Here is a 135,144-nt window from a genome sequence, read left to right as displayed (position 1 = left end):
AGAATACACCAATGAGAAAGCAGCTCAATAGATAGGATGAATGTATTCAGATTTGAAAAAAAAAATCCGCATTACTTTTCAGGCACAAATTTTTGCCTTCCACTTTGTCCTATTAATCTTGGTTTGGCAGCAAGAACATGGGCAAAATGACTGAATAAGCCAGGGTGTCCAAACTTTGCCCATCTGAGGTTGCCTTGGCAACTTTACAGGAGCCCAAGGTCAGCACCTGATTTCATAAAGTGGAGTATATTGCGGCCACCCTTATCTATGCTACTGATGTGGAGTCTGCAGAGATGACAGCTCCACAGATACAGTGTTTCATCTTTTTAATTTTAATATGCCAAAAATCAGAGGTTCTTACTTCAACAAGCAGGATTATATCCTCAGTATCAGACATGCATTTTTTATTCCAGACTTTCTGTGGCAACTTCCCATTGAATCAGAGCAAAGCCTGAGTATAAACTGGAAAGGATCTAAGGGTTTGGCCCAACAAGAATCGACTCATTTCAAAAGCTGTAAATACGGATTTAAAAATTGTATTTATATTCACCCAGTTACAGGGTCAAGTCATTCAATGGGAGTTTTGCTTCAGTAAGGACTACAGGATTTGACCCACAGCATGAAAGTATAATATATGTAATATACACGAAGTGTAAATGTATATAGAATTATCATTTCCTATCAATTTAAACTAGGACCTGCTCCCACTGAAGTTTAAAAGGAGGAAGTTCAGGCCCTTTGAATCTTTTAACAAATAATCCTGGCTTAATGTGACTATTGCACAGTTGGCTAACTTGTACAGATCCTCTTTTTTTCCCCCTCTGTGGGTAAGACAATTTGGTTTGGTATACATTAATTCTCATAACATCTGAGTCTGGGTGGGAGTGTTTCACTTCTGCATTTGGGAAACTGGTACAACTTCACACCAGATTTCTACACACTGGGTAACACAAACAGATGGCCTGTTTGCTGAGTCAGGTGAAATGTTAGGAGAAATGAAATATAGGTCTTGGTGGTGGCATTTTAAAACCCTGAACTAGGATAAACAGCAAGTACAGGCTCTGTTGAATCAGAAGACAATGCCAGAGAGCTCTTTTCTGTTTGCTTCAAAGATTTGGATCCTATTTTCCAGCCAGAACGAGACGCAACATTTTCATAAAAACAAGGAGTCTGGTGGCACCTTAAAGATTAACAGATTTATTTGGGCATAAGCTTTTGTGGGTAAAAAACCACTTCTTCAGATGCATGGAGTGAAAATTACAGATGCAGGCATTATGTAATAACACATGAAGAAAAGGGAGTTGCCTCACAAGTGGAGAACCAGTGTTGACAGGGCCAATTCGATCAGGGTGGATGTAGTCCTCTCCCAATAATAGATGAGGAGGTGTCAATTCCAGGAGAGGCAAAGCTGCTTTTGTAATGAGCCAGCCACTCCCAGTCCCTATTCAAGCCCAAATTTAATGGTGTTAAATTTGCAAATGAATTTTAGTTCTGCTGTTTCTCTTTGAGGTCTGTTTCTGAAGTTTTTTTTGTTCAAGTATAGCTACTTTTAAATCTGTTCTAGAATGTCCAGGAAGATTGAAGTATTCTCCTACTGGCTTTTGTATGTTACCATTCCTGATGTCTGATTTGTGTCTATTTATTCTTTTACGTAGGGACTGTCCGGTTTGGCCAATCTACATGGCAGAGGGGCATTGCTGGCACATGATGGCATATATAACATTAGTAGATGTGCAGGTGAACGAGCCTTTGATGGTGTGGCTGATGTGGTTGGGTCGTTTGATGGTGTCGCTAGAGTAGATATGGGGACAGAGTAGGCAATGAGGTTTGCTCCAGGGACTGGTTCCTGGGTTAGTGTTTCTGTGGTGTGGTGTGTAGTTGCTGGTGAGTATTTGCTTCCGGTTGGGGGGCTGTCTGTAAGCGAGGACTAGCCTGCCTCCCAAGGTCTGTGAGAGTGAGGGATCATTTTCCAGGATAGGTTTTAGATCGTTGATGTGCTGGAGAGGTTTTAGCTGGGGGCTGTACGTGGTGGCCAGTGGTGGTGTTTTATTTTCCTTGTTGGGCCTGTCCTGTAGTAGGGGATTTTTGGGTACCCGTCTTGCTCTGTCAATCTGTGTCCTCACTTCCCCAGGTGGGTATTGTAGTTTTAAGAATGCTTGATTAAAGATCTTGTAGATGTTTGTCTCTGTCTGAGGGATTGGAGCAAATTTGGTTGTATTTTAGGACTTGGCTGTAGACGGTGGATCATGTGATGTGTCCTGGATGGAAGCTGGAGGCATGTAAGTAAGTATAGCGGTCAGTAGGTTTCCAGTATAGGGAAACATATATATGGTAAAACATTTCCATACATGGTGTTTGCAGTGATGGGTTGGATATATTAAACACAAAATCACTGATCAGTTTCAGACTGAAGGATGCCTACAAAATGGGGTACAGACACTGGCCTCCAGTATGGCAATTGGGTGGTTTTCTGCAAGCTGGGATGGTGGGCAGATCAGGACATTATTCTGAAGGAAATCTCAGTCAATCTTGCATTCTGCTCACTGACAGAAACATTCTCTAGCTTCAAGAGATTCTGACTCACCTTTCGCCTGCCCATTGTGGACTCAGGATGAAATTGGTGGTAGCTCAGTTTTTCTGTTAAAGGTTCTTATTGTGCAGTGAGAGAGAAGCAATTTGTTTTTATCATTGTAAAATGTTCAGATTACTGTCTGATTTTTTTTCTTGTATGATGTTGTATACTAGCTACTATTATCAGAAAAGGAAGCCGAAAAGGAGATGATGCATCATATGCTGTAAAAGAACACACACCTCTCATTGGTGCCTGCTTGTATCAGGACTGAATTTGTCCAGTGTATGTGTCCCAAATTACCAACTGCCACTCAAAGAGATGCTGTCACTGTTGGATTGGGCATTTGTCATTGAAAAAGAGAAACGGAAAAGAAGAAAAACCCTGATTTACTGTCTGTAAAATCCTTGCCATTTATTTCCTTTGTAAAGTGTTTTGTTTAAAGTGTAAGCAGAGTCAGGATGAGCTCCACCCTGACATCTGGTGGTGAGGTGTGGCCAGTTGTGGAAAAGAACTTCAGGGGCCGATCTCATTTGCATACGCACACCCACCCTGCCTAGAATGAGGCCATAGCTGCCCAAATGGTCACTTTGGCTGCTGTGGGATCCCCAGTGTGTCTGTTATTGGGGCAGGAAGAATAAATTATTACCCTGATTATGGGAATCAAGGACAGTGGAACTGTACTTGGCCTTTTGTTATGATGGAAGGACTTGCCATCAACTAAGTAGCACTCGCTAGGCAAGGGACATGGGTTCCAAAACTCTGTGAATAGCAAGAGGCTTGGGATAGGTATTAATGCTTGGTGGCATAGGCCCCCTGGTGAGGGCCTTACATGCTAATTGCACTTCCTCCTCTCTCCACTGTGGAATATCAGAGCTAATTTTGATTTCATTAGGAGTCTAGTTACAGGCTGCTGAGCTGAATTCACTTTGGGCTAATGGTGCACCAATACTGAGGCTCCCCTACTACAAGCTGAAATCACAAAAGAGCTAAACTTACTAAGAGCTGAAATCACTGAGTGTTGTGTTAAGTAGTGGGGGAGCCTGAAGATATATGGTGGAGCAGTTGGCGGGACGGCGAGCAGAGCGGCTTGTGGAGCAGAGCAGTTGGCGGGATGGTGAGCAGAGCAGAGCGGTTTGTCGGATGCCTAGAGCAGCTCATGGGACGACTGGCAGAGCAGAGCCCCGTGGAGAGGTGGGGCCATCAGCTTTGGACCACGTAAGGTGCCCCTTAACCCCCCCAATCTCCACCCAGGTTGGGAGGTAAAACTCTGCAGATAAACTTTCGAACTCTGGGGCTGCCCCTGACCAGGGACAGAGACTTGGGTCATTGGACTTTTGGGACTTTGGGTGATTTTGGGTTGCTGGACTCAAGAACCAAAGGGAAAAGACATGCCCCAATATGCTTGGGGTGGGTTTTTTTGCTCATGGGTTGTGTTAGGAATCCTGTTGGTGGTGTTTCCCCAACATAGTGCCACATTGTTTCTCTCTGTTATTAAAAGGCTTTTTGCTACACTCAGACTATGTGCTTGCGAGAGGGGAAGTATTGCCTCTTGGAGGCGCCCAGTGGGGGTGGTATATATTTGTCCCAGGTCACTGAGTGGGGGCTCGAGCCGGTTTTGCATTGTGTTATTGGAATTGAACCCTGAGATACTGAACCCGGCCCTTGTTGCTGCCAACTCTGACAGGCAGAAGGGTTACAAAAGCCTTAATATTTTTATTTAGTTTTGGATTAATAAGTGCCTCCCTCATACATCCCTGGAGTGCATGTACAAAAGCTAAAAGCAACAAATGTAATTTATTGGCAGCACAGGCGCTGACTTCTGTTTTTCCCGGCGGGTGCTCCACCCCCACTCGGTGGCTCCACTCCCAATCGGCCTCTTCCTCCAAAGCCTCACCCTCGCTCTGCCTCTTCCCACCTCCTTCTTCCCCCTCCCCCGAGGCCCCTGCCGCTTGCTCCTCTCTGCCCCCTCCCAGTGCCTCCCACCAGCCGCTCGCTGCTCCGTTGGCCATCCTGGGGCCCGTTGAACAGCTGCTCTGTAGCCAGCTCCAGGACCATGGAACCACTGTTGCTGGTGGGCGCTGAGCACCCCCTATTTTTTTTCTGTGGGTGCTTGAGCCCCGGAGTACCCATGGAGTCGGTGCCTATGATTAGCAGAAGACAAGATCAAGATTCTCAACCCAGATTAAGATTCTTCAAATGCTGTCTATAATTGCCTGCACAGGAAGAAGCGTTTGATGTTCTGATTCTGCAAGTTGCTTGGCACCCTCAACTACTGAGAGGTGAGGGGACTTGGCACCTTGCAGGATTGAGACCTGAGTCGTGTCCTGAAAATAAATAGATTTGGCCTCTGATTGGCAAATGAGATGATGTTCATTCCAGAGTTGAGGGTCTTCTACTGAAAATAATATGCTTCCACAGATGTATTAATTTAGGTGCTCAGCAAAAATTACCCAACTGACTTCATCTGTCTCATCATGATGGCAAAATAATATTACTAAGCAGCTCATATAAAAGCATCAGGATGTGACAAGATATATAGTCTAGTGGATTGAATATGGACTGGAGGCCAGGAAGTCTAATCCTGGCTCTGCCACTGATTCACTTTGTAGCCTTGAACAGTCACTTAACTTCCTTATTGTCCTTCTCCCCCTGGTAAAACAGAGCTAATAATACTGGTTTACATATCTCACTGGGGTGTGGGAAGATTCACTAATTAATGTTTGTAATACTTTGAAAAATCAAAAATTGTATACACGTGTTCAATGTTGTTGTAGAGGATTAGCAAACAAACAGGAAACAGTCATCATTTAGACACTACAGTTCTTCAGCTCCATCAGAAGCAGAAGCAGTAGCTAGAGTAAGACCAGCAACATCCCTTATCGGATAAATAGATAAGACCTGGGTTTCTATATCTAGATCTGACACTGACTAGCTATGTGATCATGGGCAAGTCTTTTCACCTCTCTGTGCCTCATTTTTTCCATCTGCAAAAGGAGTAACTATTCTTGTAAAGTGCTTTGAGATAAATAGATGAAAAGTCCTATTTACAGATAAGTGTTTGTTGTTATTTCAGTGCATTAACAATTTGATGACCTTCCCTTTATACAGAATGTTTTATTGGAGTAGGATCTGTGTGGAAAACCTGGCTTGCCTTTAACTGAAATAGTAAACAATATTCCATATTCATATTTTGTAGGTGCATGGCAGTACAACAATTAAATATCCTCCAACGTAGATAATAAAAACAGACTCCATGAAGTGAGAACCTTCTCATCCTGCTAGGTACCCCTATACCATACAACACCTAACCCACCACACTCCCCCTTGGAAAAGCCTTGGGAAAAAAAGTTTATGTAGTGTACTCTGAAAAAGACAAAATCCAGGTTCTGGCCAGGGTGGATTTGATTTAAATCACTAGTCAGGAAGACTTGATTTAATCATGGTTTTTTACATAAAATTGGATTCTTGTTGGTTGTTATAACTTTAATACATATTCTACACAACTCAGAGATAGATGTATATTTCATTTTTAGACGGTACACACTATACATTTTTAAACAGTGATTTATTTTGAAAACTTTTCAGATTAGTTTTACAGCTATATCAGAAAATGAATGATGGTTTGGTTATTTCATTTACCAAAGGTAACTGAAGCAGATATTTATGAAGTCATTGAGAGGTGAACTATCTCCAATTCACCAGGTTAATCATTAATATTTGGAGGATTTTCTTGCCATGCTGTATTAGGAGGAGATCACCAGACATTTAAATTGTTTTATTTAACTAAAACAATAACAGTAAGTATTCTGGATTTTTTTCTTCAAGAGCAAACATAATATTTTAACAGAACAAGCATATGTCCCTCGCTTCTGATATTTATCTCCAGACTTCTTCTTGTCTAGATCTATTCCACCCCCAACAATCTTCTGTTCATTGAACTTTTTGAAACTTTGCACTTTTAGAGAGAGTTAAGGGATTGACTCTTGTGTACATAAATTTGCAGACGGACAATAGGGTTGAGGCCTGTTATTTCTCACCTCTATTTATTTATTAATTAACATGCTTGTTAACAGCAAAAATGATTTTATCTCTGGAGACACAAATGTACAGTTTGAGAAGGGCAAAACTAAGTATCTCTGATGCTATCTTCTAGACTGAGCACTGAGTCCCGTTGGGTAGATAGAAAGATTAACCTAAATAATCTATACAGAAGCCCCTGAAACCGCATAAGATTGGGTCCCTAATCCATGAACTATTGGAACTAATTTACAAACATTTCTTAAACATTACATGAATATATTGTCTCATAATATAGAATTAGAATTTATAATCCCTATTCCATGATGAGATATCTTTGAGCTATACTGTATCTTAATTAAAACTATCTTTAGATAGGTTTTTTCTTCAAAAAGCATTTTATAAAAAAATCAGATTTAAATAAAAATCTGTTTTTTTTTTTTAATTTAAAAAATAAATCATTGATTTTTATCCACCTTGGTTCTGGCACAGCAAAATGAGAAGTGTATTCCAGAGCCAAGTATCCCTCACCAATAAAACTCTTCTACCAGCTCACTTCTACTTGCCAGAGGGCTATAATCTTGTAGCCTTAGATCAGGAGTGGGCAAACTATGGCCCGCGGGCCGGATCCGGCCCGTCAGGGCTTTGGATTGTCAGCCCAGTGGCTCAGGGGGCTAAGGCAGGCTCCTTGGCTGCCCTGGCCCTGCGCTGCTCCCTGAAGCAGCTGGCACCACATCCCTGCAGCCCATGGGGGAGGGGCAGAGAGCTTCATGCGCTGCCCTCGCCTGCAGGCACCACCCCCTGCAGCTCCCATTGGCCGGGAATGGGAACAAGGGCAGCTTCCGGGAGCAGCGTGGGGCCAGGGCGGACAGGCAGGCAGGGAGCCTGCCTTAGCCCCGCTGCGCGCTGCTGCCACCCTGGAGCTGCGGGAGGTAAGCCCCTCCTCCTCTACCCCTCCTGCACGCCAGCCCCTTGCCCTGAGCCCCTTCCTGCATACCACATCCCCTCCCGCACCCCAAACCCTTGCCCCAGCCCTACATTCATGGCCCTGCATGCAATTTCCCCACCCAGATGTGGCCCTCAGACCAAAAATTTGCCCACCCCTACCTTAGATGATCACAACATCTATGGCAACAAAGGTGATCTGAAGTAGAAATGACCTAGTGCTTACAGGTCAAAATAATTGCTGGGGATCAATTAGTCATCAGTACAGATTATGCAGCATGGATATAGTAAATGGGCAGCCTCATTCTGCACTGATGCAATTTCCTAATGCTCAAATAAATTGATTAGTCTCTAAGGTGCCACAAGTCCTCCTTTTCTTTTTGCGAATACAGACTAACACGGCTGTTACTCTGAAATTTCCTAATGGTTACAAGGAGTAGTAGATCTGACTCAGTGTTTGAAAGGTGTGTGTGTGTGTGTGTGTGTGTGTGGACTTTAAACACTGTCTTAACAAAGCTGTTGCCCCCAGATTCCGATAGACCATCCCCCCCCCCCACTTTAAGCACCGAGCCTTGTGTAGCACGGCAATCATCCTGCCTCAATGTAACAAAGGCTTTGCTAACTTTCATGAGCTTGTCATCCACAAGGAGAGAATGTAACATTTCTGAAGCACAATGGAAAATCCTTCTCCATAAAGGGGAGATATTTTTAAAACAGCCTTTAAATTACTGTGGGTTTCCAAGTCCATTTGGCTGAACGAGAAATAGCAGGTCTGATACTGTAAGAACATAAGAACGGCCATACTGGGTCAGACCAAAGGTCCATCTAGACCAGTATCCTGTCTTCTGACAGTGGCCAATGCCAGGTGCCCTAGAGGGAATGAACAGGTAATCATCAAGTGATCCATTCCCTGTTGCTCATTCCCAGCTTCTGGCAAACAGAGGCTAGGGACACCATCCCTGCCCATCCTGGCTAATAGTCATTGATGGACCTATCCTCCATGAATTTATCTAGTTCGTTTTTTTTTTTTAAGGCCAATGTCTGCACTACAAACTTTGGTCAATGCAAGTTACATGAGAATGGCCATACGGGGTCAGACCAATGGTCCATCTAGCCTAGTATGCTGTCTTCTGACAATGGCCAATGCCAGAAGCTTCTGAGAGAATGAACAGAACAGGGCAATTATTGAGTGATCCATCCCCTGTCATCCAGTCACAGCATCTGGTAGTCAAGAGACTTAGGGAGACCCAGAGCATGGGGTTGCATCTCTGACCAGCGTGGCTAATAACCATCGAGGGACCTATATTCCATTAATTTATCTCACTGTTTACACCTTTTTCCTGATTATTTATGAATATGTTGAACAGTACTAGTCCAGTACAGATCCCCAGGGGACCTTACTATTTACCTCTCTCCTCTGTGAAAACTGACCATTTATTCCTATCCTTTGTTTCCTGTCTTTTAACCAATTACTGATCCATAAGAAGATATTCCCTCTTATCCCATAACTGCTTACTTTGCTTAAGAGCCTTTGGTGAGAGACCTTGTCAAAGGTTTTACAAAAGCTGTGTTGACTCCTCCCCAACAAACCATGTTCATCTATGGGTCTCATAATCTCTTCTTTACTATTAGCCTAACCTCAGTACCAGGCATACTTATCCTGTAATTGCCAGGATCACCTCTGGAGCTTTTTTAAAAAAATTGGTGTTACATTAGCTATCCTCTAATCATCTAGTACAGAGACTGATTTAAGGGCTTGTCTACACTGGCAAGTTTCTGCACAGTAAAGCAACTCTTTGCACTCAAACTGCAGACGTGTACACCCTGCCAAGCCACTTTGTGCGCAGAAACTCCTCAGTTGCAGTGCTGGAAAAAAACCACCTCGACGAGAGTCATAAGACTATTTGTGCAGAGGCTCCAGCGCTCTATTGCCATCGTAGACACTTAATTGCTTTCTGCGCTGTAATTGGCCTCAGGAGTAGTCCCATAATGCCTCAGGTGACTGCTCTGCTCATTGTTTTGAACTTGGCTGCCCTGGAGACATGCGCCCCTCCCTTTTCAGAGCACCGTTTGTGACAGCCATTGCGTGCTGTGCTGATTTGGAATGCTCGTGCTGTTGAACACAGTGGCAGGTGTCTGTCTGTCTGTCTCTCTCTCTCTCTCTCTCTGTGTGTGTGTGTGTGTGTGTGTGTGTGAGAGTGCTGTGTAGAGAGCCCAGGGAAGCATGGGTTGATGTTGCGGTTTCCCCCGCCCCCTGCCTCAGGACTGGTTGCGTCCTGCTGCTGTCTGAACTTATAAGACAGCATGCTGACACGCTCTCTGTCCCCTAAAACACTGTCTCTCTCCCCCACTCCATACACACACATTCCCTGTCACACATTCTCCCTCCCCCTCCCCACTTCAGTTGAAATGCAGCTGGCAATGTAGTAAAATGCCCATGGAACAATGGGATTGGGAAACCTGCATCATGTGATGCTGTGCCTGCCCCATGAGGCACTGCAAACCCTTCCCAAAGCACCCTGCGGCCAGTTGCACAGTGGGATAGCTACGACAATGCACAGCTGTCTTTGCTGTTGCAAGAGCTGCTAATGTTGATGCACTCCAGTGTCACAAGGAACACAGTGTGGACACACAACAGTGGTTTAATTCCAGTGTTTTAATAAAAGTGGTATAACTTCTGGTGCAGAAACTTGACAGTGTAGACATACCCTAAGTGATAAGTTACATACCAGTTAGTAATTCTGCAGTTTCACATTTGAGTTCCTTCAGCACTCTTGGGTGAATACTGGCTGGTTCTGGCAGTTTATGACTGTTTAATTTATCAATTTATTCCAAAACCTCTTCTATCAACACCTCAGTCTGGGACAGATTTGTCACCTATAGAGAATGGCTCAGGTGTGGGAATCTCCCTCACATCCTCTGCAGTGAAGACTAATATAAAGAATTCATTTAGCTTCTCAGCAAAGGCATGGTCTTCATGAGTGCTCTGTTAGCACAGTGATCGCTCAGGGGCCCCACTGGTTGTTTAGCAGGCTCTCTGCTTCTGAGAAACTTAAAAATTTTCTTGCTGTTAGTTTTTTTTTGTCTTTTGCTATTCAAATTCTTTTTTTGGCCTGCCTTATTAGTAGGGCAGGTCTACACTGTAAATGCCACTGTTGTACTTTGAACAGAAGATACTGTAAAATGACAGGCAAGAGCTCTCCTGGCAGCTTAGTTACTTCACCTCTGCAAGAGGGGATAGCTATTGTGACGTTGCACTCTATATGATTTTATGAAAGTATGCTGATGAGTGTGAATATAATGTAACTAAAATATGCTTCATGCAAAAGGTCTCTTGTAAGGTATCATTACAAAGCTTATAATCTACTGAGTGTGGTCATCCTATTTATATAAATGTATCACTCTTGTATCTGAAACTGGAAATATGAAATATAATTCTGAGGGCCTATTGTAATTATGCAAAGTGTGGGTCATTTAATGGTGGTTGGGAATCTTGATGGCTTCCATCAACCAGGACAATTGACTGTGGATGGCTCTGTTTGCAGGCAGGCCTTCCTGTGAGTCAGGCTGGGAGGAATGAAGGCTTGGGGTCTTACAGTGACATGTGATCATGTCACCTGAACTGGAATCCATCTTTAACCTGGTGTTTTTCCATTGAGAAGGAGGGGTGGGAACCCAGAGGGACAAAGGATTCCTGCCTTATGCAAAAGATATATAAGTGGGTGGAACAGAACAAAAGGGGCAGCCATCATGAGAAATCCCCTAGCTACCACCTGATCTGGAACAAGGGCTGTACCAGGGAAAAGGCTTGTGCCCAGACTAGGAAGCCGTCCAATTTGTGAAAGAAATTTCCTGAAACATCTGAGGGTGAGATTTTATCTGTATTCAGTTTTATTACTGTACTAGGCTTAGACTTGCATGTTTTATTTTATGTTGCTTGGTAATTCACTTTGTTCTGTCTGTCACTACTTGGAACCACTTAAATCCTACTTTCTGTATTTAATAAAATCATGTTTTACTTATTAATCCAGAATATGTATTAATACCTGGGGGGGGGGGAGAGGCGCAAACAGTTGTGCATATTATCTCTCTATCAGTGTTATAGAGGGCGAACAATTTGAGTTTACCCTGTATAAGATTTATACAGGGTAAAACAGATTCATTTGGGGTTTGGACCCCATTAGGAGTTGGGCATCTGAAAAGATGGGAACACTTCTTAAATTGCTTTCAGTTAAATCTGCAGCTTTGGGGCACGTAGTTCAGACCCTGGGTCTGTGTTAGAGCAGACTGGCATGTTTGGCTCAGCAAGCCAGGGTGCTGGAGTCTCAAGCTGGCACGGAAAGCAGGGAGAAGTAGTCGTGGCACATCAGTTGGGAGCCCCAAGGGGGTTTCTGTGATTCAACCCGTCACAGCTATGTCAGCAGCAGCAGCTCTCCCGCCAACATAGCACTGTCTACGCGGGGGGGTTAAGGTCGGTATAACTACGTTCCTCAGGATGCGGATTTTTCATACCCCTGAGCAATGTAGTTATACCGAAGTAAGTGTGTAATGTCACTTGATTGCCAGACCTTATGCTTCTTTCTATTTTCATGAGTAGAATTTGACTTCCAATTTTTAAAGAATGCCTTTTTGCCTTTAGCTGATGCTTTTACTGTGCTGCTTAGCCACCATGACTTTTTTAATCTATTTTTTTTATTTGGATTACACATTTCATTTGAGCCTCTACTATGATTTTTTTAAAAAGTTTCCATGCAGCTTGTAGGCATTTCACTCTTGTGACTGTTCCTTTTAATTTCTGTTTAACCAGCCTCCGCATTTTTGTGTAGTTGCCCTTTTTGAAGTTAACTGCTATTGAGGCTGACTTCTCTAGTACTCCCCCTACTCCCAGGGATGTTCAATTTTATTACATCATGGTCACTACTACCAAGCAGTTTGGCTACGTTAACCTCTTGGACCAGATCCTAGGCACCACTTAGGACTAAATCAAAAAGCACCGCCATGGGTTTCAGGACTATCTACTCCAAGAAGCAATCATTGTTACACTGGGGTACAGCTGCTGAAGATAGTATATTGCTCTGGTGTGTGCATACCTGGCTGCTTGAACCAGTGCTGTCTAGTGTATTGACAATTATAGTTTGTGGCAGCACATGGTTTACACCATAGTGTTTTGGGGCTGATATTTCCCCTCCAGCCCCATCCAGCTCTGTGGTGCCATGGTTCACCTCAGACTGCTTCAGCAGGGCTCTGGAGACAAGAGTCCTTCGGTATCGGGTGATGCAAATACACACAATATTAAAACCCCTACAGAGGTGCCTAAGCCAGCTAGAGTTGCCAGGTGTCCAGTTTTGGACTGGAACACCCAGTTGAAAAGGGACCCTGGCGGCTCAGTCAGCACTGCTGACTGGACCATTAAAAGTCCAGTTGGCAGTGAGGCAGGACTGGCAAGCACCCTGCCCGCCTCCTGGGAAGCAGTGACATGTCCCTCCAGCTCCTAGGGGGACGGGTAGCCACAGGGTCTCCATGCACTGCCTCCGCTCCGAGTACCAGGTTCACAGCTCCCATGGGCTGGGAACCCCTGGACTCCATCCCGGAGCCCCTTCCTGCACTCCAAACCCTTCATTCCCAGCCCCACCCCAGAGCCCTCATCCTGTCCAACACCCTAACTCCCTGCCTCAGCCTGGCACCCCCTTGCACCCAGAACCCCTCATTTCTGGCCCCACCCCAGAATCTGCATCCCGAGCCAAGTTGCTACCCCTTCCCACACCCGTTGCAACCCTTGCCCCAGCCAGAGCCCCCTCCCACATTCCAAACCCCTCATCCCCTCTTGTACCCCAACCCCATGCCCCAGCCCAGAGCCCCCTCTCGCACCCTAAACCCCTCATTTCTGGCCCAACCCCAGAATCTGCACCCACAGCCCAAAGCCGGTACCCCTTCCCACACCCCAACCCCCTGCCTCAGCCCAGAGCCCCCTCCCACACTCCTAACCCTTAGGCCTCTGCCCGGAGCCCCCTCCTGCATCCCAAACCCCTCGGCCCCACCCCAGAGCCTGCACCCCCAGCCAGAGCCAACACCCCCTCCTGCATCCCAACCCCCTGCCCCAGCCCAGAGCCCCTACCACATTCCAAATCCCTAAACCCCACCCCCCAGCCCTGACCCCCTCCAGTAGCCCTGCCCACTCCAGAGCCCCCTCTTGCATCCTGAACCCCTCATTTCAGGCCCCACCCCAGAGTCCACACCCCTGTCCAGTGCCCATACCCCCTCTCCCTCCTGCACCCCAACCCGCTGCCTCAGCCCAGAGCCCCCTCCCACACTCCAAACCCCTCGACCCCACCCTGTCCAGACCCTTCTCCTGCTAGAAGCCTCCCCCTCCCTTTGCTGCACCCCAACCCCCAGGCCAGAGCCCCCTCCCACACTCTGAACCCTCAATCCCACCGCCCAACCCCCTCCTGCACGCCACCGCCAGCCTGGTGAAAGTGAGCGAGGGTGGGGCTGAGTGAGCTATGGAGGGAGGGGCGATGGAGTGAGTGGGGGGAAGGGCATGGGAGAAGGGGCGGGGCCTCGGGGCAAGGGTGTTTGGTTTGGGGCAGTTCCCTAGAGCCAGGCCCCTGGCCCGCTCTGTCTCACTACGCCAGGCTCTGAACCTGCAACGCAATTTAATCCCTGGCACCACCTGTGGCCTGGGTTGAACCTGAGGCTTGACTCCAAGCACCGCCCCCTCTTCCCACGTGTGGCGGGATCCGCCCTTCGCAGCCTCACTCCTGTGTCTCCCCCTCGATACAGCCCTGGTGGCGACCCTCAGCGCAAAGCTCCGCCCAAAGACCCCACCTCCAACATGGCGTCGCAGCGGCTTCCCTCCGAAGCCGGCTCCCCGCAGAGTCACATACCCTAGTTAGCACGTTCGTGCCCGTACACAACATGGCAGCCGCTAGCTTCAGCTCACGTTATCACGTGACCGCCGGAGGCCCTCCCTCCCCTTTGGGAAGATGGGGGCGGTTCGCGGAAAGGCCTGGCCCCTGTCAGGTGACCGCCAGCTGGCGTGGTCACGTGACAACGGCGGGTGGGTGGCTGGAGTTAGAGTTAATGTAGGAACGGGGCGGCTGGTATGGACGCTGCTGGAGGGAGGCGTGGAGGGTGCCCGGGCTCCCCTCGCCGGGCTGGGGCTCTGCTGTGGGGCTGGGCCCTGCTGGGCTGCGCCTGGTGCCCTCGCCCCCCGGGGGCCGCTGCCGCCCCTTTCCTAACCGGCTACGCGCTGGACGATTCGGTCGGGCTGGGCCGTGAGTTCGACGGCATTGGGGCCGTGAGCGGCGGAGGGGTGAGCGGGCGTGGGCAGCGGTGTGGGTGGGGCAGGGGGGGATAGAGGGAGCGGGAATAGGGGGTAAGTGGTGGGCTGGAGGGGCGAGAGGGGTGGGTGTAGGGGCTGGCGGGGTTGGAACGGGGGCTGGAGTGAGATCAGACCCTTCAACAAGTTTCTGGGTGGCCACCCCCGCATTGGGTTGTGCTTTTTGTGTGGGCTGAAGAGGACTGCCCTGAAGTGACCGTCTCTTCTGCTCTCTGTGCGTGTGGCCTGCCCCTCGGATTTGTAATGCAGAGTGAAGGGCTTCACCTTAAGGAAAACAAGAGAAATAATAGTGTAGGGAAATTCAGAAGAGTGAGAGTGTGTCCATGTGTGATGATGCATTGAGGGGAATGGGGTGGAAGTATTGTTGCCTGTCAAATTCATGTGCTAAAAAGCATGGCACCAAGTTAGTGTTGGAGGGAGACAGGATGTTCCCTAAATGTAAGTTGCAGGTCCTGGCTGTGAGTAGAATTTGAGGTTGAGGAATGGTGTGGGAGAGTGCTGCTTGTTCTTCTTTCGCCTCCTGCAAAAAAGATGTGGGATATGTGTGTGTGTATGTGTGTTGTGGTCTATTTCCAGTTAGGATGATAGGAGATTCTAAAGGACAAATGAATCTGGTATAACTCCATTGAAGTCCTGGGATTAATTTTACCCTTGACCTACATTTTAAAGACTTCTCTCTATTGTTTTTCAAATATTTAAACCACCAAATGACCAGTAAGTTTCCAGGGACCTCTTCCAGTCCAATGATAAGTGTCATGAGCTCCATTCAAGCTCTACTGTGATAGGTAATTAGCACCTCTCTGGAGTTAGCTTGGAAATTAAGGGTATGTCTACACTTACCATTTAAAGCACAAAAAGTCCCTTTTTTGCGCTAAAACCGTGGGAGTGTCTACACTTGTTAATGACTTTTTGTGGTGAAACTCAGAAGTTTCGCTGCAAAAAGAAAACCACCTTCATGAGAGGCATACAGGTCTTACTGCTGTTCTTTTTGCACTGCTGTGAAAGTGAAGACTCCTTCTAGCAGTGTAAACACCCTTTGGCCTCTGGAGGATATCCCACAGTTCCAAAAGCGACCACTTCTGGCCAGCATCTCCGCTGTTCTGACAAATGGATGTCCGCCCCTCCCCTTGTAAGCCCCAGAAAGCTTGAAGCTCCCATTCCCTTAAGCAGCCAGACAGCAGGAGGTTTTTAAAAAAATGCCTGGAAGAAACCAGGAAGTAATGGGGCTCCTGAGACATGAAGCAGGGCAGCACAGGGCACTGAGCAGGGACCCAGAATGCCTTCTGCTCGCTCCCCCACCCTTCCCACAAGACCTATCCAGAGAGCTGCACTGTGGGGATAGCTGCCCTGCTCTCATCATTGGTGGAAGTGCTGCTAGTGTAAACACTCTCTGACGCCTGAGGAATTGAGTGAGTACACAGACCAGCACTTTAAGTTTCACCAGTGATAGGGAACCGGTAAAAGTACAGTGCAAAAACTCTATAAATGTAGACATACCCGTAGTCTGACTTGGGTTTAGGAGGAAGAAAAGCAGGGAAAACTTTTAGAGGAAAGACTACATTAGTGGGAGATAGGTTTTTGCTTGGGGAAAATGTTCCTGTCTTGTCATGCCCATGCTGGATCCCATTCTCTCCTCTCACTCCCACATCCCAACATACACTTCACGACACCACAGTGCTGCTGCAGAAAGCTGGACAATAGTCGTTTGTTAATGTCTTTCTCCTATAAGGCAGTAAATTTTGTGTCTTAAAGGGGTGTTGAATTTTTGTGGGTATCTGGCTGGCTGAGTTCTTGCTGACACGATTCCTTAGTTCTTGGTGGGATTTGACTATGCTATTAATTATATTAGGTTGGCTAGAGCCTCAGATAGGAGGCTCTTAACTATTTTAAATCCAGATAAATAATACAAAATATCTCTATATATGCTCTTTTCCCTTTGTTCTTTTCTTTTTCAGGCCACCTCTCGACTTCTGGTGAATTACCCAGAGCCTTATCGCTCTCAGATTTTAGATTATCTGTTTATGGTAATATATGTCTTACTGGTATAGAACTATCTCTAACCTCCTGTAGAGTTTTAATGTGTACTCTTATTTTTAATGGCAGTTCTCTAAAATGCATTAGATACTGGTTAAAAAATACAAAAAACCCTTATTTTCTGAAGTAGTATAGCAGGGATCAGCAATGTTTGGCACGTGGTCTGCCAGGGTAAGCCCCCTGGCGGGCCAGGCCTGTTTATTTACCTGCCGCATCCGCAGGTTTGGTTGATCGCAGCTCCCACTGGCTGCGGTTCACTGCTCCAGGCCAATGGGGGCTGCGGGAAGTGGTACAGGCCAAGGACACGGCAGGTAAACAAACCGGCCCAACCCGCCAGGGGGCTTACCCTGATGGGCCGCGTGCCAAATGTTGCCGATCCCTGTGTTAGTGGGAGAGCTTAAATAAAGTCATGCTGTTAATAATTATGATGATACTTAGGGCCAGATTTTTAAAAGTACTTACATACCTAGATGCTTTTGAAAATCCTACTGGGCACCTAAATACCTCTAAAAATCTGGGCTGTAAGCATTATACAAAGATTAACTAGTGCTAATTTATTAATTGACCTATAACTGTGATTGCAAACAATATTTTGCTGTCTTTTAGCTGATAAGTAGGGCTTATGATGTTTGTTTTTTAATTGATAAACATTCCCGATGTAAAAATATGAAATAAGTGTTCATCCAATCAACTCCAGAAATGGTTATTTGTATCTAAGCACTTGTCTACACAGAGAAATAATGCAGACTGTGGGCCTGTGATTTCTAAAGCATGCTAATGTGCTGCATGTTAATTGGTAAATATAGAATCTGTTGGTGTGCACTAAAGGCTTCCTATTTAACTTTACCATAGTGCTGTTTGAAACAGTCCGATGTGAAAGTGCACTTGGGAACATTACAAAAAATTACTCATTACAGTATATACAAAGTCCCTTCTATCCCCCACCTCCGGGATTTTTGGACATCTATGTAGACTGCAAAAATTGCTAAAAGTAACTACCCCTCAAAAATAAAATTAATAAACAGAATTCTTATTGATGATTGATATAGGAAATCTGTATTCTAATTCTGGCTCTGTCATTGACTGACTTGATTTAACTTTGGGCAAGTCACTTAGGTCCTGACCCTGCAAACATGTGTGCGCTTGCTTCTATGCACGTAAATAGTCTTGTTGACTGCAAAGGAACTACTTGTGCGTAAAGTTAAGCATGTTCATTAGTGTTTGCAGGATTGGGATCTTAACTTCAATTAGACCAACTGTCTCTATGTGTAAAACAGTGAATACTGGCCCAGTTCTGCAGCATGCTTTGCAATCCTGTCTAAATGCAAGATATTATGGTTAAGGCTAATATTTTGTCATGGTTATTTTTAGTAAAAGTGAGACAGGTCACGGGCAATAAACAAAAATTCACAGAAGCCGTGACCTGTCTGACTTTTGTTGCTGCAGCTCCATGGTTCCCCTACCAATGTGGTGGCTGGGAGCTGTGGGGTTCCCCTTCCGCCCACGGCACCTGGGAGCTGCAGGGTGACCATATTTCCCAAAGAGAAAATGGGACACCCCAGCCGCTCATCCAAGGCATCCCCTTTGTCCCCCACCCCATGTGAAGCTGTTCCTTGTCACTGGAACCCTGAGGAGGGCCCCCTCTGGAGTCTGTCACCTGTGGCTGGAACTTTGCCCAGGCCCCTTGTCCCTGCTAGAACCTTGCCAGGGCCTCCCTAGCTGTCAGCTCCAGACTCCTGCAGTCCCTGGGGCTGAAACAGAGAATGTCAAGGAGGTCTCAGGAAGTCACGGATTCCATGACCTCTGTGACATAAATGTAGCCTTAATTATGGTTAGTAATACAGTAACTTGAAGGTATGTCCTGTTTGTGTGGTGATAACTGTTTCTGGAACCTAAATTCTGAGGCTGAACAATCAAGTCTTGTTACTCCAAGGTGTAGTAGCTGCCAAGAGTAAACACCCTTGTTAAGTTAAGAGGAAACAACTAATTATACTGAAATGACTAAACAATTTGAGGGTACTTCCTCTTGGTAATAACCCTAATATAGGCTAATCAACATCTTGTTGTTTCTGTTGGGAGTTTAATTAATTTTGGAAATAGCAATTACTGAGATTCCCCCTTATTGCTATTCTGAAATAGCTAATGATTAAATATTTTGGGATATTGGGCTAGAATTAGAAGGTTTTTTTTTTTCTAGTTTAAAGGTGGATAAAGTGAAGGGTTGAGGTGATCATATCTATTGTGGGTAGTAAATCCTGAAGGCAATATTGAATCAGAGTGCAAAAGTATGTATACTTCATGACTTCTGAAAATTACTATACATTTTAGTTGGCAATTGCAGAGTATCCTTGCTCTCTAGCTTGCTAAAATTGTTCCATTTTAATAGAGTTAATATCCTAAGGTTTGCCTAGGATGCAAGTTTACTTAGGTATGGTTCTGAATTCTTTAGATCAACCAGTAAAACACTTTTATACCTGTAAAGCTATCCATTTAGAGATCTGTACCACTTAAACTATATCAATGTCTGCACTGATATAGTTACAGCAGTACCAAAGCTGTGCAGACAGGCCCTAAATGCCAGGTAGGAGTAGTTGTTGCTCAATAATAACTTGTGCTGTGTCCTGAGAGGGCAACATACCACTTTCAAATAGCTGTTCCCTTGGCTTCAGCCCTGTAGAGCATAGTTTCTGTGTTAGAGAGAGAGAAGTAGCCATGGAGGTTTTTGATGGGAAGTGTGGAAGATACATGATGTAGCTGCCTTTGCCTTCTGTGCACTCAGTCATCTGGAAAATGGTCTTTTTGGCCCTTTTTACACTGGTTATGGGAATGTAGCATACGACCTCTTATATGTAGAAGTTACTTTACCCACTACAGAAGTTAATCAGTTATGGTTCTGAATTGTTGAGATAAGAGCACCTTTATACTCCTGAAACTGTCCATTTAGAAGGCTGTACTGCTTTAACTATATCAGTGTCTAAATTGATGTAATTACATCCGTACCAACCCTCAAACTTGTAAACCTTTTTAGTTTTTAGAAGGAATATGGTCATTTTGAAATCTAGTCAACTTAAAATAGTATTGTCCTACATCAGCCTCTGGACTGCCGTACAAATTTTTTGGCTTTACCTTGACCTCTTCCTATTTTGTTAACTTTGTTGTGCTAAAGATTCATGCAAACAGGGAAACATACTAATAGCTACAGGAGAGGCAGTGAAACTGACGAGAAACCAAGTACTCTCAATTGCACAAAATAAATAAACTGGAAAAAGCGGAATAGCTTTTCCCTCTGATCTTTCAGTAGCATTAATCGTAGGTGATTGTAATAATAATGGGTAAAATATTCAGATAGAAATGTGATGAAGTTGATGGTGATGCACTTTTTAGTTGGACATTCTTCTGCTTATATTGTGTATTCATTGATATTTTTTCTCCTTTTTTTTAAAGCCAAATTTTGGTGCCTCTTTGCATATTCTCAAAGTAGAGATCGGTGGTGATGGACAGTCAACAGGTATTAATTCTTGGGGGACTGGGCTTACTGTTTTTATGCAGATCATTCTTCACTTCAAATGGTGTGGCGATGCAATAGATGAAATACTACCAGTTTAGTGATAAACATTGTGATGAACATTTCACCTCATTTGAAATAGCAAAACTCTCTGATACGCTTGGAACTGCACTACCATGTCTAAAAATGTTTTCTGCTAGCAGGGTTCTAGCACCATTTCTCGAATCGGTGTGGGAAGGGTTTTCTTTTACATGAGAACTGTGGTACAGACTGTTACTTAGTGTGGTGTATTCTAGAACAAAATAATACCTGTTCCCAATGGACGGGGAAATTGTGCTAGTGAGATGTATTGTAGGGTTCTAGCCATAATATTGAATAGCTTTAGTGTTTCTCAAGTGTCAGCTCTGCTGTGTGAACTAGATATAAACCTTACTTAGAACAAGATAGTTCTTTGTTCTGCTTCCTTATTTGAAGTCACACTTGCCTATATCACAGAAAATGATTTTCTTAAAGATCAGCCGTGTGTTAATTGGGTTTGATTGTTATGAGTGTTATCTGTCTTAATGCTCCATTTTCAGACTTTTTGATAGCTCTGGTGAGGTGTGCAAGTGCGACTATTACTGACTAGATTCTGAGCATTAAACATTAATACTCTGGCACCTACAGTCCTGAAAGTCTAGAAGTCCACTTTTTTGACAGGAAGAATATTATTTTAAGTACAGGAATTCATTGGTGTTCAACAGCGATTTAGTCAGTACATTGCTGGCAGAAAAAGTGGACTCATGAGTGTCCACAGACATATATAGCTCTTCTTCTTGAAAATACTATACTAACATTATTTAGTCCTAATAAGTAGGTAAGTAGTGTCTCAGTTTTCAGATGAGGAAACTGAGGTACAGAGATGAAGGGACTTGCCCTTGGCCTTGGTCTGTGTTAGAACCAGGATTGGAACTCGGGAGTTCTTGGCTCACAGTCCTGTATGTGCTTGCATACTCAGTCTATGTCTAATACACACATCACTGTAGTTTCTGGGCATCCTCTAAAAAATGAGATTTGCCATTATCCCTCTAATGGGGAGAACTATCCTCCCCTATCACTGCCACAATTTTAAAGTGTTCAAATCCTAATGGTTTGCTGATTATCTGACTTGCATGTGCAGTGGTGTTCAGTGTGTAACTGCACAAAACTTGCGTTTATCTTTTGCTAAAACAATTGAATATTATGTGGTGAATCCCAAAACTACTTCCAGCAGTAGAGAAACCCCACAGTAATACTAGTCTAAATCTTATATGAAAGGGAACTTTTCATTATTATATCATCGTGTAGTTTTAACTGAACTCTTGGTTTCATAACAAGTTTCCTCCTTTTCCCTCCCTTTGTGTTTCTCTTGCCGCCAAGAATTAAACACGCAGTAGTCTGTGCCATGCTGTCTGTTGTTTATCAGTTCAGAGTCCTTGCATGATGGTGAAAATATTTTTTTCCCCTCCTGATACTGCTGTGGTGATGTTCATGCAGTGATTCCTTGGCCCAAAATAATATTGAAGGTAGACTTAGCATCACAGTAATTGGGGATGTAAAAGATCTACTAGATAATCAGATCAATCCTTCGGCAAGGATAAGGTATAGTCCCTTTGACAGAAAACATATTTTCATATTAATGTTAAACGGATACTGTACTTGATCATGGTCAAGAGACATAGGCTGTCTACACTTATGGTGGCAAGTAGAATACAGACACTGCACATCCAGCTAGCATGGATATAAATAGCAGTGTAGACAGTGAACTGCAGCTTTGTAGAGTATTGCTTTACACAACTGAACCCCCAGGGTATACAGTCTACACGCTCAAGCTCTGCTTCCCAAATCAACACTACTGTTTTCAGCAGTGTAGTGTCTTGCTGCCTCCACGCTGGCTGAGCCTTTCCCTGTCACAGTTAGTCTCTGACAGGGGAAAATTGTGGGGAAAGGATATGGCAGCTCCCCTGTGCTGGAGCATTTTCTCACTTCAGTGAAAGGTTCTGGCAGCAGTTAGCTCCCAGAGTCTTTCCCTGCTGCTGGAGCATTTTGCTGCCATGTGTAGCTACACGCCACAGTGACAAGTGTGGACGTAGCCTGCCTTTCACTGTGGCGTGTAACTACGTGTGTAGTGCTTATATTCTACATGCAACTCTAAGTATAGACAGCCTAACATCTGCACTGTAATCAGAGGTGTAATTGCAACATGTACAGACGTACTTGATTAGCTTTAATTTAGCCAGCATAAGTACCAATAGCAGTGCAAGTGCAGCAGCATGGGCTGTAGAAGCCAACCCAGGACTCTTGGTACGTACTTAGGCAGCTAGCCCGTGCTGCCTGTGGCTTCACTGCTGTCAGTACTCGCACTAAATAGATTAAAGCTAGCGGGGGTATGTCTACATGTGCTGCAATCACACCTCCACTTGCAGAGGTGATGTACTCTTGGAGGGAGGGATGGCTAGTCTTTCATGTTGGCTTCCATTGCTCACTTTGCTTTCAAATTTACTTCAAAGAATGCATGAACTGTGCTTGCGGTATGTGCCTAGATATTATGGTGATGAGCAATATAAAAAAACCCTCTAAGATACATAGGAATTTGTCATGACACAGAAAACAATTTGTGAGGTATCTTTGTTATTTCCTCTGTAGATGGTACTGAACCCTCCCACATGCACTATGAAAATGATGAGAATTATTTCCGGGGCTATGAGTGGTGGCTAATGAAAGAAGCTAAAAAGAGAAACCCCAACATTAAATTGATTGGTAAGGACTTGGGTTTTCTCAATGTTCTGTTGTCTTCCTGTTTTCAAACACTATTTCATACCTGACTCATTCTTAATTGGCTCCTTAGCTTTAATGAAGCAAAGTATTCTTTGTCACATTAGCCAGTGTACAGTCAGAGTTTAGCCAATTTGCCTTACCTCTCCTTGTAAAGAATATTATTGTGTGAATTTTGTAAGGTTTTATTGTGACAATGCCTTGTGTTTGGTGGGTTTTCCCCCCACAGTGCTGGGTGATATTTACGTTTGGCCTAAATAATTAAACTAAAACAGTCAGTATAAGAGTGTCACAGTGTGAGATCCAAAGGCTAGAGACAATAAATTCAAGACTAAGAATCTCCTACATTATGCATGCTCATTCTTCCTTTTTCCCAGATACCCTTTTTAGGAGGAGTCTTTTCTAATCCTACACACAATAAACTAACTTTTCATATCTTCCAGGACTCTATTTATTCCCTTCAGACTTCTATCAAATGCTTTCAAAAACTAGCTCAAGCAAATGTGCTTTGACTTCGATTTTCACCTCAAATGGGTAGACAAGTTCTGTGAGGCCTTCACTGTTCTGTTCAGTTCAAGTCAGAGCCCTGTATCTACAGCTGTGGAATCTACCTGTTGCCACTGAAATGTGTTCCAAAATAGAAGATGCCATTTAAACTTTCTATTCTTCTATGGTTTGCAAAGAAAATGTTCCAAACCTGAACAGAACATTTAACCAATGCAGTGATTTGGAGTGGGTGTCTGAGTTACCAAGCTCATGTGCTAATTCCATAATTCCAAACCCACCTCCCATGTGCCAAATGACCCCAGAATTCCTTACTTCATTGTCAAAAACCTCCGGCTTCCCCTCTGACACATGTTTAATCCAGTTAGTCTGTGGCAACTTGAAAATTAGAGTCTTAGAGGCAGAGTAAATTACATTGAATTTAATATAAAAATAATGAAGAAACCCTATATTTGTATATGAAAATGAATAATATAATTCAGTAAAAAACTTCATTGTCAAATTTACTGGAGGTTGCTGTGGACTTTCTAATCTACTTCATCAAAGCGCCTTAACTACAGAACTTGCTGGAGAGCTGTTAGGTCCACTTTTCCACTGCGCCACTATTATGCTCACACCAAAGTTGCCCTAAAAAGTACAGGAACAGCTGGAGGAGGAGCTGTTTCCCTGTCACCAAGGCCCCGGGGCTGGAGGAGTGCTGTCAGTTCCAGCTGTGGAACCAGGGTCGGCAAAGCTGTCCCCCATCCCTCGTTGTAACGAATCCCTAGCTATACCAAACAAATGGCTTGGATCCCCAAAGGTTCATTATAGCGAGGGTGTACTGTAATTTATGTCTGCACTATTTATTTATTCAGTTTATAAGTTTCCTGTTTGATAAACTCAGTATGAACATTCATATTGCAAAATAAGTGTTGCCAAAATAAGATTGCATATCCATATAATAGGAAAATCTCTTCAAGCACAGGTTTACAGCAAGTCTATAGTCTTTAAGTGTTAACATATTTGCTATTTTAATCTTCTTAATGGCTGAAACATTTGAGTTCTTGCACACCAGTCTCTGTGCTGTCTCCCTCCTGTTCGATCACTGATTTACTTTCACACCTGTTCTGTGTAACTGCACAAAACTTGAGTTTATCTTTTGCTAAAACAATTGAATATTATGCGGTGAATCCCAAAACTACTTCCAGCAGTAGAGAAACCCCTTGCTCTAGTGCATTTCTTCACCTGCATAAATTATCACACTGTCTTCTCTGCCCCCTGAACCATCTGCACTGTCTCAGTTCTGACTGGAAAAGTTGCCTACATCATGAATTATGCTGTTTTGTAGTTTAGTGTTGCTTAATAGTTTATAGTCAGGAATATTTGGAGAGAACCATCTTTGTATATTAAGAATGAGTGAATGATGGAGGTCTTCCTCCCTTAGGGAAATTTAACGGTGCATCACTGCAAGGGGCATGAACTAGATTACTGTGGGAGGGTCTAGAGGCTCCAAACGAGGATCAGAAATCCATTGTGTTGTATAAACAGAGTAAAAGACAGTCCCTGTCCTGAAGAGCCCACAGAACCTTTGGAAGCAGATTTTTTTTTTTTTTTGTTTTTTTTCTTTTTAAAATAATCCGTTAAAAAGGAAACAGACCAATTATAGTACAAGAATTAAAATAGGACCAAATTCTGCTTGCCTTACTTGAGAGATTAGTCCCATTCACTACAGTGGGCTAAAAGCCCATGGTGAGCAGGATCAGACTCTTGTGTTTAGATATAACAGAATGTATTGCTTGATCCTGCAGTTCTGGGGCTGGGGACCGGGACCCACTATCCTTGATGTAACCCATCATTTGAGCCAGTCAGGGGTGAGATGTTGGGTAGATGATTGTCATTGCCTAAAGATAGTCTTAGGTGGAGAGATTTCACTAAGGATGTACAGCTTATGCTCAATTCTCAGCTAGTGTAAATAAAGCATAATTTCATTGAAGTCAATGGAACTACACTGATTTGCAGGAAGGATCTTTCCTTACATCTTTCAGTTAATATCGGCGGTGGCTTGCTCTTGTTTCTTACTGATGTACGCAGTGCGCCTAATTAACTGTCCTTCTCTTTTGATTTTTCTCTTGTAGGGTTACCTTGGGCATTTCCTGGATGGATAGGGAGGGGTCAGAACTGGCCCTATAATCATGTGGATGTCACTGTTCACTATATTGTTTCCTGGATTCTAGGCGCCAAGCAGTATCACAATTTGGACATTGATTATATTGGGGTCAGTAAAGTACACATCTCAAATTTCTGTTTGTTTGTTTGTCTGTCTGTTTCATAATTGTTCGTTGTTAGCCCCTGATTTTGATTTCCCCCTCCATCTCCCAATCGCTCTGTGGCAGCCAGTTAACAAATCATTCCATATCCAGAGCCTTATGTTTGCCTCTGGTTTCTGGTGGAGCAGGCAGAAGTCACATGGGCTGGCACTGTTTTGCAATTATTAATGGGTGCAATGCTGATTTTCAACATTTGCGGGTTCCATACTCTAAACTGTATAAAATGAATGTCTGACTTTGTCTTGTTCAGCTTGAAGTACATAGATAGTAACTCAAAATGTATTAAGTGAGGTTTGAGAACTTTCCAAACCTAGATTATATAACCTTTTTAATACAGTGATGTGCTGACAATATTTTGCAAAGGAACAACAACATACAAGTTCACCCTTAGCTTGTGATAAACTACATGATCCTGAGGTGCATGTGTCTGTAGGAGAGTAGAGGGACTGTGCTGTTTATTTCTCATTTAAACAGAAACTTTCTTATAGCTAGAATGAAGGAAAGTGGCAGATCACCTGAGATCTGGGGACTTTGCCTCCGATTTCAATGGAATTTCACCCACGTTACAGGACTTGGTTTCATTCACTATATTCACTAAAACTACTTCTGAGTGGAAGCTTCATTTCTATAGACCATATGCTCTTGGTGTTACTGTGATATTTTGTGTGGTAGAACCCTTTGGTTATGGCATCTTAAAAATGGGGAAATAGCGAAGGCTGTTTTGAGCAAGAGAAACTCATTGTCAGTAAGCCGTTTTAATGATTTCATAGCCACCTCTTCTTCCCTTTAGTCTTGCTGCACATGTGGTGCAGATTAGATACCATCAATTGTTTTCTTAATATATGATGCATTTCAGAAGCCTTTTCAATGCATGTGTTTTGATGGATCTTCTAAAATGAGTCCAGTTATGTTAGAACATTCAAGTTCAAACCTGCAGTCATAGGCTTGTGTAAATGTAGAAATCTACTAATAGGCAAGTTATTCCTTTTCAGAAGGAAGTTAGGTAGTTATGTCTAGGGGCCTTTGAACTTTATTTAAAGCTGCCGCCTTTAAAGCCAATAACAAAAACAAGTGGAGTTGCTCTCTCCTTACACAAGAATCTAAAGCCACAGAATTCAGTTACAATAGTGGCTGTATAATTTTACAGATTAAAACTTTCCTTTTTTTGTATTGACGTGATTCATTTTACTCTTCAGACTAATACATTTATTTTTGAAATTGCTGTTTATGTTCTGTTCCATAGGTATGGAATGAAAGGTCATTTAGTAGCAAATATATCAAGGTATGTAATGATTTTATCTCTTTCCCATATTAATTTTATGTACAGTGCTACTTTATGTTATCAGTATGTGTAAATGACTTTTGAAACTTAAAAATAGTGTTTTGGCAGTTGTATGTAGGATGATCAACTTTTCTGAAATTGACTGAGTTAGGGTCCAATTCTGCAAGTAGAGCCCTGCGCGGGACTATTTTTTAATCCCGCTCCTGTCCTGCCCTGCAATACCCACTCCCATCCTGCTCCTGCATTGTTTCTTGTTTATCCTGTTCCCACTCCCAAAAACCTTAGATCCCACAAATCCTGCAAGAGACAGATTTCCCCATGCTACTAAAAACTACAGCCCCCCCCCCACCAAAAAAACAAAACCTCAAACCACGGTTGGTTTTATATATAAATGGAATTCAGACACAATTGTTAACACTAAAAGAATAAAACAAATTTTTCTTAAACCATGTAAAAAATACTTTAACTCCTGGTAGAAAGAGATTTGATGTCTATTAAATCTCCTGCTTAAATTTAAGTATTAAAATCTTTATTTAAAAAAATTGCTTTACATTGCTGAAATTATATTTTTGACAAACTGACAGGAGATTTAGTGTGTTTTTCCAAAAATTACTGCAGTCTGTTTCTCCTCCCCAGGCCCCCAACCCACCCGCAATAAAGTACATTTTACCTGCTCCCACTATTATGGCAGTGGGTCCTGCAGGACCTGTGGGATCCCAGTCCCACTGCAGGGCTCTGCCTGCAAATACACGGCCCACTGAACTTCTGTTGTCACCCATAGTGGTTCTAGTGTGAAGTGCTTTCAGGGTCAGATCCCTCTCTTTGAATTTAATTGGCTGAATAAAATTGCTTTGAAGTCAGGACAGTATCACCTTAAATTGTGGATGGTAATGCTCTCATGTGAGGAAGTTTCATATGGATAGGCTGACCAGACAGCAAGTATGAAAAATCGGGACAGAGGGTGGGGGGTAATAGGTGCCTATGTAAGAGCCTCAAATTTCGGGACTATCCCTATAAAATCGGGACATCTGGTCACCCTACATATGGAACTCTCATCTCTAATGGAAACTCCAGTAGACACCATTAGGATCCTTCAGCCTGGTCACTATTGATTTCTGCTGGCTGCTACTGAAGGGCCTGTAGCCCCGTAGACATGTTGCATTGTTCCAAAACCTAGTTGCCAACTGGAACCAGTTGAAAATCTACAGCACTTCCCCTAGGAATGATAACATCATCCTTTATCTTACTACCACAGAACTCATATAAGGTTCTCTTTATGGTACCAATTATAAGTTCTTAATGAAATGCAGAGTATGTTTAATTCTATTTGTCATAGTTGAACTGGAAGTTTTCTCACAAATACCCATGATACCTAATCACAGGAACTACATTACCACTTTCAAAGATAAATTCTGCAAGAGGCCAAGCTTCTTCAACACCCATTTAAAATAAAGGCAAGTTGAAGTAGCTCAGCACTTCACGTGACAAGGCCTTGATGGTGACTCAAAACCAAAAACACTTACTGTTGACAGAAGATGTGCAGTAGGGCATGTAACGTTAAAGTGGAATTTTATTAAGGCAAAGAAACTGTTTCTACCTTAAATTCAGTTCTTTTTGTTGCATCTTAATCTTTCGGAAATAAGCGAAAAATTAATTTTAAATTTAATACCGAATTGTATTATCTGTGGAGTGACATTGAATTTCCCAGAGAAGTGAACAAGGATTGGATCCCAAACTAGATTACTCTATTAATTATAGAACTGCTATAGATCTTTGTTTGCCATAGAGTTTTTGAAGTTTTTTCTACACATGATTATATTAGAACTGAGTCAAGCCAATAGTTCTAATGTATTTATTGGTAAATCTTAATATTGTTGGGTTTCATTCACTATATTGAGCCTAAACAATTGGATAGATAATTTATTATAGAAACTGTGTGGGATTTTTTTAATGTTGTTTTCCGACTTCCATATGTCTTAAGAAATTTGTCTGTGTTCAGAAAGTTAACATTTATTTCTCTGTGTTCTTCATGTTCACTCGCTTCTGTTATACAGAAAACATTCCATTTTTCAGATTCCACCTTTGCTTGCCATACAATTTTAAATCTTAGCAAAGCTAACCTGGTACTTCAGCAATAAGGGCCTCTATTCAGCAGTACAGACTTGCAGTCTTTGAGGCAGTTTTCTGGAAAAGCTTTGTGGCCGATTGAATTGTTTGACTTGTAACTTGGCCTAACTACATGTGAGTTCTTATGAGCTAGATTTGGTTATCCAATACTCCTATTATTAGAAAAATGATGTCGGTTTACTCTGAAACCACAGAGTATTTTAGTTAACTAAGTCTAAACCTGGCCCCACTGATAGGGTAGATCACGTTAGTCTACATCACTTTCCTCCTTAAGGAGGAAACTATCTGCTCTTTGCTCAGGAGTGGGGGTTGGCTTATATAGAGCACTGCTTACTCTTGGAAAACAAAGGGCACGATCCTGCAAGGTGCTGAGTGCCATCCATTGCCATTTAATTTAATAGGAGTTGAGGATACTCAACATCTGTTGGGATTAAGTCTTTAGGTACAGTGTCATCCATTGAGGAGGAGGATTTTTACTGTACCATATACTAGCCTTACATTTGCAGCTCCTTATTGGTTAGTGGATAGGCTCTGATTGGGTAAAGCATTCCTTAAACAAATGTCTTGTCCCTATATGCTGGATTTTGCCTGATCTGCCAGGAGAAGAGAGGATTTTGTCTCTACTTCCAAGTGGGTATTTAATTCTTATGAATAGGCCGTAATCCTACCACGTGCCAGAATAAACTAATGCAGCTGCAGTTTAGTTCTGTCACTGTTTTAGTAGCTTGGCTTCCTAGACCCTCCAAATTTTGGACCAGATTCTGCCAGCCTTGCTCACCTTGAATGGTACCTTACTCAAAATAGTCCTATTAAAGTCCTAAAAGTAAATAAGGTTGGCAGAATCTGTCCCCATGATATGCATTTGGTATTATCCCTTAAACCAGTGGTCCTCAAATTGTTTATCATTGTGGGCCTCAGGCTGAGAGCCACAGCATCCGCCACCCTAAAACTGCCCACAGTCCCCTATGCCCAGACTGGGGCCAGGAGTGGAGCCCTGAGCGTGGGATGAACAGCTGGACCCTGCTGCTGTGACATGGGGCCAGGACCCGCGGCTGGCCAGCACCTGGGACCCCCAGCAGCAGGCCCAGGAGCGGAGCGCCCAGGGGGCCAGCAGCCAAGACCCAAGAAGGAGGGCCAGGAATGGAACCCCACCTAAAACCCGGGGCAAACCCCTAGTTCCCAGAGCTGCCCCCCAGGGCCGCCCAGAGGATTCAGGGGCCTGGGGTCTTCGGCAGCAGGGGTCCTTCCACTCCGGGTCTTTGGGGCACTTCGCCGAAGACATGGAGCAGGAGGAGCCCCCGCTGCTGAATTGCTGCCGAAGACCCGGAGCAGAAGAGGCAGCAGCGATTCCTTCACTCTGGGTGTGTTCGGCGGCACTGAAGAACCCGCCGCAGAAATGCTGCCGAAAACTTTCGTGGGAGCCCCTGAAAATTCTCGTGGGGGGCCCCTGAGGGGCCCGGGGTAAATTGCTCCATTTGCCCCCCCATCTATCCACAGACCCACTCTCCCACCCGCTGCCCCACTGCGGCACTCACTAGCCCCCTGATGGCAGGAGCGCTGGTGCAGGCTGCAAGACCCTATCTCCCCCTTAGCCAGCCCTGCCCCCTGCCAGACTAGAGCGGCAAATTTCAAATTTTTTTAGTGCAGCATTCCTTCCTTCTAGCTTTGAAAAAAAAAAAAAAAAAAAAGGTGTTGAATTGGGAGTAGATTTTTTTTTTTGAGTGATAAGGAAAAAATTAGCTCTAGGAGTTCAGATGCTTATCATTCAAGAAATCTACTCTCTCTGTTCTGTGTGGTGTTGCACCTGCCTTAGAATGGTTCTTTTTGCTTGTCAGCCATTTAAAAAATATTTCATTGTCATCACCGATATATGCCAGCCATAACAGGGAATTTGGAAGTATGTTAGTATAAACTTAAATTCTCTGTGATCCTGCTAAGTGTGTTTTGAAGGCAGTCATGTTATTCATCTTCCCTCCTTCCCTTCCCTCTACTTATATCGTTAAGTAGAAAACAAAAGTAAGGAGGCAGGACAGTGTAACTCATATATTAAAAAAAAAAATAATCAGAGGTTTAACAATCTCTGGGATAAGTAGTTACAAATAACAGGATTATTAACATCTTTTCTGTAAGGAATATATGATACTCACATGGTGATATCATTATATTTACCATGCTACTCATTTTGCCCACCATTCTGTGTCCCTGGTACTTATTCTGATGTTTCAAATCAGCATCTTTGACCTTTAAATTCGCACCTGCAGCATCTACATGGAGAAGTTACTGCACAGGTTGGTGTGCACTGCTGTTTGCACCCTCCTTAGTCCGAACTTCTGGGCATTGTAGACATGTCCTTAAATCAGCTATCATATTTAAAAGTCCAGTTGTCACAGAAATAGTGTTCTTCTGGCTTCACTCCCCTCCTCTTGCTGAAAAAAAATTACACCGCTGAATTGGTAATATTCCATCTTTGCTGAGGTAGAGATTTATGATCTGGTATCTTGCAACAACACTTCAGGGCTTGAAATGGAAGTGCTGTACCAATTATTAGAGAAGATTCCTAGTGCTTACTCTAGCCCATGAAAGATCTGAGATCTGACTTTTAAATGTGCCATGTTGTATGTGTCATTTTCTGTGTTTCAAATGTGCAGAGCTCAGAAGGAATGCAGTTACTAATGAAGTCTGGCTTTACATTTGGAGGGATTAAAAACATTCAAAATATTTTTTTCTATAACGTGTAGCACATTCAGGATAGGTGATGGTGTGATATACTGTTAAAGATTTTTATCGACATGAACTTGGAATGACCTCCCTTATGGCTTTTGCTCTCGTGAGTAATGCAGCCTCACCTGATTCATGCAGATAAAACTTCTGTATCACACTATACTCCACACGCTGTATTAGCCAGGAAAAAACTTTTTTTCTTATCTAAAACTGAGTGCACCTTATCAACAACTTCTGTAAGCTGAGGAATGAATAATCCTAATTAGGAGTGTAAGCTTTAGAATCAGGTTTCTGGCATGAAAACTCCTGATTACAAGTTCAAAATATGCTTTTGGGAAATGTTTTCTACCCTTGAGGAAAAGTCCTATTTTCCATTAAATTCTGTAACTTTTCTTGTTTTTTAACCATCTCAGACAACGTTATAAGACTTGCATCCCTGCTAAAGAACTGTATAGTATGGTTTAAACAACCTAGAAAAAGGAATTTATTCTTTGTTAAATTCTAGAAGCTACTCTAAAAACCTATATAGAATCCTATTGGCTTCACCCCTGTTAAATTGCATAGGACTTTTCCATAGGGGTAATATTAATTGATAACTCTTTCAAGGCCTGATCCTGCAACCGTTAAAATCAGTAGGAGTTTTGACATTGACTTCAATGAGTGCAGAATTGAGACCCGTAGTGAGTATCACAGCAATGTTCAAGAATGATTGACTGGCAAGTTTGAGAATGGTCTTTGGTTTGTCACCTTAGAAATGCCAAACAGACACTGATAGACATAGGTGCTGGAACTAGGGATGTGGGGGGTGCTGCTGCACCCCCGGCTTGAAGTGGTTTCCATTATATACAGGGTTCAGAGTTTGGTTCAATGGCTCTCAGCACCCCCAGTATAAAAATTGTTCTGGCACCCCGCTGATAGAAGTTCTTCGGCATCTGGCAGAGCACCCACCTTGCATTCCCGATCACTTGGAAAATACATGACGTGTATAGACTCTCTGTTGTGTGCTTGCCTGTTGAAACACTTACTGGATACATATTATTGCTTTTTGGTCTAATATCCTCCTGTGTGTTTGAAACCTTGAGTTAGATACAGTACAGATCAGTTTGATTAGAATTGCTTAATGTTTCATTATGCTCCGTTTTTAGCATGTGAAGTTAGATTAGTTACTCTAATTGAATTACTTCCCTATGTTCAGAAAAGGAAAACTCCCCAGAATTTTAGGAAGATTTACTTTGGAATCGCTGGCTGAAAGTTATTCTACAGTTGTGTGAATCTGTTTTAGTGAAGGTCACCTGTTCTGTAAACACTGGTCATCCATAATACTGTTCTAAGCTATTGAATGAGTCACGATCTTTCTCACTGATGGTCTAGTTACTGATAGTTTTTATATTTTAGGACTGGCTGCTTATCAGCTATTTGTATTTCTAGGCTGGACTTCTGTTGCTGTGTAATCCCAGGAATATTGCAGCTTCTTCAGGGGAAGAAATAGTCCCACATACTACTGTTTTATTCCAGTTACTCTCCACTTTATCTGTCCATAAGATTTTGCAAGAAATTCTTTAAAGAGCTTATATAAACTAATCTTCAAGTGAGTGGAAGGAGTCTCCATTGAATTGCTATATGTGCTCTTTCTATAGTGCAGCGCCATGCTACCTGAGAATGGAGACTTTATAACGAAAGTAGCTTTCCAACAGTTAACATTCAGAAGCTCAACATATCTGGGATATGGTGCTTTAAAAATGTAATCCTGAGAATATTCAACATATGACATGGAGTTAGTTGTTACATAGGAAACTTTTGTCCTTTATAACTTGTATAGTGTAGGTAAAACTTCAAAATCTGCAAGTCACAGTGCTTTAAAGGATATTTTTTACTTTTAGATGTGACTTTGTTTATGAAAGTTTCTGGATAATACATTTGAAAACTGAAGTCCTCTGTATATCCACAAGATAAGCAGAGACAACACAAGTTTTAGACTATGACCTACCAATAGGCCTAACTGATTGAGGATAATGGAGGGTAGTTCGGTTTTAGGCTTATTAAATCTTTGGCCTCTGTTTGACACTGTCAACAAGAGTGCCAGTAGCGGTGAGTTTTATGTCCTATAGTCATCTGTGTCTTGTCTTTCAACTAACCTCTACATCTCTCCCCATGTCCAGTCTCGAGCCAAATTTGCTTCATTCTCTGCATTTCTATATTCTGTCCTTTCCTTTTCTGTCCCCTAAAATTCTTATAATTCCTTAGCCATTATTCACCTTGTGTAATCTCCTCTGACCAGTCCTGTTACACAGCCACCTTAGATGTTCTTGTTAGCACTGACCCCCCACTTGGTAAGGCAACTCCCATCTTTTCATGTGCTGTGTATTTATACCTGCCTACTGTATTTTCCACTCCATGCATCTGATGAAGTGGGGTATAGCCCATGAAAGCTTATGCCCAAATAAATTTTAGTTTCTAAGGTGCCACAAGGACTCCTCGTTTTTACAAAAATCAAAGGTACTTACTATTTTTTCAGCAGTCTCCCACAATGTGTGTCATGTTTCAGGCTTACATTTTTTGCCATGTTTCCAAAGGGCAAACTCAGTCAACAGGGAGCCCCTGCTTCATATGCTAATAAAACAAATATAAAATGTTGAGGGCATTCTAGGATGTCTCTTCTGATCCTTATTCTATAAGTACATACAGTGAGCATAAGAAACTTAGATAAACTTAATTATGTATTTTTGTAACTAGGAGTTAATTTTAAATGTTGCCCATTGGATAATGTGAATATATATCAGGAAGTGAGAGCTATTTCTTGTCATTGAAAAAGTTTTCTTGTCTCCAATCTGATTTTTAAAAAGCGTTGGCTCAAATATGATGAGATAACTGGCTCTGTGGATGAGGGGAAAGCAGTGGACGTGTTATTCCTTGAATTTAGAAAAGCTTTAGATATGGGCTCCTGTAGTATTCTTGCCAGCAAGTTAAAGAACTATAGGCTGGATAAATAGACTATAAGGTGGATAGAAAGCTGGCTAGATTGTCGGGCTTAACAGGTATCAATGGCTCCATGTCTAGTTGGCAGCTAGTATCAAGTGGAGTGCCCCAAGGGTTGGTCCTGGGGCCGGTTTTGTTCAATATCTTCATAAATGATCTGGAGGATGGTGTGGATTGCACCCTCAGCAAGTTTGCAGATGGCTCTAAACTGGGAGGAGTGGTAGATACTGGAGGGTAGGGATAGGATACAGAGGGCCCTAGACAAATTAGAGGATTGGGCCAAAAGAAATCTGATGAGGTTCAACAAGGACAAGTGCAGAGTCCTGCACTTCGGAGGGAAGAATCCCATGCACTGCTACAGCCTAGGGACTGAGTGGCTAGGCAGCAGTTCTGCAGAAAAGGTCCGAGGGGTTACAGTGGACAAGAAGCTGGATATGAGTCAACAGTGTGCCCTTGTTGCCAAGAAGGCTAACGGCATTTGTTTAAGTAGGAGCATTGCCAGCGGATCGAGGGACCTGATCATTCCCCTCTATTCAACATTGGTGAAGCCTCATCTGGAGTACTGTGTCCAGTTTTGGACCCCACACTACAAGAAGGATGTGGAAAAATGGGAAAGAGTCCAGCGGAGGGCAACAAAAATGATTAGGGGGCTGGAGCACATGGCTTATGAGGAGAGGCTGAGGGAACTGGGATTATTTAGTCTGCAGAAGAGAAGAATGAGGGGGGATTTGATAGCTGCTTTCAACTACCTGAAAGGGAATGGATCTAGGCTGCTCTCAGTGGTACCAGATGATAGAATAAGGAGTAATGGTCTCAAGTTGCAGTGGGGGAGGTCTAGGTTGGATATTAGGAAAAACTTTTTCACTAGGAGGGTGGTGAAGCACTGGAATGGGTTACCTAGAGATGGGGTAGAATCTCCTTCCTTAGAGGTTTTTAAGGTCAGGCTTGACAGAGCCCTGGCTAGGATGGTTTAGTTCGGGATTGGTCCTGCTTTCAACAGCGGTTGGACTAGATGACCTACTGAGGTCCCTTCCAACCCTGATATTCTATGATTCTAAATTATGGTCTGTGATGATCATGCTCTTTAGAAATCTGTGCACAATTAAGCCTGCCCCTTAGAAGTCAATGGCAACGCCTCATGGCCCTTGGTGTTCTGTAGGGGAGATAATGATGCTTCAGGTTCTGGTCTTCTCTCAGAGGACACAAGTCACCCAATATCATGGTATGAATTGTCATCAGTGAGAAAAAAGTTGCTGTTGAGGAGGGATTTTAGCTATGATCATAGTAACTTGGTTTGTTGATGACAATAGTCTTTCATTAGATATAGTTTGCAATTTAGTGGGAACCAAGAGTCTTTGAGAATGACCCATAATTGAATGGCCCTCCTGGAAACAAGGGATTTGTTTGATATCCTGACTCCTGCTTGTATGAGGTGATGGTATATCCAAGATAGTAGCTTCTTAATAGTGATCTCAAAGGCCATGTCTAGTCTGAAGATAATGTCTAGCTAATTCCCGCCTTGCTTCCTGTGAGGTAGGCAGCTATTACTATCCCTGCTACAGTTGGAGAAACTCAGACTGAAGTGAAGTGACTTGCCCAAGATCACATGCTGGATCAGTGGCAGAGCTAGGGTAGAACTTTGGAAATTCCTGCTAATGAACTCTTGTTTTCCTTTCTGGACCATGCAACCTTTCCTGTAAATCAGAATTTTCGTGTTTGCATAGCTCAAAAAGAACGGAGGCTAGACAGTTCAATCTGGGTTTATTTACATTTTATGTTGAGACATAAAATAATCCAAGTTTGAAGGAAGCCAATTCAAGAGATTGTAGTGTTCAACATTCTACTTTGCTAGTTTTGTGATGTGCATGAGAAGCAATATCATCACATTAAGGCTGAGAAAATAAGAACTGAAAAGTCAGTAAACCTTAATCTGATATCTGCTGTTAGCTCTGTCCTGCGGTATACTGGTTCAGATTCTGATCATTACAAAGGTGTAACTAAGCTGTCTTTGGCTCTCTGCATGTAGCATTTTCTGTACCTGTTTTTCTTGTCAAACTTTAGTCCTGTCATGATGTTTAATATGTACCACAAAATAAATGCTATGCGAAATGGATGAATTAGTGTTGCAGGAGAAACATCTGCTTTTAGATTTTCCGTATTTGGAGTTTTTGTGTTCGTGACTCTAATATGATGTTAATGGTACAGTAGTTTTGAAGGCAGCAAGTTATATGTGTGTATCATGTAAACAATAGAATGTCCTGGAAAGTGCTTACTCCTTAGTCATCTAAATATGACTTTAACAAGTACAGTATTATCTGATAGCAGCTTGCTTTGTTTCTGAAACAAAAACTTCCATAAGAGTAATTCCTTGCATACCCCCAATGTGGACTGTAAACCTTATCTGTGTTCTGTAGCTTCAGTTTTTAAACTGAAACGGTCCGCTGGTGATGCAGTTCTTCATTGTGTTTTATTATGAAATATTTGCTTTATGTTCAGAAATGTTGTATATCTTTTGGATCAGACTTGTCCATGCTTTTCTGTCTGTATTCTTTGTAACTGCACACTCAAACTACTGACATTTTGTAAGTTACTGATCTGCAAATAGACTCTCTGTCATGAAATGTAGTTGCCTTTGCCTTGTCGAACTTTATCTACACTCTGCATGTATGTAAGAAAATGAGAATCAAATGTTTTTCATTTTCCATACCTCCCTTATGTACTGTGCAATCTTGGACTAACTGAACTTTGGGGCTTGACATGATAGAAGAACATGTTGTCTATTTTGATCACCAGCTTATGGTTGACATTCTTTTTGCTAAGTATACTCTTGACATAACTGTTCTGTATGGAGGTGTAAAAGGAAGATAATTTTTTAAAAACTGTAAAAAGTTCATTTGGTAACCAAGCAAAGCCGCTTTCTGTTCCAAACCTGGATCTGTGCCAGTATGACACAACTTTTTTTTTCTTTCTCTTTTCTCTTAAAAAAGCTCTTAAGGTACACCTTGGATAAACGAAGTCTGCAGCGGGTGAGGATCATAGCCAGTGATAACCTGTGGGAGCCAATTTCCTTTTTCATGATGATCGACTCTGAGCTCCATCAAGTGGTCGATATCATAGGGTAGGTCACTCTTTTTTCTTTTTTATGAAGCTGCTTCCTTGGTAGCCTGCTCTGATCATGTACTTCTCTTATGTAACTTCAGAGAAGTAGAGTTTGCTGGGAGCTTTGGCTTTGCTAAGCTCTCACCAAAGGTTTGATACCTTAACCTTTCCTGCTAAATAATTTACTCCGGGTGTAGGGAGGTGATCATTACAGCATCATGTGCTAGCCTGGCTCCTTTCAAATTCCATCGGAGTTTTCCACCTGAGTGGACTTAGCCTTAAAATCTGCTGACAGTTATATGCCCAGTCGGTTCAGTCAGAGAGCCAGGCCCCTTCTCTGGCTAGCCCTGCCTATTTTGGGGGCTGCTTGGAACTCCTACAGTTGGTGCACGGAACATGCTTTGATGCCACCCTCTTGCAAATATGCTGCTATGGCTGGTTTCTTCTAGGGTCTACGCTGGCAAAAACTGTCATAGACCATAGTGTGAATTGAGCCTTATGACTTCAGCTGTGATTCAACTAGCAAAGCTTGATTCAATTAATCTGCTGAGTCTCATTACTGGTTTAAGAGTAACAGCCTTGTTAGTCTATATTCGCAAAAAGAAAAGGAGTACTTGTGGCACCTTAGAGACTAACCAATTTATTTGAGCATAAGCTTTCATGAGCTACAGCTCACTTCATCGGATGCATACTGTGGAAAGTGTAGAAGATCTTTTTATATACACACAAAGCATGAAAAAAATACTTCCTCCCACCCCACTCTCCTGCTGGTAATAGCTTATCTAAAGTGATCACTCTCCTTACAATGTGTATGATAATCAAGGTGGGCCATTTCCAGCACAAATCCAGGGTTTAACAAGAACGTCGGGGGGGGGGGGCGGGTTAGGAAAAACCAAGGGGAAATAGGTTACCTAAGTTAGTTAGTTAGTCAGTGGGCCGGGGCATGCCCCGCACCCTGGGGTTTAAGTCTCGTAGCTCTTGTAGGCGTTCTATGCCAAGAAGTGACCCGCATGCAAACTGTTTGTGCTGTTTGGGAGAAACCTATATCAGCGAAAGGTGCAAGATTTGCAAGTCGTTTAAGCCTCAGACCAAAAGAGAAAGGGACATTAGGCTCCGGGCCATCCTGATGGAGTCGGTGCTGACCCCGATCCAGCACGCCGCTCCGAACCGGTACCCGGCACCATGGCGTCGGCACATGGCAACCCACTGGTGCCATCGACCAGTCGGCACTGATCCCTGTCCACAGGGCGCGCCAAGAGGGCCAGAAAGACTCCCTCTTCGCAGCGGCACCATGGGAAGTCTGGGACAGAGGCTAGGCCCATGTCAGGCAGTCCTCGATCCCCACCAGGCCCCAGGCCTCCAACTCACGTTGAGCAGAGTAGCCTGGCCCCTTCGGAACAGGCCTTTCCGGATGTCCAGATGCCGTCCACGCCTGAAGCCCTCCAGGCGGCCTGGGACGTTATGTCCATGCTGGTGCCTGGAGCACCGCTGATGTCGGCCCCAAGCTCCAGAGGCAAGTCGCCGCTGGGATCTCCGCAGTCGCCTCTGGCCCGGTACTGGCCTCGGTCGAGGGGAACGTTCCTGACACCATTCACCGCCCAGCGACCATTTGGGGCAGAATCTATGTGGATCACCCTTGACGCCGACCAGACTGTCTGTCTGGGTTCCATCTGGCCGGGACTCTTGGCACCGCTCGTCCTCAAGGAGCGAATATTGACGGGACTGCGGCAGGCATCGCCAACGGTCCTCATCTTGGAAGGGGTACTGCAGTTGGTCACAGCATGGTTGTCGATGCCGTTCCTGCTCGGACTCCCACTCCAAGTCTCCGCCAAGACATCGCAGCCCTGGGCATTGATCACCGGCATCTCACCATCACGGGTCCACCCGTTGAGGCCGTTCGCGGAGCAGCTGTTACCGTCGGTACCGGTCCTCCATGTCGAGATTGCGGTCCCATGGCTGACGTAGATCCTGGCACCGCCACTCCTCCCGGTTCAGAGACAGCAGCAGATCTTACACCAGCCTGGCCTCCATTCGTAGCCATCCTTCGGGTTGGCTGGCATGGCCCATCGAACAGCTGGCACCAAGCGTCATGGCCGGCCCAATGGTACCAGTGGGCACAATGGCCTCCAGCGCAGCCCCCAGTGGGAGCTCGCTCGGTGGCTGGAGCTTCGGAAGCATCATTGGCCTCCCTCTCCAGACACCCGAGAGAGGAGTCAGTGGGATGTATGTCCTCGGCACCGTGTCTGGAGTCTGACCAGGTGGTGGACCCTCCAGTGCCAGCTGATACCCAGAGCACTGCACTGGCCTCCTCGCCCCGCCTGGAGGAGGCGTTTGCGGCCCTGCCCTCCTCCGCCCCGCAGGAGGACTTCAGGGTCCATCAAGAACTTTTAAAGAGGGTGGCAGCAAGCCTCCACCTCCAGGCAGAGGAGATGGAGGAGCCCTCAGACTCCCTGTTTACTGTGCTGTCCTCGTCGGCACCAGGAAGGGTGGCTTTGCCCCTCCAGGAAGGGGTGGCTAAGATTTCAAATGCCCTGTGGCAAACACCGGCCTCATTGGCCCCCATTTCTAAGAAGGCAGAATGCAAGTACTTTATACCCACTAAGGGGCATGAGTACTTGTATACCCACCTGGGCCCAGCTCCCTGGTGGTTGAGTTGGTCAGCCACAGGGAACGGCAGGGTCAGCCAGCCCCGACCCCAAAGAACAAAGACTCTTGGAGACTGGACTCTTTCGGAAGGAAAATGTATTCGTCTTCGAGCTTCCAGTTACGAGTGGCAGACCATCAGGCTCTCCTGGGCCGGTACAAATTCAATCTGTGGGGCTCCCTGCCCAAGTTTGAGGACTCCCTCCAGGAGCGCGATAGGAAGGAGTTCAAGGCACTAGTGGAGGAAGGGGCATCGGCTGCTAGGGCGTCCCTGCAGGCAGCCTCGGATGCTGCGGACACGGCTGAACGATCCATGGCTCCTGCTCTCTGGGCTGTCTGGCGAGGCGCAGTCTTCCATGCAGGATCTCTCGTTTGACGGGAAAGCTCTGTTGGCGCAGAAACAGATACAAGGCTGTATGGCATGAAAGGCTTCCACACGACCCTACAGACTCTGGGCCTCTATGTCCCGGCTCTGGCAAAACCGAAGTTCAAGCTGCAGCAGACTCCCGCCCAGGCCGCCCTCCCAAAGTATGAGGCCACCCATAAGAAGCAGCGGGACTATAAGAGACGCCCTCAGAGGCAGTCTTGGCCTGCCCCCAAGCCTGGGTCCTCCAAGGGCAAGCAGGTGGGGAAAAGGTACTTTTGATGGGATGCTCGGGGCACCCTGCCAGTCCTCATCAGGGATCCACCCCCAAAAGAGCTTCCCTTCTCCAACCAGTTGTGTGCTTTCCTCCCGGAATGGTTGCGGCTAACCTCCGACCGATGAGTCCTCAACACCATCTCCCGGGGTTACACCCTTCAGTTTACTTCCTCCCTGCCCAGCCACCTCCTGCCCCTGTCCCTCTTGGGGAACCCCTCACACGAAGCTCTGCTCAAGCAGGAGGTGGGGCGGCTCCTAGGACTAGGAGCGATAGAGGCAGTGCCCGAGGAGTTCATGGGCAAGAGGTATTACTCCCGTTATTTCCTTATCCTGAAGGCCAAAGGGAGGCTCAGGCCCATCCTGGACCTGCAAGGTCTGAACCAGTACATGGTGAAACTCAAGTTCCGCATGGTTTCCCTAGCCTCCATCATCCCCTCCCTGGATCCCGGGGACTGGTACGCTGCTGTCGATCTACAGGGCGCGTACTTCCACATCCACATATTTGAGGGGCACAGGCGCTTCCTCCGTTTCGTGGTGGGACAGAATCACTACCAATTCACGGTCCTCCCATTTGGTCTGTCCACTGCCCCCAGGGTGTTTACAAAATGCATGTCAAGTGGTAGCAGCCTACCTCAGATGGCGGGGGGTCCAGATATTTCCCTATGTGGACGATTGGCTTGTCAAGGGCACCTCCCGGTCGCAGGTGAGGGATCACGTGGTGCTCCTCCTGTCCACATGCACCGCCTTAGGGTAAACAACACCAAGTCCACATTAGTCCTGGTCCAACACAGAGTTTATCGGGGTGCTCTTGGATGCAGCGTTGGCCAGGGCCCCTCTCATGCCAGACAGATTCGAGACCCTGAAAGGTCTCATTGACTTGGTCGCAAGGTTCCTGGTGACAACAGTCAGGGGTTGCCTGCAGCTCTTGGGTCACATGTCAGCATGCACGTACATGGTCCGTCCCGCCAGACTCGGGATGAGTCCCCTCCAGCTCTGGTTGGCCTCAAAGTTCTCCCAGGCCACGGACAGGATGGACAAGGTCCTCACCATGCCAGACTCTGTGATCACCTCCCTGCGGCGGTGGTCCGCCCCAAACAACATGCTCCAAGGGGTCCCATTTAGGGACACGGCCCCGTCGTTGGAGCTGGTGTCCGATGCATTGGACCTGGGTTGGGGGGCCCATGTGGGGAACTTTCAGGCCCAAGGCCTGTGGTCAGCTCAAGATCTGACCCTACATATAAACATCAAGGAGCTCAGGGCAGTGCGGCTGGCGTTTATGGCCTTCTGCTTGCACCTGGAGGGCAAGGTAGTCAGGGTCCTCATGGACAACACGGCCTTGATGTTCTATATCCACAGGCAAGTCGGGGCCCGATCCTCTGCCACGAAGCCCTCAGGCTGTGGGACTTCTGTATAGCCCACTACATCCACCTGAAGGCTTTCCACCTACCGCGCGCCTGGAACGAGAGGGCAGATCGCTTGAGCAGGGACTTTTCCTCGCAACATGAGTGGTCCCTCCACCCGGAAGTGGCCCACCTGTTCTTCTGAAGGTGGGGAACTCCCCAGGTGGACCTATTCGCGACTCAGCAGAACCGATGATGCCCCCGGTTCTGTTCCGGGGGGGGGGGCCCTGGGGAGGGGCGCTATCTCCAATGTTTTATCCTGTCCTGGTCAGGCTGGCTTCTCTATGCCTTTCCCCCGTTCCCTCTAATCAGCAGGGTCCTGGAGAAGATAAAGATGGACAAGGCCCGGGTCCTCCTGATTGCCCTGGCGTGGCCCAGGCAGCATTAGTACGGGACCCTCACAGGCCTGGCGGTAGCACTGCTGTGGCCGTTGCCGCTCCGCCTGAACTTGCTCTCTCAGGGCCAGGGCTGCCTCTTCCATCCCAACCTAGCAGCTCTTCACATCATGGCGTGGCTGCTTAGTAGTTAGGTGGAGAGGAAAGGACGTGCTCAGAACAGGTTCAGTGCGTCCTCCTTGAAAGTAGATGGCCCTTCACTCGCCGCGCTTATTTGGCGAAGTGGTCCCAGTTTACTAGGTGGGTGGCGGACTATGGTGTCTCCTCTGTGCCCGCCCTGATCCAACTTATCCTTGATTACATCCTTCACCTGAGGGCCCAGGGCCTGGCACCCTAGTCAGTAAAGGTGCACCTGGCAGCCATATCGGCCTTCCATCTGCTGGGGGAAGGGCACATGGTATTTTCCCATGCTATGACTGGCCGGTTCCTTAAGGGTTTGGACCGTCTCTTTCCGTATTCTAGACCCCTGGTCCCACAGTGGGACCTAAACCTGGTGTTGGCTCATCTCATGGGGCCCCCATTTGAACTACTGGCCACGTGCTCCTGGTCTCACCTCTCATGGAAGGTGGCCTTCCTGGTTGCAATCACGTTGGCCAGGCAAGTCTTGGACCTCAGGGCTCTGAGCCTCCGTACACGCTCTTCTATAAGGACAAGATCCAGCTCCGCCCACACCCCGCGTTCCTCCCGAAGGTGGTCTCTGCCTACCACATGAGTCAGGACATTTTTTTCTACCGGTCCTCTGCCCCAAGCCTCACGTGTCCAGTGAGGAGTGCTGTCTCCGCCGGCTCGATGTGCGGTGGGCTCTGGCTTTCTACCTCGAGCGGACCAAGCCATTCAGAAAGTCCTCCCAACTGTTCGTCGTCTCAGCTGAGCATGCGAGGGGCCAGCTGATTTCTACTCAGTGGCTTTCCAATCGGATCACTTCGTGCATCCGTTCCTGTTATGAGCTGGCGGGTGTCCCCCTGCCACCCATTGTGAGGGCACACTCGACTCAGGCGCAGGCCTCGTCTGCTGCCTTCATGGCCCACGTCTCCATCCAGGACATTTGTAGGGCCGCCACATGGTCTTCGGTTCACACGTTCACCTTGCACTATGCGATCGTCCCCCAAACCAGGGATGACGCCGGGTTTGGCAGGGCTTTCCTCCATCCTGGGAACTTGTGAACTCCTACCCACCTCCAACAGATATAGCTTGGAATCACCTATTGTGGAATACGCATGAGCAATCACTCGAAGAAGAAAACAGTTACTTTTCCGTAACTGGTGTTCTTTGAGATGTGTTGCTCATGTCTATTCCACATCCCACCCTCCTTCCCCTCTGTCGGAGTTGTCCAGCAAAAAGGAACTGAGGGTGGGGGGAGTGCTCAGCTCCCCTTATACCGCGCCAGGCAGGCGCCACTACAGGGGTCGCGGGGTGTGCCCCCCCTCCTCCCCACGGGTACTACTGGGGGAAAAACTTCCGGCACCGGTGCATGTGGCTAGCACACACACCTATTGTGGAATAGACATGAGCAACACATCTCGAAGAACACCAGTTACAAAAAGGTAACTGTCTTTTAATACAGTGTCTTTGGAAATAAAGGCATCAAATATTTCCTAGTAGCTATGAATTTAAAATACATTATTGTGAAAGTGTCTATGGGTGGATGTGGCAGCTTGAGGCTCATGTTAACAAACCTATTTTTCTGAGGATATATAAGGTTGAATAAATACAGTACATCATTTCAGGAAAGTCTGCTTTCCTAGCACTTCTGTCTTGGTTGGGTTAAAGTGGATTAGATAATCAAGATGAGAAAGTTGAAGAGTGGTAAGAAACAAAGGCTATTATCCTAGTTAAAACTTAAACTTTCTTACAGGGATGATATTGCATAATTAAGACTTCAAGTTTTGTGCAAATAAGCCAATTCTGTAAAACTTCTTCAGAATAGAGTTTTTCAGACATTTTTTATGAATTTAAATATTCCCTAGCAGTGTTTTGCAGCCTGTATATCACAATATTGTGCTAGTGCATGGAAGTCAAAAAGTAAAATAAGCTAGTCAATTTTCTGTCCAATAGTGAGATAAGTGGAAAAGGCAAGGAGCATAAATCTGGAAAATCTACTTTAATTTTTGTTCACTGTAGATAACAGAAGGTGGAATTAACAGTAATGAGAAATTTGTTTCCTAAAAATGATTTTTTTTACCTTTTGTTGCTCTAAGTGGGATTTAATTTAGTTCTCTCATGCAAAACTTCTGCCACTCACAGAACTGTTTTTATATGGGAATGCTACTAGTCCATTGCCTACTATACAAACATATTTAATGTTAAAATGCTTGATAATATCTAGACATGTATTATTGTAGAATTTAGACACCTAGGTCATGGATCCAGGACCCCATTGTGCTAGGCGCTTTGCAAACACAGAGCAAAAAGATTCTCAGTGTCTCTTGAAAAACACAGCACTCAAAGCATTGCTCCTTCTTGTCTGAAAGGTGGTTTTTTTCTTTTGTTTTTAAATGGAAGGGTGCAATGAAAATACTACTTAGCCAATGGCTGTGGAATGGAGAATGAATGAATGTCAAAAGCAAGAGCAGTTTCCCTCCTTTATTAAAAACATGATGCTGTTAGTATCACTCTCTGTTACTTATGTATAGCTTTTTCAAAACTCATTACTTCTGCCAATACTTCATGCTAGCTTGTTAATTTCCCATCTTCCTACATCCTGTGTACTGGCCTTGTCCTATCTCTTCCACATACTTTCCATTCCTTCTGCAGTGTGCCTGCTAACATAATATCTTCATACCATTCTTGCTATCTCTCCCCTTAGTGGAATTTTGCAGTGGCTTTTTCTCTTTGACATTTGAGCTTACATTCAGAGTTCTCCAGAACTCCATTCCTACCTACCTTTCACTACCTGCTCTCCATCCAGGCTTCTCTCTTGCCCTCCTTTGCCCACTCCTGATACTATACTTCCTCTTCTTCCAGATGTTTGGAACAGCTTCCCTGTTAAGGTGTCTCTAGTTCTTTGCTCCTGTAAAATAAGTCCTTAAATCTTACCTATTCTGTTGAAGCATCCCAGCTATATACGGATCACTCCTAACTTTAGCCTGTAAGGCTCAAATTCTCTGCTGCCACCCCGAGATGGGGAGAAGCAGAGAAGGGGGAGAGATAGAACGTCATAACTGGCTCCCTGATAACGCTTTAACCTAGTGGTCCCCAAACTATGAGGTGTGGCACCCCGGGCGGGAGCGGGGGCACAGCAGGGCCTGGGCCAGCCTACCCAAGGGTCAGGGAGGAAGCACCACCCAGCCCTGCTCCGCCCCCAGCTCTGCTCTGGCCCTGCTTCCGGCCCCGACCATGGCCTGGCCACGGCTTCCACTCCTGGCCCCTAGAGTTGGCCCCCAGCTCCACCCCCGGCTTCACTTCTGGCCCTGGCTGTGGCCCCAGCCTCGGCCCCCTTACCCGTCTGTGCTCCTCCCCCCCCCCCCGGAGTTGTGGCCCCCCTTCTGGCCCAGGCTCGGGGTGTGTGTGCGCAGACACGGGTAAGGGGAGGTGCGACTGTGAAAAGTTTGGAGACTGCTGCTTTAACTAGTTTTATACACTCCACAGCACCTAACCCCCACCACACACCGGTCCACTAGCTAGGGGTAGCTGCAGAGCAGTATGTTGTGGCCGTGCCCCCTGTGCTGGAGCATGCTCGGGGTGTTCGGAGGTGGGAAGAGATGAGGGGTGGCATAGGAACCAGCTGTTCTGGCTCTAAGGCTGTTGGGGAATCTGCAGAAGAGGTGGGAACAGCTTGCTCTGATGAGGAAGTTGGAAGATGTGAAGAATCTGACCTTTTTTCTCTCTGTGAAAGGAACTTGTTCTTTGGCACAGTGCACCTCTTGCTGTGTGCCATGTACCCTATTTGTCAGGTCAGTGTAGCTGAGGTGCTCAGGTGGAAAGGATAACTTAAAAGAAGATTATAACCCAGTCTAGTGACCCCATAAATTTTAAAGTAGTTATGGATTCAGTAGACTGAAGGCATACTGAAGGGCTATAAGTTCTTCTTTAAAAACTCGTGCTTGGCAGTGTGAGGGAATCCGCTAATAACTGTAGCTATTAAAAAGTCAGGCCATGGGGTAATGAGGCTTGAGCTGTGGTCTACTCTATGTGGAGTCTGTTAGATCTTAATAAAAGAAACCAAAGCACCTAGGGTACAGGCAGTGTCTGAGGAGCAGAGTTCGTGATCATTGCTCATTCACTGGCATCTGAGGGGGGAAAAAATGACTCACTTCTCACTCTCGGTGAGACTGTTCTGCTTAAGCACACGCTAATGGAACAAACTGGGATGTTGTGTCTGACAGGATGTGGGCTGCAAGTGGAGCAAAGCTGCTCATAAATACGTTCTGAAAATGGTCTTTCTGTCCTTTTTGAATGACCCAGTTTCAGTTATTTCTTTTTTAACCTTAACCCTTTGGTCATCCCATCTTCTTGTCCATTTTCTTCCCTTACCTTTAGTGCTCTCCTCTCATTCCCATTATTTGGTTATTCCACTTTTCATATTCCACCTCTTATGTATATACAGGGACCTTGTTCTTTGTAGTTAAAATACAAGTCTGGGTATTGGTTTTATTACTGCGTACCTGCGTGATCTTGACGTTCATTTTGCATCTTTTCCCTCTTCTGTGAAATGGGGATAGTATCTGCCAGGGGAGTTGAGTAATAATGTTTGTAAAGCGTTTTGAGAGCCTTCAGGGGAGAGGGGCATAGCAGTGCACATTTACTAACTCTGCTTTACATCTGTTTCTGCAAACTACATTTTTCATCTAATCCCTGAAGCATCAAAGTTAATATTTTAGTCACTTACATTTTTGCTTCCAAACCAAAAAGAGTTGAACGTGTATACAATAAGCCTAACAGCATAGGGATGAATATTCAACATATTTATGAGCACTGTATTATGCCTTTTATTAGATTAGTAAAGCTATACGTGAATGAGTACCATATTGGGAGATTGTCCATACTCCTCTTAAAAGAAACAGATCACTTAGTTGAATTCTTTCTTCTTTGTTTTAGAAATATTATTCCCTTCCCTTGCCCACAAATTAGCAAGGTTCCTCTGCCTCTATATCAGACTAATATTAAGGACCCTTCTCAGACCTCTATCTATAGAGTTTATGGTTTTGTTTTCAGTGTGTAGTTGACGTCCTTCTTAGTTTCCCATCAGATAACAGAGTAACCAAAAATGCCCCTTATTGATTGAAAGAAAGCCTTTGAAACTGTTAAGACGAAATTGCGTTAGTGAATCAGTGGTAACCAAACCAGTGTGAGCACAAAAGGTCTACTTGGATGAGAACAAATATCTCCATTTGGAGTAGGAAAGATCTGTCAAAGAGAAATAAGCAGAGCTCCTGTCATATTCTGTACATAACCTCAGTTTATTGCAGCTGCTCCAAACTTTCAGTGCTTTTTCTCTTGGCTTTAACAACATATTTGCTGAAAGTTCAAAGATTTTATTTCTGAGGAAAGAGTTTAAGAGTAGGCATCAATAGCATGGTTAAGTGATGGCTAAGGGGAGATCTCACTGTATGTATAGGGCTTTGAAGATACCCAGTGATGAGAATTATTATTAATCCATAAGTATGTGAAAGTCATAAAAACCCAGAAGAGGATTTATTTAGGGTGGTACAAGGTGGTATAATTAGCAGCAATGAGATAAAAGCATGGGGGCACTAATGCCGACTATCAGGAAAAAATGTGCACACCAGGATAGGGAATAAAAAGCCGGATTTGCATTTGATATTTAAAACTAGACTTGCTAAAGCATCAGACTATATTATAAGGAAAAATCCTGCATTGGCACAGATGGGGCTAAATTATTAAATATTGTAGCTCTCTTCTGGATTTAACTAGTATGATTCTCTGGCGTGAAATCCACATAGTGATTTATTTTTATTTTTTTTGGCACCAGGCATTTTGTTTTTGCTTTGAGCTAATAACTGAATGTGTCCTTGAGTTCTGCTTTTCTTGTGTTAATTGCTGTCCTTTTTTTGAAATACTATCCAGGGCTCATTACCCTGGAACAAAAACAGTGGATAATGCCTTAGCAACTCAGAAGAAACTATGGGCTTCAGAAGATTATAGCACTTTCAATGATGAAGTGGGTGCAGGCTGCTGGGCTCGGATCCTGAACCAGAACTATGTGAATGGAAATATGACCTCGTAAGTCTTGCATGCAGTCAGTTATTTTCATAACTTCAGCATAGTGTCATAGTTACAAGGCTAGCTGTACTTCTCTGGTCTCTTTGAGTGAACCCTTCAGGTGTCAGGCCTTGTGCCTTTACTACTGTAGGCTGGAATTCCACAGTTTAACCACTTTTAGACCAGGCTGTGTGCCACAGTGTCCTGTGTTTCAACCATGATTACCCAGCAGGTCCAGCTGAGTTTGGACAGCTGTGGTTCTTTTCTTTGGGGGTCTGACAGTGGTATTCTAGTGACAAAACAGCCTCCTTAAGAGAAAAGTGTATGTTTTGGAGTAGGAAAACACATGAGAGAGAGAGGAGGATTTTATAGCAACAATCAGCACACATCTGTCTGATCTAAAGGCTTACCATCCCCTGACTTGAGACACCCCAGTGGGTACCTGCATCTTCATCTGGTTCTGCTGAACAACTCCCCTTATATCCCTCCCTAACTCCTTTGAGACATTTTTCTGTTTTAAATCTACCACAGTTCTTTTCTTTTGATTTTTCTGGTTCCCAGTCCTTTTCCTGTCCTGGCTAGAGGTGGGTGTGAACTGTTTTTTGTGGGAAAGTCTGTTCTGAAAAACAAGAACACCAAAAATGTTGAAAATTTCCCACAAAATGAAATTGGGGGTTGGGGGGGAGGGAGGAGGGGAGAAGAGGTTAGATTGATCAAAAGGTTTTGTTCAGATTTCAACATTTTAAATTAAAAAATGTTTATAATATAAAATATTGAAATGAGAAGGAATCTCAAAATGAAAAATCTGTTTGGTTCCAAAAATTTCAAAACGTTCCATTTTGATGTCAAAATGCTTTATGGTTATTTTTCGAACAGAAATTGGTCAATCTACCTTATCCTTTGAAATGATTCGCTGTTGATTAATTGGCATGTTCAGACAAGTAAAACAATCCACTGGAAGGTTCCCAACCAACTCTAATCATGGCATTGTCTCTAAAAAGCTCTCAAGTGTTTGCTGAGAAGTCTTACCTTGAGTCATTCTTCTTCCCTTTCTGCTTTTTTCCTTACAGTCCTCTATTAAACTAAACCAACATATTCATACAGTAAACATCCCAATAACCACATCAACACACAGTATTCATCAGGTATTACAAGCTGCCCCATATCTGGCATACCTTGAATAATTAAAATCATGTTGGCCTTTCTATGGAAAACAGGCTAGTATCTAATTATCTGCATGACATGGGGCTGAAATTTGCTGTAGTTCCTGTCAGCCAAGTTGGAGCTCTCGAAAATTTAAATAGAACAAGTTGGTTAGTGTACAAAGCAAAACCTTTTTCTTCTAAGCATCTTTTTTGTCGACTTTTTAGGACCCCCCTTTTAAAAATTCAGGTGCACAGTGGTACACACAGTTATAATGACCACTTGTGTGAATTAGGTACTGGCCCATACCAGGGGGTACTAAAAGAATAACTAGTGTTTGCCTGCAGCAGCGACTAGCTATGTATGCCATCACAGTATTTTCATGCACAAATGGTCGCCGTAATTTGATACATGCAAATGTGCCAATAGGAGGATAAGACCTAGGATCTTTTTATTAACAAGCTCTCTTGATTTTGGGTTTCTTTAATTTTTTTTAAAAGTGGTTGATCAGGCTAATGCTTTTTTGGTATACTGAGAACGTTTCCTGTAGTGACTGAGGTTCCGTGAGAGGACAGTGTGGGGTAAAAGTTGCACTGCTGCTGTCTGTTTTGTGTGGGTAAAAAGAGTTCAGTCCACAAGTTACTTCATTTAGCTCTTTTCACTAGCGCTTAAAACCATATTCTTCGTATATAAACCCCAAGAGCTTGACTTTTCCTTTTTCTAATTTCCCAAAGACCTGGTGTGATGAATTGAGCAAATATCCTAAATTGATGAATGGATGCTTTAATTAAGGGCTCCACTGCAGCTGAGGTTAGAATATGCAAATTCCAGATGCTAAGGATCTTGCAATACTTTGCTAGTCAAGTTAGTCTTGCTGGCCTTTCTAAACTTTCTTTAGGTGCACTAGTATAGAAACACAGATACCTACAGAACGTGGTAGTTCTGCAGGTAATTCCCACCACTGCAAATGTGTAATATATCTGCCAAAGGAAGTAGCTCCATTGGAGTGTTTAGTTTATGCAGACACATATGGGCGTTCAGTCTCAGCATGATCAGAAATATTTTGTTCAATTCTCTGCACTCAAAACTACTGTGACTTTAAAAACAAAACTATTTTCCAGCACTATTGCTTGGAATTTGGTGGCTAGTTATTATGAAGATTTGCCCTTTGGTCGGAATGGATTAATGACAGCGCAAGAGCCGTGGAGTGGCTATTATGCAGTGGAAGCTCCCATCTGGATTGCAGGTAAATAAAAAGTTCAAACAGACCTACAAAAGTATAGACAATACAATACTCTGGGTTTTTTATGCTAGATTAAAGTAGCACAACGTCCTCTATTTTTGGTGTTTAATAATTTTCTTTTATGTTCACTTTTTATTGGATACCGTTTTTTTTATTGAACATATTTACTTTCTTAGCAATACGAAGACTTTCCCTCATTCATTTTAACTAGAATGAGGGCAGGAAGAAATCCTGACAGGAAATGAGATCTGGTTCTCTGATTTGACTTGTGCCACACACATCAGTGTAGTTCATGGCTCCCATTATTAAAGATCTCTCCATTTTCATTGCAAACAACTGTTTTGGGGTTTTTTAACTCTGTTTCTAAAAAAAAATTAAAAAGGGCTTTGAGCTAAAACCTCTGTAAAAGCTAGGACTCGGTCCCTGATTTTTATTTTCTATTTTATCTCCAAAATGTCTGGGTCCGAGAGCTTTCTGAGTTCTGAGAGGGAGGAAGAGAAAACAGAATTGGAGTACTCCTACGTTCTGTTTGAGATGGCTGAGATTGTAACCATCACTTTACTCTGTGTGTATATAGCATATAAAAATTTTATGTATTCACAATTTAAATATGTATATATGGATCCAGTGGCCACCCTCTGGTCCACCCATAACCTTTTCTTGTCCCTGCAGAGTTGGTCACCAGATCAGGTGACCTGCCCCTTCCCCTATGTGGCAGGATGGTGTGAAGTTCCCCTGTATTGGATCTTCTGCTATTCATCTGCAGACAGAAAAATGTATCCTGTAGCAAGGGGTTCAGACATAAGAATCTGCTATCCCCACCTTCTTGATTCTTTGGTCTCTTTTCAATTAACTAGCCAGAATTCGTGCCTTATAATTTCTATGGAGATTTCTCTCAAAGTAAAGCGTATGGTTGTAAAACCAGTGGCATGGAAGCTACAAAATGGTAGCAGGATGAACTTCCTGGAATGAATGCTGACCTTTCTTTTTGGTTTCTTTTCACTATTGCACAGCACACACAACCCAGTTTACCTACCCTGGCTGGCACTACCTGCAGGTGGATGGACATTTAGAAGGCGGTGGCAGCTATGTAGCTCTGACTGATGGCCTAGGCAACCTTACTATCATCATTGAAACTATGGTAATGTTCTCCAATACCCAACAAAGCAGTAGAGATTTAGGAGGATTTTTCTGAAAAAATTGTCTTGCAGAAACTCATTGTGTACGTGTCACTTGCACCTTTGCCAGTGAGAGCAAATAGAACTCTTTCTCTTGTCTTCCTGTGCTTGGATGGTACAGCTATTTAGATCTTGGAAATCAGGGTGTGTCAGTCTTGTATCACAGGCTTAACTTGTGACACAGTGCAGTAGAAAACTGTTAGATGAATAAAGTATTTACTACAGTTTTAACCTTTAGAGGCACTTTATTCTTTTACTTCTTAAATAACATTAAGAAGTTGATGTAGTAAAAGCTGAAGTACTCAATGCTTTTTTTGCCTCGGTCTTCACAGACAAGGTCAGCTCCCAGACTGCTGCACTGGGCAACATAGTATGGGGGAGGAGGTGAGCAGCCCTCAGTGGTGAAAGAACAGGTTAAGGACTATTTAGAAAAGCTGGATGTGCACAAGTCCATGGGTCCAGATCTAATGCATCCCAGGGTGCTGAGGGATTTGGCTGATGTGATTACAGAGTCATTGGCCATTATCTTTCAAAATTCATGGCAATCAGGGAAGGTCCTGGACGATTGGAAAAAGGCAAATATAGTACCCATATTTAAAAAAGGGAAGAAAGAGAACCCGGGGAACTACAGACCAGTCAGCCTCACTTCAGTCCCCAGCAAAATCATGGAGCAGGTCCTCAAGGAATCAATTCTGAAGCACTTAGAGGGAAAGTGATCAGGAACAGTCAGCATGGATTCACCAAGGGCAAGTCATGCCTGACTAATCTAATTGCCTTCCATGATGAGATAACTGGCTGTGTGGATGAGGGGAAAGCAGTGGACGTGGTGTTCCTTGACTTTAGCAAAGTTTTTGACACGGTCTCCCACAGTATTCTTGCCAGCAAGTTAAAGAAGTATGGGCTGGATGAATGGACTATAAGGTGGATAGAAAGTTGGCTAAATTGTCGGACTCAGTGGGTAGTGATCAATGGCTCCATGTCTAGTTGGCAGCCGGTATCAAGTGGAGTGCCCCAAGGGTCGGTCCTGGGGCCGGTTTTGTTCAATATCTTCATAAATGATCTGGAGGATGGTGTGGATTGCACCCTCAGCAAGTTTGCAGATGACACTAAACTGGGAGGAGAGATAGATACGCTGGAGGGTAGGGATAGGATAAAAAGAGGGCCCTAGACAAATTGGAGGATTGGGCCAAAAGAAATCTGATGAGGTTCAACAAGGAAAAGTGCAGAGACCTGCACTTCGGAGGGAAGAATCCCATGCACTGCTACAGACTAGGGACCGAATGGCTCGGCAGCAGTTCTGCAGAGAAGGACCTAGGGATTACAGTGGACGAGAAGCGGGATATGAGTCAACAGTGTGCCCTCGTTGTCAAGAAGGCCAACGGCATATTGGGCTGTATTAGTTGGAGCATTGCCAGCAGATCGAGGGACGTGATTATTCCCCTCTATTTGGCACTGGTGAGGCCACACCTGGAGTATTGCATCCAGTTTTGGTCCCCCCACAACAGAAGGGATGTGGACAAATTGGAGAGAGTCCAGCGGAGGGCAACGAAAATGATTAGGGAGCTGGAGCACATGACTTACGCGGAGAGGCTGAGGAACTTGGCGTATTTAGTCTGCAGAAGAGAAGAGTGAGGGGGGGATTTGATACCAGCCTGCAACTACCTGAAGGGAGGTTCCGAAGAGGATGGAGCTAGGCTGTTCTCAGTGGTGACAAATGACAGAACAAGAAGCAATGGTCTCAAGTTGCAGTGTGGGAGGTCTAGGTTGGATATTAGGAAAAACTTTTTCACTAGGAGGGTGGTGAAGCACTGGAATGGGTTACCGAGGGAGGTGGTGGAATCTCCATCCTCAGAGGGTTTTTAAGGCCTGGCTTGACAAAGCCTTGGCTGTGATGATTTAGTTGGTGTTGGTCCTGCTTTGAGCAGGGGATTGGACTAGATGACCTCCCGAGGTCTCTTCCAACCCTTATATTCTAAGCTCAGTATGTAACGAGAGCTTTCCAGCCTCTTTGCTGTATAGATATAGTAGCATCTTTGGGCTTTGAAATATTTGTTTAATATTTACTCTCCATGTTCTATCATATTTTATAATGTGTGTGGGTTTTTTTTAAACAAGTACTGACGTCCACCAGCCTCTTTCGTGGTGGTTTTGAGGGTCAGCACAGTCTCTGGTGATGGGGTTTTGGAAAAGAGTCTTTATTCTTTCCTGCCCTTTGAAATTAGAGCTGTTGATTAGTTGTGGTTGGTCATGTGGAAGGCCCTTCATTTTCAGTTTACTGCCTTTTTTATACTGAAAAATTCCCAGGTTATTCAAAAGGTATTCTTTGTCTTTTAGTGTTTTTTTTCCCCACCCCCCCACCCCACCTGAAGTTTGGATCATGAAGTACATGAAAATGCTGATTGTTTATCTAATATAATATATTGTATTTTCTTGAGTACCTTATTAACATAAACACATCTATCTACGTTAATGTAGAAGATATGTATACATGCGCGTGCATGTGCATGCATATGTGTATGTAATGTACAGTTCATGAAATAAACCACAGCATTAAACTACTTTTACTTTACTTTGTTGCTTTTCTGTCCTCCTGTCCCCCAATATTCACCCAGCAAACTGTGTAAAGTTAATTTTTGCACGAATTTTTCCCCTGTTTTTTTTTAAATTTTGTAATAAACACTGATAAATTCCCAGGAAGATTTACATAAATTAAAAACTGAGAATGAAAGGCCTTGGTCATGTGGTATTGTGAGTTCCTTGATTGAGTAGGCATAATATTTTAAAATCAGGCGGAGGGCTTTGAATACCCCAGGAAAAGGTAGAAAGTTTATAGTGAGAGGGAGCAACAGATGAAGCAGGACTAGGGGATTTTAGAATTTTTTTAAAGCTTTTATTTTTTTCTTTCTGGGCCACGTGCAGGTCTTGCAAGAGGTATCTGAGCCAAGATTTTTAAATGTGACTTGGGATTTTTGGGCCCAGTTTGAGATACCTTAAAGGGGCCTTATTTCAGAGAGTTTTGAGCAAGCCCTCACCCCTGAAAATCACGCTTGTTTAAGGCATCTCAAATTGGATACCCAAAAAGCATCACTTTAGAAAATCTTGGCCATCATTCCTGCAGAAATCAAACTACAATAAGATTTATCATCTGGATGCAGAGTTCATTTAACTTGTTCTCATCTTCACACAAATCAGTTTTGTGTGCGTTTTAGTCCTACGGGTGAACGGTGTGATCAGTTCTTTCTCCAGCTCTTTGATTCTTGGTTCCAGTAGTCTGGCAAGGAGTCCTGGGAATCCTGTCACATTGCTGATTTAAGCAGCATCCCAAATAAAAATATGAACTGTTGTTCTCTGACTCTAACTTCCATTACCCACAAAATAGCAGTGAACTTGGAACTAAACCAATTTATCTGATCCCTTTTGTTACTGTTTTGTTAATGTTTATGGCTTTTGGCTCATACTTGGGGATTGTGACACCTATCAAAATTGGCCAAAGACCGATTTCAGTGATGTATGTTTCCCATCTGTTCCATTCATTTTCTTTTCAGACTTATTTGCACTCTCAGTGTATCAGGCCTCCATTGTCTCCCTTCGTTGTGTTCCCTCAGAAAGCAACTTTCTACCTCAAAGGATCCTTTGTAAGTAAATATTTTTGTATATGTATCATATCAATGTATTCAGGGACTTCAGGCTGCTGCATATTGTTTAATACGTGTACAAAATAAGATGGCACTGCGTAATGAACTAGCTTTGTGCATGTGAATGATGTTGGCTTCTAAAATTGTAGCCACGTAGTAAGTCCCATATCCGTTACTGCTGTAAGCTGAAAGTGCTCCTTTAACTTATGTGTGGAGGCCTATACTTTGGGGGCTAAAAGATGAGCACTGTCGTTCTCATTCTGTGGGGTATATAAGAGACTTAAATAGTTATTGTATTCACAGAAGAACGATTTGTTACACTACGATCATCTTCACCAACCAACAACTGATTCCCCCAACATCAAAAAGAGTTCAGTTACTGGATTTTCCTTAATGTTTTCCTGAAAATACTTTTGGTGGTGTGGAGAGGAACACGTTTTTTCTTATTTGACCTGGAAGTCCACTACTTTCTCCCTCCCTTGTGGGCATGTTTAACACTCACTCAATGTGGACAAATCCTCTTCCTGTGAAACACTGTTTGTTACCACCTCCTGTAGCTATTCTGCTGAAAAGGAGAGGCCTATGTTTCAGTTTAAACATTTCTGCTCCATGAAAAGATACTCTGGATATCTCTTGGTGGGTGAGTAGGTAGATGAGTGTGGCTCAGCTGGGAAAAACATGAGCCGTGCTCCAATAGCCACAGTAACTCGTCTGTGTTAAATGGCAGATTTGGGGAGTTACTTATCAGAAGGTGAAAGTGTTTGAACACACTTAGGTTTTAATTTTGAGTAAGATTGGTTCCTCTCCCTTCACAGCCGTACAGGCTGCTGTGTTACTGGGGCAAGTAGTGCCTCATTCACCACTGAAATAATGCAATAAAAGACTTACGAGCAGCCCTCAATCATTACGCTTGGAACACTGCCTCCCCTAGTGCCCCAAGTGGTATTGCTCTTATGCCATATGGCTTGCCAGGCAAATTGTATAAGATATCCTGTAAGAATAGTGTGCACACTACGTCTCTAACTCTAGATTTTTCTCTTGCTAACTTCACTGGGACTGAATTCAAACTCTAGAATTTTGTTGAATGATTGTGTTTTTCAGTAACAGAACTATAGTTGCCCTCACATTCTTGTAGCGCTAGGATGCATCAGCTGTGTTATTCAGCGGTTCTAATTAGGCCCAGGCACTAGTGACCAAAACTTGTGATCGGTAAGTTATCCAGATAGCTCTATGAAATGAATGAGGCAATCTAAGCCCAGCTACTGGAGGTAGATGTCTGTATCAGAACCTTCATCACAGTTGACACTAATTGGCCATCTTGTTGGCATTCTTGACAGAAGCCAGGAATTCAGTGGGCTCTTAAGAGTGAATTCCCCTCTTCATAAAAGCTGTTCCTGTGTACTGGGGCAGAGACCTACAGATGTGAGGGAATTGTGAGCTGCCACTGCCCATGTTATACCTGTTCTGTGGATAAGCAAAGAATGGTTGTCTCTTGGGCTGTCCGCCCAACATGTTTCACTAAAACAGCCTTAATGTCGTTAAATCCTCAGTATTTCCAAAGAAGAATCTTATGAAAGTTTTTGTATGTTTCTTCCTAGCATGAAGTGAAAACCTTGAAAATGTGGTATACTAAGCTTGGCTTCAAATCTGCAAATTCCACCTTATTCCATCCTCTTCCTCCTGTAAAGGTGGGTGTGTTACTTACTGATCACTGTTAATTTCCCCTCAAACCCTTGCCATTTTGTTGTTCTGGGTGATTGACTGGGAGTGGAAGGAAAACCTGGCTTACAGATAAAAATGGTTTTGATACCTCTGGTTTGTTCAAAGTCTTCTGGCCCTTCTGTATTTTATGTACTAGGGATTTAATCCTATCCAGCTCAGTTGTGGAACGTTACATGTATAGGTGCAAGGTAAAAAAGTGGAATTACTTCAGCTTTACCCCAGTGTGAGAAGAGAATTTGGCTCTTTGGGCTTGACACCACATGATGTAGGTGTACAGTATTCCTTGTGTAATCATAAAGTGCTGAGCAGGATGGGGAGTACAAGGGACATTGATATTCTTGTTAGTGAGAGCCCTGCTGCATGGCTACCACATCACTCTTCCATGGTAGCTGGAGTGAATCTTGAGAGAGAAGGATGTAGCTAAGTGATTCATTAGCATAATGATATACTCAAATAAACTCTGTTCTTTCCCTTGGTCTTGCCCCTTTCTTACCTTGTACAATTGAGCACTGGAGTAGATGCACAGTGGACTTGACCCTTTACTGCTCAGTGCAGCACTTAAACTTGCTTACACACACCTACATTTCCTTGACACTTGGCATTTGTGCTAGACTGCACCAATCTTGCATTCTGTTGCACAGGGATTTGCAGGGTCAAGGCCTTATATTTCTCTGGCCGGGACCCCCCCCATATCCCATCTTCACAGCCTCAACCCAAAAATGTCGTCTTTGGGATCTGCTGCTTCTCTGTGATGTTGTTCTCTTCACACATTTAGAAGTAATGTGTGGGAAGAGGGACCCCTATTGCCAGTGAATCTGTTATATCCCAAGTAATGGGAACATGGGAATACAGAGAAGCTTCTGCAGACTGGGTGCTGATTGCCTCGATAAATACTGCTTCTCAAAAAAGCAGTTCTTAATAGTATGTGACCTTGCTTAAATTCTGTTGTAAATGAGTGTTTCCAGACGGATCCCTGTACTGCCAACCGCTGCCTCCCCTCTTCACAATAGCTCCCTGGTGTCTTTCATGCTCAGAATGGACAAATAGGGCTGTGCCTCATTAGCTCGTTTATAGATAGTTTGCAGTGTTACAATTAACTGGAAGATGGAGTGAAGTACAGAGTTTAGGGGTAAGATCAGCATACCTATAGAGAAATTAGAGCAACTGATACAAGATCATAGAATCATAGAATATCAGGGTTGGAAGGGACCTCAGGAGGTCATCTAGTCCAACCCCCTGCTCAAAGCAGGGCCACTCCCCAATTTTTGCCCCAGATCCCTAAATGGCCCCCTCAAGGATTGAACTCACAACCCTGGGCTTAGCAGGCCAATGCTCAAACCACTGAGCTATCCCTCCCCCCTATGATGGGTTGTGTTAACTCGGACAGTTAAAGGAAATGCTGCAGAATTTTGGCACTTGCTGACATGATCGCTTTAGCTGCCTCTTGCATTTCTTTAGCTTGTGCTTTCTTTCATTACAGGTACATGAAGGGATGTTCAGCTTAAATCTGGATGTGGATGAAGTCTACACGTTAACTACCCTCATGACAGGCTGGAAAGGCACTTACCCAGATCCTCCCCAGTCCAAGCCTTTTCCTTCAAATTACAAGGATGATTTCAACATTCGTAAGTCAACTCTTAATTTCTTAAGGTCTGTGCTGCCTGTGAAAGCAGAAGGGCTATGGTGCTTAGAGGAATAATCTGCATTAATACAGCCTAGTCTACACTAAAATGTTAGGTCGACCCAGTTACATTGCTCAGGGGTGTGAAAAATCCACACTGCTGAGTGACGTAGTTAAGCTGACCTAACTTCTGGTGTAGACAGCATTCTTCCTCCGACCTAGCTACTGCCTCTTGGGGGAGGTGGATTACCTATGCCGATGGGAGAACCCCTCCGATCAGTGTAGGTAGTGTCTACACTGAAGGGCTACAGCAGTTGTGCTGCTGTAGCATTTCAAGTGTGGACAAGCCCTACAGCTGGTCTGCGAGAGAGTGAAATACATCACACATAGTATAGCCTTCTGGCTGCTACTGACTGCCTTGGAGTATAAATACTGAATACTTCAAGTGCTGGTTCCTGTGTGTATTCCACTGTGGGTGTGCATGCGCCTGAGACTAGGTTTCTAGCAAGTGGTGTCTGCTGGTCTGCATCTGCGTAGTTGTTCCCCTTGTGCTCCATACCAAAGAGTTATCAGTCCCGCCCGATGCCTCTCCACTTCCTTCTTACAACCACATGGCCTGAGTCAGAATCCTGCAGCATCTGGAACTGAACCTCTGACATTCTTTCCTGTAAATATTTCTTTTTTATATTTTGTTATTGTTAATAGTTTTCATAGTTTGATAAGTAGTTAATTAATTAGAATCCCTATTCTGGGAAATCCTCTGATTCCTTGGCATGGGACTTGGATTATGTCCAGGCTCTCAGGCTTTAAGAATTGTATCTCTTGCTCCCCCCTCCGCCCCCCGCTCTTTTTTGGTCAGCAATGACCACCAGAGTTGCCTCTGCTGCCTTAGAGAAGCTCCTGTCTCCACTAAGTGTGGTATAAGCCACTCCTTTCCTGGCAGAACAGGAGAACTTTGGCTTGGGAAGCACCTGCCTGAACATGTTATGAGGCTTCAGTTGGATCCAGGCCAGTGAGATCCCTCCTCCTGTACATGTACCGGAGACCTTGAGAAGTGTGTTTTCTAGCTCAATGTCCGATTCAGGAGCAGTAACAGCTTGAGTGAAGGACCCTTGATAAGAAACACTTTCATAAACATCAGAGTGGATTCCTTCCTAGATCTAAGAGAAGGGATTCCTCCCTGATTGTGTCCAGGTTGGATGAGTTTTTTTTTCACCCAGGACACAAGGACTTTAGATCCTCTTAAGCCTCATGACCATGATCAAAAGGCGCTTGAGAGCAAGTAGTCTTCAGCACTGCTCCCCCATCATCTATATTGACCTCTGTACCACTAACACAAAGCCCCAAGAGCCAAAATATTGTGAACCTTTGGTACTGGCGATAACCATACTGTCAGAAGTTCCAACACCAGCGGTACTGTCACAGCCTTGGAAGGAACCAAGGATTATGAAGATCTCTATTATGCAGACTCCAGTGGTGCGGGGTGACAAGACTTGGCCATCTAAGGCTCCAGCATCTAACCCCACATCATATTGTATCTTTGTCCTCCTGGACTCGCAGTCCCCTCTGTTGTTGGGACTGACGCTCTCCAGCAAGATTCTAATGCGGGGAGAATCTCCTCTCCCATTCCATTCACTAGCCCCGGTTTCCTGACACTGGTACCACCAATGGAACCAGACCCAACCTTATCTTCCAGAGAGTCTAACGTTCCAGTGGAACCATCTTCCTCTCCAATGAGGGAATTCAGTCTGGACAGAGGATTGAGAGCTTCCTACTTCCAGTCTCATCTGGCTAAGTGGGGACACCCCCTTGGACCAATGGTACTCAGTGTCTTGGTAAACATCACAACCTACTTTCAATCCCTCATATTGACCTTATTGGGGGACCATGGGACCCATATACACAAGACTGAGTCTGTGTGAGCCAGTAGGGAAATCATACCACCCCTTCCCTCAGGGGATCAGTCGGAGCCTTCTGAACCTATGGAAGAGGAGGAAGATGAACCAGATCCACTGTTACCACCAGTGCCAACACATTTCTTCCTTGCTCGATGAGGCGATTGCTTCAGCCTTGCCTTATCCTCCAGATGACCATAAATACTTCTAAAAGCTACTTCAGAGAGTAGCAGAATAGCTTCAGATCCCATTAGAGGAGGTCCAGGACTCGCAATACAAGCTCTTGGACGTTCTACGGCCAATGGGGCCTAGCCTAATAGCACTCCCAGTCAATGAGGCCATATTGGAACTAGCAAGAACTGTATGGTACATGTTAGCCATGCCCCTACCTCTAAGAAGGCAGAAAAGTGGTGCTTTGTCCCAGGTAAGGAAGCAGATTTCTTTCTCCCACCTTGCCCTATACAATAGATGCTGAACAAACTGGATTGTCTAAACGGAAGGCATGGTATGATGATCATACTCGGAAGCACCTCCCTGTCATGAATTTGCTGGTAATTTTGTCTCTTACTACACAATTTGTGGGTCAAGACAAAAAATTTGGTACTTGTGGTAAATACTGTAAAAATATGTTACATGCATGATTTTTGGGAGAAACTTTGGTACAGGCTAGGAGTGGTAACAAGGAAGTCCCATAAGAATACTACTTCTCAACTAGTACCTGTAAACAAGCTTAGAGCTTTGCACAGCAGAGAAAGCATAACCAATCTAGACTACAGTGTGGAAGGGAAAACTGAGGCACACTGCCTCATGGCATTGGTGGCTAAATGTCCAGACACCTACACTCTAGAAGATATTAATATCTACATTGTGTTAACAATGCTGTACTTTAAAAGGCTTTCAGGCAACTTGAAAAAAGGAACCCAGAACTTTGTGAAAACATCTGTGGGTGACACTACAATTTTTGGTAACACTTAAAAAATTAGATAACCAAGAACTAAAAAGAATCTTAAGCACACTTCCTTTGCATTGGTCAGTGACCGACCCTTTGGCAGTAATCTAAGGGGAGAGGTGTGATGTTACACTCCATATTCTTTATAGAAATATTGTTATGATATGAATATGGCATAACTAAGGTATGTTTTATGCAAGATGGGTCATGTGAGGTCATTGGAAAGGTTATGATTTACTGAATGTGATTTATCCAATTTGTATGCATGTATCATTTCTGTATCTAAAGTTAGGAATATTGACTATGTAACAATTACAACTGTGTGTGTACTTGGGAAACCATCAGCCTTGATGGGCCATTAGGAAGAAACAATAAAACTTTGAAGATATTAATCTCTCTCCTTCCTAAGAAGCCTCCTGCAAAATTGCTTTGAGACTACAAGGTCATGTGGTCATGTCACCTGGTACTAAACACCATCTTGGACTTTTAGTGATTTTCCACTAAAAGGAGGGGGGGAGGTCAAGACTGGGAAATGAAGGGTTCCTGCCTCCTGTAAATTCTGTTTAAGGCTGGGGAGTAAGTTGACTTTGGTTCTCTCTTCACTGAATCTTCACTTAAACTTGTGACATCCATTTCTTTGGGCATAGTTTGGCTCTGAGTTTGTGCCCACTTTTGCACCCACAATTTATTCATGCTTTTCCCTGATCATTCGTTGGGGGGCACAAAACAATATTTACAAAAAGAGGTCTGGCTTGAAAATCCGACCCTAAGTTTGCACTGCTGTTGATTCTCAAGCACAGATGTGCTGATGGAAGAAATTATAAATACGGAGAATGTTTCTGACGAGAACTTTCTGAAAACCTTCAGCGTGTGTGGGAGTAAAAGAAATAAACCTAACCCTCATTGTTGGATTTGTTTTTTCTTTGAATAGGTAATCCGCCCTTTAGTGAAGCTCCAAATTTTGCTGATCAGACTGGGGTATTCGAGTACTTCGTCAACACTTCTGATCCAGGGGACCACATTTTCACACTCCGTCAGGTGGTGGTTCAGCGACCCATCACTTGGGCTTCTGATGCAGACCAGGCCATCAGCATTATAGGAGACTTTAAATGGTACGTCGAATCCACTTTAACTAGGCTTTGCAGAATTCAGTTTAGGGTTTTTTTGTAGTTTTGATGGATAATATCAATGTTTATGTTTAAGAACTTTTTTATCTATTTAAATTTTCAAGCTGCAGGAAATTATTGGGAGGGTGTCAGACAATTTATTGATCGACAGTGAGATTGAAAAAGGTAAAGCTTTATAACTGTTAAAAAGACAAATTGTCAACATCACGTGTCAAAATATACAAAGTAAATATCCTTAAACTGTAAAAAAAAAAAAAAAAAAAAAAAAAAAAAAAAATTCAAGCAGCATTTTTTTCTTTGCCTAGCTGTTAATTTCCATTATTAATGGAAATATTTTTCGCTGCCCTGTGTGTGCATGGTGAAATCAATGTTTACTGACCTTTACTTAAAAAAAATTTCATCCTTCCAAGACTAATTTTAACCTGGGTATTCCCATGCATGTGGCATCCTATTCCCTCTCACTCGGCAGTTTGTGTCTTAAATTTTCATTCCAAAGCTAATTTGTATCTAGACTAATCCACACCTGGGATAGATTGAGTGTACACATTTGTCTTTTTGAATGTCAAGTATTGAGTGATTTTGATTTGGAATAGTGAAAAAATTCTAGGCCACATTAGTGGCAGCTTGTAAACACAAGTCTAATTTTAAGGTAGAGGTCAGATTTTTGTTAATCCAGTGCAAATATCTGTCCACGTGTTTGTAACCATGCTGAATGATTCCACTTAAGATCTGTTGTACAAATGGGGAAGAGTGTAAGATGACTTTAAGATGCAAAAGCTTTGGTCAAGCTTGACTGTGATCTGTAATGTCAATGCAAATGTTTCATGTTACAGAAATTTGAAAGAGTTCATTTGGTTTCACTGGTCTTGTGGTGCCATCTTCTGGCCAGTCCCAAAAATTGCACTGACTTGATCTACACAGCACTGCATTCTAGGTAAAGATGGCTGTGGATGCGTCAGTGAGATTAGTCAAAGCGCATTAGTAACCTGATAAACTGGGAAACATCTGTGAGACTCTACACTTGTATTAGAAGTCTGTTGGCTTACATACGATGACTAATTGGAGAAAAGAGGAGGGATGCAAAATTAAAGTTGTGCAAAGGTTGGGTGGTGTGGAAAATAATAGCGGGAATTTTGAGTTCTCTGAGTTTGTCAGTATCTCTTTATCCCATGGTATTGTCAAAAATGTTCCTACTCCATGTTACTGTTCTGACCTCTCAGATTAGTAGGACCCTTCGTTTTCATTTTTTATTTTATTTAATTTTTCCCAGGAATTTATTGGTGTTTGTTACTACAAGAACAAAAGCAGCTGAAAATTGGGTGCAAAAAACTATTATTTATTTTTCTGGGTAAATATCAGGGTTCATTTTGGTGGACAGAAGGATGGGGGTGGGGAAGTATTCAGTAGATAATGCTTTGAGTGGAATGCAATGTAGTTTGGTGCTGAACTAAAACAGAACTCAAAGCACAATGCCACCTCTGAGTTTAAGAAAATAATAGATCTCTAGTCCCCAAATAAAACTTTTCGTTTCCAGCCTATAAATATTTACATTTAATAATTGGGCCCAATATTTTAAAATATTTATAAATACCCGCTGTCTTATGTGAAAAACAACGAGTCCAGCAGCACCTTAAAGACTAACAGATTTATTTGGGCATAAGCTTTTGTGGGTAAAAAACCACTTCTTCAGATGCATGGAGTGAAAATTACAGATGCAGGCATTATGTAATGACACATGAAGAAAAGGGAGTTACCTCACAAGTGGAGAACCAGTGTTGACAGGGCCAATTTGATCAGGGTGGATGTAGTCAACTCCCAATAATAGATGAGGAGATGTCAATTCCAGGAGAGGCAAAGCTGCTTTTGTAATGAGCCAGCCACTCCCAGTCCCTATTCAAGCCCAAATTAATGGTGTTAAATTTGCAAATGAATTTTAGTTCTGCTGTTTCTCTTTGAGGTCTGTTTCTGAAGTTTTTTTGTTCAAGTATAGCTACTTTTAAATCTGTTATAGAATGTCCAGGAAAATTGTTTTTGGGGATACAGACTAACACGGCTACCCCCTGATACTTGTCTTTTGTGAAGTCCTTCAGTGTACTTCCTAGTGTACTGAAACATATTCTGTTAGATTTTCATTGTCTTCCCATTTTAGTGAGTCAAATCTTTACACCGTTATCTGCTAACAGCTTGAAATGTGTACATGGTGGGCATGAGACTCGTCAGTATGTTCAGATGTGCACGCACTTCAGAGCTTGCATGTGTGCCTGTTTGTTTATTGTGTGTATCTTCTAGACTAATACATAACCTTACTTCTACAGGCAGCTTTGCATATACACACATGTATTACAATAATACATTAGTCTGTATCTCATGCTCATTTCTTTATTCTTTATTAAGTGTTAACTTTCTCTTGCAGGGTAAATGTGACAATAACTTGTGATGTGTACATAGAACGCCCGGTCAATGGTGGTGTGTTCATTGCAGGAAGAGTAAACAATGGTGGGATATATGTTCGACGTAGCAAAGGACTCTTCTTCTGGGTGTTTGCAGATGGCACCTACCGCGTCACTGGTGATCTCTGTAAGTAACTTATTATTAACACACACACCCTTTTTTAAAGAGCTGACACTTGGTTATATCTAAGCCTGAAATAAAGCCAACTGGAGGTTTGACGAAAAAGCTAGAGAAAATGCAGGATGCTTAATTTCATAGGTGACACTTGCATTATAAACCCAGACAGACTTCAGCGAGAAACTGCTGAGCTTGAATTAATATGCAAACTAGATACCATTAACTTGGGTTTGAACAGAGACTGGGAGTGGCTGGGTCATTACACATATTGAATCTATTTCCTTAAGCTTCAGAGTAGCAGCCGTGTTAGTCTGTATCCGCAAAAAGAAAAGGAGTACAAATAAATTTGTTAGTCTCTAAGGTGCCACAAGTACTCCTTTCCTTAAGTTAAGTATCCTCACACCTTCTTGTCAACTGTCTAAATGGGCCATCTTGATTATCACTACAAAAGTTTTTTTTCTCCTGCTGATAATAGCTCATCTTAACTAATTAGCCTCTCACAGTTTGTATGGTAACTTCCAACTTATCTGTATGTGTATCTCTCTCTCTCTCTCTCTATATGTTCCATTCTATGCATCCGATGAAGTGAGCTGTAGCCCACGAAAGCTTATGCTCTAATAAATTTGTTGGTCTCTAAGGTGCCACAAGTACTATTGTCCTGTAATGAGTTGTATCCTCCTTGCAGATAATGCCTGCAGGCTCCTGGACAAGTGTATGGCTTCTTTTACTGATTACTATAATCAGCCTGTGCTGTATGCTTAGAATAATTGAAATTAATTGATGTAGGATGCCTTAGTCAAGATGACATCCATGCAGATGCTTAGATACCAGGGTGGTGGATGTGGTATGAGAATGTAAGTAGATTGGGCAGTGTTGCTGTACACTATCAGTTTGATAGGATGTTGAGAAGAGTTTATCCAGCTGAAACAAGGAGAATTTTGGTAGACAAAATGTGGTTCAAACTGGAACTTAGCAAGGTCATTAGGTTTAACATTCCTACTCTGGGGGAAATTAATCACTACTTTAATGAATCACAAGTAGACAGGCCATCAGTTTTATTTCTCACCTAGAAGATACTTCCAGCAAGAGAGTATTTTATCACTTAGCCGCCTTTCCTGTGAGTCAGAACTGAACGGAAGTGCTATCTATGGAATCACTAACACTGTTTTCTGTAGCACTTGACTGTCTGGTCTCCTATCAAAGTTCTGATCATACCTTTCCTGCTCATCTGGTCAAATCAAAAGCTTAAACCCATACTGGTATGACTGTTTTTGTTTAAGAATGTATTCAACCTGATTTTGGCATATACTTAGTACATAAACAAAGAACTGCACTGAGATAGCTCTTTTACTTCAATGGAATGACCATATTGCTGACAGAACTTTTTGTTGTTGTTTTTTTAACTTTACTGTTAACCTGGGTCAAAATCGTACCAATGAAAGGGTCCATATCCTGGGTTAACTCAGCTGACTTAAAGTCAACAGAGACAACTGCTCTGTCCAACACTTGCTATTGTTGTTTTGGATGAAACAATGGAAGGACAAATGGTCTGGCTAACCTAATAGGATGGCTTGGTTTGTTCTGTTAAGGGCCTGACTTTTTTTCCCCCAAGGATTTGGAGTCTCTCCTTCCCCCACACTTGAGTAGAAGTTGCAGGTTCTCAACACCTCTGAAAATCAGGTGTTAATTATCAAGCCAAGAAAAGGAAGGTCTCTATTACAATATACCTGTGGAATATGGAATTGTTTGTTCTCCACTAATATCGTGTATGTGTTTCAGCTGGAGAGGAAGTCCTGATGAAAGGAATGTCTGGTGTACGAGCCAGAGCATGGCACACGCTCACTCTGAACCTCAGGGTAAGGATGCAAATTGAAAGCCACAAGAATTAACCAAAATATTCTTTACATAGATCACCTTAAAATACAGTACACAGGCACACTGGGATATTGACTTTCCAGTAGCAATTGGTGATTGCATCAGTTAGCAATAGTTAAAGTAATGATAATACTTCATGTGTTACATCTTCAAAGAGCTTTACAAACATGAATCCTCACAACACCCTAGTGAAGTGTTAATCCTGTTTTGTAGAAGGTTGAGGCACAAATGGGTGAAATGATCAGTGCAATACCACAGAGGGAGATGTTGGAACACTGGGATTAAACTCTGCAGTTTTTAGTTCCCAGGAATGAGCTGTAACACCCCTTAGACCGTGCTTTGCATAAAGTCCTAGTGGAGTTAAAGTAACTTTGTTTTGCTTTTTGGCAATTCCGTATTCCACTAGGTGATCTAGTCTGCCCTGCTGTATACCACAGGCCTTTATATTTCACCCAGTACCCCTGTATCGTACCCAATAACTTGTGTTTGACTAAAGCATATTTTACAGAGAGGCATCTAGGCTTGACTTGAAGACATCAACAGATGCAGAGTCCACCACTTCCCTTGGTAGTTTGTTCCAATGACTAATCACTCTGTTTTTTGTTGCTTTTAAAAATTCTGCCTAGTGTGAATTTGTCTGGCTTCAGCTTTCTGCCAGTGGTTCTTATATGCCTTTCTCCACTCAATTGATGAGCCCTTTAGTAGTTAGTATATTCTTCCAGTGAAGATACTTATCCACTGCAATCAAGTTACCTCGCAGAGCATTCAATATGGTAAATTAGTGTGCGGCAAACTGGGGTGCAAATCTACAGTGCTTCAGTGTGCTGCACACTACCTGTTATGGTGGGCCCTGCTCCTTTTATCCTTGAGGGAATTGTGCATCAAAAAATTCAGTGCAATTATTTTGGTAATTTATTTCAAATTACCTGTCAGCAAGTATGTTGAACAATAAAGACAACAAAAGAGAGTCAGGAAATGTTTTTTGACAAATAGATGCCTTACTAGGCAAGTTAATACAGAACTTTTGAGTAGTAATTCATTTAAACTACAATACAGAGATGTATGTCCTGCACCCCTGGAAGCAGTTTGCATGAGTCAGGAGTAACGGAGGAGCGGAGAGGGAAGTAATTGCTGGGAAGGAGCCTGGGAGTGAACCTGGAGAGTTAAGTGGGTATGAGAAGAATGGAACAGGTTTGGGGGCAAGAGGAGGGATGTTAGGGAGTTGGGAAGCCTCCCCCATGCAGACCCTTGCTGACCCATAGTCTCTCCCATTCAGTCAAACATATCTGCTCCTGTTCTGCTGTGTTCCTGTCTGCCCTCTCCTCCCTTTTCTCATGCGTCCCTTCACCCCTGCTCAGACACTCCCCCTCCCCCTGTATCCCTGCACCCCCACTCAGCCCCAGCTCAATGCTGTCACCCCACTAGCGCCTGTGACGCCTCCAGCAGCCCTGTATGCCCCTCTCTGTCCACCCCAATGTCCCATGTCTCTTTACCTGGCTCTGTGGGCAGGGTGCTGTGAGGAACGCAGCCACTTCCCCCTCCCTCTTTGCAGCTGGCTGCTCTGGCTCGGAGCCGGCTGCCCTCTCTTCTGGCGCCACAGCAGCCCTTCATGGGAAAAATGTATAATTGCAGTTCCTCCCCAGCAGAATCTATTTTCTGGGAGTGGGGGAAAGCGGAATCTGTGGGAGACTTGAATTCTGTGCATGTGCAGTGGCGCAGAATTCCCCCAGGAATATCCTATGCACTAAAAGTTACACTGACTGAAAGTTCACTAGGTATGGCAGCAGGTTTCACACAGACTGGTAGTGCGCGGTGAGCTGTAGATTTACACCCCAGCTTACTGAACACTAGCTGACCATATAGACAAGTCCTCAGTCTTCTTGATAAGTTAAACAAACGGAGCTCTTTCAGTCTCTCATTCTAACACATTTTTCTCCAGCCTTCAAATAACTTTTGTGGCTCTTTTCTGTACCCTCTCCAATTTTTCGGCATCCTTTTTAAAACATGGACAGCTAAACTGGATGCAATATTCTAGTGTCTGTCTCACCAATGCCATATGCAGAGCTAAAATTGCCTCCCTACGCCGGTTTGCTACTCCCCCGTTTATACATCCAAGGATCACCTTAGCTCTTTTAGCCACAGCATCGCATTGGGAGCTCATGTTGAATTGTTTGTCCACTATGACCCCTAGACTCTTTTTAGAGTCATGGCTTTCCAGGATACAGTTCCCAATTCTGTAGGTATGACCTACATTCCTAGTTCCCAGATACATTTTAATACAATCACATGCAAAATTATATATTTTGTTTCTATGGGCTCAGCTTACCAAGTGATGACCAAGGTTTGCTGGCTTATAGTTACCCAGGTCATCTCACTCTCACTTCTTGAATATTGGTACAAGATTAGCACTTTCACAGTTTTGTGGAATTTCCCTGCTTTGCCATGACTTATTAAACAAATTTAACATCAGTGGGTCAGAGATCTCTCTTAGGACTTTTGGGCTAATTATGCAGTCCGGCTGATTTTAAAAATGTTTATCTTTGGTGGATATTGTCCAACATCCTCCTTGGTTACAAATAGCCTGGAAAGTACTACATCCTCCTCCTCCTCCTCCTCATATAATAAGAATACATCGTCATTTTTTGGGGGGTACGGAGCAGAAATATTTATTAAATATGTTGTCTTTTTCTGCCTCGCTATTAAGAATGTTACCATTTTACATAGCATACCATCTCTAGCCACAACTTGGCAGCACTTCTTCATCAGGACCGCTGTCAGCAGCTCCTTAAATATTCATATCTAGCCAGCTTTGTGTGGTGGTGACTCATGTAACTAAAAAAGCAGATGTCACATGCTTTTCTGTGGAACTTCTAAAACCAGATTCCGTGCCCTTGTGTAAACTTTGCCATCGCACCTGGTCTGAGACCAGTTAAACAGAGGCTTGAATTGAGATAAACCTTTTTTAAAATTGCACACTAAGTCTATGCCCCTAGTTGCTCACATGCCAGCATGTTTGCTGTAAGACTGGCACATTGCTTTGTGGGTGTTCTTGGTTCATCTTAATCTTTTTAGAGTTGGAGAAGAAGGGATTATCTTGGGGTTAAGGCACTGAACTGGAACTGGAGTGATTTGGGTTCAGTTTCCATTCATCCACAGACTGTGTGACCTCAAACAAGATTCTTAATCTTCATGCTCCAGTCCACCTCTGTAAAATGGGGATAATGAAACCTACCTCACAGGAATGTTGAGGCTAAAAAATATGCTATTTGTGAGGTACGCAGATACGGGGGTGGTAGAGAGAAGGTTGCCAGTATGATTTGGAAACTACTTCTAGGACATGTTACTGTAATTGATAAATATTCCCAGGCAACCCCCTATTTGATGTGATGGTAGAAAAAATGGAGCTCCCTCTAAAGAGTTCTAATAGTGGCCAAAGAGGATAATCCCTGCTGGACCACTCTTTCCTTCTGTTAAATGTTCCCTAGGGAGCTCTTGCCTTCGGTTATAGCAGCCCTTAGAAAGTGTAAACTCTGATAGTTAGTGTGTATTTTTATTTGTTACTGCCATCTAGTGGAAAATAGTGGCTGATAATATTGCTACTTAAAATGATTCCACACTGAAAGTTACTTTGCATTAATGACACCATCATACTCAAAAGCAGTAAAAATGTATTTTAGTTACTAGCGTGAGTGCATACAGTTCTAACTACTCTTAAGGAGCAGAGCTTTTCATTTCTGTTAACCTTGGAGAGCTAACATAGCTCTGAGAAAGTGAGCTGGATTCTATTCCTCCTTGCTTCTGGCATTCCAGTTAGTTCCATGCATGCAAATCCACTGAAGACAATAGGGGTTGCTCAGGGGAGTCTAATGGCAGATTTTGCCTAGTGGAACTCTTAGGTCCAGAAGTAAGGGAAAAACCCAGTTTAACTCTCAAATTCTAGGTTGAGTTCACAGGGTTGGAGCTTAGGGGAAATACATCTCTACATGCAAACTATAAACTTATTTGATTTGGAGTTTACTGAGCTGATAAACGTAACACTATGATGTAGTATTTTAGCTGCTTTTCAGTAGAGAACTGCACTTGAAGCACTATAAAGGACTAATGTTTTCACAAGTACCTCCAACATCTTGTTGACTTTCCCAATCTCATTTACCCCTAATGACAGGTCTAGTGTGTAAAACTGATCACTGGATTTGCTAACCTTTCTTCCCTTTCTTTGGACAGGGTTCTTCGGCCTCAGGATCGCTCAATGGTTATCCTCTCTGGGAGAATGTCACCATATCTGAGACAAGTCATGGCTGGGCGGCTATTGGAACACGCTCCTTTGAATTCGCACAGTTTGACAATTTTCACGTTGAGGCCAGCTGAGGTTGCTGGCATACTAGGACAAGCCAGTTATTTTATTACTACTTTGAATCTGAGCCAGTTCAAACTTTGGAGATAACTCGTAAATACTATTTTGAGGTTGATCTGTTGGCCAGCGTTCTAAATTCCTCCCTTATTTATTACGATTTGTTAGAAATTTACTTGAGTAGGTAGGTGTACGCATGCCTGTGACTTAATCAAAAGGATGCTCTGGGATTTTGCCCTTTAATTTCTAGAGATAAGTTTTTGTTTAAGTTAGAGATGGCAAACAGGAGCCATGGATTGAAACTCTCTTGAATATTTGGAATCAGAACGATGTTTGCCTTTTTTCCCCCTGCCCGTAGTCTGAGGCTAGGGAATACACAACTGCAAGTGCATTTGAATTACTTCTCCCAGTTATAAATGAGACCTGCAATACCAGCCTTTAGACATATATATTTTGAGGCTGTAATCTGTACATTGGAGTACAAACACAGCTTATGGTTGATCTGGCCATTTAGGAAGTGCCTTATTTTTAAACTCTCTCTCTCATTAATGACAGGGTAGCAAGTGAGGTTTTTGTAATACAATCAGCTGTTGATATCCCCACTCCTTTCTGTGCACCATCTTGGCGGCTTTTCCAGGAGGGAGGGGAAAGATGGGTCTCTTAATTTGGTGAGGTGCTTAGATAAAATGGTCATGATCTCTTGAAGTACAGATGAGCAGATTTCCTTTTGAGTTGACACCCAAGACAGCTGTGTCACTCAGCTACTGAACGGTCTGATAAGTAAAGACCCCATTCTGAGATGCAGAAATTATCTTTCATTGGCTGTTGGTAACTGTAAACTTTTCCATTCATGTCAGGGCAGGACTCCAAAGTAGCTAATATGTGAAAGATGTGCTGCTTTTCCTGAAAGGTTTGTCAAGCATCTTCCACTTATGATACAGGACTCTATCCTAAAACAAAGAATAAATTAAGTATAATTACACATTATAAATCCTCCGGTGGGAAAAAACCCTCTCTACTTTGCTGTCATTCCAAGTCACTGCAACAGCTGCAGAGTTAATTTATTATTGAATGTATAAGAGAGTCTTGAAGTACAGAGTGAGACTCTCTCATACATTGCTACTCTACGTTCTGGAGACTCTTGCATTTTTCTTCCTCCTTTTGTTCATGTTCTGCTCAGCTCAACTTGGTAGTTCAGCGAGATGTCATCTTGTCATGCTAGGAGGGAAAACTTTCCATACCTCCTAATTGATTAATGCTTACCATATTTCACTGTTTTAATTGAGGAAATCCAGTGAGACAAGAATCTAACTCCAGAGTTGATAACACACTTGAAACCTGGGCAAGGACCTATTTATGAGGCCATCTTCTGTCTTAAGAGACTGCCCCAAAGCAACTGGTTGTTCTGAATGGTCGCTTAAGACAGGTATAATGTAATTACAAGTATTTTGCAGTTTGAAGATGACGAGATAATTTTGCAAATAGCATTTGGAGAAAGCGATCTCAGAGTTCCATTCTTAATCTCTAGAGTGGGATGTATTTTCCTAAGCAATTACTGACACTTCTTATGACTATAGGAAAAGGCTTTATACATTCAGTTAACCTTGAAAACAGTACATTTTTAAAGTGATTTTTAACTATTGTCGTGGGCAGTAAGCAAGTTAGTTTTTATTTGATAAATGAGAGAAAATGTCTAGGCCAATATTCAGACTGGGGCAGCCTAGATTTACGTGCCTAACTTTATATTTAGATACCTAAATAAGTTGTCTGATTTCCAGAGGGGTGTCAGTGGGAGCTGCAGATGTTCAGCACTTCCCAAAGTCAGGCCACTTGAGCGTCCCGAAAGTTGGACACCTATTTGAGGAATGTCTGTAAATGAACAAGTTACAAGAGATTTAAATTTGGCAGAACTAGATATCTGTTTCTAATGGGATATTTCTGCAGCAATTCTTGTTAACTCTATTGGCTGCAGGGTGTCTATGCGTGGGTGATAGAACAGCACTGATGATGCAATTATTCCAAAGAATACAGTAAAGTTTTTACATTTTTGCACTAATTAATTAACCAATTTTACTGTTTTTTGCATTATGGACTAAATGTGTTGTACATTTTTGAGAGTATAGTTTTTATGTTAACTTATAAAAGTAACGTTATAACGGATTTAAAATGTTTTAAATTGTGAATGTTTACTGAAGTTTTGTTGTGTAGTCATCTTATGCATCTGTAATCCATTCCCTTTGAATGAACTGTAATGCACTTGGCAATAGCAGATAAGCTGTTAAGTGTTTCAGTAAGGGACAGATTTACATGGTTGATTATAAATACTAATGATTCCAAATGAGCAAATAAAACACTTTTAAAAAACCCTTCATTTGTGCAGAGCCATTCTGTAAATGCATCTTAGTATCCTTCAGAGAGAGGATTGATAATCTTTCATTTGTGAGTCCTGATAAGGACGCTTGTCATTAGGCTAATGGGTCTGGAAGATTTTGCTACTGCAACTTTGAATGACTTTTAACAGTCTTGATTTACAAAGCTCTCAAGAAGATCCCTATAGGTTAGTGCTTACACTCCTGGTGTCAGAGTAGCAGCCATGTTAATCTGTATTCGCAAAAAGAAAAGGAGTACTTGTGGCACCTTAGAGACTGACAAATTTATTTGAGCATAAGCTTTCGTGAGCTACAGCTCACTTCATCGGGTGCCTGGTGTGATATTCTTTAAGCAGTATTTTTACTTAACTAGCGCAAGGATACACTTTCTGAGGCCTTTGCACTTAGCTAAGGATATGAAGTTTTTTCAGGTTTCAGTGTAACAGCCGTGTTAGTCTGTATTCGTAAAAAGAAAAAAGAAAAGGAGTACTTGTGGCACCTTAGAGACTAACCAGTTTATTACGAAAGCTCATGCTCAAATAAACTGGTTAGTCTCTAAGGTGCCACAAGTACTCCTTTTCTTTTTTCTTTTTACGAAGTTTTTTCAGTGTCCGGTCTTGCAAAGTACAGAGTGTCTTCAAATGTCTTTTGGCTTCACTGGCAGTTGACCGCCTTGTAGTATTAGGCCTCAGGTCCATTTATCTACAGAGGGGTGCCGAGTTGTTATTATATAGGGCTCAGGTTTTATAGGGTTAAAAGTGAAGTTTACCTTCCCTTGAATTCAAATTTAAAAACTAGGTTAAAAACCTCAAACTTCAACTTTAAAGGAGAACAGAAATTCCTGGCATTAACAGCCATGTTATCTGGGCTGTTTCTGCCCATGTTACACTACTTGCCATTTAGGCTGATAGCTTAAATTTTCAATGTTTGCTCTTGCAAATAAAAGGCCCTCAAGTATTTGAACGTCCCCCACCATCACGGCAAAGGTGCTGCTTGAGCTGCAGCGGAATTTTCTGTCACAGGATATACATAACTTCAATAATGCGAAGGTTGGCTCAGAATAAATCTATTATAGGTGTATCACCTAGCCTAACAAACCAGTGCCTGGTAGGTTGTAGGATATGTAGGCTGGTGTTGGTTCAGTCACTATGAACCACTGTTGGGATTTTCAAAGTAGTTTAGGAGGTGTGTGCACATCTGCTTTGAAAAACCTCAACCAGTGTTTTTTCCATTCTTTGGTGGTCTTCCTAGGATTCTTCAGACATTGTTTCGGGCATCCTCATGCCATCAAAACAGAGAGACTTTTAACTACCAAGGTTGCTTTCTGTATTTGATGTTGTGAAGGCCAAGACAATAACAGGGTTAAAAGAAGAACTGGATAAATTCATGGAGGATAGGTCCATCAATGGCTGTTAGCCAAGATGGGCAGGGATGGTGTCCCTAGCCTCTGTTTGCCAGAAGCTGGGAATGGGCGACAGGGAATGGATCACTTGATGATTGCCTGTTCTGTTCCTTCCCTTTGAAGCAGCTGGTACTGGCCACTGTCAGAAGACAGGATACTGGGCTAGATGGACCTTTGGTCTGACCCAGTATGGCCATTCTTGGGTTCTTATGTCAAAACCAATTGTAAATGCTTTGGATTAACAGAAGGAGAATGTTTTTTATGAGAACTTAAGCCAGTTATCCTAAATACTTGTGAGTTTCCCCTGATTTCTCCCTGTTGCCATGTAAAGAAAAACATTTGCAATTCCATTTCCCATTTCTTTTAAAACCACAAAAATTGGAAGGAGAATAGAGGCAGGTGGAGTATCTGAAACTACCCTGAACTCTTTTTTTGAAGTTTACTAGATCTCTACCTGACATTTTCCTTTTAAACTATCCGTTGTATTAATCTGCAAACAGGAGGAGCCTGGAAGAAAGTCAAGTAAGAAGCTGTGGTCTATCTCAGATTATATCTTTAATTTCTTTTCTGGGTTAGCAGAACCCAAATACAGCTGTCTCAAACTGGCTGGCTTGCTGGAGCTGATGTTGCTATGTGATGATGATGTTTTGGTGCTATTGTGTATGCATTCACTAAGCCTTATGAGCACTTCACAAGAATTTGTATCCCAACTATGATTTGCAAATTACGTCTCTTGCAGGTTAGTGAGGAGTGACTTTCTCCCATATGATGGCTTTTCAGTGGCCTATGTGAATGAAATATTTAGTTCTAGTCCAGGTCCTAAAAGGGTGTAAGTACCACAAAAATGGCCTCAACGCAGTTATTGCTGCTCTTCAAGGTGGCTAAGGACATAATGCCTAGAAGCCTAATTTATCCTCTTACTTTTAGGTCTAATCCTCCAGGTCAGAGATAAGCTATACGTGCCTGCGTGTGTGTGCACATATTCACTTCCATTGCCTGGGTCTATTTGTTCTGTGGTTAAACAGGCTATTAATCTGTAGAGCTGTCAATCCAGCACCTTTCCTGAGCATGAATTAACACAGACACAGGACCTGCTTTGGAAAGAAAACAGTTACCACATTTAAAAAGGCTTGCAAGGGTTGGCAAGGCATAACAAAATAGCCCCTTATTTACCAATGACTGGGATGCAAGCTTTTTTAAAGCTCCATATGATACATTTTGTTCATACTGAAAAGCATGATAGTATTACATTACAATTAATATCCTGACTTGCTAAGAGGAGAAAAATAAAATGACAAATGCTTATCTGGCACCATAACAAAGATGAGTTATCAATGGTCAGTTTGAATGCACTTTGTGGAGTTGGAAGCTTCAAAAATCATCTTGTACATATCCGTAATACAGACAAATACATTAATGTTGAGCAGCAAGCAAAATTTGCTGGACATGCTCCTTCCATTTCTTAAGCTCTATATTATTCATGCTTTGGTGTCATCCTGATAGTAATGTTCTTGTTTGTAGAATCAATGTGTAAAAGGAGACCAGGAATAATTGCCCAGAGTAAATATTAAGATCCAAACTAAAATTTTTTAAGAGGACCTGAATGACTTTGAAGCCAGTGTATAAAACTTCCCCCTATTTGCCATTGTACACCCAAAAGCCAGGCTAACCACCACTGTAGAAAGTGGAGGGAAAAACCAGCCCAAATGTTTAAAAATGAATAGCTCTTATCCCCCCTTCATGCCCCCCCAACTTTTTTAGTGTCTTAAATTGCATAACTAATTCACAGCTCCTCTGTGTGGATCCCCATTTTACAGGGTATAGGGAGTACACCCCCCCCCCCCCCAGTAACCCATATGGTATAGGACTACAGTGCAGAGTTGTACAGTGAGTCATTGGCTTGGATTAGAACTAAGGCATGTGGGTTCTCAGAAGCCTGCTGCAAACACTGGACTGCTGTGACCCCAAGACCATCCCAGTGCTAGAGGGAAAGGGGCTCACTGGAAGCAGAGAGCTTCAGCTGGCCTGATAAGTAAATTGGGGTACATTGAACTGATATAGTAATCTGTATCTAATCGGTGTCATGTAAGGTGTCACTGGAAGACCAATAATACACTTATCACTAATTCTTGCATGGTGTATGTATGGTAAACACCCAAAGGACTGTAAAAATGTGAAGGACATATGAGACTAAAATGTTTGAACCAGGCAAGTCTGGGGAGTAGGTAAACAGTTTTTTCCATACAAAGGAAAGGCCGATGCCTCCACCCAGGTGCAATTGCAGGCAATTGGCCATTCATTGGCATGCTGGAGGTTGCAGGCAAGAGATCAACTTGCATTGTAGAAAGCACCACTGGGGAAGAAACCAGCATGGAACCTTGTCCATCAGACTCCATGGTACCATTCCTCACAGCGGGGGCACTAAACTTTGAGAAGGATGCATTTCAGAAGTTCACTGGACTATAAAGAGAGGGGCAAAGAACCCCAAATGATCGTTCATTTAAGATGACAAAAGAACTGAGCACTTTGGACTCTGTGGCAGAACCTGACCAACGGGGCAATTAGCCATCTTGCTGGAAAGAGGTCTGGTAAGAATCTTACCTTGAACCAAGACTAGTTTTCATAAGTCTTAGTCACTAGAAAGCATTTCACGCTTTTATTTCTAACTGTTTCTGAATCCCTTATACTTGAACTGACTTGAAACCTCTATTTGATTAAATAAACTTTTTACTTTTATTCTAAATCAACCCAGTACTGTGTAGGACTTGAAGTGATTATTAACTCCAGTTAAAGCAACTAAGCTGCTTTGCTTTGTCTCTTTAAAGGAGCAATGGACCTTATTACTCTGAATGTTCCAAGAAAGGGCTGGATATTTCAGGACAGATGATTTTGGGGAAATTCAGAACTGAGGGTGTGTTGGGGTCACTTAGCTAGTAGTAAGCAAAGCTGGTGGAGACCAGCTGTGGTGTAAAGAGCAAGCTGCTGGAGCCCTGTAGAACCAGGGCTGTTCGACACACAGCCCCTCAGTGCATGCTTGCATGCAAGTTGGGAGTGTCCAGAGAGGGAGTTACAACAATGTATTTTAAGGCACTCAGGGTTATAGGACAAGTGGTGACATAACCTCTCTCTGGTCTGGGTTGAACCCCAAAATGTGACAACTTCAATCCTGGAAAGTCTTACTTTAACACGTTAGACTTTAGTGTAGAGCTGGTCAGGAATTTTTTGAAAAAGAGTTTTTCCACTGGTAAAGGCAGATTATTCAAAACTGAAACTCCCCGCCCCCCCCCCCCAAATGTGTCAATTTCAACAAATTGTGCCCCTCCCCCAAATAGGAAGAGTATTGAAAATGTCAAAACATCTCATTTTGACTCTCTTGGAATGAAATGTTTTGATTTTTGGTTCAAAACAGTTTTAAATTTAGAACTTTTATTTTTTTAGTTTAGAAAAATTAAACTAAAAGTAAAAAACTGAAAGTTTCAAAATGATCAATAAAAAAACATTTTGATAGACCAGAACGGATTTTTTTTTTCCAGGTTTTCTGTTTGTGGACATTTTTTGAAATTGACTTCCTGTCCCAATTGGGTGGGAAAACCATCTCTCACCCAGCTCTCATCCAGCATTTCTATCTTGGCCAGTCTCTTCTATGCTGGGACAATGGCAGGGCTAGGTGGGGAGAGAAAACACTTTATGTTCAATATCCCTCATATGCTGGAGTTGAGGTTTAAAGTACATCAACAGTTTTTAGATTCTCAAATGAAAGACGCTGTGGCACACAGAGTCTGACTATAGAGTACATTATTATTATTTGAGTCAGTCTGAAAAGACCATGCAGCAGTGACAGACAGCAAATCCTATTAAGGATGTCCATTCTCTACTCTACTCTAATGTGATTGCTCTCATGGTGGGAGCAATAAATGGTGGGGTTCATAGAGCTGTAAAACAGTGAGATATAATTCGGGTTTTGTTCTGAGTCGAGGTGAATGCTAATACTTCAGTGTGAGATCTATAAAGCTGCACTGGGGCACGCAATGGCTGTGGCTCAAACTGCCTATTTCCTATTCGGTCTGATATTGCTGGCTAATGTCAACTTGATACTTTCTTTCATTCCTCCACTTATGCTTTGTCCTAAAATGCTTTTTGCCCATGGTCTATGGACTTCACTCCAGGGCAAAATGAATAGTAGAAGATAGATCATCCAATTCACCTCCCAGGCAATGCAGGATTATTCCCTGTAGTCCATTTTCAAGTGCCTTGCTTCGTCTAGTTTTAAAAGTGCCATGTTGATGGGGCTTCCACCTCTTTCCATCAGGGATTATTCTCCAGTTTAGTTTGTCTTGCTACTCGGAATGTTTTGCTAAAGTTCAGCCTACGTTCTCCCTATCTTAATTACTTCTCATTGCTTCTCATTATACACCTCTGTAACATACCAAACTATCTTCCATTTTGGTGTTTAGAACAGCGAGAGGTTAGGCTAGTGGATAGAGTGCTGGGAGGTGGGGAGAGACCCGGGTTTTAGCTCCACACGGGGACATAGGTCAGGAAAGGACCTTCTGGGTCATCAAGTCCAGTCCCCCCTACCATGGCAGGCAATTCCATCATATAATCTCACTCATAAATTTATCAAGCCCCATCTTAAAACTATTTAGGTTGTTTGCCCCATCTATTCTGATTGGGAGGCTGTTCTAGAACCTCACCTCTCTGATGGTTAAAAACCTAATTTACAGCCTAAATTTAGTTATGACTTGTTTATAACCATTTGTTCTTGTGCCAATGCTGTCTTTTATCTTAAATAGCTATTCACCCTCCCCTGTATTTACCTCCCCTGATGTATTTATAGAGAGAAGTCAAAGCCCTGCTCAGCCTTCTTTTTGCTAGACTAACCAAGCCAAGCTCTTCTAGTCTTCTCTCATAAAACAGGTGCTCCAGTCTCCTGATCATCCCAGTAGTTCTTCTTTGCACCTGTTCCAGGTTGAATTCATTTTTCTTGAACATGGATGACCAAAACTGTATAGTGTTCCGGATGGGGTCTCACCAATGCCTTGTGCAACGGCATGAGTACGTCTCTCTCTAAATGAAATGCCCTGCCTGATACAACCAAGGATCAACCCACACACCCAGGTCTCTCTCCTCCTCTGTCACTTCCAACTGATGAGCCCCCAGCTTCTAGCAGAAATTCTTGTTGTTAGTCCCTTAGTGCATGATGTGGCACTTTGTACTATTACATTTAATTCCCATTTCTATTACTCCGTCCTCAAGCAAATCCAGGTCTTCCTGTGTAATACTTGGATCCTCCTCTGCATTGATGATACCTCCCAACTTTGTACTGTCAGCAAATTGCATTAGTATATTCCTACTTCTTGTGCCTAGGTCATTGGGTTCCAAGTCCAATCATTGAGGAACTCCATCAGTAACCTCCCTCCAGCCCAGTAGCTCTCTTTGCAGCACAACCTGTTATCTTCTCCTCTGAAGCTTGTTCCTTACCAGCATTACAATTCCTGGCTCTGCCACTGACCTGCTGTGTTACCTTGGTCAAGTCACTTCATTTCACCTCTGAGCCTGTCTTGTCTATTTAGATTGTAAGTGTTGGGGCAATGGCCATTTCTATTATGCTTTTCTACAGTTCCTATCACACTGAGGCCCTGCCCTCTGTTGGTTTCGGTGTGTGCTACCATAATACAACTAATACTAATTTAAATGTTTGATTCCTTACCTGAGCCCAAGTTATGTGACTCTCTTAATCTTTCCCCAGAAATCACTTCTCCTAGGGCCTGATCATCTGTTACCCCACCCTCTTTCGTGATCAAACTAATTTTTACCTCCTACCATGTCACTCCCTCCATCTTGAGTAATGGAACCAAATGTTTTGAGGAATGAGATAGCAAAAAGAGGGAATGACTTTGTGCATTTCCGCAGACAGAGACTCTCCCGTTAGTGTGAAAAACTGTCCACTTATTATCGCCTTGCCAGTGTGTCACATACGCAGATCTGGCACAACAATGTTCTTGGGTTACATTATCCAGATGGAAGAGCAGACTTCAAGCATCATGCTTCCCCATCCAACCTAGGTGAGATGGACTTTGTTGGCACAATGGATCAAATAACCTTTATTAATATGTAGCTGTTTTCTCACACTGAGGTCTAGGACCACAGTGAAGGATCTGTTCTCTCTCTGCCTGCTGGTACTTCAGTCACACTGAAGCTTCATCAATTATTTCTGTAGTTCCATGGTATCTATGTTGCCATGAAGATGCAGATGGAATCATCCCAATTACTCCTTGTTTATTGAGGAACTAGAATTATATTGGGTTTCTGTAGAAAAAGCACTCAAGAAAGCAGCTTTTAAAAAGAACCCTTCTAAAGAAACCTTTGTGACCACCCTTCTCCCAGAGGAAAATATGACTTCTGCTGGGGCCTCTGTTGAGGAGGGTATTTAATAATGTCCCTAATTAAGTGTGTAAATAGTCCAACTGAAGTGAATGTGCTTAAATTTAGGCACATGTTTAAGTACATTCTTGAAGCAGGGTCCAAATAACTAACAAAGAATAATGGCCTAAACATTTTAGAAACTACTGATAGAAAAGACTTAAGTCAGATCCAAATGCATAAGAAACCAAGGATAGCTCATCTAGTGGCGTATCTATCACAAACCATAGGAGATCATGTCTCATCCTCTGTGCTGTTGCACAACTTCTGCTGATCATCCTCTGTTGATTGTATAGCTGATTGCTTGCATTATAGAATATCAGGGTTGGAAGGGACCTCAGGAGGTCATCTAGTCTAACACCCTGCTCAAAACAGGACCAATACCAACTAAATCATCCCAGCCAAGGCTTTGTCAAGCCAGGTCTTAAAAACCTCTGAGGATGGAGATTCCACCACCTCCCTAGGTAACCCATTCGAGTGTTTCACCACCCTCCTAGTGAGAGAGTTTTTCCTAATATCCAACCTAGACCTCCCACACTGCAACTTGAGACCATTGCTCCTTGTTCTGTCATCTGTCATCACTGAGAACAGCCTAGCTCCATCCTCTTCAGAACCCCCCTTCAGGTAGTTGAAGGCTGCTATCAAATCCCTTCTCACTCTTCTCTTCTGAAGACTAACTAAGCCCAGTTCCCTCAGCCTCTCCTCATAAGTCATGTGCCCCAGCCCCCTAATCATTTTTGTTGCCCTCTGCTGGACTCTCTCCAATTTGTCCACATCCTTTTTGTAGTGGGGGGACCAAAACTGGATGAAATACTTCAGATGTGGCCTCACCAGTGCCAAATAGAGGGGAATAATCAGTTCCCTGGATCTGCTGGCAATGCTCCTACTAATGCAGCCCAATACGCCGTTAGCCTTCTTGGCAACAAGGGCACACTGTTGACTCTCATATCCAGCTTCTTGTCCACTGGAATGCTCAATCCTTTTCTGCAGAACTGCTGCTTAGCCAATTGGTTCCCAGCCTGTAGCAATGGATGGGATTCTTCCGTCCTAGGTGCAGGACTCTGCACTTGTCCTTGTTGAACCTCATCAGATTTCTTTTGGCCCAATCCTCCAATTTGTCTAGGTCACTCTCGACCCTATCCCTACCCTCCAGCGTATCTACCTCTTCCCCCCCAAGTTTAGTGTCATCCACGAACTTGCTGAGGGTGCTATCCATTCCATCATCCAGATCACTAATGAAGATGTTGAACAAAACCGGCCCCAGGACCGACCCCTGGGGCAATTCTCTTGTTACCGGCTGCCAACTAGACATTGAGCCATTGATCACTACCTGTTGAGCCCAACGATCTAGCCAGCTTGACCACACTTTGGTACATTATTTCATTATCACATATACTGAAGAGACCAAATAACCAATGTCTGTCAGATTTATTAATATGGTATAGGAAAAAGGTTCTCTACAATACCAGTTTCCGAAGAGCAATCCTGTGCGGCAATGTTACATTCACCTTAGGCAGAAGGTGTGCTCCCTGAATTTGCATCTCTAAAGCCATCCTTTTATATCCTACTTGTGTAGCAGTAAATGGTACTGTGTATGTCATTTGAAACTGGATTTAATTAATCCACTTTCTACTTTATTTCTGATACATCTTTATTTTTTGTTCTGAACCCAGGCATTCCAGGTACTAAGGAGCATGAAGGTACCTGCTATATTTCTGTGGGTAATTCCTTTCCTGTTGCCATGAAGAAATCATCATCTCTCTTGACAGACAGTTTTCCTAGCAACTCAAGCCAAGGTTTACTTCAGCTAATGCAAGGTGTTATGGGATACTTAGCATAAGTGTACAGGATTATAACAAAAGTGTAGGCAAATATGGCCTATATAACTACTATAATAATGCTTAATAATATGTACACTTAAATGCTTAAAATATATATTGTGGGTAGTATTATCAGCATAATACATATATATTGCCCATTTACTCCAGCTGGTATGATAGGGACTGGTAAATCCTCTATTAACTGGGTTAGTCCCTTCTGCTCAGCCTAGATCATCCCTGACAGCATGTTGAATGCATGGGGCTGTTTAGTTTAAAATTTTTCCTGATGTCCTTTGGGTGACTGTTGTGACACTTCCAGGGGGTGCCTGGGGCACTATGCTACAACCTGCCCCTTGTCTGTGCCTGCGTAGGTCAGCTCCACCAGCAATGGGGAACACAAGCACTCCCTTCTAGACTGCTGCAGGCCGCAGGCCCTAACCTTTCCAGGTTAGTGATAGGCACCAACTCGTGAACTCTCCGAGCACCTTCCTGGAGTACCCAGCCCCTGTGTCACTGGACGCTTGCATTATTCACAGAAGCCATACTTTCCAGCTCACCAAGTACATTTCAGATTGCTGCCCTGCTTAACACACAGCACTTAGATATGTTTATAGTGAAAACAGGTCAATGTTTATTTAACAAAGTCTAGAGATTCAAGTGATAACAGGTAGGAGTATTGGAAACAAATGGTTACATATACAATAAAATCATAATACGCATTCTAGAACCTAACCTTAACAAGATACTTTCACGTGTTATAGAATAAGGCTAACCCCACTGTCCTTCCAGAGTTTTACAGCCAGTGATCCTCTGTTCATAAGACACATACTGTTAGCTTGCCTCCTCAGTGAAGGATCCAGGTATACTCTGCATCCCCAGATATGCCCCCAAAATCTACTCTCTTTACTCAGAAAGGCTCCCCTCCTGCTATTTTGTTCTTTCTGTAAATTTCCTCTCTTGATGGCTTTTGGCTCAGTATGTAAACAGGTTTCCATTGTGAGAGAGACAGTACCCAATATATACAACCAGACAAAGACATGAGTCTATTACCTCTTCCTTGAAAGGAACTTATCCAAGACAAGTCACCCCCTGGTTATCTGCCTTAAGAACATAATTTTCAGTACAGACTCCTAATTCCTTAAATATTATCCGTATATACATTTCACACTGCTTATGATGATCAGAGGGGTGCTGGCTCTTGGTAGACACCTCACATGTCACTCTTTAGTTAATTATTATGTATATATTCAACACAGGGAATCCCTGTAAAATCCTATGCATGCCCTCTGCCAATTGGCACCAAGAATTCCCTGGTTCACAACTGTTCAGCTCAATAGATCTCAACACCAGGAAAATTTTCCTAATATTTATCCTAAATATACTCTTTATAAAGCTTACTACCATTCTAAAGAATTTTTCTCCATCCATCCAGTTTACACCTTCCAAACTACAAATATTTATAGAGGCTATTATATGCCTAAATAAATGTTTAGCCAAACTATAAATAGAGACTTTAATGTTTTTTTGTCTGTCTTTTAAAAGTCAATCCCTCAGAGCTAGTTTACCTTCCCTCCACTTGTTAAGTTTAATAGTCACTTTTGGGGTTTTCCCTTACCACTGTACAGGTAGTGGGACTGAAAGGGTTTTCATTGTAACCCAGCTTTTGTAGTATAATTAAAATTAAACTAGTGCATTGTGAAGAAGAGTCAGAGATCCCATGCATAAGAAAATAAGGGTAGCTCAGCTAGTGGGTTATTGATCATAAATCATAGGAGAACTCGGCTCATCACACAGACTATATGGTGGCTACAAGAACAAAATCCTGAGCGCTAGTTTTAAGATCATATTACATTTACTGTATGGGATAGAGATCTATTATACATGTCTCTTGCTTTTGTCTGTTCTCCAGAGAACATTGGGAATGACACTTTAAGTGTAAAAATAGATTCTGATCATTTTTATTCCTTTCCTTCATTCTCTTCCTCCACCCATTTAAAAAACAATTTCTGGATTTTGGATCAGCCTTCCCAATATGATCAGGAGTGGGAGGTGTTAACAGTCTCCAACTTACTTTTTTCTTTCCTTTCAGGTTCCTGTTTATCATCTGTCCCTTTACCACCAAACTCTTTTGCAAGCAAATTGTTTAATGCAGCCTGGTACAGGAAAGGTGCTGCGTGGCTTTTATCATTTCAAAGACTGATTACTGCAATTCTCTGCCTGCCAGCTTCCCTGATGCCTTTGAAGGCTTCTGCTGGGGGTACTTAGCCATACTAGGTCATTTCAAAACAGAAACCACTTTGCAGAAGTTTCTTTGGCTTTCATTTAAGTAACATGTTGATTAAAACATTGGTGGGTTTTGTGTGCGTTTGTCCTTTAGTCTTTAGCAGGTATTGATAGGCTATTTGGGTGTTATTCTTGACACTGTGTCACAATTTCCTCATTAGAAAATGGGTACAATAATACAGATGCTGTAGAGAGACAAACTTGTCTCGAGTGGATCTGAAGGATGGCTTTCTCTTTTTCAAGGAGTATGGATACAGTGCTCATGAGGGCCCACTGCGGCCCATAGCTGCTGCAGAGTCACAACGGGTCTCCCCACAGATGGCCTTGGCCTCTGGTGTGTCCCCTGGGAACCGCACAAATCCCTGAGAATCTGCCAGGATTCTCTAGGTCTGAAGAAAAGTATCTGGCCAGTATGCAAGCCCTAGATGGTCTGAGAGCAAAACCAAAGGCCCAGCCAATACGCTCACATCTCTGGCCTCCTTTTAAAAATCATGTCACTGGAGTTAAGGAAAAAGGATCATTTATTGCTTAGTTACTGGTGCAAGTTCCACACTGGCATCCTATTCCCCCATGTAAAGCCTCTTAGCCCTAACTGAAAATGGATAAACAGCAATGCTATTCCAGTTCATTGAGTGTGACTGACACAATATTTGAAAAACACCACTCAGCCAGGGCAGTCAAGAGGGCTAGCACATACTTCAGGCTACAAGAAAACCTCATTAAAGCTAGCCTGAGCTGTACTCAGAAAAATCTATAGAGGTATCACAAAGATTGGTTTCCAAATGAAAAATAGAGGGTTGACAGGAACCTTACGACTTTTTATCTTTTGTGACAAGTTCTTGAAGGCAGAAAAACTTCTGTTTCACCCCAGAGCCACTAGATGGCAGTGTTACTATAACAAAGAAGTATTTGGTGTTTTCAGTAGATTAAGAGCCAGCCTCTCTCAGCTGTGAAAATGTGGAACAGATACAGTTTTATTTGTGGGGAAAGATGAGGTTGAAACTATGGAAGACTTCATGCACACAAAACCTGTTGCTGCTCACACAAGGAATATTCATTCACCTCTTACTAATTTTGTATCTGCTCTACACAGATTAAGCTAAACAAAGCAAGTGCTTCATAAAGCATCTGTTACCCACATGGGTTTGTCTGGTGCTAAGTAATTTAAAATAAAAAAACCCAAAGCCTCCAACTGTTGACAGAAGCAGGCAGGTGTAAGTTAGTTGTTGCACAAGTCTTAAAAATCCACCCTCCCTTATCTTCCTATTAAGAAATGTATGATTATTATTTCTAGAGCACCATGCATTTAAATTTTGCTTTAGAGGAAGTTACAAAACATAGTCACTGCCCTGAAGAGATTGGCATTGTAAGGCTCTGATCCTGCAAAAGAATCCATTGGCCAGACTCTTACGGCTGCCAAAAGACCAATTTACTTTGATGTGACTTTGCAGGAGGGAGAGTCTGCACTTGCATATGCGGTTTTGGGATGGAGGCCCAGATTAGACAAAACAATGACCAAGGGCAGCAAGTAGGAGGAGGGCGAGTTTTACACAAAATAGGGTCATGAGTTTGCTAGTTCTCATAGTGTCCGCAGCTGGGTGGTGTTTGGTTTTTTTTTTTTTTTTTTTTTTGAGAGGGAGGTTTCTCTGTGTTTAAATGTTATTTTAACATCTTTGGGACCAGGGCGAGGAGCGAAGTCAGAGAGAGACAAAAGGGGTAGGGTTTGATTGCAGAGGAAGAGGTTACATGGTTTAACCTGTTCAAGGCACTTCCATATTCAAAGAGGTGGACCTAGACTTGGGGAGTGGCATCGCAGGAGAAAGCATGTACGCAGGTATAGGGCGATGATGTAAAGAGACCCTGAAGAGAAGTGGAACTGGCAGAGTGCAGCATGGGTGAGAGGCAGGAGATGAGAGCTGGGAGGTCAACAGGGAAGATTCCTGAAGGCGAGGATAGGTTTGAAGAGGATGCAGGGCCAGCAAGAGGGCTCAGAAGACAGTCAGAATTACTTAGTCATAGAGGTCAGAGAGGCAGATGAGCTTCCTCTTCAAGCCCTGGGAAAGCAACTGTCTAATTCGTGTCAGGCTTCCAAAAGATTCCTTAAGTTACTGTCCAGCTCTTCACTTCTATACTCATTACGGGTTAGCTTCCTTCTTTGCAAAGAGGACATCCTTCACTGTCCCTGACATGCCACCTGAATCGGGGTGGTTGGGAGGGGAGCTGGAAACTGGCTATGCCAGCTCAATTCTCTTGAGAATGTCCCCCATGTGAGGGGAATCCCCAGCTCGAGGGAGACAGCCAGTCTCTGCTCCCTATGCATTGACTGGCCGGCGCAAAGGGAGCCTAGCACGGCAGAACAGTGCAGGGAACAGGGTGATAGTCAAAGCGAAACACACAGTGGAATTTAGAACAATTACCTAAGAATCTGACATGAAAGGTCATCATTTTGCATTGTCCCCCAGAAGGATGATGTGAGAAACAGTTTTGATTTTTGTTGTGATTACAGCAGTACGTGTAGACAGAATTGGTGCTAGCCCATTGGACGCCCTCCGCAGGAATATTTCAGCCCCCCCCCCTTCCCTACACAATACTAAAACAGGCAAGTTCTTATAATAAAAAGTGAATGGGGGCCCCCTTGAGCTGCTCAGGGCCCTAAGCAACTGCTTAGTCTCCTGATCCCTAGCACCGGCTCTGCTTGTAGAATCTGACACACTTGAAGGGGAGTCATTCTTTTTCATAGGTGTATGGAGTGTCCTGTAAGCCTGATTTTCTGGAAAGGAAACTCATCCTTTTTAGGGGATCTGAAGGCTTTGGTGCCACTTGGCTAAGTGGCTCTCATGGTTGGCTGTTCATGTGAGATTTTACAGAGAAGAAGGTATTGGGGGAAGGGGAGGAAGGTAACCTCTTCCAAGTGTGCCAAATCCCTCTGATGATGATGGTGATTTATTTGGATTGCCATGGAGCCTAGGGGATTGATCTGCTTTGAAGAACTACAGACACTTGGTTTATAACCTCAATATTGCTCATTTATGTTTTGATGCATTTCCTTGTTGAAATCCCATTTAATGTTATTGGCCAGCTTTTATAGTTCCTTAGGTATCCTGTGCTCTTTGGTCATGACCCTTTCCCCTATTGTTTTCCTTTGATTGAAGGTATGTGCTCTTCTGCCAATGTTTCAAATCTTCATTTGCATTTCTCTGCTCTTGTTCCTGGGACTAACTGGGTTCTACTGCATAAGGGCCAGAAACCAACGTTTCCATTAAGCAGTGGGGTACTGAAATATGATCATTAAACTTTGATGGCCTTTTCCTTTTGCTTACAGTAATCTGAAGGCCAATTGCTTACCAAAAAAGCTTAGATAAGCGAAGAATACACGGTACGGTGGAAGAGAGATCCCAAGGCAGCACAGGGCCTGTGGAGGACAGCAGTTATTTACAAGCATCTTTGGAGCCAGGTGAGTTATATAGGTCTGCCTCACTAAGCAAGATAACACCAGGATACTGAGCCTGATTACTGCACTGTTTGTGGAGTCAGCACAAGGAGGCAGCTTGGCAGCATGTTTGTGATGGTTTGAGATGCTCTGTGTGGGATTAATTAGTAAGGGAATTTACTTAAGAAAGAACTTTAGTTCCTGAGCGATAAGAAAGAGCCAGGGTGAGCTGCTGATCTAAATCAGTGGTTACCAGCTGCTGGTATAGGTAATAGTGCTTGTAATTCTGGCTCCCATTCTGTAATGCTGAGTCCCCTTGTCTGGCCCCCCGAACCACTGCTGGCTAGCACTTGGGCTGCTCCCCTGTACAATATATAATATAAAGCTAATAGTAAGGAGTTCTAGTAACAGAGCCTTACTACAATCCCGATGCCTAAGAGATCCATACATTACACACAACAGAGAGCACTCTTAGGACAAGGAAAATGCTGTACCAGACATATGACTCGAACCATGCTTTAAAACTAGACCGTGACATGCAGTGTTTGAGAATACAGTGTCATGAGCAATCTTGAATTCTCAACAAGATGGATTAGATGAGCTTGTTGATTTCCGGAGGTAGCAAGGACCTGCTGCTCCCACTGACTGCAGTAAGCTTGGGAGGGCAGCTTCAGCACTTCTGGAAATCTGACACTGGGTATCTTCTTACGTGCAAGTTTTCTGTTCACGTTCCATTAGTGTTCTGTGCCTGTGCAAGACACTTTAGTGAAGGCAATATTGTTACTTGTGTTTGTCACTGAGTTCAATTTAAGGTGGTAAAACATCTGAAGAGCCAGAGAATAGAACTGTGCCACCTTAACATGCCATTCATTGTTAGTCTCCGTTTTATGTGCAGGGCCTATTTGGAGTGTAACCGAGCAACCAGCCTGATACAGCAATGTGAATTGGTGGGCTTACGACAGGGAAAACTATTGCCCTGTTATGGGCAGTAGGACAACTATGACTTGCTGGGGGAGGCAGGGTTGTCAGTGAACAGAACATCAGACTTGGAGTTAGGAGATGTGCAGTCTTCTGCCACTGACTTTGGTAAGACTTTTCTGTGTCTCAGGTCCTCCATCTGTAAAATGGGGTTAATGACGCTACCCCACCTTTGCAAAGTACTTTGAAACCTATAGATAAAAAGTGCTGTGAGGCTGCTGAGTATTAGTACAAGGGTAAACATATGATTGTACCAGAGAATAGAAAATCATCTATCAAAGTGCTTTATATACCCCATGTCCTTTAAAACGTGTTGTCGGCTGAAGGCCTGGAGTTGCTTGTATGAGAGAAAGTCAGTGTTACTCAATGGAATTCACTTTGCAGAACTGGAATGAAATGTCTGGGACTGTTATGGTAGTGCAGCGATTTTGCAATAAAATGCCACAGCCCTTATGTGCTCAACAATGGCTCAAGCACAGCTCTTGGTGCTGGAAGACTGCTGCTGCTAAGAGACAGAGAGTTGTGGCCAAGACATCAGAGAAATCCAGCTGTTTTGCAAAGAGCCATAGGAGCATTTCACTTTCATCTGGACAACACCCCAGAACGGGTTGAAAGGACCGCCTTTTCACATTTTATCTGATGGGCACCACACCCCACCTCTAGAGCTAGAGCAAAGCTGGCCAGACAATGGAATTTCCCGCCAGTGGAAAATTTCCATTTTGAGGGAATTTTTTCATCTTAAATTGGGACACAAAGTACAAAGATAATAACAATGGAGGGAAAATTCTGAAAAACTTCCATTGTGGGAGAACCGAAATGGAGATGGTTAGCTTGCTCCTGGAGGCCAGACTCCCTAGGTAGCCAGCTCCCTGTGTGTCTGTGTGTGTGAAGCAGCATGGGGAACAGCTGCCCAGGGAGTTGGGAACCAGCTCAGCTCCTTGAGCAGCTATATCTGTGTTGCCAAAGTCCCCAGGGAGCTGGAGGCCTGGGGAGTCAGGCGCCTTGTAAGGCAGTTCCCAGGGAGTCAGGGATCTGGCTCCCTGAACAGCTGCCTCCCTATGCTACCAGGCTCCCCTGGGAGATGTTTACCTGGGAAGCCCTCAGGGGCAGCTCCCTGCAGCCTGGGGAGGCATCTGCCCAGGTTGCTGGCAAAGCCCAAGCGGGAAAGGAGGCAGGCTGGCTAGGGTACCTGCCTGGTTTCCATCATAAGTTTCAATTTTGTTGAATTAGCATTTTCTGATGGACAAGTGTTGGGTCAGAAGCTTTTCCTCTAGCTGTCATCTAGAGCTCTTTTTTAAAAGTGCATTGAAGTTACAGCATCTTCTGGATTCAGCTCCGGTGCCCACGTGGTATTGGTGGCAAACGGTGGGTGATGAAGTGTGTTGGGTTTGAATGGGTGAATGGCACAGAGATGAGTCAGAGCCATGAAATTAGGATACAAAGTTACCCAAAGTTTGAGGTCATTTGGAGTCAGGGTTTTGGTTTAACTCAGTAGGAAAAGATGGGCCAGTTGCAAAATTTGGATCCAAGAATTCAGACCAGACTTATCTCTAGAAAGGAATGGACCAGAATTAGACTCAACTTGTGAAGCTAATTTATTTTCCAAAATAATACTCCCAGAAAACAGCTTATCCCTCTTGTTACCTAACTCATGTTGCTCAGACTCTCTATGTACATAACTGGATCTAGTGCTGCCTTTCTATCTAATCTAATCTAAGGGTGAAATCCTTGCCTCACTGTGACTTCACTGGGCATTTTGCCATTGACTTAACTGGGGCTAGGATGTCACCTGAGGTATTTATCTTTTACTCAGCACCATAGTATGTGATCATCTTCCAAAATTACACCAATCCTTATGAACGATCTAGAAGCAGGCCTCTCTTTCCAGTCACAGTGAGAATTATAGGAAGCTTCATTCACTCTTCTTGTCCTTCTCTCCTCCATTGTCAGAGCAGGCAGAGATAATGCTCATTAGTGTAACAGGAAAGCTATGGCAGTGCGGTGAGTCTTGCCTATTGCATTGTGGTCATTTTTGGCTCTCATGGGAGGAAGTTCTGAACTCATTTACTCCTTTGTTAATAACAGGCATTTGTTAAACACCATCTTTTGTCCCACAGCAAATTAACTAAATAAAACACCATGGTGTATTCAAACATGGCCTTTAATATACTTTATTAAAAACAATAAATCAAGTGCTATGAAGGCCATTATTGAACTGGCTTTTATTGAGTTCTTCCATTGTCTTTACCATCCTCCTTTAACCCGTCCCCCTGACTCCTTTTGCATTTATGACTTTGAAACTCAGTATATCACACAGACCCGCATGGCACTTTCATCTAACACCACATTTTCAGTGGGGGAGGGTTGTATCACTGAGAAACATATGATCATTTTATGAGCCTATTGTTTTATGGAATTGCGCTCACTGCCTTTATTATTCTGCCTCCCTTTCTCTCAAAATCTGGTTATAATTATAAATAGCTTTTGTTAAGAGCACTAGTGGGAAGACTGAATACCGGTCACACTTGTTTCTCTTAAAATGCCTCAGTCTACCTATTGAAAAAATTATTAGATGAAAAGGTAGGTAGGCCTGTTGAAAACAAAACCAAACAGCATTTTCTTATTCCTAAACCTGCCTTACACTGATGCTGGTATAGTTCAATGGACAACGGAAAAACCACAACGTATTGACAGCAAAAAAGCCTTTCTCACCTTCACACACCCAGCCCTGAATTCCACAGAAACTTTGCAAACTCTGGAAACCAAACACAATTTATAGCTCATCCTGATAGATGAGGTTTAACTGATAGGCTGTCTACATTATAAATTGATTTAGATCTCTGGATCGGAGACCGGTGCCTGTATATCTCCAGCATTAAAATCTTGTCAATATCCATCCCTATCTTCTCACTTTCAGTTTCTTATACCCTCTTTGGATCTTGGATTATAGGTATAAGAAGTCTTTTTTTCCTAACTATGCCAGTCAGACACTGTTTAAAATTCCAGAGGCCTATCTTTCATATACCATGAGCCTCTGGGAAGTCAATAAATGTCAAAGAAATGTCAGATTATTTATGTATTTATTAGGTCTATGGTGCATTTCTGAGGAGGCCGTGTGGCATTTGGTCATCACATTCTTCGAAGACATAACACAGAGTAACAGCGCTGTAAATACATCAAATGAATTTCAACATTAGCCACAGTACAATACATTTGGATTGCACTTAAGATATCAGAGTGTTGAAGAAGTCACTTCCCTTTCAGGCGTTTTCCTTTGCCAAACAGTTCTTTCAGCTCTGTACTTTTTAAAAGTGTATATAAGCACCTGTTTAGAGCAAGCAGAAGCCAGACTGGTTTGGGATTTAGCCTATTCATTTCGTGGGATCATTTTTATATGAATTGCTTCCAACTCCTCCAAACTTGTTGGTACCATATGTGAAGTAAGGACCATCATAAAGAAGACTTAGTGCTTTGATGTCAATAGAATAATGAAGGGCCTCCAGATAAAAGATTTATGGCTTTTCATTCCAGGATTGCCTAGGCTGTTTGTGAAGGATTTCTCCCCTCACCTTCCACAGTGGTTTCCAAATAGAGCAAAGTCACCACAGATTTTGCCCAGCCCTGGGCAGTGTTGGCATTATAGGGCTATATTTAATTTGTCTGAAATGGAGCTGATTGGAGCCCCCTTCATCTTTAAGAGGGATGTTGCACCTATGGAGGTGAAAGGCATAAGCTTGCAATACTTCATCATGATCTCAGTGGAAGTCCCATGGAATCTGCAGTCACTGGAAAAGAAAGAACGATGCGCATGGGCCATGTTTTAGAATTCTGCTAGCTGAATGTGGCTCACGGATTGCCCTTGAGTTGTCCGTTGAATAGATGTATAATGCCTTTCCTGTGTCAGTGGTGTATGATATGAAATCTTCATAAAAATAATTTCCATTTACATAGTTCCTTTCATCCTGGAGTACCTCCAAATGCTGTACAAACTGCTGTATACAATAAATACATTTGTTTTGATGACTAACTAATCAAAACAAGAAAGAACCAAGCTGTGCTGAGCTCTCAGAACAAAATGGCACATAGAGAGACTACTCTGAAATTTAAAGATGTGGTGCACAGGAAACAAAATGCTCACAGTGGCGTAACTACTGTACATCCACCCTATAAACTCTGGGGACAAGAGAGAGAGACAATTGACAGAAACATAAGTATTGGTAGGAGGAATTCTGGCCAAGGATACCTTTCATTACACTGTTATCTTTAATTAAATGGAGCCATGTGATCTTTAATATCCAAGCAGGTGACCTTGCTTTTTAATTCTCATCTGAAAGACCTACGTTCAGTATTCTCCCTGGAACTCAATGCATCTACTGTAGAGGGATGAAAACTTGGGTTGATGTCTGGATTCATGCTGATGGATTCATTGGATCTGGACATTTCAAATGTGCTGGGCTTAGACTTCTAAGCCAACTGCTCTGGAATGTAGCATTTGCTGCAACATGATGGTTAAATTGGGGCAAGTTATTAATATTTAATGAATTTCAGTTTGTGAGTAATCTGCCAATAGATATTGTTTTTTAATGAGTTTTTCCACTTGATCACTTTATGTGAACATCTTTCAGACTATGGTTATTTGCAAATGATTCTCTTTGACTGTTTTGTTTGTAGTGTGTATTGGCCACCAATTTGCTTTGTAATTTGCAAGGAGCATTGCTTCTGCTCCTTGATTAGATGACCAAAACATTTATAGCCTGAAGGAAGGAAATGAAAGTAATTGCAAGATGGTCACAAACATTTCTGGGCATGTATCTTGTGCAAACATTCTCATGCTTTCCACGAACGTTCCTGTGAACAAACAAATCACTAATGAATGCTTATGGAAAGTGAATAAAAAGGGATACTATAATGGAAGTGAATTGGTGATTCTCCATTCAAATGAATGTTCACAAATCCTTTATTGTTACTCTGTATTATTTTTAGGTGTTAGATGCCTTACTGGGTAGATAGGAAGACAAGTTCCTTGCCTGGAAGAGTTTAAACTCTAATCTGCGACATAACATGATAAGTGAGTAACACAACAAACTGCAAAGAAAGGACGCCATGAGGCAGGAAAAAGGTTACAGGAATCAGATCTCACAGTTATTCAGGTTAGGTATGTTCACAGCTTGACGATTTAATCATTTAATACAGACACACACGTGTGTGCACACAGCACGTGTGTGTGTGTGTGTGTGTATAGTCTTATTGCCTTTTACAGTACAAATTTAGCTCTACCCTTGGTGAAATCTAAGATGTTTAAATTATTCCAAGAGATCTACAGTGGAGTTTGTTACTCTGGTCAGTGAATAATAATAGTATATCCAGGCTGCCAAGACTATGGTGCCATTTTACAGAAGATGAAGGTGGTTATAAATAAGCTACTCTGGAGTGTTAGTTTCTGGATAGACAAGAATGTAATCAATTGGGAAAGAAGTTTTACTGAAAGAGTCTTTATTATGCTGGTTGTAAATTTATTATGCACTACACTGCAGCATTTGTGTCAGCATATTGTTAGAGCCCTGCAAATCTGCGGATATCCGCTTTATATCTGCAGACCATTTTTGCTGTGCAGATATAAATTTTGTATCCGTGCAAGGCTCTACATATTGTACCATTTTCTGGACCATATAATAATATTGCATTTTACTTCTATAGAGCTTTTCATCTGAGGAACTCCGCAAAGAACTATACCAGTATTGATTACTTATCACAATGCCTCTGGGAGGCAAAAAGAAATATTCTCATCCCTAGGGGACATTCAATATATCGCATAGTATAAGTGAAGTGAACTGATATGCTCAAGGTCGCACTGAAAGTCCTTGGCAGAGCTGGGCAAAGAGAGGAAGCTTGGATTTGTGTTTAAGGGACTGGAAAGAGGCATGTCCACATGGAAATGTGGTGCACGGCCAGCTACCTAGGGTGTAAATCTGTAATGCTAACCTGCTGTGCATTTTCACCATGTGGACGGTGCTACTGGTGCACTAAAAGTTCCGTAGCACACTTTGCAAACTTCATAGAATCATAGAATCTCAGGGCTGGAAGGGACCTCGGGAGGTCATCTAGTCCAACCCCCTGCTCAAAGCAGGACCAATCCCCAATTTTTGCCCCAGATCCCAAATGGCCCCCTCAAGGATTGAACTCATAACCCTGGGTTTAGCAGGCCAATGCTCAAACCCCTGAGCTCTCTCTCCTCCCCCAATAGCTGGAGGCTCCAGCTAAGAGTGGACACTTGTAGTGTGCGGTAGCAGGATGGCAATGTTCACTTGGCCAGCTAGTGTGTGGCAGGCTAGCTGGGGTGGTGGCTGTGCCCCAAGTCAGGCATAGAGGCACCAGTTTAATAATACTATGTAGGGCCCCATAAATCCTAAGGATGGCCCTGATAATAGCAGCTGCTATAGTGGGAAAGGGACTCGTGCTCCTTCTACATGATACAGGAGGATTGGGCCTGTTGAGCCCCAGAGTGGATTCCCCTTTACTGACCCTTTGTGGCCTGCCTGACCCATAGCAGTTTGGTTGTCTAAGCTTTCTGTGGCTGCTTGGCATGGGTGGGGGTGAGGATGAAAAGGCCAGAAGGGACCATTATGAGCATCTAGTTTGACCTCCTGTGTAACACAGGCCAGCGAACTCCCCCAGAATCATTTATAGAACGTAGCTTTTAGAAAAACATCCAATCGTGATTAAAAGTTCTCCTTGATGGAGAATCCCGCACTCTCACTGTTAACAATTTATGCTTTATTTCTTGTTTGAATTTGTCTAGCATCAACTTCCAGCCATTGGATCAGGTTATATCATTCTCTGCTAGATTGAAGAGCCCATTAGTGCATATTTCTTCCCCCAAGTTGATACTTAGACTGTGATCAAGCAACTCCTTAACCTTCTCTTTGTTAAGCTAAGTAGATTGAGCTCTCTGCTTCTATCACTAGAAGACAGGCTTTCTAATCCTTTAATTATTCTTATGGCTTTTTGGAGCCCTCTCCAATTTTTCAACCTCTTTCTTGTATTGTGGACCCCACAACTGGACACAGTATTCCAGCAACGGTCACACTAGTACCAAATACTGAAGTAAAATAACTTCTGTATTCCTAATAGAGATTCCCCTGTTTATGCATCCCCGGATTGCGTTAGTCTTTTTGGCCACAGTGTCACATTGGGAGCTCATGTTCAGCTGATTATCCCCCACGACTCCCAAATCTTTTTCAGGGACACTACTTCCCAAAATAGAGCCCCTCATCCTGTAAGTATGGTCTACATTTTTTTTTCCTAGATGTATACTTTTACATTAGCTATTTTAAAACACATATTGTTTGCTTGTACTCAGTTAACCAAGCCATTCAGGTTGCTCTGTAATAGTGACCTGTCTCCTCATTATTTACCACTTGACCAATTTTTATATCGTCTGCAAACTTTATCAGTGATGGATTTGTTTTCTTTCAGGTCATAAGCTCAGGGCTAAGAACAGATCCCTGTGAGACCCTGCTGGAAACACACCCACCCACTTGATGATTCCCTTTTACAATTACATTTTGAGACCTACCAGTTAGATTTCTTTTAATCCATTTAATGTATGCCAAGTTAATTTTATATTATTCTAGTTTTTTAATCAAACTACTGTGTAGTTCCAAGTCAAAGTATGTTATATCAACAATATTACCTTTATCAACCAAACTTGTCATCTCATCAAAAAAAAGTTAGTTGATAATATTTATTTTCCATAAACCCATATTAATTATATCACCCTTTTAAAATTCTTTACTAATCGATTCCCTTATCAGTTGCTCTATTATCTTGTCTGAAATTGATTCTGTAACACCGACAGGCCTATAATTACCCAGATCATCCCATTTACCCTTTTAAAATGTTGGCACAACATTAGTTTTCTTCCAGTGTTCTGGAGATTCTCTATTGTTGCAAGACTTATTGAAAATCAACATTGATGGGCCAGTGAGCTCCTCAGCCAGCTCTTTTAAAACTCTTGTATGCAAGTTTATCTGGACCTGCTGATTTTAAAAATGTCTAACTTTACTAGTTGCTGTTTAATATCTTCCTGAGATTCTAGTGAAAGGGAAAGAGTGCTATCATCATATGATGAGACTGCATAATCTATTTTTTTTCTAATACAGAACAGAAACATTTATTCAACACTTCTGTCTTTTCTGCATTATTATTAATAATTCTACCATTTCTACCTGGTAATGGACAAATACCATTGTCAGGATTATTTTTGTTCCTAATATACTTAAAAACACCTTATTTTCCTTAATGCTGCTGGCCATAGATTTCGCCTTGTGTCCTTTTGCTTCCCTTATCAGTTTTCTACATGTCCTAGCTTGCCATTTATATTCATTACTATCAACTTCCCCTTTCTTCCATTTGTTATAGATGCATTTTTTATTTTGTATAGCTGCCTTCACTTCCCCTCTGAACCAGGTTGGTTATTTAATGCATATGTCCTCCTTCCTTGATCGTGGCTTTTTGGGCATCTTGTAAAGTGTTCTTAACAACTTCCAATTATCATTCTCATTTTTTCTGATTAAATTCTTCTTCCCAGCTGATTTGGCTCATAATTTTTTTTAGCTTTGTGAAACTGGCCCTTTGAAGTCATCAAGTATATACATTACTGGTTTGGACTTTATTCTGTTTGAACATTAGAAATGTGATCAAGTCATGGAGACTTTCACTTAAGCCACCATTAATTGTTAGATCTGTGATCAGTTCCTCTTTATCTGTCAAGACTAGATCGAATATTGAATTCTCCTGTGTTGGTTGCAACACTTTTTGAGTTAGGAAATTGTCATCTCTAATGTTTAGAAATTGCAAGGACATTTTAGTACTGACAGCATATGTCTCTCAAATTGAAGTCCTCCATGATCTTGCGGTTTTTCCCTATACATTATAGATAGATGCATAAGGAGCTGATCATCCTGTTCCTTAATGTGATTTGGTGGTCCATAGCAGACACCAACTAATACCCCATCTTGTGCTTTATCTGGTGGGACATTGATCCATAAGCATTGAAGATCATTTTCTTCTGAGTTATCAGTGAATCAGAAATAGGTAATGCCATTTTTGACAGTGTGCATCGACTTCAGAAGCCTATCCAGCCTTAGAGTGACATCTTATATCTTGGCTCTGTGAAGACAGCAGATCATCCTGTTGTCCTCTTGTTCCTTGCAGAATGTTCTTTGGATTCTTCTGAATCACGAACAAAGATCACCTGTCTTTCTTGGATGGCTGGAGAACTCTTTGTGGACAAGTTTGCTTTTCTTACAGGTTGGGCTGAGCTGTCATCCACAGGTGTAGATTTCTCCATTCCCTTGGCCCAGCTGGGTCTTGATAGACCTTATGAAAGAATCGCAGGCATGTTATCTTCATGCTTAGTACCACTACTCTTTGAAATGCACAATGTAGTGTGGGTGAACTGGTGTTTATCCATCAGTGCAATGAGTAGTAGTTGGTCCTAGGGACTTGGCATAGTTCTAATTTAAATCTCTTCTTTTCATACAGTACAGAACTCTATCTCAACAGACGGGGAAAATGCCTCTGTGAGATTGCTGGTGTAGTCGGCAAAACAAGGAGCTTGAACTTAACCTTGAGGATGGAACACCTACACTGATGGGAAACCAGTCAGGCGATGCACTGCCTTTCAGTTACTTTACAGCTGAGGCTCTGAACTGCCACATTTGCTATGTCATTATTCTTTCAGATATCTGCCTGAGAGGCTTGTGAAAAGCTTAATCGGAAGTTGCTGTCGCTGCCTGAAAGTCCCACTGGTTCAACCTAAGGAGGGTCCTCTGCCTGGCTCTGTACCCAGAAATGTCCCGTCCTCACTTGTTAGTTCTGCATCTATTAAAAAAGCTCTTACTACTAACATTCATTGGCCAAATCCTTATGAAGAGAAATGTCACGTCCTACCCACTCTCCTGCTGACTATCAAAACCCCTGTTTGACTTCTCCAGTTGATTCCTACTAAGCAGTTCAGGTCATCCTGTTATAGTATCCCACTCCCTGTCTAAACATTCCTGTAATCTGAGTTCATTATCTTTATTCAGTCTTTCTTTGCAAAATGAGTACATAGGAGTTTGCATTTATTCCCGATCCTGCACACTAGCTTTATTGATCTAACAGTGACTTTCTTTGCCTTGTGCTTAGTACTCCACTTAGTTAATCCCCATCACTCTTTCAGTTCTTTCCTTAACTGCAGTCCTCCCTGAACTGAGGGAGTGTTGTCTAATAACAGCAAGAGACAGCGTGTCAAGAGTTCTTGGGCTCTATTAGCTTGGGCACTAATTCACTCTGTGACCTTGAGTGCTTCCCTTAACCGCTCAGTGTCTCCGTTTCCCCATTTATAAAATGGGTCTAATATTTCCTAACCTCAAAAAGGGTTTTTGGAAACTTAATTCATTCCTGATTCAGCTCCTTAGATGAAAGGATGATATTGTTAAATGCCTTTAAAAGTTGATCCCAGAGCTTCCTCACAACAAAAACAAGCATGAATTTTTTTGTATTTCACCAATTTTAGTAACAACACCCCAGTTAAAATATTTCTTGCTATACAGTACATATGTATTGTCTCCAATTCATTTAAAAATGGCCATTCCTTCTCATAGTGGAAATGCTATTTCTTTGTGTTGATATTTTACCTGTTGAGTGTGTTGTAGATTAACTGAGAGATTTCCCTTAGCTTTTAAGAGTTGCCTTCTCCTGCTTGCCAGATAGTAACTGGTTGAATTCAAACTCTCCCTTAAATGTCAGGCAAACAGATCTAAACCTTGCATTGCTGCCTTCATGCATGACCTGCTGCCTTTTCCATTCTCCTCTTTATCTAATTCCCAGGCAATAACACTGAAATGATCAGGGCTGTTGAGCGTGGCTGGTTGTGAACTTTATTTCTCAGTGCATCTTTGGCATGCCTTGTGTATAATCGCCTGGCAGGCCAATTGATCATTTTACTCCTGTGATTTCTGTCTCAGCTGGGACTGCCACTGTGCCTCAGTTGGTGGCCCTTTGTCAAATATGTCATGTGACAATGCAGTGCGTTTGAGTTCACTCTGGAAGGATCGCTTGGGCCTTTTTCTTCATGACTGTTCTCTGAGATGAGCTGGTTTGAACCAGTTGTGGGAGCAGCTAGCTGGAGGTGAGAGTAATAATCAAGCTCGCTGGCAGCACATTAGCAATTTAACAGTAATAAAGACTTTCCTATTCATCCACCTTGGAGTGTCTGACTCTGATTTAGCTGTCTCTGGTGGAGTGGCCAACAGGAGAGATTATCATGGAAAGCTTTCACCTTTCCACTCTGCCTTGCCCGCTCAACCCTGCCTCTTGGTTAGAGATCAAACTGACTCCTTTAGTTCTATAGTAAATATGTTTTGTTAGATGACTGATCCCTAGATGGAGTCAGCTGATCCTGAAATAAGCAACCAATAGAATGAAATCTAATAAAGGAATCAGAGCCTGTTTAGTGTTTAATGGAGTTATGTAGGCACATCAAAGGAAGGGCTCGGTGAACTGATTTGAACAAAGCAAGACCTGCCCTGAGCATTGATCCAGAATCTCCATCAGACCTGAACTAATTCTTTCCAAGCTTTGCAATAATTTGATTAACTTTTCCCCATTACTTTCATTTCTGTGCTGCATCTTCACTCCTGGGTCCTGGCTGGCAGGGGAAGCACCAAACTGTTGCAAAGTAAGCTCGTTCTCATGGTATTGTCAGCCTGTGCAGAATAGGATGACCAGATAGCAAATGTGAAAAATCGGGACGGGGGTTGGGGGTAATTGGCACCTATATAAGAAAAAGCCCAAATATCGGGACTGTCCCTATAAACAGCAACTATTGGAAACTTCCCAACAAATCCTGTTCTCGTGAGATTCAGTCCCATTTGGCAGATGCAAAGGGTTCTATACATAAAATTCAGTAGTGCTTAGAGGGGACAGTGAGTATCTATGCAAGGCACTGTACAAGCACAAAGGAAAACAATGATCTCTGACTGAGGAACTCACCAGAACCTGAGCTTTGACCGTCAGTAGTTTAATTTAAGGCTGGTTTAATCCGTTTCTGTGTTGCACTCGCTACACCAGAGAGGATTGAGAACTACCATACAATTCATTGCCTCTGCAGAACTTCATTTGGGGCTGGATGGTGCATTTTATGCACTGGTCTGAATAAAAGATGGTATGTAGCTGCGTTGGCCAGGAGGGAAGCATTACATCTCACTGAGACACAATTCCTCCTGAGACACCCCGGCAGGGTTGGGGCCAAGGTGCACCCCTTTTCCACGGGGCAGCTCCCTCCTTGTGTGTGGCCGGCCATCATCACTAGTGACTGCATCAGAGGTACAGCCAGGGCTCTGCAAAGTATTTGCCCATTCCCTACCTGCTTGCTCACTGGCATTCAGACCCTGTGCTCTCGATGCAAATCTGAGTAGCCCTAGTACAGTTCCCCCAGAGAGGGAAATCTTTACTCCCCAGCATGCCCATGTTAAAGAGAGTTAGTAGCCCTAGTGGTTCATTGTCCATTAATACACAAGGCTTCCTGCTTCTAATCAGCAGAACGTTTCCTCCTAGCCAGTCCCTTTCTGGACACATGGAATGCAGGTGGTTCTTTTCAGAACTGTCTGCTTGATTGTGGTGTTATAGATGTTCTTCAATCAAATGTGTATTTTTAGCAATGCCTATATTTGGTTTGTGCTTTTATGTTGTTCAGAGGTATTTTTAAACTCTGAGCCAGTACTCCTCTGAGCTCATGGGGAGCCAGACGTGCTGTACCAAAGAGCCATAATTACCAGCTGCAAAGCTCAATTGTGGGGGGAAAAATACCCATCATGTTTCACCTCTGCTCCACCTAATTTGCTTGGTCTGCTGCAGCCTGTATTATTTTTCGAAGTAAAAGGAAACAATTTGTTTGCTGACAATATGCTGATTTAAATATACCTTTAGGTATAGATTTTCCATAAACCAAGAAACAAACCTGATATATCTGTTTGGCGTTTAATGCTGAAATTTACTAGTTCTCCACATCCTTTGCAGATACAAGCACAGTCTTAATTGTTCCATTTTTATTCTCACTGAAAACACAGTAAATCTTAATGGTTGTGCTTCAAACATTAAGAGGGAATGTAGTAGCTGTAGGAAAAAATATTCAAAACACATTAAATTAGCAACTGTGTAATAATGTTTTCATGCTGTTCATCAGAATTTATATTGACTTTGAAAGAGTAATTGTCCCAAAGAATTCTTAAAGAGGCTGTCCAGATGGAATCGTTTCTCCACCCCAAGATATTGCCATAATATGTTTTCTCCAGCTCCTTCTACCCTTCTGAGATTTTCAGAACTGAAAATGAAATTTTTCCATGTTAATTATAGTGCTGGTTGAGAATGCATTCTGTTGTTTTGGCTACGATACCAGCTCACACACTGTTTGTTTATAGCTCTCCGAAAAGCCATTTTAATAAGGTCAGATTTGCAATTTAAATTAACTTTAGTATTACTTGCATGCTCCAGCACTATTTGTTTATGCAAGGGGTAAACATACTGAAAATTTATAGTTTAAAAAATACATTCCCTTGTTTTCTTTTCAAAATGGTGCATCTCAGGTAATAAATAGCCATGATTTTTATATAATATATTGCTTTCTGAAATGGAAGACAACTAAAAACAGGGAGATAAATTAGTTATTCAAGCTAAGCATTTGAACTGAGGGAACAATTCACAACAAACAATTTATTCTGCAAATTGAGCCCTTTTCCCTGCTCTTAAATGTTCTGCAAGGAACTTGCCCTTTTTAAATGAATTTGATGACTATTTGGAATTGTCAGACAAATGTTTTGTGTAGACGTATGTCTATCTATGGCTTGCTTATGAGATGCTCACTGTGAGTGGTCATTCCTGTACTTGGAATCCGATGTTTGAGCTGTATGACTGGTCACCTAAGTCACGTGATATTGTTTCTGTTCTCAGGTTAGAGATCATTGCCAAATTTGGTTTCATGCCTACCCATCTCTTTACCTTTGATATATATAAAGCACCTGGCATTATAGCAGCTATGTGTTAATTTCAGTATTTTCCATAGAAGACACCAATTGCAGATTTTGAACATGAAATGAAATTTTGTTTTGTAATTAAATGAACCTCAGCATTGGATCAGAAATTTGTCTTTTGCAGACATTCATATGAACAAAACTCCAGTCACCTGACTTTGCAAACAGCATCTAAATCGGACTGTGAGTGTGGTCAAATTAAATTCTGTTTAGAAGTCTCTGAAATGCCCGCAAATAATTTTTCTCATTATTTACCAGCTTTTCTGAGCAATGCTAATATTTCACATTGCCTGTTTTATTTAAAATATAGGTCATAAGTAGATTTTGACTTCAGGAGCCTTAGCTGAAGGAGTAAGGTGGTGGATCCACAAAGCTACTTCGGTGCCTAAGTGCCATTTTTAGGCACCACAGTGATCTACAAAACTCCTGCTCAGCTGCCACACAATTGTGACACTGAGTGTCATTGTGTCTAACTTCTGTGCATTCAGAAAATGATTATGATTCACAAAGCCTGAGTTAGGCGCCTGGGCTCCTTACACAATGAATTGGGGAGCGATTGGCACCTTAGACTGTGGTCCAGAAAAGCCAGCATGCTAGGTCTAAATAGCCAATAGGAAATGCAAATGAGAAGGGTATGTGCGCTAAGTCCCGCCCCATCTCAGAGACAGGCATCAAAGTCTGCGCTGCAGGGAGGCACCTATTTCTTCTTGGGATTCTCAGTGGCAAACCCTCTCTTAGTGGCAAGCGCCTATGTTGTTAGCAAGGGGCTGGAGGGAAGAGAAGGACAATGACATCGTAACTTTTAGCCCTGTGCTTAGGGTTCACATCTGGGATATGGGGGACCCCCAGGTCCAATCCCCCTCTGCCTAAGGGGAAGAAGGGATTTGAACAGGGACCAGCCCTCTGAGGTGAGTGCCCCCACCACTGGGCGATGGGATTTTCTGCTGCATTGAGGCCCTCTGTCTCTCCTGTTGGAGCTGTTGCATAATAATTTAGAGTCACTGGAATAGGGGGTCTGGATTCTGGGTCTCCCCCCTGCCAGGTGAGTGCTTTAGCCACCAGACTACAGAGTCATTCTTGTGCTTGTGCTCCCTCTCCCTTAGAAGTTATGAGGGAAGTCCTCCTCCTCCTCCACACCTGCTGGTTTGTGTGAACTTGCCTGCAACGCCTGATCCAGTAGTTATCCTCTGAGCACGCTACCAGATCAGGCCCCGCATGCGACTTAGGCAGAGGACACCTATCTTCCTCCATTAGTGGATTGCTCTGGGGCTTAGGTGGTGCCCGGATGCTCACAGGGAGGCAGCAGCGTGTGGTCAGGCAGAAACATAGGCACCAGGAGAACTTAGTTATTGAGTTAGTTTAGGTGACTCCAGGGTTCAGTGGGAGTTTTGTGAATGACAGTGGTCCCAAAATTGGGACTTAGGGGCCCTGAACAGGGACTTAGGCACCTAACTCCTTTTGTGCATTCAGGCCTCAGCACCTAAGTTTTTGCAGTAAAAGTTCCCTAGGTGGCTAAGTTGTTGCCTTTGGGCATGTGCACTGCTGCCTCAGTCTAGGCCAGGGATCGGCAACGTTGGGCATGCAGCCTGTCAGGGAAATCCGCTGGTGGATCGGGACGGTTTGTTTACCTGCAGCGAGCACAGGTTTGGCTGATTGCAGCTCCCACTGGCTGCAGTTCACCGCTCCAGGCCAATGGGGGCTGTGGGAAGTGGCGCAGGCTGAGGGATGTGCTGACCGCCGCTTCCTGCAGCCCGCATTGGTCTGGAGCGGCGAACTGCGGCTAGTGGGAGCTGTGATCAGCTGAACCTGCGGACGCTGCAGGTAAACAAACCATCCTGGCCCGCCAGCCGCTTTCCCTCAGGGGCCGCGTGCCAAAGGTTGCTGATCCCTGGTCTAGGCACCAGGACACGTGTTTCCCACCTAAGTCCCAGAGGAATCCACAAATCAGGGAAAGGTAGGTGTTCCTCTGCCAAGCTTGCCTGAGGGCCCTGATCTGGCTCAATGGGTAGTGATCAATGGCTCCATGTCTAGTTGGCAGCCGGTGTCAAGTGGAGTGCCCCAGGGGTCGGTCCTGGGGCCGGTTTTGTTCAATATCTTCATAAATGATCTGGAGGATGGTGTGGATTGCACTCTCAGCAAATTTGCGGATGATACTAAACTGGGAGGAGTGGTAGATACGCTGGAGGGCAGAGATAGGATACAGAGGGACCTAGACAAATTGGAGGATTGGGCCAAAAGAAACCTGATGAGGTTCAATAAGGATAAGTGCAGGGTCCTGCACTTAGGATGGAAGAACCCAATGCACAGCTACAGACTAGGGACCGAATGGCTAGGCAGCAGTTCTTCGGAAAAGGACCTAGGGGTTACAGTGGACGAGAAGCTGGATATGAGTCAGCAGTGTGCCCTTGTTGCCAAGAAGGCCAATGGCATTTTGGGATGTATAAGTAGGGGCATAGCGAGCAGATCGAGGGACGTGATCGTTCCCCTCTATTCGACATTGGTGAGGCCTCATCTGGAGTACTGTGTCCAGTTTTGGGCCCCACACTACAAGAAGGATGTGGATAAATTGGAGAGAGTCCAGCGAAGGGCAACAAAAATGATTAGGGGTCTGGAACACATGACTTATGAGGAGAGGCTGAGGGAACTGGGATTGTTTAGTCTGCGGAAGAGAAGAATGAGGGGGGATTTGATAGCTGCTTTCAACCACCTGAGAGGTGGTTCCAGAGAGGATGGTTCTAGACTATTCTCAGTGGTAGAAGAGGACAGGACAAGGAGTAATGGTCTCAAGTTGCAGTGGGGGAGGTTTAGGTTGGATATTAGGAAAAACTTTTTCACTAGGAGGGTGGTGAAACACTGGAATGCGTTACCTAGGGAGGTGGTAGAATCTCCTTCCTTGGAAGTTTTTAAGGTCAGGCTTGACAAAGCCTTGGCTGGGATGATTTGATTGGGGATTGGTCCTGCTTTGAGCAGGGGATTGGACTAGATGACCTCCTGAGGTCCCTTCCAACCCTGATATTCTATGATTCTATGATCTGGTCGTCATGCTCACAGGTTGCCTAGCTCTACACAAAACAGCCAGAGGTGGGGTGGGAAAAGAAGTGTCACAATGCGTAGGTTCCTTTGTGGATCCAGGCTTAACTCATTAGCTGGAACCAGTAGTAGGCTCTTATCCTCTATATGTCACAACCCTATGGGGTGGGGAGGACGGGATATAGTAATCTCAAATGTGTTTCACATACACAAGGGTCTAGTGTTAGTATATATCAATGTATGCTGGTTTCCATCAGCTGTGGATTCAGCTGAGGATACCAACTGTACTGTGATTCTAGAGCAGCAGTTCTCGAACTTCATTGCGCCACGACCCCCTTCTGAACATAAGAACGGCCATACTAGGTCAGACCAATGGTCCATCTAGCCCAATATCCTGTCTTCTGACAGTGGCCAATGCCAGGTGCCCCAGAGGGAATGAACAGAACAGGTAATCCTCAAAGGATTCATTCCCAGCTTCTGGCAAACAGAGGCTAGGGACACTTCAGAGCATGGTTTTGAATCCTTGTCCATCCAGGCTAATTGCCATTGATGGACCTATCCTCCATGAACTTATCTAGTTCTTTCTTGAAACCTGTTATAGTCTTGACCTTCAAAACATCCTCTGGCAAAGAGTTCCACAGGTTGACTATGCATTGTGTGTAGAAATACAACAAAAATGACAACAAAAATTACGACGTGACCCCGGGTGGGAGCTGGGGTGGAGCCCAAACCCTGCTGCCCTGGGCTGAAACCCTTGGGCTTTGTCTTCAGTCTTGGGAAGCAGGGCTCAGGCTTCGGCTTCAGCCCCAGAAAGTCTAATGCTGGCCTTGGTGACCCTATTAAAATGGGGTTGGGGCCCACTTTGGGGGCCTGACCCTCAGTTTGAGAACCACTGGTCTAGAGCCGCTGCTGCTGAAGAATATATTTTATATGTATTATTATTTTTAAAACTTGTTATAATTTAGTTTTGAATTTAGAGTCAAGGAGAGAGATCAATTTGACAGCTGTGGAGACTGAAGTTATTTATCCATAAAGCAGATATAGTACAAGCAATGGCAGTACAAACTGCTCTACCAACATGCCTTCCCTCAACTGGAAGGACTACTACTACGGTTGAGATGGTAGTTAAGTCTACATGGCCCCTCAGAGACTGCCAGCAAGGATACCTGTCAGTGATTGTGGTTTTGTGCTGAGAACACCTGCCTGCTGAGGTCCCTGACTCCATATAGGTCATCATACAGCCAGCAGGTAGGAAGGACTTCTGGGCACTGCTGGGACTAGGTTCTAACTGGGTGACTTATTGGTGAAGTGCCCTGTATTGCATTTCTTGGACACTTGGGGAATTTTGGCCTTCAGTTCCCTATGCCTCACTTTTCCCCATCTTTAGAATGGGGATAATCCTGGTTCCCCACTTCTCAGGATATTCTAAGGCTAAATGAATGAGTATTTATGAAGTGCTTTGAGATTCTTAAATGGAAGGGGGCTATGGGAGGGCAAATAGGAATTCAAAACAGAATGCAGTAAAATTTTGATAGCAATGCCACTGAAACACCACTATTCTGGGTTTATTTCATTCCATCAATAGATGAGGCTTTCAGAGTGCCTTGAGGAAATGTAGCTTCTGAAATGTGTAAGATCTGCCTTTTTGCAGCAGAAGGGGGAGGGAGGGAGATCTGATGAGCAGGTTCTCCAGGGTGTAGGGGTTGGCTTTGCTTACCCTTCTTTTAATGAGATACATGTCTTTTCCCCAAATCAGTTGGGCCTACTCAGCTGTCACCAGCTTGCACTGCTGGAAGACATCCCTGTCACCAGAGTGGGTTTTGGCCACCATCTTCTGCTTGAAGATTCCTTGACACCAGAGTGGGATTGGCCATTAGCTGCATATCACAGAGAATCTCCATCCTGCTCTGGTAGGGGTGGCATTCAGCCAGTAGTTGCTTTCTCTTGAGGAGCTTGCTGCTGCTGAAACATAAGTTATTGGGCCACAGGCTGACTTTCAGAGAGTTTCTTGCTGCTGTGGTGAGAAGGAACATCGAGGCTGACAGCAGTTAGCCCCTAAAATCCAGAAAGACTCTGCTCATGTGAGCCCAGGGGACAGAGTTCCTCTCCTGGGGATCCCTGCTCCCGGACCAACGTCTCAGTTGGTTTTCCCTTAATATACCTGATCCATCGGAGCCTGCTGCCACATGCCCGTGTGCTCTGTTAAGGGAGCGTGGTAATTCTGATCCTGGCTTAGTCTATTAACATATTTCATAATTATCCATGAGCCTTTCCCCTCTGTGTAGCTGTGCATTGCTTAAGGCTATGGAACTGGAGTTGTTACCTGGTGGAATCTGATGTTTTTTTGTTGTCTGTGTCTCTGTAGAATATATTTAATACCTTGCTTGTACTTAAGTGGAACATGAGAAGAGGGTTAATTCCATTCAAAATGTAACATTTGTCAAAAGAATTGAGAGAATTTAACAAATCCCCTGCCTGAGTCTTCCTTTAGCACAGTCAGAAGATAGTCTTTAAATTATAGAAGATTTTGTTTTTAAGCCATTTTGCCTCACTCTTTTAATACATCAGAGGGAGATGAGGGTTGGGTCCATAGGTGCTGCAATTGTATATGTACTGATGAAAAGACTTGATATATAAAGGGAGAGGTTAAAATAGGTTCCAGTAGATTTTTAGTGTAGAAATTTGCAATCTAAATATGAAACTAACAAGACTGCCTGAAATTACTCCTTGGTCATCTTTGAAATAGAAATGGGCCACGGCACACAGCTTAGATCCAGATCCAAACTCTTCCAAAGTTTCTGGAGTGTTTGGAGCCAAATAGTCAGCATGTGATAGAGAGAGAGAGATGCACAGTGATAACATTCAGAGCAGAGTTTCCCAAGTTCTTGGCTGCTTGGATTTTGAGGTTTTCATTCCAGTCCCCTCTGCTTTTCACATACTTCCTAAGCCCTCAATTTCTCTAATCAAACCCTTAATGCCACTGTTAAAGGCAGATTGTGGAGCAAATGGTCAAAGCACAATGCAACGGGGGAAATCACAAGAGAGTATGCTTGTTGCATGCTCCAATCCCCACGTCTGAGAGCCCAAACCTGGTGAGTGTTCCAGTAACTTTTCTTTTTGTCCTGTGTTGTGTACAAGTGGTGTCATCATACAGACAATAGTAAGTAGAACTTCTGCACAATAGATTCACAAAAGGACTTAGGCACCTAACTGCCACTTAGGTACCTAAATCCCAGAATCAGGCCCCAGTGGGAGTCACAGAGCCCCCCCTTCAGTTGCCCCCAAACCCTGTAGGTATTTAAATTTGTTTGGTGCCTAATTTTATTTCAGTAAAAGTTCCCTGGATGTCTATGTTTCTGCCTCTGAGCCATGTATGAACCAGGGGAAGATGGACATTCCTCTGCTAACTGACCTGCGGTTTCTGATCTCACCTACTGGATTGGGCCTCTGTAGACAAGTTTATGCTAAATGGCTGGAGGGAGGAGGGGAGAATAAGAAGCTCCCTCACATTTTATTTTGTTATCCATAGTTGAACAGCTTCAACAGGAGAGACTCAGGGAGCCCCATATCAGAATATCCCATAGCCCAGTGCTTTGGGCCCCCTCCTGAGGATGGCAGATCCCTGTTCAAATCCCTTCTCCCACCTGAGGTGGAGGTGGGAGGGGAAGCAGGGGTCTTCCACAGCCCAGGTGAGCACCCTACCCATTAGGCTATACATTTTAAGGAAGATCCAGGTCTTTTTCTGTCCCACCTGCTGGCTTCTTGCTAAAATGATGTAGGCACCAAATGCCAGGAGTGGGTTTGCAGATGAAAATCCCAAATCCAGGGAGGCACCTGTCTCCAAGAGAGGGGGCTGAACACACACCCTTCATCTTGGCATCTCCCATTGGCTGCCTTAGGCATCGAGTAGCCTAGGGTGCTGGCTTTCATGAAGTCCATTCCAAGGCACCTATCTCTCTCTCCCCACACATTGTATAGGGATCCTAGGTGCTTAACCCAGGCGTTGTGAATCCCAGTGATTTTCTAGGTGCCTAAAAGTTAGGTGTGGCAGTGCTTAGCATTACCGCACTTACGTTCCTTTGTGAATCTAGTGTATTAGATTGTGCTTTTTTTAAAACCTTCCCTGAAACATTCAGACCTGGACTCCACTGGAGACAAGATACCAGACTTGATAGCCCAACAGTGTGATTCATGTGGGGAATTTTTCTGTTCCTTAGAAGATACCTGTTCATCTGAAGTTACTCCTTATATTCATGCATCTTGTTTCCCTGTGTCTCACTCGGAGCTATTTTGTTGTTGTATAGTAGGCAGGGTGGAGCAGATTGTGAGTGGCTCTTGCAAGAGCGCTCAAGAAGCCTGCTGCCATTGTCTAGTTGTTCAGCATCCTCCCATGACAGGAATTACTGAGCTCTCCATGTTCTGGGACATGCAGAGGATAGTCATTTTTATCCCTCACTCAGAGTGTTTAGTAGCAAAATTGGGGGATGGAAAAATGTGGATCATGACCTCTGCATAGGCCCGTGGAGTGGGACTGGAACTCCAGGAGGGCAGTCTGCTGCTTGCTAATGGATAGGGCAGGCTGCACAAATCCTGTTTGTCTGGAGAAGGCCTGAGAGAGATTGTATCTGCCTGTGGCATAATCTCTCTGGTGCTCCTTTTGGGGAAGTGAGCCTTTGCACCATCCTGTACTCAGGCCAGCAGTACAAATGCAGTGATCTATCCCATTGCCATGAGTCTAGGATTCCTGCCCAGTCTGATCATTACTTTGCTGTGAGACTGGGCAAATTACTTAATCACGGTGCCTTAAATCCTTCATCTGTAAAAAAGAGGCTAATATTTACCTACTTCAGAAGAGAGAGCTGGGGCTTAATGATTATTTGTAAAGTGCTTTGTGATCGATACTGTGATGAAAGGAGTTATACCAGTAAGCACATTATTATGCTCTGCTCTTCCCCTATTTCATGAATGCTCATCAATTTGCATAACTCTGCATAAAGTCTTAAACTAGTCACACTTTGCCCCCTTTTTTTTTAACGTAGATCTCCTCGGCCACCTATTTATCCACTTGACATGACATGCAAGGCACAATGATCAGACACTATAATGAAACAGATGCCAGCTCCAAAAGCAGTTGAGCCAACAGCATTTAGAATAAGTAATTTCCCCAACTTAATAGACTGCTGATAAAAAGGGAAAGACAAATGAAACTCATCATTCCTCCGCCATTTGCACTCCCTGGTAGTGAGGCATACCAAGTTGCTGAGCAGGATTTGAAATGAACCCCCCTCATTATTTGTCATAAAAAGCACCAGGTTATAGAAAATATGGTGAAAGCAAACTTTAAAAATGAAGTGCAACCAAGCACTGCAAATAAATGAGATCGCTCTCCTTGTAGATTTGTTACTTTTGATCAGGCCTTATGTGATGAGAATTTGAAACTAAATTAAAAAACTATCTAGTGCAGCAGAAAATATAAATGTAAAAGTGTTGTTAATGCTGTTTCATTACAAATTGGTTATCGTCATGGCTGTCATCAGAGCTACTTTTGGAGATAGTCTAGGCCAAATTCTGCATTTCTGGCTTACACAGAAGCTTTGTCTCCTTTGGACCGTGCAAAGATTGCAGGATTTAACCTATTGTTTGGTGAACTAATTTTGAATCCACTTGAACACTTTGGGTTGGAAAGTTTGACTGGGCCTGGGATCTTACTGGGTTCACATTCCACTAAAGAGGTGAAAAGGAAGAGAGCTGGGGAGAGAGGGGAAAATACAATTACAGATGGCATGAAAAATGGACAATAGGATGGGGAATGTGAAAAATGAATACAAGGCAACTGAGCAAAGAAGCAGAGTTAGGGCTAGAGAACAGAATTCTAATAGAAATCTCTATTGTCCTATTCACAGGTTCCAGTCTAGCTTTGTGGGGTTGTTCTTCTGTCCTCGATAAAGAGCACAGCCTCCCCTCTGGCTTATGAAACATGTTGTAGTTTCAGTTCCTGGATACAAAGTTTTGAGACATTGTCTAGTATAAGAAGCCCCCAAAATATTTGGCAAGATCCGACTTACTCCGTGAAGTTGACCCTTCCCTGTTAGAGATATCATGTAGGGAAACATTGTAAAATACATGGCCAATAATACACAAACATCTGGGGGAAGATTTGGTCAGGGAAATTTCACCTAACAACTTATTCGTCCACATATAATGTTTGACGTATACAGTGTAAGATTAAGATAATTGAGTTGTGAATGTAGAGGCTTAAGTTGTGAGAGGGAGGCGTTTTACAAGGTGAATAATTTTTTTAAAACTGAGGGCATTTCCAACACCTAACATAAGACCACATCATCCCCTATTCTGATCTTATTCTGTATGATTTTATTGAACAGATCCCGAGAACTCACCTTAATGCAGCATCATAAAAAGGACAGGAGAGAGTTTGATTTAAAATAATTTTATATGATAGACTCATAGATGTTAAGGCCAGAAGGGACAATTATCTAGTTTGACCTCCTGCATAACACAGGCCATCAAATTTCATCCAGTAATTGCTGCACCAAGACCAATGCTTGTGGTTCAGCTAGATCAAATCTTTTGGAAAGACAACCAATATTGATTTAAAGTAATCAAGTAACCGAGAATCTATCACATTCTTAGGTAGGCTCTTCTAATGGTTAATAACCCTCAGTGTTAAAAATGTGGTCTCCATCCAACTCAGCCATTTTCATTTCCCTGCAATATATAGATCCTTTCTGCTGTTTTCTTTCACACGGTTGAAAGACCATGCTCAAAGAGTAATTATCAATGGTTTGCTGTCAAACTGGGAGGATGTATCTAGTGGGGTGCTACAGGGGTCAGTCCTGCATCTGGTACTAGTCAATATTTTCATTTAATGTCTTGAAGAATGCAGTGGAGAGTATGCTAATAAAATCTGTGGATCACACCAAGCTGGGAGGGGCCGCTAACACTTTAGAGGACAGGATTAGAGTTCAGAACAACCTTGACAAATTGGAGAATTGGTCTGAAATCAACAAGATGAAATTCAATACAGACAAGTGCAAAATACTTCACTTAGGAAGGAAAAATCAATGAGACAGCTACAAAATGGGGAACAAATGGCTATGCAGTAATACTGCTGAAAAAGTTCTGTCTGTTATAGTGGATCACAAATTGAATCTGAGCTGACAGTGTGGTGCAGTTGCGAAAAAGGCTAATATCATTCTGGGGTGTATTAACAGGAAGGTTGTATATAAGGCAAAGGAAGTAATTGTCTCACTGTAGTCAGCACTGGTGAGGCCTCAGCTGGAGTACTATGTCCAGGTCTGGTGTCCACACTTTAGGAAAGATGTGCACAAATTAGAGAGAGTCCAGAGAAGAGCAACAAAAATGATAAAAGGTTTAGAAAAGCTGACCTATGAGGAAAGGTTAAAAAACCTTGTTTAATCTTGAGAAAAGAAGGCTGAGTGGGGACCTTCAAATATGTTAAGGGTTTGTGGAAGAAAAATCTAGTAGGCCTAAACTAATAGGCCTAAAACTTTGGTCAAGCTAACTGTGTGTATAAAGCATAAGAAGAAGGTGAGGAAAATTCCATTAAGAGGCAGATAGCAACAGCTCAGCTTAAAAATGTAACCACAACCACTAGAAGTTAGAAAAGACTGTTAACCACACGGGAAGCACCTGTCAATAACAGGTAAAACTTGTTTTGCTACATTCCAAATAAGGCAAAGCTACCTTGAAGCTTGCACTATATGCCAAATAAGGAAAATGCTGTTGAAGGAAGTGTGCTTAACAGATTGTGGTTTTCAGCTATATACGCTCCTGTATTTTCTGTTCACTGTAGAGCAGCTCCGGCTGACTCTCTCTGTATGTGCATGCTTAAATAAAGAGGACCTCAGGCTTTGTTCTGATCCAGACACAACGCATGGTTAATTTTTCCATCACAGGTTGTTGTAAGGAGGACAATTCTCAATGTTTGCTGAAGGTAGGGCAAGAAGTAATGAGCTCAGTATGCTGCAAGGGAGATTTAGGTTAGGTATTAGGAAAACCTTTTTAACTATAAGAGTATCTTATAGTAGTAAGTTCTGGAACAGGTTTTGAACGGATATTGTGGAATCCCTGTCAGTGGAGGTTTTTAATAATAGATTGGACAAAAATCTGTCAGGGATGATCTAGGTGTACTTGGTCCTTCCTCAGTGGGACTGGACATTGTGACTTCTCAAGGTCCCTTCCAGACCTACCTTTCTATGCCGGAGCTGAGATGAAATTACATTACAGCTACCAGCATGAACTAATGGAGTCATGACTCTGATATTACCAGATGTTGGAGGTTTCTGAGAATGGGCAATGACTATTTTGGGCGAGACACACTGTGATCTCTATCTGGCACTTTGAACTAGCTCTGAGCATAAATCTAACCTAGAGTGCAGCCAACCAAGTCTGATTCCTACTCACTTTGTGTCTAGCAGCTTTAGCTTTGGTGGCAATCATTCCCAATGGCATTGCCCAGACAGCCTTGCGTATGTGGATACACTGACTATGAGGGGAGCTTTCTGGCAGATGACGTTGCTGTGTCGTGAGTCATGAGAAGCTTGAGCCTCATCTCTATACAAGATTGCCATGATCAGATCAAGCAGACAGTATTTGAACTGAATTACCTTAGGCTGTGTGTAAGTTAGCCTTTCCCCTTAATGGCTAATGCTGGTGGAATTCCACTGGTGGGGAAAGCAATGGTAAAAGACAATGTTGTTTAACCTTGCTGATAGCCTACCTATGTGACATGATACTTACAGTGCTCATGGTCACTGTTGCAACCCACAGTCGAGCTGCAATGGTGGAAGATTTTAGGTTAAAAAAAAAAAATAAAGCTAGTGCAGACAAAGCCTCAATGGGTAATACTTGATTTGCCTTCTGAAATCCTTCCTCACCTGGTGGTCTCTGGATGAGCCTGAATTCCGTATGATGCTGAAGTTTCTCTCATGCTAGCCAGTCTGTTTGTTAGAGGAGCTGAAGCAGTTCACATCTCAGTGCGTGGAGCTGCTCTCTACTGAACACATCACATACAGAGATGCATCAAATACAGAGATGCGCTTTATTGTATGTGGCAAGTTGTGAGAAGAGAGGGAGATATTTCTCTTTCCTTTTTGCTTTTTGGGTCATACAGCACAGATTACTTTTATACCATCTGTTTCACTTCTTTTGCCTTAGACCTGGGCTTACAATTTTCAGGTGCAGTCTGGGCTGACAAATACTTCTAGGGAAATGTAACAACTGTGAAACCACCTAGGAGCTTCACAATTGTCATTGCACAACAGGGACATTGGCAGTTCCTGGTGACAGCGGGGCTAGAACTCCAATCCTCCCTCTCTCTCTCTTCATTGTAATAATATTTTCATTGTCTTTTTTTTTATGGTCCCGGTTGCGGTGAGCACTTGTGTGAGCACTTAGTTGAGGAGTCCTATTGACTCCGACTCCTTGGGTGAGTAACTGCTGACCACTGTGAGCCAGGGCTCCACGGTCTAGCCCTATAAAAGACCAAATCCTGCAGTCCTTACTCAAGCAGATGTGCCATTGAAATTAGTGACAGCATTGCACAAAGTGATGTAAGACATGCTGGCTCCTGAGAAAGATATTTGGTGCCACTCTCTGCGTTGGGTAAATGTTCATCGACAAGTAAATATTTCCAGATATCCCCTGCTGCTCAAACCTGACGACTGATTTTTCACCTGGGAAAGCCACTGCAGCTACTTGGCAGTGAATCAATGGCAAAAAAGATTTATAGTCTGCACATTTCCTGCCTCCCAAAGTGAACATGAATCTGAACAGCAGGAGGCTGTTACATGTCCAGTTACAAGGGGAAACAGACTATGGAAAGAATCCTGTGCATCCAAGTGAAATCAGAAGCAAAGTTACCAAGAGCAAAACTCTCTGTTGGAATTAGTTAGAATACTGAAATGATAATTTGTTGCCTTCATCCAACTGAGGAATACTCCTGGACACTTTTGTAATTTGAACTTCATGTGTCTGTATGGATTAGCTGAACTCCAGAGATTTAGGGCTTGATTCTGATCCCATTTATGCTGGTGAGTTTGACACCAGTGTAACCACGCTGGCTTCAGTAAAATGACACCTGATTTATATCAACATAAGTGGGCTCAGAACCAGGCCTTAGAGCAGAATCCAGAACCCGTTGTTGTCTGGAAGGTGACTGTGAGGATGTGGAACAAGACCATTTTCAGTGAGTAAAATGTAGAGAATTCGGGGGGAAAAAGAGGCTGTTGTGACAGCTCATATGCTTTGAGGGTTTCACAAGCTTTTTCATAGAGTGGACACAACTTAATAGAGAGAGAGAGTGAAATCCATGAAGCTTCTTAGTGCTTAGACTCAGATTAGGCACCTACATCCCATTTTTAGGTGCCTAGGCCCCGCACTGTGATCCACAAAATTCCCTTTAAACAAAGCCCTCATTGGCTTATAGCTTCAACAAGAGAGACTGGAGATTGGGGCCCTGCATCACAATGTCCCATAGCCCAGTGCTTAGAAATCTCTCTCCTAAGAGGTGGGAGACTCTGTTCAAATCTTTTCTCCCCCCTGTGTCAGGGAGGGGGTTATTAAATGTAGATCTCCCACATTCCAGGTGAGTGCGCTAACCACTGGGCTAAAAGTTATAAGGTGGCTGCCACCCCATCTCCTTCCGCCCCCTCCCTTGTGTTTTGTGTGGAGTGAAGCAGGCACCTGACCTAAGACCAGAGGAAACTTCCTGTTCATAGATTGCTAAACAGAGGTAGGCACCTCCCTGCAGCCTGGATTTAGGTGCCTATCTCTGAGATGGGTGTGGGGTATTGCACATTGATGTCTCCCACTGGCTAGCTTATGTGGAGAGCTGGCTAGCAGGCTGGCTTTTGTGGATCGCATTCTCAGGCACCTATCTCTGCCCACTCGAATAGGAGATTGGGCACCTAACTCAGCTTTGTGGATCATGGTGGTGGTCCTGTGATTGGTCTAGGCACCCAAAAGTTGGGTACTGTGATGCTCAGTATTGCAATGCCTAGGTCCCTTTGTTTTGTGGACACCACCCCTGCCATCTGGGCCCATGTGGACCCAGCTCCCTTCCCATTTAGGTTTATACATGAGTTTATATTTACATGAGTTGTAGGAATTGGGTTTCAGCAGGGAAAATATATGTTTGTATCATGGTTTTACTTCTCTGCCTCCCTAAGGAACCACGCAGCCCTGTTCTATCTGGAGAACATGCAGGACCTGGAACATAGTGGGCAAGGCCACGGAGTGCAAGGCGTGTGGTCAGAAGGTCTATGAACTACTACTGTACAGATCTCCCAGCCAAATTCTCTGCTCACGGTTCTACAGGGGCAGTGGCCACTAATAAAGCCAGTGAGTTGGAGGAGTGGTTGCACAGGTACCCCTTGCCACAGGGTTGAAGGGAAGAGTCCATCTTTCCTTCTCCTGGGAAATTCTCTAAATAAGGCCTGCTTAATTGGTGTTCACAGGGAAGCTTGGTGATGAAGTCATTGAAACAGTTCACTTGATGAGAACTGCCCTTTAAAACACATAGAGACTTTGTTCCTCTCCCGGCTCACTGCTTATGGCAGAGGTGTGTTGTCCTATCCATTACTGAATTAGAGGATGTCCATGCTTGAGTGTTAAATCAAGGAATGACAGAGCAATTCTAGTAATGAAAATGACTTTCTGAGGGAATATTGTAACCAGGGCATCATGTCAATAATGAATGGGTGTAATTCATGTTTAACGGATATTTGTGATGACTTCCATTTAAAAGCCTTGCTCTGTAATTGAACTGGAAGTTGTTAACATATTGCGAAGGTCCTTGTACACATGCAGACTTCAATGGAAGTGAGCACCAAGCTCATTTAAAGGGGCACTTTACAAAATGGATTTGTAATATATCGTCTTATTACTGTGCATGTTGTCTGACTAATGTGTACTTCTCTGATTTGTGCTGATTCCCACTTACTTTTAAATTAAAGGGTAATGATGGAATCATAAGAATTTGAGCTGACAAAGACCTATTATATATGTAGTCTATTCCCCCTGCAGTGTATCCCTGACTGCTTCAGCCAGTTCTTTTTAAAGGACTCCAGGGAGGACTCATCACTTCCCTTGGGAGACAGTTATACACCCAAAGAGATCTCCCTGACAGGAAGTTTGTCTTCAGACTTAGCCTAAATTTTCCTTTACTTATTTTCATTCCCATACATAAGTTACAGTTATCAGGCTGATCCAAAGTCCTTTGACATCAGTGCGCTTGGGATTGGGTACCCTGTGCGCTGTAGGAATCCAGTTGCAGAGGAAAAAGAGGATGTAAATGACTGGTTTGCTTCTGAAGCTTATTGTGAGACACTTTTTTGGCCAGCTGCTGCACAAACCCTGAACTCTGCTCTACAGGGGCAAGCCCAAAATACGGCTTTGTCCTACCCTTGGAGCACTATGAATCATTACTTTCTCTCTTTCAGGTTTAAACACTTCATATACATGTAGAAAGATATCACTTTCCCCTCTTTTGCCTTTAACCAAGTCTGTGTGTATATTCGTGTGTATACAGATATATATAGTGTGTGTGTGTGTGCGTGTATATGTGTATGTGTATATATATACACACAAGTGTGCGCACACACATATATATTGTGTGTATGTATATAGTGTGTGTGCACACGTGTGCACACACACACACATCTGAAAAGAACATTATTAACGCTGCAAAGTCAATCATTCAACAGTTAGAAAATGCCAGTATTAAGGCTGCCCTTTAAACTTCTCTTTGCTAACCTAAATAGAATGATCTCCTTCAGTCTTTTGGCTATAAAGCATGTTTTCCAATTTTATGAACAGTGTCATAAAATGTTTCCCATCAGTTTGCTACTTTGCTGTTACAAAACATGCTTGAGTGATCTGAGCATGTTCAATAACATCAACTGAAGCTGCTGCCCTCACTCTGCCTTAAGTTGCCATCAGAATTTGCTTTTTGCTGTGAACAGCCACTAAAATAGGCGAGCAGAGGGGGAAATCAGAGGGAAGGATGGGCAGATGGTGTACAGGGGGACAAAGGGCTTGTCTTCACTACGTGGGTAAGTCGACCTAAGTTACACTACACCAGCTACGTGAATAACATAGCTGGAGTCAACATAGCTTAGGTTGATTTACCCTGCTGTGTTCACTGCGCCATGCCCACGGAAGATGCTCTCTGGTTGACTTCCCTTTCTCTTCTCGGAGAGCTAGAATACCAGGGATGACCAGAGAGTGCTCTGCCATTGATTTAGTGGGTCTTTGCTAGACCCACTAAATTGATCTCTGCTGCATCGATTGCAGCAGTGTCGATCTCCCCGTAGTGACGACCAGCCCAAAATGTGTGCAGAGGAGGGTCAAACTGGTGTAGGCAGGAGCAGGAGGGAGCAAGTAGGCAAATTGATGTGAGGGTAGTAAATTATTGCAGGGAAACCTTCCCATGAGAATTTACTACCCCTGGACCAGGGAATGGGCAAAGGTAAATGGTAGCAAATTTTGACAGGGCAGAAAATACAATAGCTAGATATCAGTAACTGCTACTAGTGTCAAACTGTGATGGCTAACAATTTGTGATAGTATATCCACACCCCTCTAGAAAAGTTAGTTTGACAGGACCTGTTTTCATAATCCCATGTTGAATGGTATTAATTATATTACTCTCCTTTAATTCTTTATGAACTGAGTCCCGTATCAACTGTTCCATTATTTTGTCTGAGACTGATGTCAGGCTGACTGGCCTATAATTACCTCGGTTGTCCCATTTACTCTCTTAAAATATTGGCACAACATTTGCTTTCTTCCTGTCTTCTGGAACTTTCTGAGTGTTCTAAGAGTTCTTGAAAAATCAACATTAACAGTTCAGAGAGTGCCTCAGCCAGCTCTTTGAAAACTCTTTAATGTAAGTTATTTGGACCTGATGATTTTAAAATGTCTAACTTTAGTAGATGATGTTTAATGTTGTCCTGAGGAACAATTAGAATGAAAAGTGTTTCTTCTTCATCATCATCATCTGATATGACTATGTCTTCTGCTTTTTTTCCAGTTTAAGAACAGAAATATTTATTGCACATTTCTACCTTTTTTGCATTATTATTGACAATTCTGCCATTTCCATCTAGTAATGAACCAATCCAATTATTAGGATTCTTTTTGTTCCTCATGTACTTAAACATTTCTTATTGTTCTGAACTCTGCTGGGCATAGATTTTTCCTTTTGTCCTTTTTCTTCCCTTATCAATTTTCTATAATTCCTATTCCAATTTATATTCATTACTATCACCTTTCCTTTTCTTCCATTTGTTATGTTGTTGCTGTTTGTTGTTTGTTTTGTTTTTAATCCCCACTCCAGGTTGGTTTTTTAACCACTGTGCTCATTACTATAAAATCAAATTGTTTCACAAATATTAATACATTTATTTTCACAACACCCCTGTGAGATGAAGAGATATCATTATCCCCATTTTACATACGTGGCTATTCTCACACAGAGAATAAGGTCAAACGTATCCTTTTATTTAGGATGCCCAATTGGAGAGAGACAAGCCCTGATTTTTCAGAGTGCGTAGCATTATGTAGCAGTTAATATGTTCAAAGCATAGTTACCATTGACTTCAGTTGCCGGTGTAAGTATTTCTGCAAATCAGACCCCAGGGTCTCAAGTCAGGGATACAGAAAATGAGGAATACACAATTCATTACCACCTGTGAAAAGTCTGGTTTAAGTCAGTGGTTCTCAAAGCCTGTCTGCCGCTTGTTCAGAGAAAGCCTCTGGTGCGCCGGACCAGTTTGTTTACCTGCTGCATCTGCAGGTTTGGCCAATCGTGGCTCCCACTGGCCGCGGTTCGCCGCTCCAGGCCAATGGGGGCTGCGGGAAGTGGTGTGGGCCAAGGGAAGTGCTGGCCGCCCTTTCCGCAGCCCCCATTGGCTTGGAGCGGTGAACCGCGGCCAGTGGGAGCCGCGATCGGCCGAACCTGCGGACGCGGCAGGTAAACAAACTGGTCTGGCGCGCCAGGGGCTTTCCCTGAACAAGCAACGGACTGGCTTTGAGAACCACTGGTTTAAGTGACTTGCCCAGTGTCAAACAGAAAATCTCTGGCACAGGCAGGGATACAATCCATTGCTCCAAGATAGCATTCAGCTGCTTTAACCATGACACCCACTACTTCATTCACTACCCACCTTCCAAATGCTGTGTATTGGACTTCTCAGTGTAGGAAATATGTCTTGCCTGTCTGCTTGCTGTGTGGGCAAAGGTGTGAGGGGAATCAAGATTGAGGCTATTACAATGTGGAGATACAGTGAATTTCTCTCTCGTGGAGATTTTCTCTCTGTTCTGTCCTTGTTTTCCTTTATTACATCATCTATGCTGAACGTGCATGTTTTGCTCTTTGGGTATGGAAAAAAATAACACCTGCTACTCAGTAGGTCTTCATCTATCTAGTCCTGAGGTGCTTATAATCTGAAGCTCAAAACTCGCCATCCTATTCTAGGTTCAGTCTTAACAGTGCTGGTGTAGAAAGGGCCTTTCTACTTCCTTTCTCCATTATGTGATGCTATCCAAATTAGCAGTCTTTTTTGGCTGATATGTGGTATCATAAACTCCTGCCTGAAGTAGGCCTGGTGGTAAAACATTTTGGAAATGTGAAAGTTTGGTGCTGCAAAAATTGCCCAAAACTAAATGGATTTTTTAAGTGAAGAAATTTACCACCTTTGCATAACTCTCCAACCATGCAGGCTCATAGAAGGAGAGTTAGAAGAGTATCCAGCTGGCCCCAGAAGGGTCTTAGTCTTGGTAAATACCCATGCATGATCCCACCAGAAAGTTATCTACATGGTGCATCAGTAATTATTAGCACACTCCTTTTTATTTGTTTACCCTTTGGAAATTTGTCTGAATAGTTTTGGTAATTTATATATAGGTATATATTTTATCTAGCTCTATAGATAAGTGTTTGTGTGAATTTGCAAATTAGGGATGTTCCTGATTGACAGCCCTGGAGAACAAGGGAAATGGGGATGCAAGGTTCCCTGCCAATGGTCTTCAGTCCTGGCCTTGGAGGGACCACCACTTGGGATGAAAGGATAATTCAGTCTTCATGTCCCACTCACTCCTTGACCCTTCTCCTAGGACTGCCAGCATAGATGCCAGTTTGTGAGATTGGTGTGTGGGCACATTTCTGCTAGGAAATGAACTTCAACCATCCAATCATTTCACACAGGCTAGATAGTAACACCTTTCAATCATTACTAGAACCAGGACCTTGGCGCTGAGTGCCCCTTGCTGTCCTACCAGTCCCATGCAGTCATCTGGGTTTGCTTATTTTGTGAACTGTGATTTCATGTTGCAGTTTTGTCTGGGGAGCGGTGCATAGCAAGGAAGTATTGGAAGTGGTTTTATTTTCAAGAATTAAGGTCCCTAAGGAAGTGTTTACTTATTCTCAGTAAATTGCAGCGAGCATGAGTATATTCACTCTGGCCACTTTAGCATTCCCCTGTACTGTCTTGTTGCCTGTACCCCCATTACAGCACAATTCCCCACTAATCCCAACTTCTGGGATACGATGATGACTCCCCCTCCTCTAACTTTTCCCTACCCGCCACTGTTGCAATTTGGAGAGTTCCCTTTACCCAGCTGGAAGCCACCTGTACTCTTCCTGCCCAGCTATTTTCTGCTGATGGTCTCCTCTTGAGCATGCAACTCCTCTGGGCTCCATGCCAGGAAGCACCCACCCCATCTTCTGCTGCCAGCACATGCTGTCTCCTCGCTGCTGCTGCTGCTTCATGGGCTGAGGGTGAAGGATCCATCTATAGGTGAAAGTGGCTCTCAGGGATGGCTAGGGGGAAGAAGGAGTGATGATTTGAGGAATCTATCTGTGTTCAGCTTATGAACACTTCCCCTCTCCCATGAATATCATTCCTGACTCCTTCAGGTGACCGGCTGGAGATCTGAAGCATGAGATTTGATTTTAGACATTGTCTCAATGCAGAGTTGCAGGAGTTATGGATGTGTTGAGGGAAATGCAGACCTTCTTGTTCTCTTCATGGCCCATGAAGAGGGGGAATGTGACATGGGCAGGAGAGGGTTTTATCATCTTTCCCTGGAGTGGAAGCCTGGGACACAGATGCAGGATATATGGATAGGGTTAGTATATCTCAAGGGGATAATGACTTGAAAGTACTCTGTGCTTACACAACACAAATCTGACACATCCCAGACTTGAAAAGATCACAGACTAAATAAAGCAAGAGAGACAAACAGGAAAATTCCATCTGATATTCTCTTTGTTGTCTGAGGGCAAAAAACATTCATTGCATTGTCCCTGATGGCGTCTGATGGGCTCCAGTCTCTTTCTCTCTTTCTCACCCCTCTTACTATATGTATGGACTGAGGATGCATGCATGTTGTTAGACCTGTGTAAACAAATTGCATGATAATATCCAAAATGTGAAGCTCTTCCGGATATTGACTGTGTCTCTGCTTCATTATTCTGACTCCCATTGAAGGTGGTGCCATCCCCAATAGTAATAGTAGGGGGAAGAGTTGTTGACTTTCATTGGCCCATCCTGACACTCCATAACTGATCTAGAGGAACTGGTTGGAGTAATGAATTTTCTGGTGGAACAAAAAGTTTCAAACATTTCTTTTTGTTCAGAACTGTTGAAACATTGCATTTCATTTCAGTTTGATATTAAACTGCATCTGCCTATGGTGCAGCAGTGCCCCATGGGAGTTGTACTTTCAATGCCTCTTGCATCCCATCAAGATTGGATGTTTTCTAGAGGATATGCACTAAGAATTATTTTCGGGAAGGTCTATGGCCTGTGTTACACAGAAGGTAAGACTAGCTGATCCCAAGAGTCCCTTCTGGGCTTGGAATATGAATCTGTGCTCCTGTTCTCTATTATAGACTTGGGTCCCTGGCTAGACTCGTCTCCCACAATGCACCCACAGTCACATGACTGTTGTGATGTTCCAGATGAGTGAGAAGTCAGATAGCAGTTTATCATTTACCTTTAGGCTAGGCTGGGGACACAAATCCCCTGAACTACAACTCACATGAGTACATGATTTAGCTGAATGTCAAACTGACTTAAAACAAAACATTTCCGTTTAGTTCAGCAAACTGAAATATTTCATTTCAGTTTTCCCAATGGAAAATTTCAATTTTGCAGACCGTTGAAAAATCATTTTGACAGGAAATTCCCAACCAGTCAGTTTTATGGGAAATAAAACCCCGTTAATGACATGACCAGGTTCATTTAGCAAACAGGAGAAACACATGTAACCATTCCTGCCCAGAACAGACTCAAGAGTATTGATGGATTTGGGATAAGAAACAAATATATTCTCCTCCTCACAAGCTGAATAAATAGAATGCCCTGGTTTGTGAAAACATCTCCTGGAGTGGAGACATAAAGCGGCAAAACCTTACAAGTGTCTGTCAAAACCAGCTTGGCAGAATAAAGATGTATCTCATGATAGCAGTGACAGGCTGTCAGCGTTGTGAGAGGCCTTGAATAAATCTCTATTTTCCAAACATCATTTCTCAGAAAACCAGGGACATAAAAGCAACAGCGACTAAAACAAACAAACCCATCCTCCTAAACCTCCGAAGTTCTAAGTGAAAAGGGTTAATTCCTTTGCGTGTACACGTCTTTTAGAACTTATGTTTATATCCTCCGCATCTTTGATTTCTGACCTATCCTCTTGGCTAAGGGCTGATACACCACCTTCTGGAGCCAGTCAGTGAGTCTCCTGTGTCAGCTGGAACATGGAAGAAAGGGTTAGTTAGTAATAATTTCGATTCTGGAGTGTGATCAACATGTAGGACTCATTACTTTCTTAGTATTGCATTTAGCCTGGGTATATCACGCTATATCTCCAGCCAGGGCAAGATGGGTTGTTTTTCACAGGAAATGCCAGGGATGTACATGTTACTTACAAGAAAACTGTTAGCAAATTTAACATGCTTTTAAGTCAAGCACTCAAAAATTAGAAAACTGCCAGAATTAAGGCTGGCTGTGCAATTTTAATTTTGCCCCTTTATTTATTTGCATTCTTCCTTGCCCAGCCATTCCCAGTTTCTGCCCTCACTGCTACTTGTCCAATCTGTCTCTTTCCTTCCCCTTGGCCTCAGGTTATGCCCCCCTGCCCACGTTCCCTAGTCCCAGTGGCTCCCAGTTCCAGTTTCCCTCCCCAGGCTCCTTGTCCACTCTGTCTACCCCTCACATGCTCCTTGTCCTAGTCCCCTTCCCACACCCTCCTCCTCTCCCACCATGTTTTTACTTAATCCCCCTGGTTCTCAGTCCAGTCTCCTTTCCCAGCAAGTTCCAGTCTCCCGCATGAAGCACCTCATCCAATCTCAGTCTCCCACCCCACACCCACTGGCTCCCAGTTCACCACCACCCCACTGTTTCCATCTTCAGCTCCTGGTCTCCTTACCCAGCCAGACATGGTCTCCTGTATAGCTTTCAGTCCCAATTTTCCTTTCCTTCCCCTCCAGTCTCCAGTCCCAGTATCCCCCACAAGGCTCTTTATCCCAGTCTACTGCCCCTGCAGATCTGTCTCTTTTCCCCTCTGCATTTGAATTAGGCAGCTTCCTTCTCCACACTGCCTGGGCCCAGTAGAAGGGGAATTTAGAGCACAAGAAAGACAGTCTCCCTACTCTGTTCTGGTGTCCAGACCCAATCCCAGCCCAGCCCAGAGCAGTAATTGAAGTTAAAGTCCTGCTGAGCCTTGGGCTGGTGCATGCTCACTGTGAACAAAAATCTTCTGAGATTTTAGCTGCTACTCATACTCTACTGAGCATGTGTGAAGTGACTCGCAGCCAGTGGGACCTGCTGTCGGCTGAACCTGCAGACGCGGCGGGTAAACAAACCGGCCCAGCCCCCCAGGGGGATTACCCTGGTGGGCTGCGGCAAAATAACATGTTTTCCCCTAGCCTCATTCTTGGAGATGGTTGAGCAGTTTCAGCTGAAATTTTCAAAAACCATTCAGCCTGAGACACCCGGCTTGGAAAATTGCAACCCAAATGGTCTGGCAAAGTTTTACGCAAATGAAAGTAGTGTCTTCTAATGGAAAGTGTGGGGTAACCTTAATAATTGGTGCTATCAGGTCTGCCTACAGTAATGCTGTTACGTAGTGCCCATCTTGAGTGCAGCTCTGCTTATACTTGAAACCAAGGAGATGCTGCAGTATTAAATCCTTTTGAAAGAGAATGGATTTTCCCTTAATGCTACGTGGAAAAAACGGGCTTCGGTCCCTATGCCAAAATGAGTCTCCTTGAATCCATAACTTGCACCTTGGTTTGGAATAAACTACCACTGCCTCTTGAATAACCCTGTGCTTCCTTTTGGATTCCTGTTATGATCTGTTCTGCATTTAGATACTTGGGGTTAGTCCAATTGTTCCCACCCCTGTGTATTTTTTAGGTTTACATCCAATGTGGCTTTAAATGTTTGTACTTGCTGGTTCTGCCTCACTGTCTCTCAAACATTTGAGCTAATTGCACACTGGGGTAACTCCTGCTCCTACTGAAATCAGGGCCAAAATTCCCAGTGACTTCAGTGGGACCAGGATTTGGCCTGACGCATTTAATTAACTTTTAGCATGTTGTTTCATTTGCCCACCATAGCTATTAGTCATCAGCATGCTGCCATCTGTTTAGACAATGGGGCCTTGTTCTTCATAACCCGTTGCTTAACTAAGAAGGCATTGTTCCCTTAGAACTTGGCAGGAACTTTAGGCCTGATTCTGATTTTGCTTACATCCGTGTGAATCCTGAGAAATCTCATTGATATCAATTGTGTTACTGCACATTTAGACCAGTGCAATTGAGATCAGCATCCGGCTTTGATTTTTAACCTGTTTAAGGAAAGTTGTAGTGCTCACAAGAGGCCTGTTCAGAGAGAGGGAATTTTTCCCTCTGTGTGCGGGTTACGTACACAGAGCATTAAATCTTACCCTTTTCATTCACTGGGTCCCTGAAGGCCAACACAATGCCTAATTGCCTTGGAGAATGATTGATGTTCACTTTGAAAGCCAATGTGCAGGTGGAATGTGTGTTATAATTTTCCATTCTTTAATTTATCTGCTCTTAACAGCTGATTGTTGCTTTGCACAAGGGATTGCGAGAAGCTTTTCCAAAGGAAATATTTGGATAAATAAAAATTTAAATCACAATTGCATGATGGAAAGGTCTTTTGTTTGGTTCTGCTTTTTATTTATCTTTGTACATACAAGTTGGAGAGGAGGCAAGGGGGTGGTAAAGGGCCCTTGAACCACAGTCAAATGATGGTGTGAAATAAGTGGTATTCTCTCTGTGCCAACACTAGAGACAGAGGTGAGAAAAATAACTTCCTCTTGTAGCCTTTCATTGTACTGAATGGACCATGCATGGTAAAATAGTATTAAAAACCAGAGCCTGTATATTCCTCTCAACCAACTGCACCAGGATTTACATCTCTGTCTCCCTGAATATCTCTGTAAGATTATAATTTTAGGGTCAAATTTTCAGGAGTGCTCTGCGCCCAGCAGCACACTTTATTCTCAGCAGAAAAAGGCATACAGGAACCAATGGTATTGTATTTCCTTGACCTGATATCCTGGATGCCAAACCTATATGCAATCTCCTCCCCATCCAACTTGCCAGGTACCCATCTTCACTTGCTTGCAATACTTTATCAAAAAGCCCGATATACCTGCCTGTAAACCTCTGACAAGGGGCTCATCGTACCATCCAGCTAGAACAGAGAAGAATCAGATACTTCAAAATATCACACAAGTTGGATAAATTCAAGGTTTCCATGACAATATGATTTAGTTTTGTAGTTACCACATAACTAAGGAGCTATGTAAGTTTGGGTGACAGCACAATGTTGTTTTAGCTAGGCAGAGGAAAGCGTATTATGTAGCTGGTCCTGCGTCCTGAAGCATTCAGCATGCACACACACAATGATCAAAAGTAGTTTTAGGTCAGAGTGGAGTAGGATACCGTTTTTCTACTCCATGGGAATTATTAAGATTTCAAACATTTTTCCATTCCCAACTTGGAAAAAAGAGTCAAAATCTCTAAAAATGTTCACAAAGTGAAAATCTGAAAAGATAGCTCCAACCAGTTTTTATTTTATTCCCATTTTTTGTTAGAAAGTAACTTACATTTTGAAACAAAAAGTTGTTTTAGCCCCTCCCCGCAAAAACTGTGTATTGTAAAACTTGGCAAAACTGACCCTTTCTGGTTTCAATTAATTGGCAGTTTCTGACAAAAAATGTTTAGTAGAAAAATTCCCAAGCAGCTCTATTTTAGCTGCATAAGAGACACAGAACCAAGCCTCAAAAACTAGAAAACACACATTGAGTGAGTAAAATCGTAGTATGGAAAGTAGAGTGCTTTGAGTACAACAGACAGAAGCAGGAGGTAGGCATTACAAGGTGAGGTAGGGCTTGGCTACACTTGCAAGTTAAAGCGCAATAAAGGAGCCCCTGGCGCACTGGCTCACTCCCCGTCCACACTGGCGAGGCACGTAGAGTGCTCTGACTCCGCAGCTACAGCACCGCTGGTACTCCACCTTGGCGAGTGGAATAACATTTGCTGCGCCCCCACTGGAGCACTGCGGCACCAGTGTGGACGAGGTGTTACATTACTGCGCTCTGATCAGCCTCCGGAAACGTCCCATAATCCCCTTAAGTCAAGTGGCCACTCTTGTCATTGTTTGGAATCACTGCAGGGATGCGGAAACGCCGTTTGAAAGCTTCGTTTCTGACAGCCGGCTGCTTATCTGCTCCGAGACAAAGCAACTATTACTGTGGAATGTTGTTGTGCTCTGGCCTGTGTAATTAATAGCCAGTGTGTCCCAGTGAATGTGATTTGGTGACATTATGGACAGTGACTTCCAGGCTATCATGCCTCTACAGATTGTAGAAGAGAGATTATATTCCTTTGTTTTAAAAATGTAGGAGAACTTGAGGAGGAAAAGAAGGTGGGTGGGAAGCATATTTCTATCTAGTTGCAAAAATAGATGATATAAGTGGAACATGAACAAGGTCTCCCAGGAGTTGTTTATGTTATAGCAATAGGAGGGAAAGCAATAAAATGAACACTTTAGCACTGTCAGAACAATTTATCATATAGCAGATGTGAGTGTATTACAGTATCTGCAGATACCTACTTCCTGTATCCACTTGTGGAATTCCCAGAAACCTACTTTTCTATGATATTGATCCCTGTGCTACTTCCATGATGGGAACCAGCATTTTTCCATGTTTCACTATTGGATTTATTAGAGCTTTGCGGATATCAAATATCAATCATTTCTGCAGGCAAGAAGTGATAGTTATGTTTGGAAAGGGGTGTTATCTAATCTTAATGATTGGTATCCATCACCCATCTGAGAAAAAGATGCTGTTTTGTTGCATGATCAAATGACATAGAACAGAGGGAAAGAAGCAGGAACAGACACAGCAAAATTTGAATTCCTTTGATTTTTCTCTTTCATGCAATAGAAAACTGAAAATTTCATAGCCATGGTGTAGATCAACATGTAACAATAATAGAGCACTTGTTTCAACTAGGAGGTTTTTTATTTTCCCAGTCAATCATATTTATGTTTCTGAACAGCTCGTTAGGCAAGAAACAAGAATGTGAATCAATTGTGGTAACTTTCCTTTCTGTTTGGTAGCTTTAAAGGAGTAGAGTGATTTTAGGCCGAGATGGTAGATACAGAAAACTTTTTCATCTCTGTGCTCTGCTAACATTTAAGTGCTTGAGAGGGAACAGGTAAGTGCTTCTGCCGGTGAAGACTGTGGGCTGCGTAGCTTCTCCAGGGCAGATTGTTAGCTTGGAAAATGGTTTTATAGATCTAAAGTATTTCTCTTTGCAAGCATTTCAGAACCCTTAAAACCCTGGGCACACCCTGGCTGAAGTGTAGTGATCAAAAATCTGATGAATGCCTGAGGCTCTTAAAATGCTTTAGAAATACAGATTCATCCTTACAAAGTCCATGTAAGGTATTTTATGGTTTTGTTGATGAGGACCCCAAGGCCAAGAGATATTAAGTGACTTGCAAAGGTCACACAAGGAGTCAGTGGCAGAATTGGGAATAGACAACAAATTGTAAGGCTAGGTTTGCACTTGGAGCGGGGTTTCAGCATGATAGTTCAATGAGAGCTAGCATGAGTATATCTACTTGAGCTGGGAATCACTCTCCCAGCTCCAAGTGTAGACATATAGTCACAAGATAGACACAAGAGCAAGCCTACATTCCTGGCTGCCCAGAGAAATGTGTAATGTATGAAAACTATAATCAGTTGTACGAAAACATTAGAGACAATAATGTATGCCTCAGTGCTTTTTCTTTTCTTTTATTACATTTTTCCCTTTGTGTGCACCAGGAATCCCAAATTATCTTGCTTTCTAACAAAATCTTTTTTTTTTCCTCACTAAGAGAGATTCACTGTTTTAATCTTGCTGCCAGTGTTGTCTTTGTATGGAGTTTTTGTAGCAAGAATTGATTTGTTTAATTGATGAATAGCTTTTTAGATGCTGTTTTTTGTAATCCCAGCTATTTATCTTTTGAATAATTACTCTGTTTGTAATTATGTTAAGGGATTAATAAAAAATAAACTGGGGGGAATTAAACAGGTTACATCATGAAGATAAAAACCAACAAAAATTCTATTTATTCCACCTTTTTGCAGAAGGGTTTCTGCTTAAAAACTTAATCTTTAATTAAATTTATATATTTTATTTATAGCTCCTTTTATTATTTTTCCAGAACATGCTGACACAGCAGTGGTTTTGCTAACAGAATCTATGGAATTGCTGTAATAAATATTATAGGGAGAGAAAAGAAAAAAATCTCTGGACTATTTCCCCAACTGTTAGCAGTTTCAGAATGCAATAGGGTTTGGCCACCATGAATTCATGCATTGTATATGTGATTGTAAAATCATCATGGTGAAAATATATTGCCCTAATGGGTCCAGAATTGGCACCAAATAACAAAGGCAGAGCTAACAAACAAGGAGAGAAGTTCTTGTATGTTGGCACAGAGCAGAGCTGAAGCCAGATGTTCATTAAACTTCCATTGTCCCATCATGGAAGTTCAGTTTTTTGTGGGCTTATTGGGGCTTGCCTCTCTGTGTGTTTGTTAGGACCGTATCAAACTTGCAATATGTGTTAGGCAACATAAATCTATACATATATATTCTTCTCCATCATCAACAAAGTAGTGGTGGTAGTTCTGGGTTATGCAGGGTTTTGTGTAGCACCTGCTTTGACAGAGAGGGAGCTGTGTGAGCAGAAGGAGAGTTTATTCTTAGCCTTTGTCTCTGATGAGAGGCAAATCGAGTTGCTCTGTGGGAACGGGGCATTGGTGTTGGACTAAGATTCCTCGAAGAAGGAACAGGTAGATAGTAAAGAGCAGAGGGCCCAAGATTCCAGCCTTGTGGGTCTCCTCCACAAGGAGATGTCTTGGAGGGGGTAGAGATGGAGACAGAATGGTTTTGCAGATAGGAGTGGAACCCTCAGAGGAAGCAATCAGAGCCACCTGCAGAGGTAAAGAGTATGTTCTTGTTGCAAAATATCACTAATTGTCTCCTATGCTGGGCAGTCTAGTCAGAGAGGCCAAGAACTTAATAAGGCTGTGCTTCTCTCTCACCCCTCATGAAGGATGTTTGACTAGTGAGGTGAAAGTACTCTTACCATGGGTTCCAGCCCCTCAAGGTTCAGATGTGGCAGGCAGTTAATGAGGTCCTGTCCTGGTATCCCAGCCACGGGAGGACTGGAGAACAATTAAGTCTTATCTGTAAGGTCAGAACTTTTATTAGGTGTTCTATAATTTTAGTGAGCTAGTTCACCAAGTGGGTTTACTAAAGCTAGGACAGCCTTTCCCTCCCCCTTTGAATAACCAAGCCCTAAATGTTTTCGCTCTAGAATATTGATCTCTTGTACTTTCCCTTTAAATCCAGGCTGGCATAGATTGGTTCCCTCTAATTCTCTGCTTTTTCCCTTTTTGTCTCATTTATGTTTTTAAGAGGCATTTGTCAAACAGGCAGCACGAATCCACTTCTCACTGATGGAAACTATTGTCTGCAGGCTTGCCTTCTTTCTACTTGTAGCTACCAGCTGTGAACTCTCACCCGAATGGTAACTTGATTGACATGGAAAAAAATCTATACAGCTAAATAAAACATTTGAGAAGAAATACACCCCATTCCAGATACCTGAGAATGGAAACAATGTGAAACATTCCAAATTTATGAAGGGCCATACAGCAGGTTTGCATACAAACATATAATTTAGTGACTCATTATATCCTGAGTTATATATAAAACACACGGAGAGTGAACTATCCCCAACTGTATAAAATAAGACTATTTTTTATCAAGGGTTTCCAGTGATAACAGTTACTCCAGTGGTTTGTTCATGTCATCAGAACCCAGAAATAAAAATTATAGTTTATAATATGTATACTTTGGGTGTATTTTATTATTTCACAATAAGTAGACAGTAAGACACCTAATGGAAATTTACGTTA

General features: G+C 43.1%; 1 protein-coding gene across 1 annotated transcript; it reads left to right on the top strand.

Moving 5' to 3' along the window:
- The first annotated feature begins 14,586 nt into the window (after positions 1 to 14,586).
- GALC (galactosylceramidase) lies at positions 14,587 to 75,127 on the top strand. Its single transcript, XM_074956076.1, has 17 exons — positions 14,587 to 14,846; positions 16,829 to 16,897; positions 20,352 to 20,415; positions 23,077 to 23,190; positions 25,824 to 25,963; positions 27,259 to 27,297; positions 38,109 to 38,239; positions 49,326 to 49,481; positions 51,725 to 51,849; positions 52,860 to 52,987; positions 56,570 to 56,659; positions 58,258 to 58,347; positions 59,862 to 60,006; positions 63,778 to 63,958; positions 66,387 to 66,550; positions 68,321 to 68,397; positions 72,641 to 75,127. Exons 1-17 carry the CDS (start codon positions 14,637 to 14,639, stop codon positions 72,782 to 72,784), a joined length of 2,067 nt encoding a protein of 688 aa, XP_074812177.1. The 5' UTR covers positions 14,587 to 14,636; the 3' UTR covers positions 72,785 to 75,127.
- The last annotated feature ends 60,017 nt before the right edge of the window (positions 75,128 to 135,144 follow it).

This window comes from Natator depressus, chromosome 6 (genome assembly GCF_965152275.1).
Source record: "Natator depressus isolate rNatDep1 chromosome 6, rNatDep2.hap1, whole genome shotgun sequence".
NCBI classification, from domain to species: Eukaryota; Metazoa; Chordata; order Testudines; family Cheloniidae; genus Natator; species Natator depressus.
Note: the sequence above shows the minus strand (reverse complement) of the source record. Positions and strands in the feature narration are given on the sequence as shown.

Bases quoted from the DNA above. Each gene is read 5' to 3' on its own strand.
- GALC (XM_074956076.1), top strand. From the start codon at position 14,637: ATGGACGCTGCTGGAGGGAGGCGTGGAGGGTGCCCGGGCTCCCCTCGC. The intron at 60,007-63,777 runs GTAAGTCAACTC...TTCTTTGAATAG, and splicing joins CAAGGATGATTTCAACATTC to GTAATCCGCCCTTTAGTGAA. The intron at 63,959-66,386 runs GTACGTCGAATC...TTTCTCTTGCAG, and splicing joins ATTATAGGAGACTTTAAATG to GGTAAATGTGACAATAACTT.